The following is a 141,712-nucleotide window of genomic DNA, read 5'->3' as shown; positions in this document are numbered from 1 at the left end:
TGTTCCATTTTGAGTTACCTTCGGTGCATGGTGTGAGGTGAGACTTGGTGTTCATTCTTTTTTTTTTTTTTGGACTATGAGTGCGTGCGCATGTCCACACATGAGACTACATGTATGTCCACATGTCTGCTGGCTGCCGTGCAGAGAAAGTGGGGGTGCACATGCGGAGGCCGTCTAAGGCACACACCCCCACACGCAGAGACACATGGAAGGTTCAGAATACATCTCACAGGGGGTGTGAGGAGTGGGTGAATACCCAGGATGGGCATGTGTACGAATGCTTATTTTGGTCAGTGTACATGTGTGTGTCACAAGAGCATGTGCTGGCGTGTGTCTGTCACCGCACGTGCATATTGGTATATGTGTGCCCAGATGTTCACAGCTCTGAGTGTCACTGGGCGTACATGTGTGTGTGTCCAGCTTTCATGGGCATGTCATTGTTGTGGCTGAATTTGTGTGCATACGTGTCACTGCACGTGGGCACGCGTGTGTGTGTGCGCGCGCGCACTGTCGGCATGTGTGGTACCGTGTGTCTGTGTCTGCATGTGTGTGTGTCGCTGTGCCCATCTGCACCTCCTCTGGTGCTGCCACCTCCGACAGCTGCAGGGCCAGCCGGGAACAGCCCCCCGCGCCCCCCTCACTGCTGTCTTTTATCATCATTTGCCACGAAAGGGAGCCCAGGAGGACGGTGATAAATAAGGGCCACTTAAAATACGAGACGACCACTCTGACTTTGGGGAATATTTCTTCTGTGGAGCAGCTGGTGCCGCCTCTGTCCTTGTGGAAAGGGGTCCCAGGGGCCGCCAGCCCCTGCCCCGGTTCCTTGGGCTCCCTCACCCCCTCCTCTCCACCCCCTCCCCTGCCCCTGCCCTAGCATCTCTGGTCTGGGAGGCCTTGGGAGGTCCCGGGGAGGGAAGTAGAGGGAGACCCACCTGGAGGCCAAGACAGGCAGCACAAAACTGGCCCTCAGTTTGCACTTCTCGGGGGCTCTGGGGAAGACTGAGTATCTTGGAGGAGGAGCTAACAGGCCAGGAAGGGACTGAGAGGGTGATGGCAGGTCACAGGGCCTCAACCTGGTGGGGCCCCCTTCGAATCTCCTCTCTCCTACAAGCTCAAGTGAGGGAATGGTTGGGGGTCCAGAGAGCTGAGACATGCATGGACACACACACCAGTCACACGATCTTGAGCACCTACTATATGCCAAGCCCTAAGAGAAAGACTTGAAGACACTCCTCCCAAGAGGAGATAACAATGTACACACACACTATATGTGCCACACCAAGCCACACAGACATTCAAAAGACAAGTGTAAGACTTGTTCTGGGAAGAGATGAGCTCTGAGAAGAGAAGAAGGAGGTGAAAGAAGAGAAAGGAACCAAAGAGGGAGGAAGAGAAGGGAGCAGATAGAAAACCATGGGTGTGAAGGATGTGCAACTGCATGAGGACAGAGGTGGCCCCTAGTGGGAGGGGGAGAGGGGCTGGGGTTGGATGGAGGCTGTTCACTGCCCAAGGGGGCAAGTATGGGCTAAAGTCCAGCCTTCCCTTCTCTGGCCAAGCCATCGTCTGGCATGAGGCTGTGTCTGTCAGGTGGGAGGTTGCCTTGTTCACAGAAAGCACCCTCAACCAGCACACACTGTACCCGCAGGGCTGGGTCCCCTCAGAGGATCGCCTCTTCTGGATTCTTACAGAGGCACATTCTGAGCTGGCCAGGCTGACAGAGGGGCTCTCCAGCTCTGTCCGTGAGACATTATTTCCTTACAAATAAAAAAAAAGAAAGGAAAGGAAATAGAAACTGAGACAGAGGAAAAGGAGGAAGAGAAAGAGGGAGGGAAGAAAAGAAAAAATGAAAGGAGAGGAAGAGGGAGAGGAGGAGCCTGTGGGGGGGGGGATCATCCTTGGAGGCTTTTCTAATCACAGAACTTGTCACTGTCACTCTGCTAGTTGAGATGCCATGACTGATCTGGGCCCACCAGCATCTGGGGTTGGGGGTGAGGGGTAAATCAGGATTAACAGGTGATACACACACACTTCCCCTGCCATGCCCACCCTGTGTCCCTTCTCAGCCCATCCCACGTGGCCAGAGACCTGTCATGTCTCATTTCCTTCCCCCCAGAACTAGTGATGGAAGCTGGGGGCGGGGGAAGTCTGCTCAAGCTGACCTTTTCTCCCTCGATTTCCCTCCCAAGTTCCTCATTTCCCATGACCCCCCTAAACACACAAAGCCATGTCACCACCCAACAGGGGCTGTCCCTGGGAGGAACATCTAGGGCTCATCTGGGGCTTTTGAGCCCCAAGCTCCAGAGACGGGCACCCTAGGGGGCACCCACAGCCTCTTGCCTTGAGGTTCAGATGTCTGAGGGCCTGCCCTGGCCCTAATCCTCCCAAACATTTCCCAAGGGCCTGGAACACCTTTCTATCTTGCCCACCCTGTGGAAGGGAAAGTGGAGGAGAGGTAACTGTTACTGGGAACCTACTGGGTGTCTAGGGCTCTGAGCCCTGGCAGTACCTATCTCCTGACATTTACAAGAACGCTTTCGGGTGAGTTTTAACTCAGAATCTCCAAATTACTGATGAGGAAATCTCAACCATAGCAGGGAAAGCCTCACAGTTTATAACTAGAGCTGCAGGAAAAGATACCCTGGTCTCTCGACTTCAAATCCTGCTCTTTCTGTACAGCGTCAGACTTGTTCCTTGAAATCTCACTCCAGCCAGTGCCTTCAATCGGATCATCCGAGGCACGCTCTGTGCTAGGCACCGGGCTGAACCAGTTACCACATTAGCTCATCCAACTGCACATTCACCCCTAAGGATGCTTCTATTATTATCCCCATTCTAAAGATGAGGAAACTGAGGCTCAGAGAGGTTGAGTGACTTACACAAGGTTACACAGCATGGAAATGGCAGAGCCAGGACTCAAACCAGGTCTGGCCTCCTAATTAATGCACCTTGCCCGTTATGATGGCAACATGGATTCTGCCACCACCACCTACAGCCCAGAACCAGTGGCAGGACCCCCAGTCCAGACCTCTCCACCCCCCAGGGCCAGTAGAGAAAGATTAAAGGATGGGGTGCTCAGGCCTCAGCAGACAAAGAGGAAGGGGTATCGGGGTCGAGCACTATGCATTCTCTATCTTCCCAAGAGCACCGGCCCCATTGTCCCCACAAGTGCCCTTAGATTGTCAGAGCCAGGGCCTCATCTGGCCCTCAGAATATATGGCCACACAATAATATGACAGTTCAGGGAGGAGGGGTGGGAGACTGGGGTGGAGGGGCAAATGAAGAAGGCTCCACACAGCCCCCAGAAGAAAACTTAATAGTCTGGGGGCTCCCTTGGGTCCTTCTCATTAAAAAAAAAAAAAATCTCTATTTAAATGCAAATTTGTGCTGGAGCTGGGATGGGTTGGCGGGAGGCAGAGAAGCATCCAGACGCTGACAGACCAGCCATTGGACCCAGCTCCCCAGTCTCAGTCTCGCCTTGTAATCTGGGGCCTGTGCTCAGAAGTTAGCTCTATCCTCAAAGATCACCCCCTCCACACCACCCTGGAAAGCCCTGTTCAGTTTAACCCTTCACTACCTGTCTTTCTCTCTTTGTGTGTCTGTCTGTCTCACACAAATACACACATACACACCCTCTAAGCTCTAAACAGAAATGTGTCATGGGGGTGAGGGTGACAAGCTGTAAGCCTTGATTATAGTTTTCCTCCTAAATCTAGGAAGGGAATGAGTCTGACCCCACACTGCCCCCTCTCAACACTTTCTCCAAGGAAAGAACTTCTGTTTGAACAAGAGAAGCAGAACCTGAAATGTTTGTAGCTGATTTTGGCCCAACCCTCTATTTTGTTCTCTCTCTCTCTCTCTCTCTCTCTCTCTCTCACACACACACACACACACACACCAGGTTTCAAACTAGACAACAAAACAAACTTGGCCCTCAAATCTGATTCTTATGGGAAAAGCAGACATGGAGTAGGGGATGGAGAGGTTAGCAGCTGAGATCCACACCTGCCCAGCACCCATATCCTGTCCCTGTCCACCTCCCATGGAGGGGGAAATCGCTCTGCTCCCTCAGCCTCAACAAACCCCTCATCCCAAGCTCCCTCCCACCCTAGCCCGCCCCCACCACCCCCACCTCTCCAAGCCCATTACCTCCAGGGATAATTATGTGGGTGATTCGCTGGCCCTGGAGAGCTCTTCAGGGGCACTAGCTCAGGATGAGGGAGGGAGAGGAGGGTTGCCCCTGGTTACCACCCTGTTCTCCCCCTTCCTCCCCCACACCATTGAGGGTGTTATTTAGGGGGAGTACAGAAGGAGATGCTGTATAAATCCATCTAGTACACAAATGCCAATACCTGCCCCCCAAAACTTCCATACTTCCATTCCTGGCATTGTCAAGAGAAACTGAGCAAGAACCTCCCCCTGGGGAAAGCACAAGTAACCCTTGGGCTGAGAATCCCAACAGTCCTGACTGGCCCTGCCTCCTCCAGAGCCTCAGGCCTCTGTCCTGTGTCTGTTTTTCTGCCACCTCTGGGGCTTTTGCTGATTCTGCTCCAAGTTGATGGGATGAGCCATATTTACCATTCCTCTGTATGAAGATCCACAGAAAGGAGGTTCAGGACTGGAGTGGGGACACCCAGGAGACCCCTTACAGCTACCCAGCCAAACTCAAATTTCAGGTCTGTCTGATCATGCCCTTGGCAGCTATTGAGAAGAAGGAAGAGTCATGGTCAGTTCACCTGCTGCCTACTTCCCCATGCTCATGGCCTGCCCTGGGCTCTCCTCTGGACACCATGGGGTTCTTGGCATTGGGAGGAAAGGCCTTTGGGACACAGAGTGGTCAGAAGAAGTATAGAGACCTTGAGGGCCACAAGACAGAGCAGGGGCTTGAGGTCAGGAAGGGGAAGAGACACCTCCTGCCTCCTTCTGAGAAACCCTGAGCAAGAGATAAGCAAACAACCCGGAAGAGAGGAGGGTTCACAGGGAGTTGGGACTAGTAAATTCTCTACTGAGAGAGAACTGAGCCCAGAGAGGAAAAAGAATTGCATTAGGTCACAGAGAGTCACAGCTGATAGAAGAAAGCTAGAACCTGGTCTCTTGACTCCAAAGCCATGGGCTGACTTCGACTTGATGGAAAGATATATATCTTATATGTGTATACACACACACACACACATATAAACCCACATGTGCAAGCAGTGCCCACTACGTGCAAGAGTCTGCATGCATTTGTTCACATAATTGAGTCAGTACCTAAAACTGGCATTGGTCTGCCTACATGTTTGTGATGTTTGTGGGTATGAGCATGTCTAGGCACATGGGGCTAGGTCACATGCGTAGGCATATGTGCAGGAGGGCAGGGCATGTGCCACTGCCTACGGGTTGAGGAGGAGAGGCCTCCATAGCGTCACCTGCAGGAGGCCCTGTGTCAAGAGCATCTCTAAGGGCTGTCCCCGGAGCCAGACTCCCACCCTCAGACAAGCCCCAAGCTTGTCTCCCACCCTCACACAAGCTGCCGTTCAGCAGCTTCCTTCCAAAGGACCCTCCTGGAGGTGAAGCTGTTCTTACAAGCTCCTGATATAATGGTGGAAACAATTAATTGGAAGAGATGGCTCATACCCAAAGGAAAACATTTCTAGATATGATATTACAACCTTGCCTCAAAAATGGGACTTTACCATGAGGAAATACAGTTTATTAGAAGACATATTTTCTTTTAATTTGATTGTATAATCTTTGTTGTTTTCTTTTTAAGTGGTATGGGGTGGGGGGAGGGGCTGAGATTTTGAAATCAATCCTTTGCATTTCCTTTGTACTTACTGACCACCAAGATTAGAGGGTGTAAATGAGAAGACATCTGTGAAAATCCTAGGAACAAGTCCGACCCAAATCTATCCATGAGCACCCCTAAAACACTGTCTGTTTTACTACACTCCTCTGTAGGAGGTGGCTTCAGGAATGGAGTAGAGAAACCAAGAGGAGAGGCTACGGGTCAAGTCCACTGCCATGCTGGGGAATAGCAGGGGGCCTAGGTCCACCTCAGTGACCCATTTCACCTACTGAATCAGACTATAGTATGCTCCTCCTGCCCTCTGCCTGACATGCACACACACACACACACACACACACGCACACACACACTCACACTCAGACAATGGAGGGGCCAGGCAGGCCAGACAGATACCCAAAAGTCAGACCCCAGACCTATAAACAGTCCCAGGAGAAGAAGGAAAATAAGGCTCCTCCATTTAATCACCAACAGACTGCTTGGCTTTGGGAAAGTTGGTGACCTCCCCAGGCCTCAGTTTCCCCATCTTTAAAGGAGGTAGCTTAGATGGTTTATAAGACCCTTTCCAGCCTGAAGCATCCCTGCCTTAAATCACCATCCCAAGTACATGCCTCCTTCCTCCTGGCAGACCCTGGCATCAAGCAGTCATGGGCTCCAATCTCCACGCACCATTCACTAAGTGTGTGATCTAGGGCAAGTGACCATGTCTCTCCATGCTACTGTTTCCCCATCTGTAAAATAGGGAGAACAACTATTCCAAAAGATATCAGCCAAACCCCAGCCTATGTTAAGTGTGAAACTCGTGGTCTCCATTTCGCTCATTAATCCCCAGGAAATACCATGTAAGGCCCATGAATGCTCTCCACAGATGAATCCAGCAAATGCTGGCAAAAAGCAGACAAATTAAGAGGGCCCTCCTCTTTGAGGACCTCATCCCCTCTTCATCCTACTGCCCAGTGTGGCCTCTACCACCCTAAATCCCATGACCACATAACTCTCTGGCCAATTCAATCACCTCCTCCATCGTCCAGCCCTCTCCCTAGGTCCAAGGGCCACAAGGGTGGCCACAGAAACCCAGGTGCCTAAGTCTCTGGCCCAAAGTGCCTGGTGCTGTCCAGATGAAGGGGGGAGGAGGCAGTGAGACAGCTATGGCAACAGCAAATCTCCCCACTTAGGTACTAATGTAGTAAGTCCTATCAAGACACAGTGAAACGGGGCGTAATTTTTGCAGAAAACAATGCAGGTGATGTATGCCCGAGACTGGCACACAATAAAACTGTAGTGGAACGCAGAAAAAATGCACCCAGTCAATACAATAAAATCAGCACAAATACACCCGTGTAAAGCAAATAAATCTCCCAATCCAAATATTTTACAGCATGTACACCACAAGGAGGAAAGTGGAGAAGTGTGTATGTCTGCACCGTTCAAGTTTTTTCCCAGTAATCTCTAGGGGAAATAAACAAAATGACCAGTAAGCCCCCCCAAGCCCCCCCAATACATACATACTTACATACATACATACACACACACACACACACACACACACATAGACGGGCTGGTTTGCATTTCTGGCCTCAGACCGTTGTGGTCTGGCAAGGCGACTGGGGGCTGGAGGCCCCCAAATTACCATTCATCTGGCCTTGTTGTGGAAATTTTCAAGGGATTTGCAGTAATTATATGACAAAATGCTTGCAAATCTCACTCATTGCTGAACAGAAACAGGCGGGTCAGGGATTGAACACTTTCAGCTGGGTAATTTGTAAATGTCAATCAGGCACCGGGGCAGAGAGAGAGAGAGGGAGAGACCGAGACAGAAAAACCAGAAAAATACTGTAGCAACCTCAGTGTAGGAGGCCTCTTCATCTTCCAGAACCCAGGGCTGGAAAGGCCCAGGCCAGAGACAAGGCAGGAGAGAGAAGAGAAGGATGCAATGGGAGAAAGGCAGGGGAGGGGAAGGGAAGGAGAGGAGGAGGAGGAGGAGGGGGAGGGGGAGGGGGAGGAGGAGGAGGGGAGGAGAGGGGGAGGAGGGGAGGAGAGGGGAAGGAGGAGAGGAGGGGGGGAGGAGGAGAGGAGGGGGGAGGAGGAGAGGAGGGGGGGAGGAGGAGAGGAGGGGGAGGGGGAGGAAGAGAAGGGGGAGGGGGAAGGAGGAGAAGGGGGAGGGGGAAGGGGAAGGGGGAAGAGGAGGGGGAAAGGGACAGAGCCCAGAAACAGCCACAGCAAAGAGGCTGGGATGAGAGGGGAGGAGGGGTTGTGGATGGAGAATGAAGAGAGTGAATCAGGAAAACAGTTTAAATAAGACTAGGGGAGATTAAATTAACTGATACATACATTCTAAGAGGTAGGTCGCGGGAGCAGCCATAAATACCAGCTCCCTATCTCCCCTGCTCAAGACAGCAGGGAGAGCAAAATAAAATTAAAAGATATAACAATAAAAATTACAAATGCATCTTGAGGGCCATGTACCCGAGGTCTGTAATGGAGGCACCGAGCAGGGTTGGGCTTGGGGCACAGCTCTCGCTCAAGCCATGGGAGCTTCAAGGTGGGAGCTGGGGTGGGCAGGGGGGAGGGACAGACTCCAGTTCATTTTCCATTTGGCTGGTTGTTCTGTGTCTCTTATTTCATCCAGCAGACTTGCGGAGTGCCCCTGGCATGCATGTAAAGAATTCAAAGGGTGATGGTTACCACATGATAGCTAATTTGGCACTTTATAATTTATAAGATTTTTCCTGGTCATCACCACCCCTTGAGTGAGCTGGGTTTTCTTCCACTCATTTTACATGAAGAAACCAAAGCTTGGAGAGGCTGTGATTTGGCTCAAGATGACTCACTAGTTAACAGGTAGAGCAAGAATACAAACCCAGGCCCCCTGACTCCACACCCTTTCTACCACTGCTCTCCCCAGGGGCTTATTCCTGCCAGTTTCATCCAAGAAACTGAACACACTTTCTAAGTATATGCACATCACAACATGGCCATGCCCCATGAGGGGTGAGCCAGACGGGTTGTGAACAGAACAAGATAGCATCCTCTGAAACAGGACTGTCCACTTCTCCAGATTCCTACGATCTTCTTAGCATCCAAAAGTTACTCACCACCCCACCACCCATGCGCTCACAAGCACACTAGAGGCTCTACCTCTAAATACCGCAAGTTGAAGAAGTGCCTAATGGCCCAAAGCTATAATAAATACAGGCACACTTTTTTTTTAATGTTTATTTTTTTTATTTTGAGAGAGAGAGAGAGATAGAGTGTGAGTGGGGGAGGGGCAAAGAGAGAGAGAAAGAGAATCCCAAGCAGACTCCGTGCTGTCAGTGCAGAGCCCAATGAACTTGAACCTATGAACCGTGAGATCATGACCTGATCCAAAATCAACAGTCGGATGCTTAACTGACTGAGCCACCCTGGCGCCCCCATCCAGGCACACTTTTAAAGGAATTTTAATTATACTCATCACCACATTCTTGGGGAAAAAAGTTAAAACACAGACATAAACAAGAGAGAATCTCTGTTGGCAGCAATAGTAGGCACAAGTGGAAATCAGCAGACCCCTTTGCAAGAACTCCAGGGCTCCTTCCCCCACCAAGGTCCATAGTTCAAGGGTCCAGAGCCTCTGACTGACATGGTCTGAGCAACCCGACCATGAGGAAATGGGTTGGCAAGGTCAGCCCAGGAAGACTCCCTGAGGGAGGCAGATCCTGAGAAGAGCAGGGAAGGAAAGAAGTGTGGCAGCACTAAAGCCGATGAGGGACAAGAGGCGGGGAGGGAACAGAGCAGGATGGCCACTGTGCTCTGGTCCCATAGCCACCGCAGGTCTCAACTTACACCTTTGTCATGATCTCCAAATGGGGTTATGTTGACAGCCACAGGGACTCCCCAACAGAGCTGAAAGAAGACGGTGTTTCTCTTCCGGTGTTAACCTGGCCTGCACTGCCAGGAGTGCATCATTCATGCATCAGAAGAGCAGCAAAGATGCTGGAGCTCTTACTGTGTGCCATATACTTACTGCTCGACGTGCTGGAGCTAGGGCCGGGAACAAACCAAGGCACAGAAAGCCTGCTGTCATGGAGCTTATCTTATCTTCATAATTTTCTCAGTCATGAAATGACTTTGTGAGAGGCACACTTACATGCATCGTCTTTTTGTGAGTTAAAAGTGTTAACTTGTGGAATGTAAATCAGATGACACTTTTGCAACCATGTTTGGTATTTCTTCATTTTTTAATGCATTGGAGCCTCAGAAATAGAAGAGGCTTACAGGCCCCTGGGAGACTCTGAGTCGGACAGGGGACTAGAACTCAATTAAAGTCATCCATGTAAGAGGAGCTGCTACCCTTCTAGATGCCAGAGGTTTCCCAGGGTGACAGAGACAGAGAGTCTATGGCACTGCCACCCACCATCATTTCCACCCACAGCTGACCCACCTCTTCCTCAACCAAGATCACAGCTCAGGAATTAAGAGCTCTCACTCTGATTGTCCTCCAGACTATTTGCTCTTCCTACCCACCTCCTCCTAACAAAAAGATTTCCTGGAGAGAAAAGGCATCCGGAAAATTTGCAAATAATCTGAGCTTTGACTGCATAGATGTGATCACTGCCAAGTACAGAAGACTTGACCCTCTTTACCTCAGCATTGCCTTGAGCAAATGCTCTAATCTCATTGTGCCTCTGCTGCCTCATCTGTAAAATGGAAATAAATACTAGTAGCTACTCTAGCAGGACTGCTGTGAAAATTGAAGGACAGAAGGCATGTGCTCCATATGGTTAACTATTATGAATGCACTCTCCCTCTGAAGCTCTTAACAGGACATGCAATTTGGGGGGAGGAGGGAAATTGGAGGCTAAGCTAAAGTATTTGAAGCCACTGCTGAATCGGCAGAGACCAGGAGAAAGAGGCCTGGGCTGGGAGTTAAGGAGACATGGGTCTGCTGTTCCTACTTCTGTAACAGCCTCTCTCCAAGCCTCAGTTTTCCCATTTGTAAAATGGGAAGTTTGGCCATCTGGGCTGGAAGTGTCTCTGGCTGTGGGAATTTCTGTTGGAGAGAATGAGAGGACCCAAGTCAGATGCAGTCCATGAGCAAAGGTGGGATAACTCTGGACAGGGTTCTGTCAGGCAGGCTCTCTTTGAACCCCCAGGCCCCACATGAGAAAACGAAGCCAAGATCACCTCAGAGACCCATCACCATCACCACCACCAGTCAGTCAAAGGCGGAATGCCTGGGGAGGGCGGCACCCTACCTGCTAGCCTGCCATCTTGTAATCCGGTACCTGCTCCTGTCATTAGCTCCACCCTCAGCTGAATTTAATGAATCTGAGAAAAATTATGAAGTCCCATAAAGCCACAAGTATCATAAAAAGTATAATAAAATTGAGAAAAGCTATTAAGTTATAAATACAACCAATGCATGCAACATCACTCAGTCGGGGAGGAAGTCGCTATAAAATAAAGTCATTCCACAAGTGACTAAATCTCTTAACTCACAAGGCACCCGCTCCCCTTTACCGAGCCCAGCCAAAATGAGAGAGCCCTCCAAGAAGACCAAGGCGGAGGCCAGGGAAGTAGGAAGCGCTAGAGTTCGCACTGTGCGGTGGGACCATCTCTAGATCCCAAATCACCCATGCCAAGCAGCCAAGGTGAAAGGAAATGAAAAATTAAAAGAAAAAAAAAAGCGCGGGAGGAAGTTGGCGCTTCGGTTTGAGGGCTCCGGGGAACGCCTGACCCAGGCCGGGGCGGTGATCCCACCCACCCTGCGCGGAACCCAGCGCGGCGCTCCGGGCCCCCAGAGACCAACGCCTCCCCCCACCCGACCCCACCCGCCTCTCCGGGCGCCCAGGCCGGGTGCGCGGCCCACCCCCGGCCCCCGCCCCGGCTTCCCCCTGCCCGGAGCACACCCCCCCCCGCTATGAATATTCATAGCTGTAATTAGAGAGCGCGCCCGGCGCCCATTACGGCGATTGTGCGTCCAATAAAAACAAACACGCTAATGAGGAGCTTTACCGCCGGGCGGGAGGTGCGGCCGCGCGCGCTCCGCTCGCCGCCCGGGAGTGCCTGGAAGGAAAAGGAGCGTTCCCCGAGAGGGGTCGAAGAAGGGGACAGACCGAAACCGAGAGCGAAGGCCCCCAGGTAGCAGAGCGGGTTGATGGAGACGCCGTCCCCGGCGGGCGGCGGGCGGCGGGCGGCGGGCGGCCCGCGGGCTGCTTTCACACCTGGCAGAGAGAACGGGACACCCTCACATTCGGGGCGGGCTTCGGGGCATCGAGCAGGGGCTCCCGAAACACCGGGGAGTGGAGGTACACAAGCCACCCCCCCCCCACCCCCTCCCCCAGGCTGAGAAGCATTCCGCGCGGGCATGGTCTGGATTGGACCCGGTGGCTCCAAAAGACCTTGCGTTTTCAAAGGTTTCTGAAGGTAGCTCAAGGCCTCAGGCGCCCAGGCAGGGCTTCACTCCTGGTGAGAGGGGGAAGGAGAGCCTGGAGCCTTCTGGCGCAGTGGCGGGGAACAGGGCAGTACTGGAGGGGGCTGCGGTAGGGAGAGGGGAGGAGGTGGCAGTGTGCTCCGGGGAAGGAAGGCTGGGGGGGGGGGCGGGGGGGGGGGGCTCACGGACTAGGAGTAGGTGACAAGGCAGGACGTAGGAACGGGAGGGGTTTGAAGTCGACCCAGTGACCTACTTTCAGTGGAAAAGTGGGGTTGAGGGTCCGGAGCAGTAGTCAGAATCTGCACACGAATCCGTGATGACCCAGGCATTCCTGCCGGTCAGCACTAGCACACCCACTTTACCAGCTGAGAACACTGAGGCAGCAGAGGTTAAGGAAATATACACAGTCACTTCTGCCAGTAGATTAGCCTGTGTGTGTGACACTCCACAGTCACTGGGCCTGTAGGTCTGCTTGACTTATCTGAGGAGCTGTGAAAGGGATAGGGGTGGATGGACAGAGCTGGGGTGCTGGAGGGGCTTCTCACTAAGTGACTGTCCAGGAGTCCCAAGCCTGCTCTTCAGGAAGTTGGGAATGACCAATACTCTCTGCTCCTTTAGCCACCAGCCCACCCTAACCTAAACCGGGCACACAGTAAGTGCTATATGAATGTTTGTTCAGGGGATGAAAGAAGGAAACCACTGGAAGGAGGGCACTTGATGTTGGAAGATGGGAGAGTTAAGGAAAGATCTAGAAGAGAGATGGGGGATGAGGCCTAGAGCAGTGGTTCTCAAGTTCAGCAAGATCAGATTAAAATACAGATTTCTTATGTTCACGCGTACCGGATTTTATGTACTGAATTTTCACAGCATTGTTATGAAAGCCAAAAACTGGAAACAACCCAAAAGTCCATGAAGTGGTGAATGGATAAACAAAATGTGGCCTATTCATGCATTGGAATGCTATTTGCAATAAAAAGGACAAAGGTACTGGCACCTGCTACAATGTGGATGAACCTTGAAAACATTATGCTAGGTAAAAGAAGCCAGTCACAAAGGACCACGTTTTATATGATTCTATTTATATAAAATATCCAAAATAGACAAATGTATTAGAAACAGAAAGTAGATTACCGATTGCCTTGGGCGAAGGGATGGGGGGATTTGGAGGTGACAACTAAGGAGTATGGGGCTTCTTTTTGGGGTAATGAAAATGTTCTAAAATTGATAGTGGTGATGGTTGCACAACTGTGAATACTAAAAAGCCATTGAATTGTACACTTTAAATGGATTCGTTGTATGGTAATGTGGATTATATCTCAATAAAGCTGTTAACAATTAACAAAACATTATGCTAAGTAAAAGAAGCCAGATTCAAAAGATCCTCCAGAACAAATCTATGGAGACACAAAGTAGATTAGTGGTTGCCTAGGGCTGGGGTGGGTAAGGGATTAACTGTAAACAGACACTAGGGATTTTAGTGGGGTTATAGAAATGTTCTACAACTGGGTTCAGAGGATTGTTGCCTAACTCAATAAACTTATTAAAAAGTCATCGAACAGTATGCTTAAAACAGGTAAACTTTATGGTATGTGAATTATACCTCAATAAAGTTAAAAAAATATATAACAGATTGCTGGATGCTACCCCCAGAGTTTTCTGGGACATGATGGTCAGAGAATTTGAATTCCTACCAAGTTCCCTGGTGAAGGACGCTGATACTGCTGGCCAAGACCACACTGGGACAACCACGGGTCTCTAGAGGTGAAAGGCCAAGGCCAAGAAGGTGAAGGGGCCTGTTTTTAAAAAAAAGAACACCTTGGGGCACCAGCTGACCGCACCCACCCACCCACTCCATTCACTCCACTGTAACCCAGGCGGATAACCGGGAGGGGCTGTAATGGATGGCAGGGAGCCGGTGGCCCTCAGTGCATGGCAGACATTCCTCCGCAGCAGACAGCCGCAGAGTTAATTTCAAGGCAGCCTCTCCACGATCAACAGAAATTGCCAGCGTAAATAGGAACCGCTGTTTATTTGCCACTTACCTCTGTCTTGTTCCGCTTAAATACTGAGGGGAAACCGGGGCCATTAAGGGCAGAAGAAAATACGCTGCGTCGCTGTGGGTGGGTGAAAAATGATATTAGTGATTGGGCGGGGGGGGGGGGGGCAGCAAAAAAAATAGAGGAAGAAAGAAGGGAGGGTGGAGAAAGGAGAGGAAAAACTGCCTTGCAGCAACAGAGCATGAAATAAAATTAAATTAAATAAAGATCTGTTTGGTGGGTGGGGAATCTTCGTCCTAGGAAATATGGGTGGAGTTTGAGGGAGGGGAGACTTCTGGAGTTGTTTGTAAAGCCAGCCCAGGGAGACTGTAAATTCTGATTTCTGTTTCCTGCACGGATTAGAACAGTTCCGACTGATTCTCTAGGTCACCAGGAAACGGGCCCAGGGAGGGGACAAAAGCCCAAAGCAACAACTGCCCCCACCTTAGGGGGGTGTTTCTCCCCTACCTCTGTGGTCTTGGATTTTCCTTGTCCCTAGGGGCTTCACACCCAGAGGCAGCCCCCTTCTTCTCCCCCAGGCCCCACCCCCTGGCAGCATTAATTGGAGGCTAGAGGAGTACACATTTATTACCTCCCCTCCTGCTCCACACTAAATCTTGTGGCAATACTTCTAAAAGTCAATAAAACGAGAAGGAAGATGCGATAAAATTAAGGTGGAAAGTGCGATGGGGAGAGGAAATGGGAATCTTCTTTTTAATTTAGCTTTAATTTTAATTTTTTGTCACCTCTCCAAACAGCCTCCACGCTGCTGCCAGCAGAGGGGAACTGGGGGAGGGGCTGGCTTAGCTTTTTAAAGACTGGAGAAAGCTGCACACTGGGTGGGGTCCTGGGGAGCCATAGCTGGGAGCAAGCACAGGGTGGGGATGGGGGCTGCCTGTCAAAATCCTACTCACCTGGAAGGAGGCACTCTTCTTTGTGTTCCCAGACCTGAGGGCTCTTCTGCAGCTGATTTTGTGCTCCCTGAGAGCAGGATTGGTGTTTTAGGCCTCTTAGTCATCTGTCTCTCTCTCTCTGAGATTCTTTTCTTAGTAATCTTTTACACCCAACGTAGGGCTTGAACTCACAACCCAGGGATCAAGAGTCGCATGCCCTACCAACTGAGCCAGCATCTTAGTCACCTCTTTATCCACAGTGCCTGACACAGGACAGAAGTAGCAGTGATGATGATATACATTTACTATTTCATTTTATTCCTGCCATCAATATTACAAGATAGGTACCATTATAGTAGCCTCATTTTACAGATGAGGACATTGAGGACTAAGAGGTGAAGCACCTTGGGGTGGCCACAGAGCCAGCAGGTAGTGGGAATGCTATTCATGAAATAGATAGTGGATAAATCTCATTCATAAGGTGGATGAATAATGAATGACAATTGCATAGGAATAATAACAAAGTGCCAAGTATGTATAGGAGTGGTCCTATGGCATCCCTCTCATTCAGTCCACAAATGCTGGGAAGGTGGGTGCCAAGCAATGCAGAGGTAGAGGTAGATGCCTCAGAGCTCTGTGGAGCTGAGCAGAATGGTGTCAGTGGGAAAGCCCTTGAGGTCAGGCCAACAATCATTGTCATGCACTTTCCCATTTTTAGGAAGGGTGAAATAACAATCCCTCATTTCGGTCAAACCAGAAAAATGCTCTTTCCACAGTGGTCCAACCATGGGACAGACAGTCTGTGGCTCCACCTGTAAGCTTCTCAAGAACAGGACCCCTGAAGCAGCAGCATTATTGATCCTCCCTCACCCTGGAACAAGCCAGGTGTCTGGAAGCTCCCTATAGCAAGGCCCAATGTGGCTTATTAGAGGAAGTTGGAGTTCAGAACTGGAAGCTCTAAGGATACCAGACCCTGCCAAGTGCAGCTCCACAACCTACATGAGGAAAGTCAGCCCCCTAAAGAGGATGCACCTTCTTGCAGATGTCCCCTCCCTAGAACCCAGAGATTGGCTTTCTTTCCCTTTCATGGGAGCTCCAGTCTCAATGATCTTCAAATTCTTAAGGGGAGTCATGTCTCAGTCCTTGATGAAAGACCTCCAGGAGGTGGGCCAGAGGTAGGCACTGTTTCTTCTACATTCAGATGGAAAAACTGAGGCTCAGGATTTCTGCAAGACCATGTACTAACATTGGCACTGGGCCCTAGTTCTGCCCAATGAAGGATCTGGCTATTGTCTATTTTCAACCGAGTATGAAAAAAAAAAACTGTATGTTTTCAGAGGGTACTTTCCTCCTCCAAGCTCAGGGTCTGACACTGCACTGCCCCCTTCCTTGCCCATTTCCTGATCCACAGGGGTCCACTGAGCTAGCCTGCCCCATGGTACTTCCCTCCCATAGTCCTAAAGATGATCCCCCACCTCTCCACCCAGAGGAGACAGGAAAGGATGCACTTCTTTTTGAATGGGCTCCTCCTTGCCCAAAATATTGTTCCCCTCATAAAACAAAGATCATATTCTCAAAGATAATCCCATGGAGAAGTACACATGAATGTTTGTAAGTTAAAAAAAAAAAAATCAAGTTACCAAATACCATGCAGAATATAATCCTAATTGTGTTTTGTTCTATTTTGAAAAATAGTTTATGTTTATATACACACAGAAGACGAAGAAGATATATCCATCAAGGTGTTTATACTGGTTTTTGTTTTCTTCCTTGGTATTTCTGTATTTTCTAAATTTTCTGCTGGGAACATATGCTTTCATATTATATAGGAGGAAATTATGAATGAATTTTAAAATTCTGCCTTATTAGGTTCCATTTTTAACAATACTGATACCCCTTTACATTGCTGGCTTTGTGGACTTATAAGCAGCAGCCAAGAACAGTTCACATGTGACTATGTGTGTGTTGGGGGGTCCCAACTCCCCCACCATCTCCCAGTGACTGCTGTTCATCATAACCAGGACAATTAACCATCCCCTTATTATTCACACGTCATGATTACTAATCACCCTTATTAATATCCATGCTTTGCAAAACCAGGAGGCAGCTTGGCTCAGATCCTTGGAACTCCACAGGAATCCAATCCTGACCCCAGGCATGTCCCTTCCTGCTCTGTGCCTTCACTTTCCCCTGGATTGGATCTGGCCCTTCCTCATCCCTCCACAGTGACCAGTGTCCTCTGCTTCCCTCCTTTGCCACCTCATAAGAGCCTCACACCCCAGACGTGTTCCCATCCCCATCTGCCACCTCAACCACAAGACTCTCTTCAACTGGACTGAAATAAGGGTCTCTTCCTAAAGTTGATCCCTTTTCTCAAATTACCCACCCTGTTCATAAAATGTATGCTTTACACCAAACAGATGTGTTATGGCTAAAGACTGAACTTTATGGTTATCCCTTTTAACCATGTTCAGTCTCTAAATCTTGTTACCTGTTTTGGGAAATGCATTAGTAGTTCCGTGTTAAGCCAGCTATTGATACATTGGCCATTCAGCTAATGTTAAATTTCCTGGCCAATGTTTGAGGGAGATTTATACTCTGGGTCACTTCAGCCCTTGGGTTTTTAATGTGGTGGTGGCTCAGAGAAATGCCGAGCTGAGCTAAGCTGTGTTATTATCAGTGATGTGGGTCTAGGCTCTACCTGGTAGAACACACACAGAATATACACTGCACCAGCATGCCAGCTCCTAAAGTGATGGTTGTAACCTCTTCTGGGTGGAGGCACACCTCGTTTTTCCTTCCCCTCCAGAATGACAGGCTTAAAGAAATGACAGTGAAGGGAAATATCCCCCAAAAGACATCCCTTTCCCTTCTTCTCCCTCCTCTCCTTCAGCTTCCCATTGTGTCCTTGACACCATTCCCCTCCTAAAGTGCATTGATCACACTCCGGGTCAAGATACCAAGCACTGACCACCACCCCAACCCTGGTTGAGAGGCAGGGCCCACCTGCCAATCCTGAACCTACTCCTGGAACATACTGGGGATGAAAAAGACAATGGATGTAATTTGAAAATGAATAGTAGTTGCATTTATTATATAAGAAATTAGATGCCTCTCACCCAACAATGAAAGAGGGACCAAAGTGGCAGTCCAGCAACATAATGGGACACCATGTGGCCATTAAAATCACAAGACAGTGGACTTGAAGCCTGAAAATGTCCATGTGGGTGGATGTTAGGGGAAAGCAAGAAACCCAGAGGAAGGTCAGGCAGGGCATGCAGCCCCTGGGAAAGAGCCCCACACCAGAGAAGGGACGAACTGGGTACAAATCCAGACTTGGCTGTTAACACTGTTCGTGAGCCTCGGTGATTCCATTTGTAAAGGGAGATCAACGGCCCTCATCCCACTGTGGCAAAAAGGCTACATCAGGTCACAGGGCCCAGGAACTTTCAGCTACTCAGTAACAAAAATGCCCCTGAAGACAATGATACTCCAGAAAGAACTGATAGGAAGGTGAACATGTAGAAATTAAAGTTATTTGGATCCTTTTGGACATGGTTGGGAGGAGGGGCCCTGGCCCTTTGAAGATTCCCCACAGAGGACTGGCAGCCCATCGAACACTAGCTGGACTCTGGAAGAATGAGAGAGAAATGTGGGCTCTCTACTCACCCCGGGTGCTCCAAAGAGAACCAAAGCCACACTCAGTAACTGGGCATGAGAGAGCCCAAGCTCAGTCTAAAATGAGAAGAAACAAAATCATACCCACCCCATGAAACTCACGGGAAGCACAGCGGGCCCTAGGAGTCCCCCGGGATTTGTCTCCTGAGTCAGAGATAGAGAGACAGAAAGACAGAGAGTGAGCCAGAAGCAGGGAGGGAAAGGACCGAAGTTGTCTTTTCATTTAGCCTGTGTTCTCGCCTGCTGCCTGCTGTCTGTTAGGGACAGGCTCTGCCAGCCTGCTCCAGGAATAAGAAAAATAAAGCAGGCAGCTCTGCCTCCTCTCCCTCCTCTCTCCCCCTCCTTCTTCCACCTCTGCTACCCAAACTCCATCCCCTTCTTTTGGTATAATGGAAAGAAGAAGAGTTGCGAGCCCACTTTAATGTTAATCACTCGACATGAGTATTTCTGGCAGAGAACAGGATTCTTCCCCCACGTGTATCTGCCTTCAGGGACACAAGCATGAAACGTGGCCCCGACATCTCCAACACAAGGCCATCCCTCCTGGTTATCCAAGGACACTTTGCAGACCACCTATCTCTGCCTTCGCCCCCCCCCCCCCCATCCCCTGCATGTTCCTCCTACACAACCTTCTTTCTTGGAGGGGTGGGAATGGTGTCAAGGCCACAATGGGAAGCTGAGGGAGAGGAGGAAGAAGAAGGGAAAGGGATGTCCTTTGGGGGATATTTCCCTTCACTGTTATTTCTTGAAGCCTGTCATTCTGGAGGGGAAAGAAAAACGAGGTGGGCCACCTTAAGGGAGCAGAACAGATCCAGGGATTTGAAAGAACATTTCAGTAATTATCCAAATAATTTAGCCTCCTATGCTCTTCCCTGACATAGCGCATTTTTGTGATAATAATCCAGGAATTTGGGACAACTCCCTTTCAGTTTCATGTCACTTACCCTTTGCTCTAGGAAAGCAATCTATTTGCAGTTTTGTGGCTGTGTCCTCAGGTTTTCCACCTCCAGCCTTTGCCCATTCCATGCCTTCTACCGGGCACCCCTTTTCTTCTCCACCTGTCAGGCAGTTGGAGCCATCTGAGAAATACTCCCTGTTTTATGAGACCTTCTTGGTATCTCCCAGCCAGAAAAGCTCTTTTTCTTCTCTGCTGTCCTCCTGGAAAGGAAGTATACTCTGGGATTTTCTGCTCACGTCCTATCCCCCAACTGGATGGCACCTTACTCATTCCCTGTGATGCCTTTCACTTAATGGATCAATCAATGAACTGAGAAAAGCAGTGAGGGTAGGGGGTTGGGAAGCCACAAAACTGCCCAAATTCCAGTTAAGTGACCCTCTGGACAGCAAGGCTTGAATTCAGTTTAAGGTACATTGCACAGGTGATCTCATGCAAGTTGTGTATCCACCCTCCAGAGTGAGTCCTATTACCATCCCATCTTGTCCAAGACACCCCCAGCACTAGAGACTGGAACCCAGGCCAGCTGACCCCAATACCCATGGACTTCCTATTCTACCACACTGCCTCCTACAGCTCATTTCCCAGGGGAGGAGGGTTGCCCCCAATCCTAATGCTCCCAGATGGGAGTCTCCTCTTGCGGTTTGAGCCCAAACTGAGCCCTGGCCAGCACCACCACTCAGCCAGCTGGTTGAGCAGTTGGGGTCAGAGAACCCCAAGCACTAATAAACACTCATGGAGGTGACAGGCACCTTCTCCTCCTCTGTATGAGATGCTGGGAGGCAGACATCAAAAACCTCTAGGGTAAAGCCCATTGTATTATTTTTCCTTGGGTTGTTCTGTAGCTGGGCAGCAGGAATTAGGCCTGGCAGGGAAGGGTTCACAGAAAAAAGGATACTCACAGAGGGGAGAGAGGACCCTTGACTTCAGCAGACAGCCCTACCCAGCTTCTAGCCTGGAGTTGGGGTGGGGGGAAGGGTTGATCCCATCTCAGTCTCTGAGATTTATGTACTGACTTCCCTAGGCCTTTGGGAAAATGCTGCAATCTTCAAGGCTGGCTCTCATCTCCACACTTCCACCAGCACCTCAGTTCCAGCCCCGGAGGTCTAGGAACAAACATCCTGACATGAACTGCCAGGGCACCACACAACTGACACTCCCCAGCTCGGGCAGCCTGAAGGATCGATGGAGCACAAATGCTAAGGTCTCTGATACACACACAATTTACGTGGATCTTTCCCATGCATTATCTCAATTGGTTTAGGCCCCACAACAGGGTCCTGTGAGGTGGGGAGGGTAGAAATTATAAACCCTTCTCTTAGATGAGGAACCCAACGTTCACGGAAGGTGAGCAGCTACTCAAGGTCACACTCTCGGGAGCTAGTGACCACCATAACACTGACAAAACCCACAGCAGTTCAGTCATTAAATGCCAACCCCGGTGCTAAGCACCTTCCACACATCTAACATTCACAATAGTCCTGCGAGGTAGACATTTTACCTCCATTTTACAGATGATGAAATAGGGACTCAGGGATGTTAGGTGGTTGGGGGAAGCTACCTGGAGTCAAGCCTCAAGCAGCCTGATTCCATGGACGCTCCCCCAGGGTGGGGACTTTGTCCCTCTGGGTCCCTGAATCCTAGGAGTGCCTGGCCCACATAAGGTGTCTCACTAAACATTTGCAGAACGTTTGTCCACTGAATAAATCTGTCCCCTTACCCTCGACTTACTCATCCCAGACTGCTCCTGTCCTTCTTTTCTCCTAGCTCCTTCGGTCTCCAGCCAACCATCTGACACCTCTTTCCTGAGAGTTCCACCGCACCCCGCCACCAGAGATCCCCAAGGAGGCTGGGAAGTCAGTTCACCACCTTGCTTCCACACCTACCAGAATTCGGGGATTTGTGGTTTGTCTCCATGGTTCCCTCTTGCCTCAGTTTCCCCACCTCTACCAGATATGAGGGAAGTAGCAAGCAGATGACTGGAAAAGAGGCCCGGAGGCAAGTCTGCCCTTCTACTTCCTTCTCCCCAGGAGTTTCTGGGGATCCCCTTCTCTGCAGATCCCACAGAACCCCAGATATGCAGAGAGGGTCCTACAGGGGGAGACAGGGGAGTGGTCAGGCCCAGCTCTAAGGTGCACATTTCTAAGCAGGGGAAAGGCTAAACTCTGAGGGCAGGGGTCTCTGGAGGATGGTCCCCTGCAGGGTGAAGTTTTGAAGGCCTGCTCTGGAACATTAGCAGCTCCAGCTGCCTTCACCCCAGGCATTAACCAGTCAACATCACTGAGGATTTTCCAGGCCTGCAGGCAATGAAGAGACCAAGATGCCACTTCTGTAAACTGATGGGACAAGAGAGAAGCCCCATGCTAGGTGCACTGAGCACCTCTGTGGGTGACCTCATTCAAGTGCCCCCAACTTGGAGAATTCTCCCCGTGTCACAAAGAATGAGGCAGGTATCTTAGACTTGCCCATGGTCACATAGCCAGGACACAGCTAAACAGGGACAGGAATCCAGGTCTTTGGGGCCTGTGCCTGTTGTGTCTTGCCAACATCTCCCAAGGCTTCCTTCAATAGTAGCCGGAGGCTTACACATACCTCGCCTTCCCAGCCTCTTACCTGTCCTAGATTTCCAAGGGCAGGTGAGGTAGGCCAGTCCCACCTCCAGGGGCAGCTGGGTTTAGAAGCCTGGGCTGTAGTGATCAATGAGAGGACAGCATTCCCGATGCCCTCCACCACTCAGGGTCACCCACACACTGCTGGGCATCTCCTCCCTCACCCCCTTACCTGTACCCCCAAGCCCTCCTCCACAGCCCCCCTTCCACTTTCAGCCCCACCGTTTGGGGCCCCATGAATGACTAGGAGCTATGACTGGGAGGAACAGTGCTCCTGACCGCCGCCCCCCCCTCCACCCCCAGCTTCTGACATCTCCAGGGCCTCTTTACCCAGCCCTAGCTCTGGGTGTCAGGTCCAGGAAGAGGGACTTCTCCTGCCCAGCCCTCCAGCCACTGCACTGCCAGTCGCTCAGAGGATTGACCAATATCAGAGCGCCACCTAGTGTGCCCAGCGCACGCCCTATCCCCTGCCTGCCCCTGCCCAGTCACTTTGTTTGGGGCAGGGCCTCTGGGGGGTAGGGAGCTGAAGAAGAGGAAGGGTTTCTGGCCTGGGCCTCACACTTACAAAGGGCCTCAAGTCCAGACTGCTGATACTAACCCTGGCTACAATTTTGTTAACCCCTCTTTGGCAAGTATTCTTTTTCTTTAAAAAAAATTTAAAAATTTTTAATGTTTATTTTTGAGAGAGGGAGACCGAGCACAAGCAGGGGAGGGGCAGAGAGAGAGAGGGGACACACAGAATGCAAAGCAGACTCCAGGCTCCAAGCCATCAGCACAGAACCCCAAGCAGGGTGCAAACCCACAAACCTTGAGAGAAACCTGAGCAGAAGTCAGACACTTAACCAACTGAGCCATTCAGGCGCCCCTTGGCAAGTATTTTTAACAAAAGCCTAAAATAATAAACAGTGGCCAAAGCATCATTAGATGTCCAAGAGACCCATCCATATATGGAGACTGTGCTCCATGCCTCACCAAGCCTGTTTTGTGTCCCCTCTCCTGCCCCACCTTGCCTTCTCCCTCTCCTTCCCAGACTTGGCAGGAAGGGTGATAAATAAGCACTGAGCATGGGCAGGGAGGTCAAGCAAATCTGGGTTTGATTCCTTGCTTTTTACCGGCTGTGTGACCTTGAAAAATTCACCTAAGCCTTCTGAGCCTTATTTTCTCATCTGCAAAATGGGATTGTAATGAACATCATGTGGGATAACAAACATGAGGCACTGAGCAAAGTGTCAGCCACTTACCAGAATCTCCACCACTGCCAGTCTTGTCCTCCCTGTCCCCCTCAGGGGATCTGTTATGATGTCTGCTTCCACAGCACTTTGAGCTGGGGCTCCATCATTTTCTTTCTCTCTGAGCACTGGCCACACTGCATCTTGCATGTTCTGTGGATAGGCCAATCTCTTCTCCCTGACCCTCTGGAAGCCCAGCCCAGTGACCAGTGTGTATCTGCCAGTGACTGAACTGAATGTTCCCAGGCTAAATGGCCATATCCTGTTAGGAGAGCTTGTTCTCCAATCCAGAGTTCTGACCAAGTTCCTGGCCCTGTCAAAACACACATTTTCTATAGGCTTCCAGTTATGGAAGGAATAAGTCACAGGGATGAAAGGTACTGCACAGGGAATATAGTCAATGGTATTGTAATAGTGTTGTTCAGTGACAGATGGTAGACATACTTCTGGTGAGCACAGCATAACACACAGAGATGTCGAATCACCACGCTGTACGCCCGAAACTAATGTCATATCGTGTGTCGATGATACTTCAATTTCAAAATAAATAAATAGGGGCATCTGGGTGGCTCAGTCAGTTAAGTGGCCAACCCTTGGTTTCAGCTCAGGTCATGATCTCACGGTTTGTGAGTTCGAGCCCCAAATTGGGCTCCACGTCGACAGCATGGAGCCTGCTTGGGATTCTCTCTCTCTCCCTCTCTCTGCCCCTCTCCCACTCACTCTCTCTCCCTCTCGAAATAAATAAATAGACTTCAAAAAATAAGAATAAGTTAAAATTAAAAAACAAAACATATTATCTCCCAGAGCCCTGGTCTTCTCCTCTGTAAAGTGGTATTGAAGTTCGTGACTTGCACAGCCGTTGTAGGGATTGAGGAGAGGACATGTGTGAAAGCACTTGTAAAGGCTATACCACACAGCAGGCCCACAGTAAGTAGAATTTATTATTGTAATAGCTTGGGAGGCCCAGTGGGTGCTCAAAGCCCCATGGAAGGAAGACAGAAGAGTCATATTAACTCAACTGTACAACTTCAACAAAGACGTAGGGGCAAGAAGGCAGAAAGCAAGATGGGGAAGATGGGAGGTGGTTAAAATCAGCAAAAATTAAAACCCAGCCAGGATCTCCATCAACAACTTATTTAAGAGTAAGGCATCCCACAGGCCAGGGGTAATTGGGTGGGGGAAGCCTCTCTTTCTCCCCGGGGTGGGGATGGGGAGCAGGCCAAGCAGGGTGGGGGATGAGGGGGCGAACAGCCTCTTTATTAACACAATTATTTTATTTGCCGAAAGGTAATCATCCTAAGTGAGGTCAAGGCGGCTGGCACGGGAAGGCTCTGCAGGCGGCTGGCCCTCGTTGCCATAGCAACGGAGCCAGATCACTTCTAGCAGCTGCAAGGGCTGGAGGTTCCTGAGAAAGGAGCCCTCCCCACCCCATCTCTCTTCTTCCCCCAGAGAAAGGCTGAAGGCGACCTGTGGGTATTGCATTCCTCCTCTCAGCTCCAAGTGACAGACCAAGAGTCCCTGGGGGAACGTCCAGCCCAGGTTCACAGGGAGCCCATCCTAGGGGAGAGGGGTCTCTGTGTCCATCATCTCATTTCACCCCATAATACCCTGCAAAGAAGAGAGTAAGCATCACCTGACCATTTTACAGAAAGCTGTGGCTCAGAGGAGCTAGTGATCTATCCACGTACACACAGCCCCTAGGATTTAGAGGCTGCAGTCTGAAGCCTAAGGCACCATTTCCAGTTGCCTCAGAAGCAGGGGCTGTGACAGGACAAGGAGGGATTAGACCAGAGTCTTGATTGATCAGAAAAACTGGGTCAGAGGAAAAGTTGCTAACTTAGAAGTCAGGGAAGCCCAGGTTTGAGTCCCAACTCCCCTCTTACAAGCCACTTCACCCTCAGCAAATTTGCTCTGAGCCTTGGTTTATCCAATGCATTCTGCACTTGTGACTTGCCAGTTTCTGCAAACATAAGTAATGACCAATTCATATTTCCTCATCTGTAAAATGGGCCAACTAAGCCTTGCCCCAGAGACTCAGGACGTCAGTGGTGACTGGTAAACTTGCTTCAGTGTACAAACGTTAAGAAGCTTGTTCTCTAATTTTCGCCCAAATCTTAGAGTGTGTTAGCTGTGCATAGAAGGGAACAAAATACTCCCTGACCTCAAATCTTCCGGCCCTGAAGTTCAGGAGACAGCACAGGCGAGGCAGGCCCATTGTGGATGCAGCCTATACTGGGGTCCATTTTGCTTGTGCCCGCAGCACCTATCGCCCTCTGGTGGAGGAGTCTGACAGCCACAGGGACAACCGTGCAAGCCTCAGGGAATTCAGATTTGGGGGAGGGGAGGGATAGAAGGAAGAAGAGAGGCAGCGGGGAGGGAGCCCCATTTACTGAGGGCCTGCTCAGCTCCTCGCCCTTTTCTGGAGATCCTGGTAACCCTGGGGACAAGTGCCCTGAAGTAATTATCCCTGTTCCACAAGAAGGAAATCAAGACTTGACATGGTTAGGAACAGCCCAGGACCCCTAAGGCGGGGACACATGCCCAGGGGCGTCTGACTTCAAAACTCTTCAGATCACAAGCAGGAAGAGAAACGGAGGTCTCAAGGAAGCAATGGCTCCTTCTCCCAGGAGTAGGACCACTCTGGCCCAGATACTAGAGGGAGGCATTCTGGAGGCCCCTGTCCTCCTCCTGCACCTTCTCCCAGCTATCTTCTCCACCAGCCATATCAGGGTCCCAGTCTCCTATGACACACACACTCACGCTCACGCTTGGAGAGTTCTGGCATACTGAAGACATCCACAAAGAAGCCGTTCATCCAATTTCCCATTTTAGATTCACTTACCTCCTCTCAGGCTGCCAGTTGGAGTTCCCATCCTGTGCCAGACAACATTGAGCAAAGGCAGGAGATGAAAGGGGGACTGTTCAGCATGCATATGGCCCTGGGGGACCCCAGGTGGGGGACCTGACAGGAGAACTTCTGAGGGAAAGGTGGGCAATGGAGAAGAGAGTTCTTGAGGGGTGACTCCCGACTAGTCACACAGAGACCAGGGAAGTTTCTGGGTCATGAGGCAGAGAGACTCAGAGACAAGATGAGAGACAGAGAGAGGAAGGGGATGGCTTTAGCTTCACAGCTGGACCTGGCAGCAATGCCCAGGGTACTGGCCACACTCCAGCTAGATAACAGCTCCAGCACAGGCCTAAGCTTTAGTCAGTGGATCTAAGGCTTGGCCACAATCAGCAGTAAGGAAGATTAGCAGAGACCTGGCAGGAAAAGAGGAGGTGGGTGTTTGGCCAAGGAACAGTTGTATGGATCTCTCTTGAGTCGGAGTCAGGGGCTTTCATTGACCCTTCCCATGAGGTGTAGAGTAAAAGACAGAGGTGGGAGTCAGGCTGAGCCATGTCAACAGGGAGGGAAGAAATATGACCCACTGAAGCCCAGCTAGACCCCAAAACTCAGCCCCAACCCTCTTTCCCCCAATCCCAACAAGTCTCAAGTAAGACCCCAGGATGCCTGGTCAGGGGCATGCCACTCAAGGTGTCCATGCCATCCTTAGTTGGAGAAGGGGGTCTCAGCATAGGAGCTCTGGTGACCTTATTCTCCCCCTTTAGGCCAGGCTGTACAGAGGGAAGGACCGAATGGGTCACATTCCCAATCCCCAAGAGCTCTGGAGAGAGAGTGGAAAGTAGGAGGCGACAAATAGTATCAGCTGCCCAGCATAACTTATTAGCATCCAGGCGAGATTAATCAAGCCCAGAAACCTCGAGCAGACCCCTAATTAGTTGCTGCTGATAACTATATTTGTCATGCTCTCCAATTATTCCACTGTAAATTTCAGAGTTTAATTGCACCTTGTTCTTCATTGAAGTGTCACTGTTTGCACACGCTCCCCTAATTCTTTAGCAAATTTGACAAAATTCAGCATTAAATATAGATTATCTTTAGATTTCCATAATTAACACAACCAAACTGTCTCAGGCCTAAATATTTCTCCCAGTGCCATAAATCTGGCCTGTCCCCAGAACCCAGAGTGCTGCTCCCAGCTCCCTGGCGGAGGCCTCTGGGAGGACATGCATTCACAGTCATGAACTTGACATGTCTTGCACAGGGTTGGGGTATGGGTAGTGGGTGAGGCTTCACTGAGGAAGCATAACCAGGGAACCATTCCACCCCCAAATTTATAGGAGGCCCCATTGAGGCTGCTCCTTGGGGTAGCTCAGCCATGTCCTAGGGTTTAGAAGGCCAGTCCAGCACCATGGCTGACCTCTAGGCCCTGGAAGGTGGGCTAGAGGCAAGTGGCCCGGCCTATAGCCAAGCTGAAAGTCACTTCACCCCCCAAAAGCCAAAGGGCCCTGTTCATGACTTTTTTCCCCATTAAGGCTGGCCTTGATGTTTGACTTTATGCTAGGAACATGACCCGGGCAGACAGGAATGCCTTCTATGTCACAAAGCCTCCCTGACACCCTCACTGCCCATCTTCTCTCCTAACCTACTCTCTCCAGACTCACCAGGTGAATATATGGCCATTTGACTTAAACATGCCCACCTGGGACTCTTAGTTCAGATTGGAGGAGAGAAAGAATTCGTGCCCGCCTCCAACATTAGGTTGGGAATCTTTCCCACCAGCCCCCAAACACCAGACCTAATACTGCAACAAAGTCAGCAAGGTGCTCCATTTTCCAAGATGACAAAGGGACAGCAGGGGTGAATGCGAGAGGGCAGAGAAGCCTGTGTCCCCTCCTCCTCCAGAGCCCTACCTAGTCCTTGACCCCTAGGAAGAGAACCATATCTTGGGTTTATCCCAAGTCAAGTCCCTTCTTCAGGCTGGCTGTTTCATGGGCAGCACAGCATTCAGAGTTCAACTGCAAGCCAAGACCTCCACTCCACACTGCATTCATGCAGATACACACACACACTTATAGACACACACACAGATATAGAAATAGACACAGGTGCACAGAGACACAGTGCTGACACCCACAGACACACATGCAGACACAAAATCACACACCAACACACAGGGACAGATATACACATGCAGAAACACATACCCCTCTGCCTAAGATGGGGGTAACCAGGCAGAGAAATAAATCAGTGCCATATTCAGGGTCTTGCCACGCTGAAGGGCCAGAGTGGGCTGGAGGCTCCAGCAGACAGTATCTACAACCTCTCACACTCCCTATTGCCTGCCAGCCCAATGCTTCTCAGTTTCCCTGAGGAAGATATGGTGGTAGTTGAGGGGTTGAAGATGGGAACCGACAGTAATACTGAGAAGCCTCGAAGTGTACTCACAGCAAATTTGGAGGAAAATCAATGGCCTTTAATGAGATTTGATTTTTCTCCATGATGGGCTGGGCTGGGGGTAATGTGGGGGAAATTTCTGGGTGCAACGTGGGAGATGAGTCAGGTCACAGAATGCAGGGCAGGCTGGGAAAGACTGCACAACCAGAGTGAGGAAGCTCCAGGCCTAGTAGCCACAGGGACAGGCAGAGACAGAGGACCAACAGACAGGATATCAGACTGCCATCCAGCACTTCCCACAAGGCCCAGAGAGGGCCCCTGGTCCAGCTCAGGTATCTGTCATGGCTGAGCTGGGTTCCGGATCCAGGAGTCTGGATTTCCCTGCCCTCAAAAGGAATGAGGGGCTGGCCAGGGCCAAGAACAGTGGGAAGTGGTCACCAGAGGGTAGGGAATATATAGCCCATTCAGGGTTATTGGCTTTGGAGGGTGCTGAGAGGCAATTATGAGTGCTTAAATGCGATCACTGGAGTTCACTGAGGATGTGTCAGGCTCCAGCCACCTGTTATTGTCATTCTGCAAAAAACCCTATAAGAGAGGTGGCAGCCCCTTGCTCAGATGAGGATGAGGATCAGAGAAGTCAAAGAGACTGCCCAAATTCATCCAGCCAGTGAGTGCCTCAGGCAGTACCTGAATCAAGGTCTACCAGGCTCTTAAGTCCTTGTTTCATCCATTTGGCTCACAAGCAGCCCCTCATAGGTGATGAAGGAGCCACATCTTCATCTCTCTTATCTTCCAGCCCAGGGGTCCAAGATCCTTGGGCCATCTGGGGTCAGAGCTTGGGTTTAGGCTCCAGTATGACAAGAACACAGGGAATCTCCTCCACACATAGATCCCAATACAAGACTTCCCCAGGCACAGAGGATGGTACACTTGTCAGCTGCCATCCTGCCCACCCCACCCCACTTCACTGGCAAGCTTTGAGCTCCCCCTCCTTCCTTGCTGAATTCTATAAGAGATCAGAGGCCATCAACCCAACCTTAACGTCCTCTACCTGAAGTTCCTGTGCAACATCCTACCTGAATGGTCATCTGAGTGCTTATATTCCTCCAGTGACAGGGACCTCACTACCTCCAAAATACCCCATTCAGCCTCTGGAATTCTGTTAGCTTGAGCTGCTGTCTCCCTGAACTTCCCACTGGTTCCAGCCCTGCCCTCTGGGTCACTGCCTGCCCAATTTGACCTAAAGGTGTTGGCAGAATTCCTGACAGTGGAGAGAAGTAGTTAAAAACAATAATTTTGGATGGACTCAGTGATGGTTTCTTGGGTATGATATCAAAAGCACAGGCAACAAAAGAAAAAATAGATAAATAGGACTAAATCAAAATTTAAAACTTCTGTACATCAGAGGACACAATCAACAGAGTGATAAGGTAATCTACAGAATAGGAGAAAATATTTGCAAATCATCATCTGATGAGGGGTTAATATCCAAAAAATATAAAGAATTCCTACAACCCAACAACAAACAACAGCAACAACAAATAACCTAATTAAAAATTGGGCAAAGGACATGAATAAACATTTCAGCAAGGATGATATACACTTGGCCAATAAGCATAGGAAAATATGCTCAGCATCATCAGTCATTAAGGAAATTAAACCAGTAATGAGATATCACCTCACACACATTAGGATGACTACTATCAAAAAACAAAACAAAACAAAACAAAATAACAAGTGTTGGTGAGGATGTGAAGAAGTTGGAACCCTTGGGCACTGTTGCTGGCAGGGTAAAATGGTTACAGATGCTATGGAAAACAGTATGTAGGTTCCTCAAAAAAATAAAGATAGAACTACCATATGATCCAGCAATCCCACTTTTAGGTATATATTCAAAAGAACTGAAAACAGGATCTCAAAGAGATATGTGTACGTCCATGTTCATTGCAGCATTTTTCACCATAGGCAAGACATGGAAGCAACCCAAGTGTCAGTCAACCAATAAATGGATAAACAAAATGTGGAGCCTGCTTCAGATTCTGTGTGTCCCCCCGACTCTGCCCTTTCCTTTCTTGCACTCTCTGTTTCTCAAAAATAAATATTAAAATAAAAAAGGTCACATACATAGATACATAGAAAATACAGTGATGGTTGTCAGGGGCTGGGGCAAGAGGAGCAGGGAGTTCTTATTTAATGGGTACAGAGTTTTGGTTCAGTTTCAGGTGGAAAAGATCTGCAGGTCTATTGTACTACAATGTGAGTAAACTTAACTACTGAATTATACACTTAAAAATGGTTAAGACGGTAACCAGGAAAGAAGGAAAAAGCAATGGTTTTGGAGTCAGACAGAACTGGATTTGAGTCCCAGCTCTGCTATTTCCTTCATGACCTGGGGCAAGTTGCCAAATGTCTCTGAGTCTCATAGTTCTCAACTCAACCACAGAATCCAACCTGTGAGCATTTATCTCATTGGCCAAGCAGTGAATGGCCTGGGATATTGGTGTGAAACTCCACACATGGAGTTTCAGAAGCAGCAGAACCATGTTCTGGAAGCTACCGTTGGTGGAAGCTGCTCAGGCCTCTCAGACTGGAGTTGGGACAACTGTCATCCCCGGACTGACTGTCCACTCCAAGCCCTATAGGGCCCCTGCCCTCATTCTCTCTCCTACCCATTTTCTCCTGCTCTCCTTATCCCTCACCCCACTCCAGGCACACCATACCCCCAGCCTAGAGCATATGAAGCATGGCCCCCGACAGGGGGTCTTTGCATTTATTTGGTGTTTCTACTACTCAGAATGCTCTCAAATGGCTTGCTCCTTCACTCTCCTCAGGTCTTTACTTAAAAGGTCACCTTTTCAAGGAGGCCCCTCCCTCACTACACCATTTAAAACAGCACCTTCTCCCAACCACTGCACTTCCATACCCTTTTCCCTCTGCTCTATTTCTTGCATAACACATTACATAATTTTACTTATTGATTTTTGACTTGCTTACTGCTAACATCCCCAGCTGGCACATAGTAGGTGCTCAGTAAATCTTGTTAAGTGACAGCATGAGCCAAGCCTTGGCCTTCTGTCCTCAGAGACCTTCTGTCCCATCCTCTACCCCCATCCTAGTGGCAGGGTCTGCAGCTTTAAGGACTCCCATCCCAGGTCCTGGCAGGGGAGGGGGAGCCCCACTTCCCCTGCAGCCCCAGGCTCCCCAACTGCCACTCCCGCCCAGCCTGGGCACCAATCCTGTCCATCAATACCGGCCTCCAGCAGCCACACTTGGACGCCCACTCCAATCAATAACCAGCGGCTGCCATCGATCAGCCCCCAGGGTATCAGGAGCCAAGGGAGAGGAGAGGAGAGGAGAGGAGAGGGGCAGAAAGGGTATAGAGACAGAGCCCTAGAAAGGGAGCGGCAACAGGGAGCCCCCAGTGACAGGCAGACATGACAGAGATCATCAAAAAACAAGCAGAGCTGAGAGAGGGGAGGCACCAGACCCCAAGCTAGGAAAGCAAGGAGACAGACACAGATGGAAGCCCCGAGAAAGAAGGAAGAGGCAGGCTGGGAAGAGTTCTTGAAGGCCTACCATGTGCCGTGAGCACCTTTTTTCAGGCCCCAGCACAACCCTGGGAGAAAGATTACTGGTGCCATTTTACAGAAAGGAAATGAAGCTCAGAGGTTAAGAAACTGGACCAAGGCCTGAGCCTTGGTTTGGAAGCAGGTCCAGGACTTAAACCTAAATCTGGGTGTCTCTGGGAGTCCAGGCTCTTTACTGCACCCCACAGTAGCTCGAGCTGTGTATTCTGACCTCCAGCCTGGGCATACCACCCACAGCCACGTGGCAAGCTGAAGGACATGGTCCCCACCCCCCTCTGCAGGATGCCCCACTTAGAGACTGTCAGGATGGTTCAGGAGAAGTGGAGTGGAGAGAGGGGCTAGGGGTATTACATGGGGGAGGGTTTAGTGCTGTGGGGGTGGGGGGAGGGTGGCTGTGTGCAGATTTGGCTTCCTCAACTGAAGGCCTCCTAGCTGATGCTTGAGCTGGAAGGTCTCTCCTTCTAAGCTCAGCTCCCCACCTTCCATCCCCCACCCCCTACAAACCCTTCTGATTGTCACAGCATGACCTTAGGTAAGTTACTTAACCTTTCTGGGCCCCAGTTTCCTATCTATAAACGAAAGGTAATAACAGTGCCTACCCCAAAGCATCATGAGGACTAAATGAGACAAGTCACATAAAACCGTTAGCACATGGTAAGTACATAATAAATGTTAGTATCATCATCATCATCATCATCACCCATCACCCTGCTGTGCACATGGCTTCAGGGTCCCATACCCACTGCAGTGAGACTGTTCTAAGTATGTGTGTTGGTATCAGGGCTCTGATTCAAACAAGATCCTGCTTCTTGCTGTGCCTGACCCCCAGCTAGTCCCCCCATCTATGGGAAGGGCATCTGTGCAGGGCCTGGATACAGATGGGTCTCAGCAGGGTCGAGGGCTGAAGGGTTCTACAGAGCATCCCCTCACTCTCGATTAGCTCTTTTGTTGCAGAGAATCAAGAGCAGCTGTGGCTAGGGAATCATTTGTGTCTTGTCTTCTCCAAAAGTGGAAGGGGAGGGCCAGCTGGAATTGAGCTATTTGCCTCCAACCTACAATAGAGAAAAGGAGGGAGAGGCAGTGAGTCTCCAACCTCAGGACCCATTTATGTGCTTATGTGTGATTTTTAAATACCCAGTATGTGCCTGGCCCTGGGCTGAGACCTGGGAATATAAAAGGAGTGAAGCCAACTCCTGCCTTGATTATGTAAAAGACAGGAGTGGGGATTCCTAGAGGTGGGAGGGGCTTTCATGTCTGCTCCACAGAGGCCTGTGGGGGCTTGGGGGTTACTTGTAAGAAGGGACAAAGCCCACTGTCTTGCCGCCTCCCTTATATGCAGACTTGTGCCTTGGTTTCTTCTTTCTAGAGGAAACTGCTCAGCCAACTGACATTTTTTTTGAGACTACAGATCAACCACAAAAGGTGACACTTCTCATGGAGTCTCTCTTCTGACACCCACAAACCTCAGCAAAAGAGCTGGGAGCCTGAAGGGAAGAGGAAGTACAGAGGTGGCAGGAGAAAGCAGGGCCAGCCAAGTTCAGCCAGCTGCAGGGTTGGGGCAGGGGGCAGCTGGGCCCAGCCCCTCCTTCCTGGCCCACAGCTGGTGAAGGGTCTCCTCTGAAATGGAATATTGTGACAGAGAGGGCATAGTATTTCCATCAGAATCCTTCTTGGAGTGTCTGGAGAGGAACATTGTTTAGAAGCAGCCTTCCCAGAGCCCAAGATAGTAATCTCCTGGTCCTAATTCATTGCCCAGCCCCACTCCTTTTTCCCAGTCTGGGGAAGAAACTGGGACAATTAACTGGAGCTTCTTTAAACATGGCTCTGCTCCCCCACCCACCCCGGTTGGCTAAACAGGGCTCTGCGATTTAAAAATATAATTCAGAGATTAGTTGTTGTGCCTGCAAATAACAATGGCTGCATTATTGAGAATTTACAATTTTCTGAGCCCTGTGCTACCCTGCTATAGGTATGGTGCCCCTGTTTTTACAGAAGCAACTGAATGTCCTGGAAAATAAGCGATTTTCCTTAGGTCATCCAGCTGGGAAAAGGTGAACCAGGATTAGAACCCAAGCTGGTGCTGCTCACATCAAGTCACAGATTTGAAAGGAAGAAGTGTCCAGATTGGGATGCAGTGGGGCTGGGTGACTAGAATTTACTGATGAGAGGTTGATGGGGAGGAAAAAGAAAGAGGCAGTCCCAGGTACTATGTCTCCTGACCAGGCCTCCAGGACCCTGAGGGGAGGGGATAGTGACAGCCTCCTGGCCAGTGGCCACCTCTCTGCCACATAAAACCTTCTCTATGTGCATCTGATTCCAGACCTAGGAATGGGGCACATTGAGCTCTGGCTGAGTAGGGGGTAGTGAGAACTTTCTGGAGCACCTCCCCCAGGAGGATGAGCTGAAGACCACCAGGGAGGTGTTAATGAAACAGGGAAGCTGTGAACAGACCCAGGAGTGATTCCAATCTGACACTTCCACCCTAACCCCCACCAGTAATGAGCTGGGACCTGCCCTTCTCCCTAGAGAGGAGGGTGAGGGGAGAAGAGGAAGTCCCTGGGCATCTTTGTAGCTTCAGATGCTTCTTTTCATTTTCATCATCATCATCATCTTCCCTACAATAAAAAGCTTGTATTATTAAGCACCTACTATGTCCCGTGCACTATGCCAAGTCCATTTCCTAAATCCAGTAATGAATCATCACAAACTATGTTTGTAGTAGTAGTACCTACTATCCTTATCTCCATTTTGTAGGTGACAAAACTGAGGCTCAATTGGATTAAGTGACTGGCCTGAGGTAGAGCCAACATTTGGAGGCAGGGCCTTCTTGACTCAGAAGTCTGCATTCTTAATATTTTTGCTACTGTGCTTTTTGGCGTGGGCCCGCAAGAGTCCTCAGCGGGAAGGTGGGCGGAGTGGGAATGTTCCTCTGTCTGTCCATGCAGAGAGACATGTACATGTAGCCCCAGAGCTGGAGCCGGTGTGGTGAATAAAGGCAGCGGGCCCACCCATGTACCCAGAGGTTCCAGAACGGGGAAGAAAGAGGGAAGAACAGGAGCCTAGCCCTACCACCAAACCTCATGGTCTCCCTGTGTGCTCTCTGGGTCTTCTTTCCATGGGTGCAATGAGAGTTGGGCCAGGTGACTCCAAGGAGGGACTCCAGCTCTGCCCCCTGCCTGGGAAAGGGGAGGGAGAGGAGCACAGCCCTGAAAGAGTATGTGTGTTTACGGAGGGGTGTGTGTTAGGAAGAGCCCTGCCTCCAGGTCCTAGAGGGAGGGGCTGAGCAACTCTGTGAGTGGAGTCCCATGTTTGTAAACATCATTAATCAGGGATTAGCAGATGGGCATGCTAATTGCACCTGTGGAAGCCGGAGACCTCAAGGTTGATTACATTTACAAACTGTGGGGATCCCTGGCGCCTGGCCCTGCAAGAGTGATGGGGGAGGGTCTAGTTTAGGACCTCAGCCTCGGGAAAGGAGCTGGCAATTTCCCCTCCTGCCAAAACCCAACCAAACAAACAAATTTCCAGCCCTGCAAGGGGCTGGGGTGCTGGCCACAATTCAGCTGTTCTGGAATACCAACCTTCTGAGACCCTTTCCCTCTTGGCTGGGGAGGCCTGACAAAGGAGGATCTTGCCAATGTCATTCCAATCCCCTCCCCTCTCCAACCCCCTCCAGCTGCTCTCAGGAGTACATCTCCTTGTGTATTGCAGCTGAAATATGTCTTAGAGTCTATGGGGAAATTGAGGCCAGGGTGGCAGGACAGCGGAGCCCATGCAGCTCAGGTGCTGTAAAAACAGCTGCCATGCTCCTCCAGGATTGGGCTGAGGGCTTTACATGAGTGAGCTCATTTAATCCGCACTCTGATCCTCTGAAGTGGAGGCTGTTGGAAAAGTTAAGGGATATGTCCATATTTACACTACCAGCAAATCAGAATTGGAACTCAAAGCAAGAGCTACTTAACAGTCAGTCTCACATTCTTAAATGTGGCTCTTCAGGGTCATCCTTACCCTGCCCTGCAGAGGATGGACCTCCACCTTGCCTCTGTCTTCATACCCACAGCCACAGCTGCCCCAGCTCCTGTGTATTTAACCATACTTGCTGAGCAGCCTGTATGCATCAGGCCACCACAAAGAAATTCAGACCTCATCCTTTGCCTTAGGGTCTCAGGTGCTTCGTTTTGGAAATGCCTGGTTTGCACGACCTAACTACATACCTGTGTGCATGGCAAGTAATTACGGCCTCAATACCTTTTAGTTCAAGTGAGCCTGCCTTCCCAGAGGCCAGCTGGCTTGCTGCCCATGGGATGAAGCAGGGAGGAGCCCCTGTGCCTGGCTTTTAGCACCGAGAGTGGCCCTCTAGATGGCTCGGACTACTGGGACCCAGAAAACTGAACAACATACCCAAAGCAAGTTAGATAAGGTTCCAGACATGACATAGGAGTCCATGGGCAGGAAAGCAGGCCCGGAGTACCCGGAGTACCCGGAACCCCAACTTCTAGGTTCCATGATGGGTTTGTTCCCAGAGAGCAGAGCTCGATTCTCTACTGCCACATGGAGGGAACACCAGGACATCTCAGTTCATTTCCATCAAGTCTATTAGTTGGGATTCTCCAGAGAAACAGAACCAACAGGTGATATATATATATATATCTGTATACTTATCTATATACACACATATAATGCTTATTTATTATGAGGACTTGGCTCATGTGGTTATGAGTCTGGCAAGTCCAGGTTCTGCAGAGAACAGCAAGCTGGAGACCTTGGAGAGCCAATGACACAGTTCCCATCTAAAGGCCAGCAGGCTTGAGGCCAGAAAAAGCCCATGTTTCAGTTCCAAAAGGCAGGAAGAATTCTTAGGGGAGAAGCTTTTTTTTTTTTTTTTTTTTTTTTCCTCCCTCTATTCAGGTCTTCAACTGATTGGATGAGGTCCACCCACAATGGAAAGGGCACTTTGGCTTACTCAGTCTACAAATTTAGATGTCAATCTCATACAAAAACACCCTCACAGAAACACTGAGAATAAGGTTTGACCAACTATCTGGGCATTCTGTGGCCCAGGCAACTTGATACATAAACTGAGCCATTATATCCATGTCTGTACTATCATGTGCTAGTCCTGGGGTGCACAGTGCCTAGGATTACAGAATGCTTTTTACTGATACTCTCTCATTTTGTTTTTACAAATCTTTGTTGGGGAGGGGTTGGCTGGAGCAGGTACTGAAGGCACTATCCCCATTTTATAGATGAGGAGGCTGAGAAGCCATCCAGGTAAGAAGCCAATAGAGTCAGGGCTCGAGCCACCATCTTCTGAACCTAGGGACAGATGAAAGGCCAACTGGCCCAAACTTTTAGGCATGCACTCAAAAGTACAGGTATGAATGATTTGGAAGCAGTTTCTTGGACATGAGAAGGTGGCTTGAAGACCAGTGATTCTCAGATCTGGCAGCATACTAGCATCAACCGGGGAGCTCTAAAAAACATGGGACCTGGCTCCTGCCACAGAGATTCTGATCTAATCATTCTGATGCCTCTGGGCAGCTGGAATATTAAAGTTGTCCCTCTCTGCACCACCACACATACCCCCAACCCCACCTAAGGTGTAGCCAAGGTTCAAAACCACATTAGGATCTTGGCTAAGAGTGCAGCATAGATAGGGGAGGCAGTGTGATATGCCCAAGGCTGACACATGCCAGGGTCAGAATCTGTGTGGCAGTTGGGGACAGACAGCTCAAGGGTACCAATGTGGTAGAGATCTCTATGGAGTTTTATGAAAAGGTTCTTCTTCGGGGCGCCTGGGTGGCTTGGTCGGTGAAGCGTCCAACTTCGGCCCAGGTCATGATCTCACGGTCCGTGGGTTCGAGCCCCGCATCGGGCTCTGTGCTGACAGCTCAGAGCCTGGAGCCTGTTTCAGATTCTGTGTCTCCCTCTCTCTCTGCTCCTCCCCTGTTCATGCTCTGTCTCTCTCTGTCTCAAAAAATAAATAAACGTTAAAAAAAAAATTAAAAAAAAAAAAAAGGTTCTTCTTTCTTGAGAGGAAAAACTTTGACTTTAAAGCAATCTTAGGCCCTTTTATTTTATTATTTATTTATTTTCAGAGGGAGTGAGCAAGTGGGGGAACAGGCAGAAAGACAGGGAGAGAGAATCCCAAACAGGCACCGCATTGTCAGCACAGAGCCTGATGTGGGGCTCAATCTCACGAACCATGAGATCGTGACCTGAGCAGAAGTCAAGAGTCAGATGCTTAACCAACCGAGCCACCAAGGCGCCCATGCAATCTTGGGCCCTTTTAAAACAAATTCAAATGTCTTTTTAAACGGGAATCCCAAGATAATTTCATTCCAAAGAGAAAAGAGTGGTACCTCTTACTGAGCACTACCGTGTGGAAGGCACTGAGCTCATGTTGCCCTCTCTATCCTCCCACAACTTGGGAAGGTAGGGTGATCCCCCTTCACCAATGAGGAGACTGAGGCTCGGGTGGGAAAGGAACTTGTTCAAGGTGACAGAGCAATTAGGACTTTAACTTAGGTTGCTGTCCTCCAGGATCCATACTCCAGAACAGTGGTTCTCAACGAGGGCGATTGTGTCCTCCAGGGGACATGTGGCAATGACTGGAGACATTTTTGGTTGCCACACTGGGGGGCAGGGGGTGCTCCTGGCATCTAGTGGGTAGAAGCCAGGGATGTTGTTGAACATCCTATGAGGCACAGGACAAGCCATCCAACAAAGAGTTATCTGGCCCAGAATGTCAATACTGCTGAGGTCCTGGAGCCCCTACTCCAGTGGTTCTCAGCCTGGGGTACACATTAGACTCATTTGGGGGCAGGAGGGGGGGGCTTTCAAATTCCTGATACCCAGGTTGCCCCCTGACCAATTACATCAGATTCTCTGGGGGTGGGTCCCCAGTGTGAGTTGTTTTTGAAAGATTGCGGGGCGCCTGGATGGCTTGGTCGGTTAAGCGTCCGACTTCGGCTCAGGTCACGATCTCACGGTCCGTGAGTTCGAGCCCCGCGTCGGGCTCTGTGCTGACAGCTCAGAGCCTGGAGCCTGTTTCAGATTCTGTGTCTCCCTCTCTCTCTGCCCCTCCCCTGTTCATGCTCTCTCTCTGTCTCAAAAATAAATAAACGTTAAAAAAATTAAAAAAAAAAAAAAAAAAAAGAAAGATTGCCAGGTGGTTCCAATGGGTAGCCAAGACTGCTCTAAACTACTTATACCGGGGGCTTCTGCTCCATTTGTGGGATCCTGTGGGAGGAGCACCAAATCCATGTGGGTTGTACAATAAACAGCAACACTGTCCCCACCACTCCACAGAACCAAAGGCCAGGGCTCTGGTTCATTGGTTCCTTTCTCAGAGGTGCACTGACTGATGAGTCACTGGTGAGGAGGTCTGGAAGGCCAGTGAGGTGAGAGGTGTTTGTTAATCTTTCCCTTGCCCCTCTGGGGGCCACAGCCAGGAATCTCCAGAGGTGGCTGCAAAAACTTCCAGAAGAGACTACGGATCAAAGAGCAAGGCTGCCATCTAGTGGAAGAATGGGACAGAATGGCCCAGGTGACATTTTATTGGATCCTCACAAAGAGCCCTGTGAGGGACAGCAGGATGAAGCCTCGTGCTCAAGGTCCCCACTGGGGCAGGCAGGGTTGGAGCCTGGATTTGTACCCGTCTAGTCCACAAGAGGAACGAGGCCTTCCTCTACATTCTCACACTGGTTCAAGAGGAATAGGACACCTGGACTAGGCTGCCCAATTCCCTTTGTATGTCTTGACTTCCAGGCAGGGCCCAGGAGGAAAGAGACCCTCTATCCCAGCACAATCTTGGAGACTAACAAGCTGCCACTTCCAACCGCAAGTCCAAAATCAAAACAGGAAACTGAACTTTCCTTTGGTCTCCATCGCAGAGCTTCCTGCCCTACAAGATAGTGCCTAGTAAACAGGGGCCTGGGTGTACTCTCAGGCAAGAGACTCCAGTACATTCGATCATGTGGATGTGTGTGCCCTCTAGCACACACACCTCAGACAGTCCAAGTCAGCCCCCATTATGCCTCTCTTGTTCTGGTTCTGAGGACAGTCCTGGGTGCTGAGCCACTCTGGGCCCTGCTGATGTGGCTGAGGTTCCTTGCGGGTCTTAGAGAAGTTGCTCTCTCTTCTCTGCAGAGAAACCCTTCCTCTGGCTGCAAATGGAGTGAAGAAGAATTCCTGCACCAACAGACAAAAGGACAAAAGGGGAAGAGAGAGGATGGAGAAGAGGAAGGACCACGTGTCAGCACTCCCTCTTCTCATCCTCAAAGGATGCATTTGGGGCACCTGGGTGGCTCAGTTGGTTGAGCATCTGACTTCAACTCAGGTCATGATCTCATGTCTCATGAGTTCAAGCCCCACATCAGGCTCTAAGCTGACAGCCTGGAGCCTGCTTCAGATTCTGTGTCTCCCTCTCTCTCTGCCCCTCCCCTGCTCACATTCTGTCTCTGTCTCAAAGACAAACATAAAACAATTTTTTTAAAAAAGATGCATTTTCCCCATCTGGCACATAAAGTGACTGAGGCACAGAAAGACAGGGAAAATTGTTGAGTGTAAAACACCTACACATGTGTGGTCAGAGGGCAAGAAGTCAGGCAACAGTAGACTCACCTGCAGCCACGGAGACATTCAAGGAGTCAAGTCCAGAGGGCAGCTGCCGGCCAGGCAGGATTGTAAGGAGAAGCTGGCAGGAGGCCTGTACCTCCTTGGACAGACCAGAGCCCTCATTACCTGCAGGGCATAGAGGCAGAGGGTTAAGGATGCCCCAGTTAGACACATGGGCACTCTGGACATGCACATCTGAACAAGGAAAAGTGGGAACATCTACCTACCCAGCACTAGGACAGTAGGCCGGTCCCAGAGGAACTCCAAGCAGCTAGTGACAGGGATCTCAGAGAACGAGGAAATCTCAGGCCCCAGGCAGCCCACTGTGCCAGCTACGAGCCAGCCCTCCCGGGCTCTGGCCTGAAAGGAGGAAGAAGAAATCAAGTTCTAGGTCACGAAACCTTCATTCAAGCCCCAGCTGAGGAGCTGGTCTTGCGCATATAGTCATTCCCTTGCTGATCCATTCAATTCATCAACAGTTATTAAGCCTCTAGAATGGGCAGGCTCTGTTCTAAGTGATGCGGACAGGGCAGAGAACAAAATGGGCCCAAATCCCAGCTACCCAGTGGAAGGGTGATCAGGGAAGGCCTCACTGAGGCAATACTGGAGTGGAGACCTGAACGAGATGAAGGAGTACCAAGCATACATCTGGGGGCAGAATAATCTAGGCAGAAATGAGTTAAGTGCAAAGGCTGAGGCTGGCACTTATGTGACACATGGGAGGAACAGTGGAGTGGCAAGGTGGTGGCGGGTGGGGAGGGAGGACGAGAGGGAGGGAGACAGGAGAGGGAACAAAGAGCCACATAAGGTAGGACCTCAAAGGCCACTAGAAGGACTTTGGCTTTTGCTCTCTGAGAGAGATGTGAAGGCTTTGAAAGGTTCTGAGCAGAGAAGTAACATGTTTCAACAGAATCACTCTGCCTGCTGGGTTGAGAGCCAATAGCAAGAGATGGGACTTCCCACAATAATGCAGGCAAGAGATGATGGAAGCCTGCACCAGAGTGGGAGCTGCAGAGATGGGGAGGATTGGTGGGAATACAAAAATACCTTCATGGTAAAACCAAAAGAATTTGTGGATAGGGTGGGCCATGGCAAGCAGGAAGAATCAAGGCCACCACAGCACTGGGCCTAAATAAAGGGATGCGGTTGCCATCGATCGAGCTGGGCAAAGTCTACAGAAGGAAGTGCTTGGCTTTGAAAATGTGAAGTTTGAAATGCCCCTCAGACCACAAAAGAAGCTGTTGAGTAAGCAACTTGATAATATGAATCTGGGGTTGAGAAGTCAGATCCAGGCTAGCATATACATTTGGGAGGCAGCCAAGCATAGGTGGTATTTAATGCCCTGAGACTGGATGAAACCAAGAAATGAACACATACAGAACAGAGATCCAAGGACTGGGCCTGGGAGACCTAGGGGGGCAGATGGTCATGGGAGCAGTCAAATGCAAGGCAAGACTGCCCCCTTGTGTCCATCAATAGAAGCACAACTGAAGACAGAAACTTGGACCAGGAAAGGGGTTTCTTTACTTAGGTTTACCCCTTCCTGGATATCAAAGTTGTTGTTGGTGGTGGTGGTGGTTTGTTTGGGTTTTGGTTTTCTGTAGGGTTGGGGGGCGGGGTGGGCGGGAGAAAGGCATAAGTGAACCTGTCTTTCTTCAAAGAGCCTTTCAGGCTGTGCCCCCACTCAGAATGCATGACTCCTGCCAACCAGCTTCTCACAGTCCATCACACCATTTACTGAAAACCTACTTAGTAGGCAGCGAGGATCTGAGGTATACTAGCCTCCAAGGCAAAGAGGTAGTACAGTAAAGGGAATGAAGGAGTACAGTAAAGGGAATGAAGCTAGGAAGTCTTTAACTTCAGATTCTGCCCTACTTATGGTTTTGAAAATTCCAGAATCCTTCCCTTCCAAAAGGGATTTAGAAGGACGTAGGAAACGATGCCAACATTCCCCTTTCTCTCCCCTTCTTTCATCAACTGCTGGATGAGTGCCCTTGGAGAGACTGAGTTTGTCTCGTTTCTTCTCTACCCACCGTCCGCCTCCCCGCCATTACCTGTAAAAAACTGGCCAGGTCATCAGTGGAGAACAGGTCCATCACCTCCATAGCACCCGCGCTGGCTTTGCTGACTACTGGGGTGAGTGGGCAGCTGCAAATTTCCCCATGCCCTGCATTAAACTGGGTAATCTCAAACCCGGTGCTTTGCCCTAGCCAACCCCCACCTCCCCGCCCCGCCTCCCTGGCCCTGGCCCCCAAGGGTTAAGGGTGAGAATTCTGACGATGGGACGAGGGATCAAGGGTCAAGGTGCTTAGAAACTCGGCTGTGCCCCAAAGCGGGGCACATGGGGATTAAGGGATGTCCATGCCTGTTTCTCCCGCTGGTGATGACTTTATCCACTCCGAGAAAATGAGCAGAACGCAGCACACCCCCAAGGTTCCGGGGATCCTGGAGCCCTTCGAGGACGAGCCACAGCTGCCGGGGGTCGTCGCCTGGCCTCGCCTCCCCGACCTCAGTCCAAGGCCGAGGCTGAAGCGGGCTCACCTCCATGCAGACGCCCTGGTGGACCTGGTAGCGGCACAGGGCGTCCAGCTTCTGCCGTCTGGGCCGCAGAACTGGTATGTCACGCGCCTCTGCCGCCCGGAGCAGCTCGGCCCGCTCCCCTTGCAACCCTGATCTGCCGGCCTGGAGCAGAAGCCTGGCCACGCGGCGACGAGCAGCTCGCAGAGCCAGGAGACAAGGGGACAGGCCAAACAGACGCTCCAGTCCCTCCGCAGATCGCGGGGTCGGCGCCAGGTCATCCAGTAGCAGGCGGCTCAGCTCCTCCCCGCCGGGCCGCTCCCCACGCCTCGCCGCTTGAGAGGAATGACGCGCGAGCAGGCGACCCGAAAACCGCGAGGTCGCGCCCCTGACGGCCCAGAGCAGTGCCATGGTCGATGCCCCCTGCTACGTCATCAGGATTGGTCACTCCCGCCGCGGCCCGCTCCGGGTCCCCAACATTGGCAAAGGAGACCCGATGGCCGTCTCTACCTCGCCCCCTCAGAGTACGAATAGCCTGGATTCTCGACTTAGACTACCCACAACCAGGTAGCCTAACCAAGGCCGCCCCTCCCCGGCTCCCACGTGGGCTACTCTGCTTCCGGGTTCGGGCGGCCTGCCCCCTGCCCGCTGACGCACTGCGCATGCCCGACCGCCCCGCGGTGCCCACAGCGCCTCCTGCAGGACTAGCTGAGCCGCAGCCTTCTCTGTACTGCGACCTGCTGGGCTGTCCCCTACTACCGGCATCATTCTGTGCCTTTCGAGGTCCCAGAAGGCTGGAGGGCCACATTCACCCAGACACCGGCAAAAGCCACTTGAAAAGGGATGTGTTCCAACCAGGTCAGTCGTGGTGATTCCCCCCCGCCCCCCCTCCCGACATCCAGTCCACCACCAGGTGCTGGGGATTTTCCTCAGAAGCTTCTGCATCCAGCCCCTCCTCTGCACCTCCACTGCCTTGTCAAACCCTCAGCATCAGTCAACAGGACGCCAGCAGTAACTTCCTGTCCCGTGGCAGCTGATTCTCCAAGTGACAGCTCTGTGCCTCTCCTGCACCTGCTGACAAGCCAACTGATGTCCTTGGCCCATAGGTAATCACCAGACTCTTTGCTCAGCACACAGACCTCCGGTGATTCAGGCAGCAACTTCCTTTTCGGCCCCATCTCACTCCTGCACTACATTCTGTGCTGTTCCCATGACATTGCCTGCTTTTTTGGCCTCCCGGCCTTGTATCCACTGTTGTCCTCTTTCCTGGCTGGCAAACTCCTACCCATTTTCAAGACTCAACCCAAACCCACATCTGCTACCTAAGGTAATCCATACTCCAGGAGTGATGCCCCAAAGCGCCCACCTTCCCACTCACCTGGAAGAAATTCTGAGGCACAACCACCCCTGATCACAGAAAAGGAGAAAGAACAGAAAGATACTCCTAAAGCCAAGGTAGGTTGTTGCAATTTTTCTTTTTTAATTATCACAGTGAAACCCAGTTGGGAGGCAGGGCCTGATATTCAGCTGCCATAGTCAGTGTGGAGTGATGACCCCACTGGGAGCAGAGAAGCCAAGCCTGGGCTGGAGAACTGGGGTGGGTGAAGAGAAGAGGCAATGGGGGCAGTAGGGCAGGGAGAGGAGGAAGCCTAGGGCCTTGGATAGCTATTCAGATAGAAGGTGAGGGCTTCTCTCTGCCCCCTCCTCCTTGAGGTACAGGGGTTGGGGTACAAGAAGATAGGGGGAAGCCCCCCTTTTGGCCACAGTTCCTTCCCCAGGTCAAAAGGAAGAGACTAAAGAGAGCACACAAAGGCCAAGGAGCCCAAGAAGCGGACCAATAATTAACCAAACTACCTGTTAACCAAAGTTAACAGGTAAAACAATTGGGGACACCTAACCTCCTCTCCCCAGCCCACTGTTCATATTTGTGGTGGACATAATTTGATAAGACATAAAAACTTCCAAAAATTTGTAGCCCCTGGTGGGTTGGAGAGAGGAAGCAGAATCCAGGAGTCTGGAAATCAACACCTAAAATCCAGAGGCAGGAGTCAAGCCGTGAGGCGTGGGGACGGAAGACAGAACTCCCCACAGGAAACTAGATCACCTACTCCATGGGCCTCATCTGGATGTCTCCAATCTGCTGGAAGGCACAAGGCTTGAGGCAGACAGGATGCTCTCCCCACCCGCTAGGCCTCCCTGCTGTCCTCCTCTGGGATGGCTGGGCTCTTCCAGGAGGTGGCCAGTCAAGGCCAGACTCACCTGGACACGTGGAAGGGTGCTTGAGGACATAGATGACAGCCTCAGCCACATCTTCAGGTTTGAGACACTGGAGAGTATGAGAGGGATGGTGAGGGCAGAGTGAACCTCCCACCTCTGACGTCCTCTCCAACATCTTCATCCCTACCCCAACCCTCCAGGAGGCATGACAGGCTGGCTAGAAGAGTGTGGTCTAAAGGCCAGGGTTCCCTCTGCATTCACTTAGGGAGTGAGTGGCTCACTGGCCTCAGAGTGAGGCCTCACCTTTATGCATTCATAGATGGCAGCTGCCTTCTCAGGGTCCTTGTTGTGGAGTTTGAAGGAGAATTGTGTCTTCGCCACTTCTGGAGAGATGCACTGGACCAACAGAGAGGGCCTGCTCAGGAGCTGAGCTGAGCCCTGCCTCCATCCCAGTCAGAAGCTAGGCTTAGGGGAGAGGCAGGATGGAAAACATGGGGGCCCCCCTGCTTCACAGTGATGGCTGCCCAATGTCCAGCAGCCACCTCCTCCTCCCAAAGCTGCCACTAGCAATGATCACAATGACACCTACCACCTATGGAGCCCTTCTCAGGTAAGTGTTTTACAAAATGGTGTCCCTTAAGACTTCATCACTGGGTCAGTATCACCATCTCCATTTTACAAATGAGTAAGGCTGAGGCTTGGAGGGGTTAAGTGAGTTGCCCAAGGTCATGTGACCTTCCAGGGAAGAGCCCAGAGTCTGGGTTTACAGCCACGGTTTCCCACAGCCCCTGCTCTCCCTCAGTCTCACCTACTGTGTTCCCTTCTGGTCAGCCCCCTCCCATCTCAAAGTCAGTGACCTGAAGTTCAAAGGGCTACTCAGGGTCATGCAAGCAGCAGCAGAGCCCAGGAGCTCTGTGCCCCTCACACTCCCAGCAGGGCATCCTGAACAGTATGAGTGTGGGGTGTGGAAGGCCTGTGCCTACCCTGTCCCCACCAGGGCCAGGCCTCACCCTCACTGTGGCTCAAATGTGGGTCTGGGCCTCCCGAAGCTCTTGCCTCAGTCCCTTTGTCAGTGTGGTGATGGCATACTTGGTAGCACTATAGAAATGGATCACAGAGTGGGGTGACACTTGGTGACCAGACATGCTGGGTGGAAGAAAGGAGGGGAAAGAAGAGAGTGAAGCTGCTGATGGACCAGCAGTGCCCCCTGCTGGACCAGTCAGCCCCACCACCTAGATGCTGCAGGAAAGCCGTCTCAAGGGGACCTCTTTACAGGCCATCCTGGTGGCCCACTGATGTAGCTCCAGCAATTCAAGCAGCTCCTGTAAGTCCTGCTCTTCCTAGAAGTCCAACTAGGGGCTGGCACTTGATATACACTATTCTTTCTCTCGCCATAATTGTGCCATTTGGCTGTTAACTGGGTATTAAGTCCCTATTTCACCACCAATGAAACTGATGTCCAAAGAGGTCAAATGAACGCAACAGATCACTCAGCTTGGAGGGTGAGTGATGATCTGAGCTTTAGCCCTTGTCCACCTGCCTCACCTGTTGATATTAATGATGTGCCTGTCATCCACCTTCCATTCCTTCATGGACTGGTAGGCTTCCCGAGTGCAGATGCTGAGGGCCAGCATGTTCACCTGCAGGCCGGGGAGGGCAGTGGGGTATCTCTAGCTTGGGCCCATCTGAGCAGGTAATAGAGCCACAGAGCCCGTCCAGGGGAGTGGCATTCCAAAACAGTGTCCAGGTCCTACCAGAGACCAACAATGGTTCCAGGGTACCTTGCCTTAGGTGCCTCTCCCCCTAAAGCCACCAGCCCCAGCAGTGCTAATTCCTCTCCCCAGGTAACCTCCGCCTCCAAGATTCTGTAAACAGCAGTGGGAAACTCCGAAACTCATCCATGACCCAGGAACCCTCCCTGTCTTGGATGTCTCCTCTACAAACAACAGAACCTCTGCCTTAGAGAACTATCTCCTTTTCTTCCTCAAATACCCTCTCCTCTCTTATCTGGGCCAGCTTCCCTGGCCTTGCTCTCTAAAAAGCCTAAAATCCAGGGCGCCTGGGTGGCTCAGTCAGTTAAGCGTCCGACTTCAGCTCAGGTCATGATCTAGTGGTTTGTGAGTTCGAGCCCTGCATGGGGGACTGCACTGACAGCTCAGAGCCTGGAGCCTGCTTCAGATTCTGTGTCTCCCTCTCTCTTTGCCCCTCCCCCACTCACACTCTGTCTCTCTCTCTCTCTCTCTCTCTCTCTCAAAAATAATAAAAAAATTAAAATAAAGATAAAAAGCCTAAAATCCTTCCAAAATGGCTTTAAAAATCTCTCTCCTTGGTGTGCCTGCGTGGCTCAGTAGGTTAAACATCTGACTCTTGATTTCAGCTCAGGTCATGATCTCACAGTTTGTGTGTTCAAGCCCAAACGTGGGGCTCTGTGCTGACAGTGCAGGGCCTGCTTGGGATTCTCTGTCTCCCTCTCTCTCTGCCCCTCCTCCCTCCCCTGTTTGCCTGTGTTCTCTCTCTCTCAAAATAAACATTTAAAAAAAATAAATAAATAGTGGCTCAGTCAGTTAAGGGTCTGATTCTTGGTTTTGACTCAGGTCATGGTCTCATGGTTCATGAGTTCCAGCCTCACACTGGGGTGGGTGCTGACAGCTGGGGGCCTGCTTGGGATTCTCCGTCTCTCTCTCTCTGCCCCTCCCTCACTCATGCGAGCACGCTCTCTCTCGCTCTCTCTCGCTCTCTCTCTCTCCCCTAATAAATAAGCTTTAAAAAAAAGAAACCTTTAAATAAATAAATTAATTAATTAAAAAAAAATCTCTCTCCTCAAGTATAGACCCTAGCCTCTCTCTGCCTTACTCAGCTACTCTCTGCTCCTTTCCTATCTCCTCCCTTAAGACTATAAGTAGAGAAGGCCTGCCCTTCCTTCCTTCCATGCCTTCCTCTAGACTCTGTTCCATCTACAAGATTAGGCACAGAGACTCTTTATGGGGGTGGGGTAGCTGGTCAGAAGATGGCAGGGGACCTCCTAAGCACATGGGGGCTTTCTGCCTTCCTTGGCCTCTGCCAGAGGTGACCCAAAATCCCCACCCTTCATGGAACAAAGGCCTGAAGAAGTATCTCAGCTCCAAAGCTCCTGCCAAGCCACACTCCTGCCCCATGAGGACAAGCACAGATAAAGCTTTCAGCAGGTCCTCAAGTCTCTCCTCCTGAGAAGAGACAAGACCAGCCAGGACATTAGATGTTTCTCTTTATCAGGTGTCAGAGCCAGGCATCAGGACAGAACACCCTCGCCATGAACCTGCCTCAGCATTCATAGCAGAAGGACATGAGGACCTTTTTCTGGCCCGCTTAGCAATGTGTATTTATGAGGCAGAAAACTCAACTCTGAGGACAGATGGAATAAGAGGAACAGGTCCCTGAGACCAGGGGAGTGATTCTCCTAAGGCTGGTGGGGTGGAGGGTGGAGATGTCTCAGAAGACGATCCTAATAGAATTACATAGTGTTGAAGCTGGAAAGGGCCTTAGGGACTCAATATATGTCCCTCATTTTACAGATGTGCAAGATCTCAGATCTCCCAGAAGGCTGTCTGAGGGCAGGGGTCGTGCTTCATTTTCACTGTTCACTGTTTCAATGTTCATTGTTCATTTCTAGGCCCAAGCAACTTTTAGGTGCTAAATCGATTGTGGGAAAAAGATCCATCCCATGTACACACTGTTTTCAACTTCTCAGGATACTTTTATACCCTAATATTGCCCCATAATATAGTCTAGAAGTTGAAAACCCATGTCCTGAAGGCTGTGTTTGGTCTGTACAAAGTTTTAAAACATTTGTAATTCACTCCCAATGTGCACTGGAAGCTTTCATTCCTTCAAAAAATATCTATTGAGTGTTTATGGGCTGAGGCCATAACAGAGAATAAACCAGACAAAAATCCTTGCCCTTGTGGAGCTGAGGTTTTGGTAAATGGGAGGGGTAGGATGTCACATAAAAACCCAGGCTCTCCACTCCTCTCAAAGAAATGGTAAGATCTGGCCACACTGGACCCATAGTGCTCCACAGCAGGGATGCTGGATTTCAGCAGCCACCCTTGTACTTGGCCATGTGCTCTCCCACTTACTGTAGACTCCCCTGACTCACCTCACTCATTTAGCTATTTACCTGGCCCCAGGGGATACTGGGGTTTGTGGCCCCAGATATTGATGTGTGTTCACCCCAATTAAATGTGACAAGGTTGATAGAGAATAACCACCTGCCTGAAGCCACACCATGACTGGCAGGGCTGGGTGAGAACCTCATCTCCTGTCTCTTGTTTCCTTTTCTTGTAAGACCATGTTCTCAAGCACTCAGCACGGTGCCAGCACATGGGAACATTCAATAAATAGCAGTTCTCTTCCCTACCAGTCTTTCTTCCAGTAGAAGGAAATCAGCCTGGACTTTAAGAACTGCCCCTTTAAGGGACTCAGAGGAAAGAAGAATGGAAAAGATATGGCCATTCATCCACTCACTATGCCTCTGGTAGGGAAAGAAGCAAGGGGAGAGTCAAGGTGCCCCAGTTATGAAGCCAAAGTTCCCTCCTGTTACATGTCCTATCCTGAGCAGCCCTCTGGTTCACAAAGCCCTGGCTCCCCATTCTCCTCCCAACCCCCCACTCCAGGTCTGTAGCCCTTACATTGAACATGTCCTTCCAGCTGCTGGTGTTGCCTGAGAGCAGAGTGTCAGGCCGGGCCAAGCCAGCATTGTTGATGCAGATGTCCACACCACTGTGCTGAGAGCAGACAGCCAAGAACGTGGAGAGGATGTCCTCCTCGCTGGACAGATCACATCTGTGGGGGATCAAAGTCCTGGGGTAGCCTATACTCTTAAATTTGGCAGCCAGCTCCTATGAAACCCAACAAGGGGCTAACTGGGGTGAGCGGCTCCCACACCTTCCCACCCAGAGACAGTCTTCTTCTGCTGTCACCACTCAGAGAACTCTCTCCTTTGACAGTCACCTTCCAGCCATATAGTTGTTGGGACTACTTGTCCTCTTTGATCAAAGTCCAGGGGATAAGAGCACTCCCTGAGTGAGGGGGAGTATGGGAATGGAGTTGAAATCGTCAATGGAAGACTCTCACAATAAACTTGAATCTTCATTTCTGAGAAGAGAGTAGGGAGCCAGCGGTCCAAGGCATAGCATGATCTCCATCTCTTCTGCCTCTCCTCCAACAGGAACCCCTTCTCTGCTCATAGGTAAGCTACACCTCTCACCCCACCCCCTGCTTCTTCCACCAGCACCAGGAATCACTGAGCTGATTATGCCAGGATTCTCTCCCCTCCCCTTGCCTCATCTAGCTCCTTCCAGAGGGCTTATGTCTGAACAGTCACCCTCCCTCCACAGAATGCAGCCAGTTGGCTCTCAGATTGGGCCCAACTGCCAGTCTCCCCTTGCCCTACCTATAGGAAAGGTCAGGAAGTCAGGACAGATTCTTTCTCTCTGTCCCACAGTGTACCATACTCTACCCCAAAATTTCTTGAGATATGATGAAGCAAGTTAGGTGGCAGATGACACTGGGAAGCCTTAGTGTATCGACAGGGACCTCAGCACACGGAGGAGCCCTGAGATGGAAAGACCTGAGAATACAGAGCCACTGGGAGGTGGTTGTGAGGGATGCAGACATTCAGAAGCAGAAAGAAACCAAGCTCCATGGCCTTAGAGGCCAGTGAGTGGGCATCTGAGCCTCATAAAGGTGACTGTACATGTACAGGAGGGAGAGAGTTGGGTGGTAGGGGGTGCCCTAGAGAAAGGCCAGCTTGGGCCAGTTGCCTTGGCCTGGAACCCTTCCCTCCCCGCCAAGTCAAGATGGGAATAAAGGGCTGGCTCAGGTGACCTAGGAAACTCTTTTCTGCTTTAACTTTCCAAGAGTTCAAAAGGTATGGTCCTCTGGGACTTAGAAGGCCCCCTTTACCCAATTTCACCTATTCACAACGACCTCAGGAAATAGGGCTTCTCTCTGTCGGAGGCCAGAACTCAAACTCTGTTTTAGTATCAATTAATAAAAGCAAACTAGGCACAAGGAAGCCTGGGATTCTCCCCTCCCCTGGCATGCAACTTGTCCCTTCCACCTCCAGACTCAAATCCCTGCAAGAAAGCCAGAATGAAGGGCCTGGGGACATCTTTCTCCCTGTCGCTGCCTTCTCTTTGTCCCACCTGTCCTCATCTATCTTCAGAAATGACCTGAAACCATGTCAGTCCCCTCACAGAACAGGCATTTCCCCCTCATTAAAAGAGTCATCTTGGGGCTGAGTGAACAGCCTGAGGATCCCCCTTGAAGCTCAGGGACCCCCTTTCCTGGCTGGTTTGGGGTAGTAGGAAGAGAAGGCAAGAGTGACTTTAGACTTAAGGAATCCAGTGGTCTAAGCCCTGGTCTGATCCTCTAGGCTCCAAGGCTAGGGTTGGGCCCTGAACTCCTCAGAATAGGAGAAATGGAGGAGGAGAGTAGGGCAGTGGTACAGGTGGGTGACCTTGGGACTATCTAGGTGGCTATAAAGTGTACCTTTGGTCAGCAGAAGGGGAGGGGAAAGCCCTTCTTCTGGTACACCTTCTCCCTCTGTCCCCACCCAAAGCCTCCTGGTGCAGGGATTTTGAACAATGGTGGAAGATAAAGCCCTGCAGCTAATCGCTAGCCCAAACCCTGAGAGTGATCTTGTCAGGTGCAAATCCAAAGATGACCTATGATGAAAATTTCCCATCTTCTTCCTTCCTGTTACAACATGGCCAACTTCATTTTTCTTTGAGCTCTTGTTGCTCACAACTTGGGGCTCCCAACCCTAGTTTAAGAGAAAAACCAGTAGTTCCAGTTCCGTATTGCTTTGTCCCCTCAGGGCTTACATAGTCAATGCCCTATTTCACCCACTCAGTCCCACCCAAGACAGTGCAATTGGAGAAAGGTCGATCTGTAAATATCCCATTGGTCTGTTAGGCCCATTTGGTAAGGGTTAACCCTCAAATTGGGGGTTGGGGAAGGAGAGGGTGAGTTTCTTCTGAAAAGCTCTATTCCCACCCCAACCCCACCCTCCGTGCTGGGTGAAAAATTATCATGATCAAAACCTCTAGCTCCCGTTCATCTGGCTGGCCAGCCACTTTGGTTGTCTTTGTGGGCTTAGTCTGGGGACTAGAGGAAACAATCTAGTAGCCAATTTAGCCACTGAGGCCAGAAAGCTTTCTTTCCTTCTCCCTGGCTGCCTAGCTAGCCCTGATCTCTGGCTTCCCTTTTCCTCAGCCGACCTGGGCAGGCAGATAGGCACGGAGAAATATGCCAAGGAGTTGGTACACTGGAGTAGAGGCTGTTAGGAGTAGGGTCTCCTTAAAAGAAGGGACTTCATGAAAGGGAAGGTAGAGGCCTGCCCTACTAGGCATCTCATCCCTCATAGTCTGATCCGGTTGCAAATGGCCTTAGGGGAGCAGCAAGTGGGGGCAGCGTCGCAGCCTAGGTCAGACCACTCCGCCTCCCGGACCGTACACCAGCGGAAACAACGCCTCCCAGAAGGTCCCTCTCCCCGGCGGACGCTTACCTCGATGTTGCTCACGGGGCGGGCACAACCCACTACCTTCAGTCCCTGCTGGACGAGGGCCCGGGCCACAGCCGCGCCGATGCCCCCCGAAGCTCCTGTCACCAGTGCCAGCCGGTGACGCCACTGCTCCATGCCGGTCCTGGCCATGGTCCCCAGCCGCCCGCCCACCTCGCTCCGCGATACGGACATTTGGATCGCGGAGCTCCTCCCGGGTCGCAAGGGCTCGGACGCATTTTGGTCACCACCGCGGCCACCGTTGCTGATCTGCGCCCCCTGGGAGCCGCGCCTGAACCTGCCTCCATTCTGCCCGGCCCCGGGCTGGGGCTCCACCCTCCGCTTCTCTGCGACCGACCACATCTAGCGGGAATCAGTCGCGGCCTTCCCGCCTCTTCCGGCCCCGCCCCATGCCTGACGGGAGGTGGGAAACTGTGCTTTCCTCTGTGCCGGCGGGTGCAGAGGGTTCCCGGGTGGCCTGTGGTCCTGCTTTGGTGAGCTCTTCCCTTAGGGGCAGGGAAACCGAGGTTTAGGGGGGGCTTGCTCCAGGCCCGAGGCCGTTCGTATTCTTGCCCCCTTGTTCAGTCTCCCCTCCCAGTTCCTGACCCCTATGGCAAGGAGAAATTACAGGCTCTTAAGGTGACTCCAATGCCCGCCCTCTGGCTGATGCGAAGGATTCAGCCTAGAAAAGGCTGAGTGCCTCAGCTATCATCCCTGAGTTACCCTCTCAACCCTACCTGATCCCTTGGCTTTACTAGAATGACAACTCAAGGTTAAAAATGGAAACACCCTCCAGTACACGTGTTAGGGGATTGTATCCCTACTGGCCTACTGTCTCCAACTGTCCTAGACCCTCCCACTCCCAGTTAAAAAATATATCACTGTGTACCAAAGATTAGAAGCAAAAGCTAACATTTACTGAATGCTGTGTAATTGGCACTTCTAAGCACTTTAAATATATTAGCATATGCACATAAACTCTTTAAGATACTACGTATTAGGCTTCATTTTGTAAGTGACTGAGACAGAAAGGGGTAAAGCATGGTTTGGACTTTAAGCCATGCAGTCTTAGGTCCAGGGGATGTGCTCCTAAACTGCCTTCATTCCATTCTGCCTTTTGTCTCTTCTTGGGTTGTTGGTTTTGCTCTCTGACCACTCAGGATGTTCCATCAAAACTCTGAAAACTGCCTTACATCTGCATCCTTAATATAGCTATCTTCCAAAGAAAAACACATCTCTGCATAACTGCTGGAATCCCTCCACTGCAAGCAATGGCATAAGCAGTATGTGAGGCTGGTTTATTCATTCACCAAGTACTCATGTGTTTGGCCCAAGGATAAAGATTAAAACAAAATAAAACCAGTCCTTGCTTTTAGGGATCTCAGGAGAAAACTTGATGGCAACAAGTGGTTAAGAAAGGTTTGAGCTCAGAGCCAAGGGCTCTGGGGGGCCCTTAGTCATTTTTTATGGATTCCAGGATGAAAGTAAACAAAGGCCAGAGAGGAGTCATGACTCATTTTTACCTCTGCCCCATCCCTATGCAACACTTAGATTTGAAAAGACAACTGAAGAGGTATATCAAAGAAATGCCACCAACTATAAAAATTAAATCTAAGCTTTTGCTGTTGCCCACCTGAAATCTGATTAAGTGGTACACAGCCCATAAAATTCACTGCATCCCCACTGCACAGAGGTATTGACTGTCCCACTACTTGCCTGCTGCCCACCAATATTATCAACATTGAGACACAAAGCTCTGAGCACATGTGTTTATCGAACTATTGACTCAACCTTTTAAATGGCAGCCAAGTGCTATTCCTGGGGGAATCTCTTCTCTCCTTCAGTACTCACAGTTCATGAAAGCAGTAAACTGTAATGCCACAGTGACTTTATTGTTGGAAACCAGATAAGGAGCATGCACTTATGGACCGCAACGTGGTTAGCTCTAGGCGCAGTCTTTTGGTCCCAGGTCTACATGCTAAAGTAATTACTTTTCAGACAACCCTTGGTTGAAATTCTGCCAAGTTCTGTTTTCATTCTTCCAGTTCAGTATGAATCTCTGAATTTAAGGCACTTTATGTTAAGTGATACCAGGGAATTTTAAATAATAGCAATTAATCTCATGAGAAAGATGCTAGCCAGTATTTAAGGGTATTGCAGCAAATTTATTCTTTCAAAACAAAAGATTGAAAACTGCTTTTCTCAGCTCTAGTCAAGGGAAGAGTTTTGTCCTCAACAATTTGTATCTCTATCCTCATTTGCTCTTCATCCTAACATCAACACTGGTCAAATACCAAGTTCAGAAGTGGCAAATATTAAAATACTGCCACACATTAAGTAGAAACATGTACACCAATTTTTACTATGCATATTAATAAATATTCTTTATTTTAAATTTTGCACATTGCGCTTTAACATTACATCCAAACATTTTGCAAGTGGATGTCTACTTTGTAAAACCATATATTCAGCTCATTGTCATTTCTGTACAGAAGTATAAGTACAACATTACTTTTTGCCACTAAGTTGCTTTAGTAAGTCTCACAGGAAGAGAAACATTTAATGAAAAGAGATGGCTTAAATCATATGGCAGGCCTGCGCAGCACGCAACTAAAGACACAAGCCTGAAGAAAGAACTAATGAGGTTACCTCCACCGTCTCCCAAAACAAGAAAGAATCACATTGATTTAAAATTTTGCCATAAGTCACTAAATTAAGAGTTTTTTTTTTTTTGAAAGAGAAGGCGCAGTAGTCATCTTGAGTGTTTCATTGAAAGACAGAGCTATTTTATTTATTTAATTTGCTCCAGCCGTTGTCAACCAGCCACTACAGATGGGCCTCTTGTGATCATTTAAGCGGCAGTATTTATTAAATTTCTCCTTCAGATGCTGTCGGTATTGTTCTCTATTGCTGTAGAAAGACTGGTTATTAGCCATAAATGACTGTATTTCATCTTGTGAGATAAAGATTTCCTCATCTGAAGTACATTCAGACTCATCCTGCAAATTAAAGCAGTAGTTAAGATTATGACTTAAATTAAGAATGCAAAATGCTATGCTGATGGAGGACAGCTAAAAATTCAGGCAAACTAGCCTTTTAATTTCAATTCAGTCACATGAAGTCTTTCATCGAACTGTTTACAGAACAAGCATAATGTCACTCCATCTTAGAAAGTACAAAGTAAGAATAAAATCCAACTTAACTCAGTTTGAAACTCTGGATCTATAATTTGTCTTAGAAGACCTATGAGCCTAAAAGACTCCCAACCTTTGCCTTAGAAAATGACTAATTAGATAACTAGACTTTAAATAAAAACTTGAGGGGCACCTGGGTGGCTCAGTCTTAAGGCTAAGCATCCGATTTCAGCTCAGGTGATGATCTTGCGGTTTGTGAGTTTGAGCCCCACGTTGGGCTCTATGCTGACAGCTCAGAGCCTGGAGCCTGCTTCGGATTCTGTGTTTCCCTCTCTCCCTGACCCTCCCTCTGCTCGCACTCTCTCAAAAAAATAAACTTTAAAAAAATAATAGAAACTTAAAATTAAAAAAATAACAATGTTTCTGATTACAGCAAAACAAACGACTAACTAGAGATGGTTACAACTAGTTACCAAATTTTAAATAACCAGACTGATGTGATTAACTGGATGGTCCTGTGTTGAAACTTTTATCTCTACAAATTAAGTAAAATAAAACCTTTTTAAAATTTAAGAAACTTAACCACCACATAAAAAACAAAAACAAAAAAAAAACTATTCTAAAGGATTTGTTTCCACTGGGAGCCTAACTATTAAAGAGAATATACCACCCTTCTCTTTCCTTCCCCCTCCTCTAAGCCCCACACAAACTATGTACTGGGTTGCTTGGAATCAGGCATAATTCGTGTAAAGTACCAAGACTTACAGTCAATCTTAAAAGATTTTGCAAGTTTAGTTATGCTTTTATCCTACATGAACCTAAAGAAAGTAAAAAGTGGGCTCTAGTTCAGATTCTACATTTTTTCCTGGTATGGAAGGCTGGACACCATAAGCTGCCACTCAGAAAGGCAGTTTGCTTACAATAACCCTCTTCAAGGAGGCAGACTCCTGGACACAATGCTAACTCTATCCCTTTTTCCCAACTATTCTCTTCTCTTCTACAAAGGAGGACAAGGAAATGTGCTGTAGAGCAGCTGCATAAACCACGTGTGGAAGAGCAGAAATGAAAAGACCAAAAATAATGAAAGACTGACCTTAATTTCTTAAAAGCTTCCCCAACTCCTAGCTTTAAATTCTCAAATATTGTCCCCTCCCACATCTACCAATCAATAAGATATCCTTACTTACAAGGAGTTCAACTAAGCTCTTGGCACCTTTTCCACAATCAGGACCAAATGATGGCTCTACAGGTTCTGCAAACTGTGGTACATTTTTCCTATGCTCAAACCAAGGCAGTGGCTGCCCACCCTTTTCAGGACTGCAACAGCTTTCAGGATGTGCATCTTTGGTCTTGTCGCGGTGAAACACTGTGTGCACGGTATTTCCTGAGGTCTCTCGATTACCTGGATCTGTAATACAGCTTCCAAGCTTTTGGATCTGAAACCAAGCAAAGGATTACCCAGGTAAAAAGGCAGGGAATAAGAGCAATTATTCCTTAGAGAAAGAAAAAAAGGCCCTGATAGTGTGTTAAGTTTTTAGAAGGAATACTGAACAACAGCAGCAATTGGCACTTAGTAGGCACTTACTACATACCAGATGCTATGTTAACCCATCGATATAATCTCTTTCATCTTCACAGAACTTAATCTGATAAGGACTATTAATTTCCTTCCAGATGGGAAAACTATAAGATCAAGCAAACTGCTCAAGATTACACAGCTAATCCATTTAAAAGTATTATGAAAAGAATGAACTGGATTTATGACTCACATAGATTACTGGACAAGTGACCGCATCAGACAGACACACACACACACAAATCACAAGATGAGCAGCCAACAGAACTGCATTCTAAAGGTACTCATTCTAAAATAATAAATACCAGAAACTAAGCTGCAGACTTGCCACTCCAAAGAAAATAGGTTGTTCTCCCCTCAACTGCAAAGGTTTAAGAACTCTGATACTTACATGTTCATCACATTTCAACATCTTACTTTTCTTTTTCTTCTTTTTATTTTTTCCTTTGGTGTTGTTCTCTTCAGAATTTGCCCAACATTCAACACAACTATCACCATCATCTTCTTTGTCTTCACAGTGATGAACACAGGAGTCGTCACCTGAAGAAATCAATAATCTCTTACTTATGTGCTTTAATCAGCCATGTAGTAGAAATAATTGGGAAGCTTAATCTGAACCTACCGTGTTCATCGTGATTACAAATGCCTTCAGTGCAAGCAACATCCGAACCCTCCCGAGAACCTGTTTCACTCCCTTCCATACTAGATGAATATCCACAATCACTACCATTACAGTGTGGTGATAAGCCTGAAAATAAATTGGTTGAGACTTATAGTTAACATACCAACAAAGAATGAACCAACTGGAGACAACATAAAAATTTCAAAATTGATAGCTTACTAAAAGTAGAAAGTAAACTAAATAATGAAAATATGATGAGGGGTTTATAGTTTTTTGTTTTTGTCAAATAATAACAAATACCATAAAGAAAAAAGAAGTATTAAGTGTCAAAGTTATAGGATCTCTAAAACCTCTTCCATTTAAGAGGAAGAAAGAATAAACTTAAGACTTAATTTTAAGAAGAAACTGTATTTAGTTACCTTTCTTTATTTTAGGGGACCCCAAAAGATTGCCGCTGCTAGGACAGGTACATGATGTGTTTTCGTTGGTAACAATTACTTCTACACAACTATTACCATCTTCGGTGCTGCCACAGGCTTTGCAGCTGTTTTCTATGAAGTCTGTTTCCTTTAAGGGTCAACATTGAGAGACGGTAAAAAGTCTTACCTTCATATGGTTACATTTACTTTCCTTAACATCAACCAATTAAATAGGAGTTAGGAGGTTACCAACTGAAAAAATTATTCTCATGAAAAATCACTAACCCGCATTAAGACTATGAAACAACTAAAAGCAAATTAAGAGTTAATCGTATCAGGAAAATTTAGGAGGGAAGTTCCCAAAGTGTAGTTTGCTGACCCCAGGGATTCCCTAGATCAAAACTATTTTCATCAGAATACTAATATGTCACTTGCCTTTTTCACATATTGACACTTACACTGATGATACGAAAGCAATGGTGGGAAAAGTTGCTGGTACTTTCGCACAAATCACAGCAGTGGCAATCACACTGTACTAACAGTGTATTTTTTACTTGTCAAGCACTTTCAGGAAATAGATACTTCACTTATGAAAGTCTTCGATGAAGCAGTAAAAATATTTTTTAAGTATCAGCTCATGAGTAGATGTCTGACAAATAGGAAGGATGCTTAAAGCACTTTTGCTGCATACCAAAATACAATGGCTGTCTCAAGGAAAAGCACTTGAAGCTTGTTTGAGTTACAAGCTGAACTAGCTGTTTTTTATCCTGGAACATAAATTTTGCTTGAAAGAAGAGACAAACTTTGGTTATTCAGACTTGGGTATTTAAAAGCCATTCTCTCAGAAATGAAGTCAGCCCATCACCTCAAGGAAAACAATGGACGGTATTTGTTGTGATAAAACTCAAACTTTCAAACTACACTCAGAATTTTGAAAACTTGTATAAACAAGCAGAATGTGCCTGAAGCTTCCCAATACTTAAAGACCCTTCTGATGAGATCAGTAGTGGTTTTAACACGATTATGTGATAATATATATAATGAAATGTCAGTATCTGGCAAGGTCTGCATAACTCAGTAAACCAGTAACTTTCAAATGACCAATTCATGATGTTACAAAATCATGCATGAGTTAAAGATCCATTCAAAGTGCAAGACTGACTAGTGGATTTTAATTTAACTGAGTTACGAAAAGGTCATTCACAGGTGCCAGGTTCCACATTGTAACTAATCTTTAAGAAACTACCACTTGTTGAACTGTAATGCCAAAGAATATCCACAGCTATCTGAAAAAGTTTATATTAAAATACTCCTTCCTTTTTTGTGTGAGGCCAGACTTTCTTCAAATGTTTCAACCAAGCAACATATGGAAATAGACTGAATGCAGAAGCAGATATGAGAATCCATCTGATTCCTTTTAAACCAAATATTTAGAAGATCTGCAAAAATATAAAATAATGCCACCTTTCTCACTTCTTTTTGTTTTGGAACAGTTTTCAAAAAATGTTATTCATGTTAACATATAATGGGCTTATTATTTTTTAAAAAGAATTAACGATTTAAAATTTCTCCATTTTAATTTCTAATACAATAAATGTTGTATGTATAATCTACATGAACAAAAAGCACACCGAGCACTGTAATTTTTAAAAATTCCAAGGGGTCCTGAGACCAAAAAGAACTGCTCTAGGTCATACATGGACTTAACTTTCCATATTTGGACTTTGATCTAACAACATACTAAGATCAGGTAAAAAGATAATCAGTGAATATTATAAAACAAACACAAGACATTAAAATTTTTGGCTGTACCAATTATAGTAGGAAAAAAGCCAATATACAAGCTGCAGCTCCTCATATTCTGGAAAAGCACAGTAAAAATGCCAAAAATCTAGCAAAAAGCAATACTACATATTTATGAATCAAAATTAAGGAATACTACCTTCTCTTGGCTTACTTCCTTTTCATCTGCTGCTTGTAAAGGAGTAGGAATATCACATACACATTTATTTTTTCGTCTGTTCTTCCGTTTCTGGCGTTTCTTTTCTTGCTTGAGTTCTCTTACTCGTTCCTCCTCTGAAAACTCTTCACAAAGTTGTTCCAATCGGCTAATACCCTGTACTTTTTCCACAGTCATCTATTATAAAAACAAAGTTGAGAATGAATACTACCTTTACTTTCTTTGGAAAGTAAAAACTACCTTTACTTTCTTTGGAAATTCTCAATTGCTAATTTTAAATGATACCATACACACAAATAATTCATGTTGCAATTTACCAGAGCACTCCTACAAAGAATCTTAAATTTTAATGCTTTATTTATTTAATGTTTATTTATTTGAGAGAGCACGAGTGAGCACAAGTAGGGGAGGGGCAGAGAGAGAAGACAGAGAAAATCCCAAGCAGTCTCTGTGCCATTTGCACAAAGCCTGACATGGGGCTTGATCCCATGACCCCACGAAATCATGACCTGAGACAAAATCAAGAGTTGGATGCTTAACCGAATGAGCCACCCAGGTGTCCCTAAATTTTAATACTTTATTTTTTTAAGTTTATTTATTTTGAGAAAGAGAGAGAGCATGAACAGGGGGAGGGCAGAGAGAGGGAGAGAGAGAGAATCCCAAGCAGGTTCTGCGACATCAGCACGGAGCCCGATGCAGGGCTCGAACCCACAAACTGAGATCACGACCTGAGCAGAAATCAAGAGTCTGACGCTTAACTGATCGAGCCACCTAGATGCCCCTAAATTTTAACACTTTAAATGATGACAACTTAAAATCTACAGGAAGTGAATATACCACCAATCCCTACAGGGAAGGCAGACTTATTACACACACTCCTCTTCCAAACCAGCAATATTCTAGTTTCAAATTTCAATTCCAACACAGCAAACATTCATTTCTTAACACAACAGAAGACTATTTAACCTGATTAGATGATCTAGTTTCTGAAGTCACAAACATATAAAAAGAAAAGAAAAAAAAAGCGTTCAGCAAGAACTAGTACAAATCTCCTCAGACTCCCCAGAACAATGTTTAAAGTTCACAGATGGGCTTCTGAAAAAAAAGGTTTATAGCTTTCATATAATTCACAAAAGGGATCCGTGACCCAGTTAAAGGGTTACAACCATCAGAATATAACAAGATGTTCACTAGCCAAAATTTTATGTGCTACAGAGAACTGGGGGGGGTGCGGGGGGGGTGGGGGTGGGGAAGGTTACCAAATCACAAACACCAAACCCAAAACCAGCACTATAAAGAGGCTACTGGATATCAGCAGACAAACTGAGACTCACGAATTAAGTCTCAAATTTACTCTGGGTTGCTTTTACCTTTTCATTAGCTATACTTCATAGCAACATGCTGCTAAATAATCAACTTCAGTTTTCCACTCTGAGAAAGTCTAAATATCAAAGCTGGCAGAATAACAGGATTAAAATCAAAGAAAATCCACAAACTTTTTTTTTTTTTTATGTTTTTTAACGTTTATTCATTTTTGAGAGAGAGAAGCACAGCATAAGCAGAGGAGGGGCAGAGAGAGAGGGAGGGAGGGAGACACAGAATCCGAAGCAGGCTCCAGACTCTGAGCTGTCAGCATAGGGCCCGACGCAGGGCTCAAACTCATGGACTGCGAGATGATGACCTGAGCCAAAGTCGGAATCTTAACTGACTGAGCCACCCAGGCACCCCCAAAATCCACAAACTTAAATTCTAATTCCCTTCCCCTAAATCCACCCCCAAATCCATGCCAGTATCAGTGAATCACAGCCCTCTGAGGCAAAATCAGACTGCTAGCTTATATTAACATTCAGTCCAATAACCTAACCAAGCAATCTTAGACAATGAAGCAGGTCACTATTCTTACCTCAAAACTCTTGCGCAAAGCATCAACACCAAGATAGAAAAGCATCTGCCATGTTTGCTCTTCTGCTCGTAGTTTTTGCCAGATTCGATGCAGTCTTTCATAAAGATGAATTCCCAAGCAGGTCAGAACTTCTTCTTGAGCTATATCTATTGTCTTAGCATGCCTTTCTCTTCGTCTGTAAAGGAGAATAAATCACACATAATTCCTAGTACCCTTTGCTGAAAGAGTAAAAGACAGATAAGAGGGTTCAGGGTTTATTTTTTATTTATTTATTTATTTAAAAAAAATTTTTTTTTTAAACATTTATTTTTGAGACAGAGAGAGACAGAGCATGAACGGGGGAGGGGCAGAGAGAGAAGGAGACACAGAATCGGAAGCAGGCTCCAGGCTCTGAGCCATCAGCCCAGAGCCTGACATGGGGCTCGAACTCACGGACCGCGAGATCGTGACCTGAGCCGAAGTCGGATGCTTAACCGACTGAGCCACCCAGGCGCCCCAAGAGGGTTCAGGGTTTAAACACAATTTGCATACCTGGTAAGAAGCCAGTTATACATTCAAATTAAATGTACATAAAAACACACAAGCATACATGTACATAACCAATGAGAAATACACATGCAGGCAGAACTCAGTCCTAATATTGCTAAAAATAAGATAATTCAGGAACTGGGGCTCTAAAGAGATGGTTTTTGGGCACAAGAAGTCTAATATAATGTGTCCAGCTCATAGGAGGCATGATAGCTCCTTCACCTTCCAATTATAACAAATGCCTATTTGGGTTTTGTAGGTTTCTTTTTTTTGAGGAGTAATGGATAAAGGCAGTGCGAAAGTGATTCAATCATGGACAAAAGCCCTCTAGGCTAGTTTTCAGTAGTAGGGTTCACAGAACTTCACTGGTAAGTCTTTGTGTTCTATGTGCCTAGCACAAAATAGGCACTCAAATGAGAGCTGATACACAAAACACAAAACAAAATGGGTTCATTTTATTCTATGAACCTTTTCTGATTTTATTTTCACAAAAAAGCCAGAGATAAAATTTTAGGTTCCTATATAATTCAGTGATAACATACACAATTCATTAATTACATTCAGTAAAATATTTAACACTTTGCTGCAAAGACCTCTTCCTATGCAAAAACCATCATAATGAACAAAATTTAGATATGGAAATGCATGGATGGAGGGGGAAAAAAAATCCCTTGAATCATTTTCAAGTGAAAATGATAATCTATAATGATGAAAGCCAAAAAAAAAAAAAAAAAGCCTGTCTACTTCAAGCAACAAGGAGCAGAGGACTGAAATGAACACCACAGAACACTTTCTATTTTTATTCAGTCAATTAAGAAATGCAGATTTTAAAGAAAGCAAACTCTTTACAAGCACACCTGAATTTATACATATATATGTACTGATGCAAAAGGTGATGGAAATAAAACTTTCAGTAATAAAATGAAGCAAAGCGCTAGATAGCCCATTCTAGCAAATTACATACTCATACCCTCCTGCGAACTCTGGCTCAGCACGACCCAAAAGATGTGCAATGAAGTCTGTTTCACAGCAAACATGTATGTGCCGTTCATGTGGACAGCACCGCAAACCTTCATAAAGTGCAGCACAGTAGCCCTTCTCTTTGCTGCAATCAAGTTCACCAATAAGGATATTGTATGCTCGGAGAACTTTATTTTTGCAATCAGTGCAAAACCTGTTGAAAAGAAATACTTCAAAATTAAGAAAAGGCTGCATAATTATTCCGTAAAGCATGTAACAGTGTACTAGACAATAACACTCCCCTCCCATATGGCGCATTAAAAAAAATCCTCCAAACACACATTTAAAACATACACGTGTAAGATACATACAATTTTAGGGATTACAGAGTACAGCTAGATTTCCATTTGCAAATGATTTTTATTTTTTTAAATGTCTATTTTAAAGGGGGGGAGGAAAAGACAGACATGAGCGGGGGAGGGGCAGAGAGAGGGGGGAAAAAGAATCCCAAACAGGCTTCAAACTGTCAGCACAGAGTCCAATGTGGGGCTCAGTCTCACATCACAAACCTCAAGATCATGACCTGAGCCAAAATCAAGAGTCGGATGCTTAACCGACTGAGTCACCCAGGCCCCTTGCAAATGATTTTTTTAAATACTTATTTATTTTTGAGAGGGAGAAAGAAAGAAAGAGAGAGAGAGGGAGGAAGGGAGGGAGGGGCAGAGAGGGAGAGAGAATCTTGAGCATGCTCCACACTGTCAGTGCAGAGCCCGACATGGGGCTTTAACTCACAAACCCTTAGATCATGAACTGAGCTGAAATAGAGAGTCTGACGCTTAACCGACTGAGCCACCCAGGCACCCGTTTGCAAATGATTTTTTAAAGTTTTTTTTAATGTTTATTTATTTTATTTTAGAGAGAGATACAGCGCAAGCAGGAGAGGGACAGAGAGAGGGGGAGACACAGAATGGAAGCAGGCTCCAGGCTCTGAGCTGTCAAACCCACAGATTGTAAGATCATGACCTGAGCTGAAGTCGGGTGCTCAACCGACTGAGCCACCCAGGCGCCCTGCAAATGATTTTTAAACAAGAGAGACACACGGACCTAAAAGAATGAGGCAGATATACACTGTTTGTTCATAACATACATTTCCAGAAAATAGTTGCCAAGGACTAGCATATCACTTCCTCAAGAGCAATTCATACAGGTCAGAAATAAAACAAGAAGCTACAAACCAATGACTCAAAGAATCACTCTCCCTTCAGCCTCTGAAAATAGTTGCTATCTTCAGTCAGTAAAACTTGATTTGAAATTCTGCTACAACATTTTAACACCTCATTAGCTAATAAGCATTGGGAAGAGGGTGGGGGCAAAAAGAATAGGAAAGTGGCACATGGAGTTTTAGTTACTAATAATTTCCAAAAGGTCAAATTCCTTCTTTTTTTTTTTTAATTTTTTAATGTTTATTTATTTTTGAAAGAGACAGAGTGTGAGCAGGGGAGGGGCAGAGACAGAGGGAGACACAGAATTGAAGCAGGGTCCAGGCTCTGAGCTGTCAGTACAGAGCCCAATGCAGGGCTCGAACTCACAAACTGCGAGATCAAGACCTGAGCCAAAGTCAGACACTTAACTGACTGAGCCACCCAGGCACCCCATTTCCTTCTTTTTTTAAAAAACTTATTTATTCTGATACAGAAAGAGCACGAGCAGGAGGGGCAGAGAGAGAGGGAGGATACAAAGCAAGCTGCATGCTGTCAGCACAGAGCTGACCTGAGTCAAAATCAAGAGTCAGACACTCAACAGACTGAGCCACCCATATTTCTGAAGAAAAAAGTATGTTCTTAATACACAATCATAATATTGACAACATACACATAAAAATGTGGTCTAGGGGCACGCACCTAGGTGGCTCAGTTGGTTGAGTGTCTGACTCCTGATATTGGCACAAGTTGTGATCCTGTGCATTTGAGACTGAACTCTATGTTGAACATGGAGCCTGCTTGGGATTCCCCCACCCCAATTAACAAACATTTATTTAAAATGTGGTCTAAACTTAAGTGTTTATAATGTGGCAAAAGTGTAGAAGAGAAAAAAAAAAAGGTGTACAAGACAGTGTGAATGTAGAAGATGATGACATTTTCTTTTAGAAACCAAACATTATTTAATCAGAAAGGAAAAAATAGAGCCTTGTTTCTTTATCTTTGATTTCCTGAATAAGAAAGAACTTGGTCAGGTAAAAAAAAAAAAAAAAAAAAAGGCCAGGCTGCCTTTCTGGGAAGATCAGCTGTAGTGGAATGAAGAAATTTTGATCTCTTTAAATTCATCTCCCTAGGTGACTTCTATTCCCATGGCTTCAGCCAACATGTGTCCCTCTCACCTCTACAGCTCTTGTTCAAGTCTCTGCCCTTGCCTCAGGGCCAAACTCATACTGAAAAAGGGGGGACATCACAGATATGTAATAGGCAACAAGTTAAACTCCCTGTCCGATACTAAGGGCGACACTGTTCCCTTCTAAACTTGTTGAGAACGCCACCATTCAGTCACCCAGGAAGAAAACCTTAGTTAACTACCAACTTCTCCTCAGGTCCTCTTTTAGGGGTGGAGCCAAAATGGCATCAAGTATTATTATTATTTTTAGTATTTTTAAAAATGTTTATTTATTTTGAGAGAGATTGCAAGTAGGGGAGGGGCAGAGAGAGGGAGAGAAAGGGAATCCCAAGAGCAGAGCCTGACCTGGGGCTCAAACTCACAAACCATGAGATTATGACCCAAGCGGAAGTCAAGAGTGGCACTTAACTGAGCCACCCAGGCACACCAGTATTATTTCTTACATCTCTCATCAGCCCCTTCTTTCTGATCCCCCCTGCCCTGTTTTAAACTGCCTAGATAATTCTTTAAAAAGCTTCCTGACTTCCCTGCTTGCATTTTTTCTAGCTCCAATGCATCTCTCGTAACAAAATTTTTAAAACAAATCTGATTATCTCACTCTCAGCTTCAAGACCCCTCCCGTCTATAAATAAAGTTCCAACTCCTTATTAAGCCCTTCAGTGACTTCCTCTCTTACCCCACCTATTTCCAGATTTATTTCCCAAGACTCCCATCTCCCTCATGCTTCTCCCAGTCTACCCTGCCTTTCTGTACATACTGTACAGACAATGGACTACTTTTGAACATAGCTTATGTGTCCTTACTTTAGTCTTTTTTTCTTCTGCTTCCTCCCCACTCCTCTCCACATCCTTCTCCATTTGCCTAAATCATGCCCATCCTTAAAGAAGCCCTCTGTAATTCCCATAACTAGAATTAGCCTTCCTCTGTGTTCCCATATTTGTGATTTATTCTTCTTACTGTATTTACCCTCACAATGCCATGCAGTTGTTTGATACACACATCTTTCTAAGTATGCTTCTTGAAATGAATAGATGTTAAAATAGAAGCTCTAAGTCCACTTAGTAAACACAGGCAATAATGTTGACAAGTCAAATCGCACTTTCATTAATGCTCCAAAAACACTGAAATATACAAAAATTAACACAAAATAGACTATAGCCTAAATATTAAGATCTGAAATTACAAAACTCCTAGAAGAAAACACAGGAAGAAAAAAAAATTTTTTTTAATTTTTTCAAATGTTTATTTTTGAGAGAGAGACAGAGTGTGAGCAGGGGAGGTGCAGAGAGAGGAGACACAGAATCCGAAGCAGGCTCCAGGCTTTGAGCTGTCAGCACAGAGCCCGACGTGGGGCTTGAAATCATGGACTGTGAGATCATGACCTGAGCTGAAGCCAGATGCTCAACCGACTGAGCCACCCAGGCGCCCTGAAAAAAATTTTTTTTTAATGTTCATTTATTTTGAGAGAGAGAGAGTGTGTGTGTGTATGTGTGAGAGAGAGCGAGAGAGAGAGCAAGAGACAGCATGTGCGAGTGGGGGAGGAGGAGAGAGGGAGAGAATCCAAGCAGGCTCTGTCCACACTGTCAGCGCAGAGTTGGACATGAAGCTTGTTTCACAAACTGTGAGATCATGAACTGAGCCAAAATCAGAGTCGGGCACTTAACGGACTAAACCACACAGGTGCCCCACCCCCAAATTTCATATTGAATAGGTGATGATTTTTTGGATATGACATCAAAAGCACAGCAAACAAATGAGACTATATCCAACTTAAAAGCTTCTGTGTAGCAAAGGAAACAAGAGAGTCAAAGACAACCACAGAGAAAGTATTTGCAAACAGGGCACCTGGGTGGCTCAGTCAGTTAAATGTCTGACTTCGCTCAGGTCATGATCTCATGGTTTGTGAGTTCAAGCTCATGTCAGGCTCTGTGCTGACAGCTCAGAGCCTGGAGCCTGCTTCAGATTCTGTGTCTCCCTCTCTCTGCCCCTCCCCCGCTCATGCTCTGTCTCTCTCTGTCTCAAAAATAAACACTAAAAGAAATTTTTTTTAGAAAATATTTCCAAACCACATACTGGATAAGGGGTGAATATCTAGAATGTATAAGAACTCCTACAACTCAATAATAACAACAAAAAAATTAAATACTGGGCAAAAGACATGAATAGACATTTCTCCTGATATACAAATGGCTAACAAGCACATGAAAAGTTGTTCAACATCACTAATCATTAGGGAAATGCAAATCACAACCACACAATACTACCTTACACCCATTAGTATGGCCACTCCAAAAAAATAAGAAACATGTGTTAGCAAAGATGTGGAGACACTGGAACCCTTGCACACTACACTGCTGCTGAAATTGTAAAATAGTGCTGTCAATAATAGCAAACAGTATAGCATTTCCTCAAAAAATTAAAAACAGAACTATCATATGACCTGGTAATCCCATTTTTGAGTATATATCCAAAAGAACTGAAAACAGGATCTCAAAGAGCTATTTCTACACTCATGTTCATTGTATCATTATTAGAAATAGCTAAGATACAGGGGCAACAACCTAAATGCCACTTAATGTTCACTTAAAAACTGTTTAAGAGTCAATTTGTGGTGTTTTTTTTTTTTTTTAACCACAATTAAAAAAGTCTTCCCCTTGAGGGAGAGAATAGACTTAAATGCAGAAATAACAAACACTTCCATGTTTTCAGGTTATAAAAGATTTTCAGGTAAATGAATGGTTTTTCAGGTAAATAAATGATTAAATGTCATTCAGCAGCAATAATAAAACTTGAAATATTTCTCCCATATTTTACTGCTTTAAATTCTCATAGTTGATTAACGTATGTATGCATATAACCATAGTTAATACAAGCAAAGAGCAATTTAAAAATACTATATGGTAGCTGTAAGAATGAAAGTGACTTTTCCCGTTTTCAAAAGTAACCTTGCACATAAATGTAAAAAACATTTTAAGGCAGAGGTTTCACAGTTTCTTAACACCTCATTTCTAATAAAATGGCTAGTGTTATCAAATCTTATCAAATCTTCTGTGTTACCAAATCTTCTGAGCACGTTATAGTGTTCAGAAAAGTCCACTAAATAGAACTGCCAAAAAAAGTACATTATTTAGACATTTAGAAATCATTCTCAACTGATTCTACACATCTCAAAACTCAAACTGTACCTAAAACAAGAACTAGATACAGAGGAATAAGAACTTGCAAATCTTGCATGCAAACATTCACTAATGTGCTTACACTATGTACCAGATACTGTTCTAAGTAAGCCTCACTATGTATCATCTGTCCCCATGACAAATTTAATCCTACAATTAATTAAGTACTATCATTATTTTTGTCTTAAGAAAAAAACTGAGGTACAGAAAAGTCAAGTAACTTGTACAAAGTTATAATCAGTATAACCCAGGATTCAAAGCAATCTCTCTTAATTGTACTTTTCCCCACCCTTCAGATATTTATAAAACAGACTCCACCTTCTTCTAGACAAAATACTGCCATCCAGATACAGGAAATATATACAACCGTTACAGGAAACTCCAAAAGATTAGTTCTAATAACTAGTAATATACCACCCCAAAAAGCTATCTTTTGGATGGACCAATTAATATTTAATGATCAATTCATATTGAAAGAAAGACTCTAATATGGACCTATATATTTAAGTATGTTTTGTGTCTATATAATCCCTCTCCTGCAAAACTCCAAATATTTGACATATTCTCTACTCTCTTGGGTATAATCAAGCAAAAAGGCAAATTCACAAGAAATATTGTAAGTGAAAAAACACCTTAGTATGTAGGTTAAGCCATTACCTCATTGCCATATAAACACCAGTCTTATTGATAAATGCCAGTTTTTTATCATTTACATTTAATTATATATATATATATATATATCTCAGGTCAAAAAACACACAACCATACACCATACATGTGACAAATTTATCTTAAAAGAGTACAACTCCCCCCAAGAACACCATCTCTAGATGGTTCCCTTACCAGTTTCCTTTCCTACTGCACTCTCCCTCCCTACGCATTTCCAAATGTTAATGACACTTAGAAAATTCCTTTGTAAAGTAGTATTCTAAAAAGAAAAATCTGAAGTTACTTTTTTAGTACATAAAGCACACAAATTCCAGCTCTACTTTTAGGTCTTGACAAATAATTATAGAAGAAATAATTCAAAATATTACTAAATGAAAGCTGCTAAATTAAACTTTGATTTTTAAAATGACAACATGAAATGCTTCTATCATAAAAACAAGGAATACTAGAGTTTCCAAAGTGGTTAAGTACACTTTACTCAATTAGGCACACTTTACTGGCTTGGAACTAACAGGCCAATAAAATTTAAAAGTAAAAATTACAGAAAGAGGAGATGCTGGTTCAACATAAGAAGGCTAACATAACACTAAGAGGCATCCCATAAAGGAACTGCTTACCCTAACATTAAGCTCTGCTTAGTACCACGTATTAATGGGAAGACTGAAGTGATATTATATGAAGAGATGACAGGTCAATTTGGATGACGAGAGGGCATTAAAGCACCTTCCAACTATACTGTGATGACCTAAAGGTCAAGACTTACCTGTGTTTTCGCAGGTATGTTTCTAGTGTTTCTAAGAGACAACTAGAGTCAATTAAAACTACTTCATCCCTGCATTCTTGGGACATTAGTTCCCAGACGTCCATCCAACAACCTCTGCAGAAAGAAACAAGTATTAGTGAAAAGGAGGAATATATAAGGGTAAAACATTTAAAAAAAAGGCAGAGTAAAGGATTGCTTGATTTTACCTGGCTGTTCCCTGGAAAGGTCCATAATGGAAAATGATCCTACACTTGCTGTCCTTCCTGTGGTCTTCACTACTTCTCTTATCTGTACTTAACTTCTCTGAACTGACACTGCTACTGCTCCCTTCACTGTAGTACAGTATAGTACAAAGCTTAGTGACACTGAGATAATCTGAAGGAATAATTTCTATAGTCTAAATTAAAATCAAGAACTCTTTAATACTTATATTATTAGTAGATTAAGTTTGCAAATTTGTATATAATTACATATTAATTTTAACCAAATTAAAGTGTTATTTAAACATATGCTCATATCTTTATATATAAATTTTTGTTCAACTATTAAATTTATCTGACACAACTTAACATTTACATTTATCAAGATACATCTCATTACGATACTAAGCATTTTATGAGCAAATCTACTTGGAATGCTTTAAAGTTAACAGGGCTAAAAAATATTACATTTTCACCTACAAAATGGATCAATCTTCCAAAAATTATAAATTCTAACAAGTTTTGATCTACTTAATGTGATTTTATAGCTAACCCATGGCAACAAAACTCTTATCTACCTTCACATTTATAAGTAGCTGGGGGGTAAAAAAATCACAGATTAATCTAATTACAGTAAACAAATTTTTACATATACTTAAATAAAGATAGCACACGAAGATGACCACTTTATACAACTTGTATCAGTAAATACTATACAAATAATTTAAAAATTACTAAAAATTTCCCAGACTCTCCTTCCCCCACAGGTTTCAGTATAGCGCTGGTCATGCATTTTGCTTTGTTGCAGATGCGCATTCCAGGAGAAATGTGTGTCTATATTCCATTCAATGATAGTCTTCTTGGTATTTCATGATTCTGAACAACTGGCTCCTGCCTGTTCTGCAGGTCTCACTACAGTCCTAGGAATTCACTACCTTGGATGCCTGAGATGGAAAAACCTCTGAATCTTTACTTAACCTACTCTATATAGCTAAATAGGTATTTCTCAACTCCCTGCCCACCACCTAAGGTCGTATGTACAATGCAGCTCCCTATTCCCTGTCACAAGGGCTCAGGCAAGGTTCAGCAATGTAACTTGAAACAAAAACCTCAACCACTGCTCTGCCTTCCATGTTCCATCCTTCCACTCTTGACTTCCATATTTCCTCTTTTTCTAATTGTGCTTGAGTGACCCATAATCTCCTAAAACTGATTAACCCTCAAACTCAAGTTCTCACAGTTGAGAAAAAGGCTCATGAAATCAGAGGCTGGGGAATGACTATTATATTAGAACATGAAAGCATTAATCTAAAAAATACTTTTAAAAAATGCCACAGCTCAAATCAAAATTTTATCCACAGTCTCTCTCAGCTCAATGTCTTTGTATCACTCCTTCCTTTCAAGATCAAGCTTTCTGAGAAAGAAATCTTTGCACTCCTACACTTTCCACTCACAGATTAATCCATTACACCTTAGACTGCATTCACTGTTCTGCCCATTCTGATCTGGATTGTTTTCATTCAACTGCAGATCTGCTCATCAAGATCACCAATTATTACAGTGTTGCTATATCCAATGGACACTTCTGGGTCCTTGATGACTCAGCAGCACTCAATACAGCTAACCAGAGTCCCCCTGAAACACTCTTTTCCTCTGGCTTCCTCCTACCTCTCTGGCCACTCTTTCTCAAGTTTCTTTACTGGCTTCTTTTCTACCAATAAACTAAATTCCTCAGCATTTTTCTCTCTTACTCTACTCTCTCTATAGGTAGATTTTATAAATACCACTAAGATAATCTTCAGTCATTAGCTACAGGCCTACAAGTGTAGCCTAAACTTTTCCTTTGGATCTCAAACTTACTCCCAGCCAGACAATAACTTGGGGTTACTTGCATGGATACAAGAACATTCTCCGGAAGGCTGAGCTGGATTGTTGCCACTGATTAGGTTATAACCTAATCAACTGTTAATACTTCCCTGGAGAAAGTCTAACAGAAAGGGGGGGGGGGGGGTGGGTAACAATGCAAACATGTAAAATGGAGTCACAGTAGCATACAATGGCGGAACCATCCAAAGTGGAGGAGAGGGAGTCTTGGCTAAGTACATTGTACTCCCTGGCCTGCTATCCATGCTTCTGGGAATAACTGAAGCTACCTTAGGAGACAGTGTTCAAGATCAACTCATACTGATTCCATAACTCAGCAAACCACCTTCTAAAACATTTGGCTTCTGATGTAGCAGGGTGATAGCTGAAGGAGAATGTGAGGAAGTTTGTGGAGGTTTGGTTTTTGTTTTAAACCGAACGACAGGAAAACATAGTTGTAAGCCAATTTAGCAAAAGTAGGTAACTTAATAATAAACTTAATGATAAAGCAAAGTCATTGAGAACAAGAAGAGATGGAATCCAGAGCAAAAGTAGAAGAACTGATCTTTGAAGGAAGGTGGCAATGAGCAGATATGTAAGATATTGAGATGTCTATTGATCTTTGGTTCCTCAATGAAGAATATTCATAATAAAAAAACCCAGAAGACAGTCTTTTATAATACAATACAGCTCTGTGGCTTTGGCTAACAAGACATTCAGGTAAAGGTTACTGTCTCATGAGAAAATTAGACTGAATTTGACTTTCAAAAAGTCAGGAAATCTCTATAAAGATATTGGTAAACAAGGTACATAAAATAACAATTTTCTTTAGATAACCACTTTAGGTTGTACAGAGCTTTCCTGAGTTCAGAGAACTCTCACAGAGATATCATGTAGTTGGTGATTCTTGTCAGGATCCTGATTCTAACAAATCCACGTAAGAAGACATTTTTAGAGACAGCTGGGAAAATCTAAACTGGGTATTAGATTATTATAGTTAATTTGGTTAAGTGTTATAATGGCACTGTCATTACCAAAAAAATGTCCACGTGTTTAGAGATGGATGTAGAAATATGTAGGAGTAAAATAGCATGATGCCTGGGACTTATTTTAAAATACTTCTGCAAAAAAAAAGATGGATAAATAAAACAAATGTGACAAATCTTGATAACACTACTGAATCTGGGTGAAGATATCTGGGAAGTGGGGGCAGCGGTTCTTAAATAGTCTCTCTACTTTCCTATGTGTTTGGCAGTTTTCATAATAAAATTTTTAAAAAATTTGTTTCTGAGTATAGGGGAAAAAAATTCTTAATAGATTATTAACATACCACTACCTGGTTTTCCAGGTCTTTTTACCAGGAAGAAAAATATCTACACAACAATGATATCAACAATACCAACAAGATATTAAAAAACTAATTTTTTTTAAGTAATTCAGAAATATAGTTTTCATACCATCCCATTCACTTCAAAACAAAAGTTACTTCTTAGAAACCTCCTTCAAATTTCATGGCTTTCACTACTCTCAACCTCAAGCAATTTTGTAAGCAGTAAATGTGACAATGTGCTGGGAGATGGGGGCAAAAGCAGCCCTGGGCATTGTAGAAAAGAAGAAAACTGCAAATTACATAAATACATATGACTACAACTAATCCAAGGCTTTTTTTTAATCCTTGATAAATTATTAGGGAGACCTAGAGATAAGAAAGACAAGAAAAATATTTTACACATTATGACTATCATATAGATCAAAAAATGATATATCACTACTTTGAAAAACTTAGTATTAACTAAATAAATTTCCATAAAGATCTCCAACCTCCTTCCTCTGTAATATATTTAACAGAAGGAAAAAAAAAAAAACTTCAAAAGAAAAAAATCAGACCTATATTGAGACCCTACCCTACACAGTCTCAATGCAAAAAGGCTGTATAGAATTAGAAGACAGATTTATTTTAACCTATGTTATAGTGTAACTAATAAACTAGTTGAATATTTTTTCTTTCTACTAAATGCGATCAACATTTACAATCTTAACAATTACAAAGCATCTTAATAGTTGATTCTACTTACCCCAAAGGTTTTGGTTTGTGTGTATCTAAGGAGTGCAACTGACATCTCTTGTTCTTTTTACTTTTTGGAATAGCATCTATCATGTCGTTTAGTTTGGACCTAATCAAAAATAAATCATTAAAAGTCTGATTAACATTCATTTGTCTTTAGAATTTTCAAAATCTCTACTTACTACCTTTAAAAAAAATTTTTTTAACATTTACTTATTTTTGAGAGACACAGAGAGACAGGGCATGAGCGGGGGAGAAGCAGAGAGAGAGTGAGACATAGAATCTTAAGCAGGCTCCAGGCTCTGAGCTGTCAGCACAGAGCCTGATGTGGGGCTCGAACTCATGGACTGCGAGATCATGACCTGAGCTGAAGTCGGATGCTTAACCGACTGAGCCACCCTACCTTTTAGTGAGAAGTATATTTGAAGTATTGTAGACATATCCCTTACCTTGAAAATTTCTCATCAAACAAATGCTAACCCAGAAGAGTCTGTATACTTGTCCTCTCCATTCCATTCCCAGGCTGTCAGTATGTTGGAAGAGACCTGTGCTATTCAATGTACTCACTCCCCTAGACTGTATCTGTCTCATTCACCCCTGCATCTGCACTGTATCCAGCAGTGTGCCTAACACTCAAATATTTTATGACTGATTGCTATCTCTCAACCATCTTCCCCTGTGCAAACATTATCTAAATAAGCACTATCCTTGATAAGAAAAAAACCATCAATAGGGGGCGCCTGGGTAGCTGAGTCAAGGTTGGGCATCCGACTTCAGCTCAGGTCATGACCTCACAGTTCAAGAGTTGGAGCCCCAAATCAGGCTCTGTGCCAACAGCTCAGAACCTGGAGCCTACTTCGGAATCTGTGTCTTCCTCTTCCTCTGCTCCTCTCCTGCTCATACTCTGTCTCTCTCTCTCTCTCAAAAAGGAATAAAAAATTTAAAAAATTCTAAAAAAAAAAAAAAAAAGCCATCAACAAAAATTTTGTGCAAATATAGAAATGCGTACAGCTAATATCCACACCCTGCATGCAACCAATCAGCAAAGCCTGTCAACTCTAACTTTTGAATATATCCAGAATCAAATCACTTATCACCTCCACCATTACCACTCTGGTCCAACTCGTCTCTCTCACCTAGCCAACTGCAACAGCTGGCCTCCCAAATGGTCTCCTTGCTTCCACCTTTTGCGTTTACATTCTAGGCTTGGTAGCTGGAGTGATGTTTTCAAAACAAAAATCACAGTATGTTACTTCTCTGTTCAAAAACGTTCCAACGCTTTTCTGAGGCAGAGTAAAATTCCAAAGTCTCTACCACCACCTCTAAACAGAGTTTGGTCTTCAGACCTCTTCTCTTTTCCTATTTACTCACACTTTGGTGACCATTTGATCTTATGGGTCTCAATTATGTACGTATGCATACATATAGCTCAAATACTGTATGTATAGTTTAAATATGATATACATACGCTGATGACACCGTTTTTATCTCTAGAGCAGACCTCTCTAAACTCTACCTGGATGTCCAATTGGTATCTCAAACTTAACATGTCCAAAAGTGAGCTCTGCGAAATTGCTCCTCCTAGTCTTACCCTTCTCAGTAATGGAAACCATTTGTCCTGTTCTTTATTCTTGATCCTGAGATCAAGACCTGAGGCTGAGATCAAGGGTTGGATGCTTAACCCACGAAGCCACCGACGCACCCGTCCTATTCTTTAGATCCCAAATCTGAGAATCATCCTTGATGCCTTCCTCCATATCCATTCTATCCAAAAAATCCTACTGGCTCATTCCTCAAAATATATCCAGGATCCAACCATTTCTTACTACCTTTGTGACCACCATACTGGTCATCATTATCTCTTGCATGACTTTAAAACGGCTTTTATTTCTCTGCCCTTCAACCACCCTTCCACTTATTCTTGACACAGAGATCAAAGTAAATCAAAATTCAAGTCAGACCATGTTACTCCTCTACTCAAAACACTCCCAAATCTTCCAGTCTTACTTAGAGTAAAAAACAATAAAAGGGGCACCTGGGTAGCTCAATTGGTTAACTGTCCCACTCTTGGTTTTGGCTCAGATCATGAACTCATGGTCCATGTGATCAAGCCCCAAGATAGGCTCTGTGCTGGCAACACAGAACCTGCTTGGGATTCTCTCTCCTCTCTCTCTTCCCCTCCCCCACCCCAGCTCTCCCTCTCAAACATTAAAAAAGCAACAACAAAAACTCAGGATGGCACTACATAAGTAGGCTTTTTATTACTCCTCTGATCTCACCCTTTTATGTTTATTTTTGAGAGAGAACACGTGTGCACATGTGCAAGCGGAGGAGGGGCACAGAGAGAGGGAGACAGAGAATCTGAAGCCGGCTCTGTACTGACAGCAGGCAGCCAATGCAGAGCTCGAACTCACAAATGGTGACATCACGGCCTGAGCCAAAGTTGGACGCTTAACCAACTGAGCCACCCAGGTGACCCCGGTCTCATCTTTTATTACTATTCCCTTCATTCATCTGGCTCTAGCCACAATGGCTTCCTTACTGTTCTTCAAACAGGCCAGGAAAACTTCAACCTCTGAAACCTTACAATTGCTGGCTCCTTCTCTTCCTTCCCCTGGATATCTACATGGTTTACTTACTCATTTCATTCAAGTCTACATTCAATGTCATTTTATTAGAGAGGCCTTCCCTGATCATCCTCCATATTAAATCCATCCAACCACTCATCTCCTCTACTTGTAACTTAACTGACAGAGCATATATTTGCTTACTGCCTGCCTTTCTTCATATGAGAACAAAAACCATATAGTCATTGGCACACAAAAGATACTCAATAAATTGTTCAAGTTGAACTCAAAGCTTTGCCCCTACCAAATTTAGTAAAAAAGCTACCAGTGTTACCAACAAAGTCATCTTCCCCTCATTGATTATACTTACCCATGTACATAAAATAAGGTATAAAGCTTCTTTGCATCAGTCATGCAGCTTCGAGTTACAGACAGGACTCCCTTGGGGCCTACTGTCAGGGGTTCAAGGGCAGGATTTCCAGACTCTACAAGCTGGGAAAAGAGGCGCTCCACACTGCGACGACAACCAACACATGGGACAAGCTGAGAAAGTGCACTCAATACTTCCCGTGATGTCACCACCATGGCAATACTTAGATCTTGCTGCTTAAGCATACTATGTCGCTGAAAGAGAAAGAAAGAAAATTGAAGAACAGTCCTTGAGACATAAAATTTCTCTTGACTACTTCTGGTTCCTATTTTTGTGTAGTAAGTACAACCTGGAAAGGGCTTGTGATCTCTATCTGCAACTGAGTCAGAAAAATAAGTCGGCTTTCCCCATGGTGTACTGAATTTGCTCCACAAAGCTCCTGTTTTGGCAATTAAGGTATAAAAAACTCCGCTTAGCCTGTCAGGACTTAACAGTATGTGCCCCAGCATGGTGAAAAGCAGCCCTGGATCTGGAAATTTAGTGTTTGTTCACTGAGTATTAAGCTTAGTACACTCACTTGAAATAAAAATTTTAAAAGGCAGAAAATAAAGGAACAACACAGCTTTGCCATGTCTTCCTCTCAACTTTTAACAACACACTATGTTTAGCTACAGGAATCAGGTTAGGATGATGATCACGTACAGCAGCAATTCTCAACCTGGAGGTATGGGCAGGTGTTTTACGGATTAGTAGGAAAGAACAAGGCCTATTTTACCCATGTAGGAGCCTACAGTGAGTAACTAAAATGCTGGTGCAGCATATGAATGTTATCTGTTGGTTATGACAAGGTAGAAAAATGACTGAGAATCTCACCACAGCTGTAGAGAAACGGGCAAAACTCTAGTAAATAACTTTTACCCGGATGGAGTTAGTTATACTACAAATAATGCTTCCAGCTTTACAAAAAAGGATGGGAAAGTAAGATACTCCTAAGAATTTTCTCACAGTTACCATCAACCTTTCATTTTCCAAAGTAGAAAAAGAATTTTGAAGTAACAATTTACCTTCCATTATCTTGATTACATACAGGGTTTTATAAAATATCACAGTTTAAAAATTAAATAAAAATCAAAAAAATTAAATAAAAATCATAAAATTTGCAGCACAGGATTTTTTTTCTTTTTTTTACTTGAACAAACAATCAAACAATCACTACAGAAGAAAAACAACAAGTTCTCAATGAAAAGTTATATATTTTACCTTTCAAAAACAAGCAAAGATGGCTTGGTGAAACTAAAGCCTTAGGGACACAGAAAATGATAACATCACCAAATCTCTTTCACATAAGAGCAACATAAATATATTCATTGTTGCACTAGTGAAAGAAAGCAATTTCAGTGCAATCTTAAGGCCTAGAGAGTCCTAGGTATTAATACTTAAAGCTAAAATTTTAAATGACTCTTCAAAACACACACATACACCATTTAAAACATTGATTTTTAAAAATATTACCTGAATAAACTGCTTTAGTTGTGCACTATTATTTTGATGCCCATCGAGATTTAGTACGTTGTCAGGAAATTCCATCACCATCTTAATATGCAAAAGAATGAAAATCAATTATTTTATCTTCTTTGAACACATGCTACAAACTATTTTATAAACTCCTAGGACAGAAATAGACCCCTAAAGCAGGATTTGCATATCCCGGTCCTGCCCCGTCAAAAAAAGTTAGAAACAAAACAAAACAAAAACTCAAGTTATCCACATTTCTAAAGCCAGAAATGGTATAGTAATTAGAAGCAAGGACACCGAAGTCAGGCAAACAAGAGTTCAACTCCCAGCTCTACCACTTACAATCTAGGTTGTAACTCTGGCAAGTTACTTAACCTGTTTGATTCTAAGCTTCCTCATTTGTAAAATGAGTTTAAGTAATAATGTTTAAGATCTCATAGAGTAGGTTGTGAGGATTAAATTACATTTAAAAGTGTTTGTTGCAGTGCCCAATAATAACATTTAATAAGTAAAATAACCTGATATCTTACATTAGACAAGCATATTTTTAGCTGTTTCTTTTAACTACAAAATAGGGTAAATTTTATAATGTAAATGATCATGGGGCACCTGGGTGGCTCAATCGGTTAAGTGTCTGACTTCAGCTCAGGTCATGATCTCACGGGTTCATGAGTTCAAGCCCAGCATGGGCTCTGTGCTAACAGCTCAGAGCCTGAAGCCTGCTTCAGATTCTATGTCTGCCTCTCTCTCTGCCCCTCCCCCACTCAGGCTCTCTGTCTCAAAAATAAATAAACACTAAAAAAAAAAAATTGTTTTTTTTATAATGTAAATGACCATACACACAATATATGAAATACTCAGAACAGTACCGGGCACATACTAAATGTCTGCTCTGATTATGAACAAAAAGGATATAAGGTATTTATTCAACTGTCAAAACCCTACCAGAGGAAGATCATGGGGAATTACTAATTAGCACATGTCACTTGATCTGTGATACCACTGATTATGAGAAGTACCATAGTTACATACCACTGAGAAAGAGCCATTATAACTGTTAGCTGTCAGCAAATGAAAGAAACATCCCAATTTCAGAGATATTAAAACGTGGGGGCAAATAAAGTATGCCTTTCAAAACAATGAAATAAAGTAACACATTTATATCTTAACTAAAACATTGTTAAAGGTATCAAACATACTGTGCTAGGACAAACTTCTATTTCTAGATGACAAGGATCACGAACTCCTACATACTCAGAGTGAAGTCATGATAAAAGACCCATTTGAGACAAAAACAAAACACTACAAATACCCCAACCAGTTGAACATGATCTTAAAACTAATTCCTCCTGCACCAACCAGCACCACAAAGACCTGCTTTTTTAATAGTGGTAACCATTCTTTTTCCTCCACATTAGACATGAGAGCCCTAAAACATGCTTGTTCTAACAATAAACTAAAGACTGAACAACAAAGACAAGTGTAAGCAATAGATTGATCTTTTCTTGACTTGATGGGGGGGGGGGGGGGAGAGGGAGTACAGGATATGTGAAGTAGAGACAAGTGGATACGAAGGACGGACAATGATGCAAGCAACAACTCAACACTCCAGGACTCCACTATATTTCACAAAACGAAAAACTCCAGGTACAATATGATTCAAATGACTGTATGTGTGCATTTTCTTACAGAAAAAGAAAATACATGATATATTAGATGTGGCCTATCTCTAGGCAGCGAAAAGATAGAGGACTTTTTCCTTTATGTGTTCCTACCTTTCCCAAATTTATTACAATGCACATATACTGTTTATTATCAAGGAGAAAAACTAGTGTTCCTTGCTTCCAATTCTATATTCATTATACTGTACTCAAGAGACATGCTTCCATCTCAATAGCTTTTACTGTTCTGGAAGTTTCTTCCCTCATATAGATTATATATCCAAATCTCATAGGTTCAAGGATCAATTATCGAATTTCAGGTTAATCGACTTCTCTCTAGTTTTCCCTCTCATAGTCTTATTAATGTCTCCAAGAGTGTTAATTAATTACTATTAATATCTCCAAAGAGTAGTAAGAGGGGAAGCCATTTAGCGTAGCTTCATTTACACTGGGTATTGTTCTAAAGAAGCACTTTCATATGCTAACTTTACCAACAGTACTAAGTAAAACTGGTCACTGGTCTGCTTTAACAAGGTGGCCCTAAATGAATTGGTGAGAATGACAGAAATAAATGGGCAAAAAAGTCTAATGATCCATACTATTATATTTAGCAGTGTTTGCTCAAATTAAAAAAAAATTAATCCCCAGACTTCCAGGTGAATTACAAAGCTGTAATCATCAAGACAGTATGGTATTGGCACAAAAAATAGACGCTAAGATCAATGGGACAGAATAGAGAACCCAGAAATGGACCCACAAATGTATGACCAGCTAATCTTTGACAAAGCAGGAAAGACTATCCAATGGAATAAAGACAGTCTCTTCAGCAAGCGGTGCTGGGAAAACTGAACAGCAACATGCAGAAAAATGAACCTGGACCACTTTCTTAACACCATACACAAAAATAAACTCAAAATGGATGAAAGACCTCAATGTAAGACAGGAAGCCATCAAAATCCTCGAGGAGAAAGCAGGCAAAAGCCTCTTTGATCCTGACAGCAGCAACTTCTTACTCAACACGTCTCTGGAGGCAAGGGAAAACCAAAGCAAAAATGAACTATTGGGACCTCATCAAGATAAAAAGCTTCTGCACAGTGAAGGAAACAATCAGTGAAACTAAAAGGCAACCGACAGAATGGGAGAAGACATTTGCAAATGACACATCAGATAAATGGTTAGTATCCAAAAATCTATAAAGAACTTATCAAACTCAATACCCAAAAAACAATCCAGTGAAGAAATGGGCAAACAACATGAATAGACACTTCTCCCAAGAAGACATCCAGATGGCCAACCGACATATGAAAAATGCTCAACATCATTCACCATCAGGGAAATACAAATGAAAACCAGTGAGATACCACCTCACACCTGTAAGAATGCCTAACATCAACAACTCAGGCAACAACAGATGTTGGCAAGGATGTGGAGAAAGACGATCTCTTTTGCACTGTTGGTGGGAATGCAAACTGGTGTAGCCACTCTGGAAAACAGTATGGAGGTTTCTCAAAAAGTTAAAAATAGAACTACCCTATGACCCAGCAATTGCACTCCTAGGTATTTATCCAAGGGATATAGGTATGCTGTTTTGAAGGGACACACGCACCCCAACGTTTATAGCAGTATTACGACAACAGCCAAAGTATGGAAAGAGCCCAAATGTCCACTGATGGATGAATGGATACAGATGTGGTATATACATACAATGGAGTATTACTCAGCAATCAAAAAGAATGAAATCTTGCCATTTGCAACTACATGGAAGGAACTAGAGGGTATTATGCTAAGCGAAATTAGAGATACAATGCAGATGAACATAAAGGAAGGGAAGCAAAAATAATATAAAAACAGGGAGGGGAACAAAATATAAGAGACTCTTAAATTTGTAGAACAGAGGGTTACTGCAGGGGTTGGGGGGGGGGGATGGGCTAAATGGGTAAGGGGCATTAAGGAATCTACTCCTGAAATCACTGTTCCACTATATGATAATTTGAATGTAAATTTAAAAAGTTAAATTAAAAAATTAATAATCCCAATTATTAGATCCATGAAAACTCGTAGAAGATAAAAAATAGTTAATAGTACTGAACAGTTAACTCACATTATGTTATCTGGAATCACTACACGGTTTAAAACACAAACAAACTGAACTGTCAAGTCAGAATAAAGGTGTAGGATAAACTTTCAAAGCCATGTAACTTAACAGAACACTGCAGGACACTCAAAATCTACCATGTAAGCAACTAACACCTTGATTTGCATTCTCACCGGTTTGGTACAAATGTATCAAACAATTACATATCTACTGCCACCATAAAAAAGAAAATTAAGACCAAAGTGGCCAATTTAAGGAACAAAGAATGCCTCTTATTTAACCAAATCAAGGTCTCTCCTGCTTGGTTCATAGATGAAATCCTAAATTCTCCATATAAATGAATTATTTTTATTCTTATCAACTATGTTTTATTGTTTCAATAATTAAAGCAGAGATCAAAGAACAAATCTAACATACTGAGACCTACCAGCTGACCTTTAAAATATATATAGTGTAGGGGTGTCTGGGTGGCTCAGTCAGTTAAGCATCCAACTCTTAACTCCAGCTCAGGTCACGATCTCCCGGTTCATGATATGGAGCCCTACATTGGGCTCTGTGGTAATGGTGTGGAGCCTGCTTGGGATTCTCTCTCTCCCTCTCTGCCCACCCCTTCTCCAAATAAACTATAAATAAAAATACGTATTATTTAATGGGATAATACCTGCATTGGGAATCCTTTCTAAAAGGTACAACAATGCACAGGGTGAAAAAAAGTTTCTTAATGCTCATTTCAGATCATTTCATTTTCATCAAACTAGTAAAGATAAATGTCAAGATTGGGTCTATTACCGTGTTTTTCCTGTGTTTCACTGGCTTGGATAATTCTAAATTTTCTCTTGTACTTAATCTATACCACCCTGGTTACAAACTCTGCACTTAATATTTTAAGTGTCCTTGCCTTTCAAACACTTACAGTAATGGCTTTTTACCTTGCTGTTTTCTGGCCAATCACTACATGCTCTTTAATGTTGAGAGAAGACAGTAAGAAAAAAGGAAAAAGAGAAGGCAAAGAGGATAGTAGCACTATTTTTCCCCATTCTTTAAAACCACTTCCTTGACTTAATATTCAGTTTCTAGGTTACCTAGAGGAAGACAGTCATGTAAAATATTTCAGGTGTGGTTTCACAGAGGCATCATTAGTGTTCTGCTTCATGATGAGGCTGCCTATCCCTAGCTAGCCAAAAATAGAACCAGTCACTGTCCTGCAATTACTGTCTTATAAAGTTTATTGAATCCATTACCCACTTTCACTCTTGAATATCTGTCCTGACCATAAATAATCTGTTTTTAGCACATTTTCACAAGCTGTAACCAACATTATTAAATTTTTATTTATTATTTAGCTTTACTTTTTTACTTCATCCTCACAGGTATTTATAACATCTATCGCCTCTGGTAAAATCAATTAAATACCTAAGAGTTGTAAGAAAACACTAAGTACTAAATTTAACAAATGCTAAACACCTAATCCCCAAGTGGATATGCCACCATTTATTATGTTTTAATGTCTTTGTTAAAAACCATTATCAAGGTCACACCTGATGGCTCAGTTGGTTAAGCATCCCACTCTTCATTTTGGCTCAGGTCACTATCTCACAATTCTTGAGAACGAGCCCCATGAAGGACTCTGCACTGACAGAACAGATCCTGCTTGGGATTCTCCACCTCTCTCTGCACCTCCCCTGCTTGCTCTCCCTTTCTCTCAAAATAAATAAATATACTTAAAAAAATTATCAGGGGTGTCTAGGTGGCTCAGTCCATTAAGCGTCCATCTCTTGATTTCGGCTCAGGTCATGATCTCATGGTCCGAGCCCCACGTAGGGCTCTGCATTGACAGTGTGGAGCCTTCTTGGGATTCATTCATTCTCTCTCTCTCTCCCCCCCCCCCCTCCCCCCATGCTCTCTCTCTAAAAATAAATAAGCTTAAAAAAATATTATCTAAGTCTTTAGTCCACTTAGATTATTTGAATTAGGAGAGTAAACTGCATCCCAGCAATATTGTAGCAATTTGACAGCATGTGTCAAGAACTTTATAAAAGGTTCTTATCCTTTGATCCAGTAACTGTAGTTCCAAAGCCTGAGGAAAAAAAAACTTTAATGGAGAAATTTATGCCTTATTTATATCCCTATAGCATTATTCATAGTAAAAAATAGAATCATCCCTATATCCACAAAGGAAAAATGATTAAATTATGGAATGTTACACAACAAACTACTACATGGTCAGTAAAGCTACTTGGGGGTGCCTGGGTGGCTCAGTTGGCTGAGCATCTCACTCTTGATTTCAGCTCAGGTCATGACCTCAGGCAGTGAGATGGAGCCCTGCACTGGGGTCCTTGCTAACAGTGTGGGGCCTGCTTGGGATTTTCTCTCTCTCCCTTTCTCTCCGTACCTCCCCTGCTCATGCCTGCTCTCCCTCAAAATAAGCAAACATTGGAGGAAAAAAAAAAAAAAGGTGCTTAAGAATGAGAAGAGCAAATGTCCTCAGTATTACATTCAGCAAAAAAAGCGAGATATAAAATGTTCTAGTAGACAATACATTTCAACTCTGTATCTATGTGTCTTTGACTAGAATTACAGCAAATGCTGCTATATCCTTAGTTATCTCTGGGAAGCAGAATTAAGAAGAATTTTTTTGTTATATGGTAATTTTTAAAGACTACTTTGTAAGGATATAAATTTTGACTATTCTTTTAAAAACTACTCACTTGAAAACTATAATTCTTCAAAAATGTCTCTAAAATAAAATCTGTAATCTGTCCATCTGCTATTTTATAATTCTAGTAACACAAAAAGAATTTTGGCCATATAGCATACCACTTTTATAAATATTCCACTAGCTTACTTATTTGGTATTTTCTTAAATACACTTATATCAGCACTGTACTCTAGTATTCAAACCACAAAATTACAAAATGAGTCTTAAATGTGGATTCAACATGCCACATAAGAGGAGGCTACTTCCTCATATACAAGCTTCTCGATTTTATTTTACAAATCCTAAGGTAAAATCACAGGTTGAACTAAGGATAGAAGTTTCAGCTTCTGTTACCAAAACAATACAACATCTGTACCTGAATTGTGAAAGTTGTAACCAGGCTTAACACCTAGGTCCTAACAAAATTCTAAAACCACTTTAAAGATCACACAATGTTTTTTCAATACCTACGGACCCTAAGAACAAAGACCAGACCAAACGTTAACTTCAGGGATACACTGCCATCAAACTATCAGTGGACCAGTGAGAGCATAAACTTCTGCTACAGGCATCTTCCCTCCTTCTTCCCCAACAGGTGTTTGCTCTGCATTCTTCTTTTAAGTAGTATTTGGTAGAACAGTTCTGAAAGAAACTTATTTTCTTAAATATAATGCATTCTTGACAAGAATTTTCACTAAGCACCATTCAGGGACTATGCACAAGTTCTGAGACAAAACAATTAATAGTCCCACTCATTCCTAGTGACAAAAACCAATCTAAAGCCAAGAAAAACTGTACCTTTTGCTAAATTAATGCTATTGTAAGATATTTAAATTAAATAATCCTAAATTTTATTTGCTTTGGCCACAAGTCCACAATACAATAAAAGCAAAACTCAACTACCAGGTTCAATCCAATCCCAACTTCTCTGGAGAAATAAGTACAATAATATACCACAGTGCAAGGTTCCATCTTTTTCTATGGAAAATTTTAGAAATTAATACCACTGTACAGAGAATATAAAAACACCCACTGCTTTAAAGTTCTATATGACAGATGTATCAAAGCTGCATTCACACAAAAGGTGGTTATGTGACATAAGGAGAGAATCAGTGTCTATAAAAACTCAAATTTATGTTGGTTTCCCCTATGTTTTGATATCATACATTCAAAAGTAATCTTATGTCTAAACCCATAAGATTTTTTTTAAACATCAAAGACATTCTGGGACAATAATCATAGAAGATTGATACCAAACTATGGTGCTCTAGAAAAAGTGTTTGTGTTAGAGTTGGAAGAGAAAAAAGTAACAAATGAACATCTATTATTTTTCAAATTGAGAAATGCCCTCATTTCATTTGATCAGAGTGCTTGTTTTTTTTTTAACTTAAAATACAATTCCGTTACACTTTTAATGCAAAAAATGCAGAAATCATAACCAAGATATACAAGCACTTTCAAATGCACCAACACAAATTCTATTTACCTTATGTCAGGCCAAATCTACCTTTTTCTATGAAAAAAAAATATATACATGGGTAAGTATAGATGCTTTCACTTAAAAAGTTCTAACAAATCAAGTCATTGAATAGCTCTTCTAATCCTTTTAAAAGTACTGCAGCTCAATCAAATTTTAATTGAGACTGGCAAACAGAAAGGCATAGAGTGGCAGCTCTACAATGACTTGCATTTTATATTAAATTTGAAAAAACTTCGATATTTGCCCAAAAAATTCAACAACAAAACAGAACTGCCTCTGAAAAACAGAAAGGTACTTAATAAGGCAAATGTAATAATATGAAAAGACTGAGTTACACCTATCAAAACAGGCAAATGTATAATACAAAGCTTCAGCATCATCAAAATGCAGATTTCAAAAATATTTGGAAAAGGTTCATTTCATTTCTTAAGAAATAGTGGCAACTGCACTCATTTCCTGTTCAGATTCAATTCAAATTTCTGCCATTTCCTTTCAGAGGAAATAGTACAGCAACACAGGGCAGAGGGTCAGTAATGCTCTACTATCATCAACTCTAAAAAACAAAACTACCCTGAGTGGGTTTTGACACTCAAAATGAGCAATCAGCTTTTTATAATGCTCTTACACATTCAATAATTTTTGCTTCATTAACAAAAGGAGAAAAGGCTACCTGTAAACTAAAAAATAACTATTCCCAAGAAAACCCATTTTGAAGAGTCACGGCTTAGCAATACAATAATTTCAAAGAGTTTTAATATACTGGGCGATATGAGACTATTTGCAATGAAACCAAATCATTTTAGTGAAATCTTTCCTGTACAAGAGCATGTCACTCTGCCCTCAGTAATTATGCTTCTGTAGTGAGCTACAGTATTGAGACAGAAAATATACAGGTAGCAGTGCAGCTGCGACATTTCCAGATAATTAAGACTCCCCGAGGGTAGGTGGATTCTGTAAAGGATAGGCCCTAAACGCCCAGGATCCTTCAACCCCTCTCCGAGACGCATGCTTTGGCAAAGGCAGCGTCTCATAAAGGGGCAGGGGAAAGGAAGAGGGTTCAAAAAGGAAGGAAAACCTGGCGAGAGAGGCTCGAAATGCTTACGGAGCGCTGGGCTAGGAGCCCGCAGAGGTTACCGTGCGACACACTGCAAAGGCGAGTTTGTGGGGCCTGCCGGAGAGAAGGCCTCGCCTAGGAGTTGCAACACACTCTTTCTCCAGTGCGCAGCGCTCGGCCTGGGGGAGGGGGAGGAGGGAAAACAGCTGCCAGGGGAGCGGCGAGCCCTGCCCGGCCCGCTCACCGTGAGAGTGTCGTCTATGTAGAGAGGAATCTGTCTCCTCTCGAAGGGGAACTCCTCCTCCCCGTCCCTGCACACTGCCACCAGTCGCGCCATCGTTCCCGACGCTGCCGTTGCCACCGTCACCACCTCCTCCCAGCTGCCGCCGCTGCTACTGCTGCTCCTGCTGCTGCCGCTGCCGCCTCCTCCCAGCTCCTGCCTGCAACAGCCAAACCCCGCGAGCGTAAGCACCCGCCGCCTCGCAGCACTTTCGCCACGGGGGTGGGGGGGAGGGAGAAGAGCAGGAGGGCACGGGAAAGCGGGACTGCGTTTCCCATCACCCGATTCCACACGCGCTCAGCCAATCAGCGCCGAGCAGTGCCGGGACCCGCCCCCTCGCGCCTCTCGCCCTCCCCAGCCCCCACCCCCGCCGGCCTCCAGTCAGGGTCCAAAGGAGAGGCGGAAGGGACCCATCGGCCCCGGGGCTTCCCCAGCCCGTCACCAGAGTCCCAGCTCTAGGACCCCACCCACGGCCTCAGCACCACAGCCCACCTCCTGCTTTCCGCCGGCGGGGACCCCTTCCTCCCCTTTCTTGGAGCGCCCCGCCCAATCAGTCCCCAGGGCTGCAGTTGCCCGGCACGACCCCGCCCCTGGGAGGGGTCGACCCCGCCTCAGCTCTGCGGAGTCTGTAGAGGGAGGCGCAGACCCCTTCCTCACCCTCCTCGGAAGAGACCTCTCGGTTCTGACCTTCACCGTTTTCCTGGTCGCCTCCCTGACCCCCACCTCTGCTCCCCGTTACCGGCTGACGAGGCCCGCGTCAGGGCCGGCCTTGGCGGGAGCGCGGCTCCGAATGCCGTTTCCTCTCCAGGCTCAGTCAGCCGCTCGCGCCACGGGGAGTGGGGGAGGGAGGGCGGGGGACGTGGGGAGGGTGGGGCAGGGAGGGGCCGAGAACGCTGGGCGGAGCCCCGCCTCCTCTCGCGATACTGTAGACCGACGCTCCCGGGTCGCCTCTTTCGAAATTCTGGTGGAGGGGGTGGGGTGCTCCCCAGGGTACCTAGAGCGTGTTACCGACCCTTTCCCCCGAGTCTAGCTACCCGAATAAATCCGAAGTAGGGCTGCCAGGAGTGAGTAGGCCCAAACCTCTGTCCCTGGCCGCAGGGGCCTGGGAACGGCTCTCCCGAGGGCCGAAAGGAGCCGAGCCGAGCTGACTCAGGGCCGACCCAAGGGTCGAGGCCCTGGGAGGACTTCGGTAAGTGGGGAGGAGCTGAGGCTTTCGCAGTCAGTGGTAGCAGAAAGCGAGAGTGAGGGAAGGGGAGAAGACGAGCGTCTGGACAGTAAGAGACAAACTCTAAGCTTGGTTTCCAGGCACTTGACGCCGCTTTCCCTGACACCCTGATTGACCAGGGGCCTGCCGCATCACTGCTTCCCTGATTGAGACTGCGTCAAGATCCCACTGAGGGAAACTATTAAAGTGCTGATAGGTTAGTGTTCTAGTTGCTACACTAGAGGCAACTAGGAGACTATCTGGAAAGTGGCCTGTGTGCAGCCTGGCCAGAGAAACTTCTTGGGCCCGGTTAATATTAACAGGGACACAGGACACGGATTCCCTTGGGCAAAAGTACTGGTACCGGCCAAAGGCCCTTCCCCCGACCCTCTTCTGAGAAGCAGATCCGCTGTAAAGAGGATTCATCTACCCTCTGTGTGCCACCACGTACTCATTTTCTACCTTGAAGGCTTTGGAGGCCTGTTGTAAAACCAAAATAGTTGTTGGGAAGTATTTTGCCTATTAAAGTCTTGACGATTTTAAGGATAAATCCATTTGCTGCTCTTAAAACTAATACTGATGACAGATCTATATTTCCTGGTAGAGTATGCTAGAGCAGTGATACTGATCTTTAAAAAGTATTTTGGTCATCACCTGAAATCTTAGAGACTCACAACAAAAAACCCCACAGTGCATCTTTAGCCATGTTGACTTATGACATTGTGTTGTCACTGTTAGGGTAGGTGACATAATAAACGGAAAGAATCATTGTTCAGTCCCAAAGGTGTGATTATTCAGTGAGTATTATTTATGTCTTTTGGCCATGTTAGGAGAGCAGAACAATATGATAGCTTGGATCCGATAGACAAATAGGAAGTGCGTGCAGCTTTTGACAGGTTAGATTACATAGCCAAAATCTGGACTTTTGGATGTGTCATGTAAAAACATTCCTCTTAGGAAAAAATACTGTGGGTTTTAAGATCTAAAGGTGCTCTTATAAAGAGTAAATTAATGTACCTACTTTATACCTCGTTTTATTTATTTATTTTGAGAGAGAGAAAAAGCACAAGTGGGGGAGGGGCAAAGAGAGAGGGAGAGAGAGAATCCCTAGCAAGTTGTGTGCTGTCAGCACAGAGCCTGATTTCAGGCTTGATCTCACAAAGCGAGAGATCATGACTAGAGCCAAAACCAAGAGTCGGATGCTTAATCTACTGAGCCACCCGGTGCCCGCCCCCCCGCCGCTTTATACCTTTTAAGCTTCCTTTGGATTGTAGTTAGTAAAGGACATTGAAGATGACAAGTTCAATATATAGGTGCTGATTTTAATTACTTTCATTATTGAGCACACACTGGGTACTAGCAAAGAACTGAGTATTCACCCTGGGGATTTAAATCTTAAAAAGGCATTGAAACCCAAATATAAAACATGATGAGACCACAACAGTCTCTTTCCATCTGCGATTACTTTCCCTGATTTGGATTTGTTTTTTATTAAGTAATCTCTGCATCCAACATGGATCAAACTCACAACCCTGAGATCAAAAGTCCCATGCTCTACTGACTGAGCCATCCAGGTGCTCCTGGGTTTGTCTTTTAAATCCACTAAATACACTGCTTAACAGTATCTTTGGACAGTGTTTCACATACTTTAGGTATTCAGTGAATACTTACTGTAAGGTTAAAAAGGTAGATAATTTGCTAGATAAGTTGTTCTTTCTCAAGCAAGTAAGGTGATATAGCCTGGGTGCTCCAAATATGATAAAATCAATATTTGAGGGGAAATGCTTAGAAAATTATTTCACTGGGAGCACCTGGGTGGTTCAGTTGGTAGGGCATCTGACTTCAGCTCAGGTCATGATCTTATGGTTCGTGGGTTCGGGCCCTGTGTTGGGCTCTGTGCTGACAGCTCGGAGCCTGGAGCCTGCTTCGGATTCTCTGTCTCCCTCTCTCTCTTTGCTCCTCCTCCACTCATGCGTGCATGTGCGCTGTCTCTCAAAAATAATAAAATAACATTTACAAAATTAAAGATTATTTCACTGGAAAACAATTTTTAGAAGTTTTATCTATTGGGGGGGGCGCCTGGGTGGCTCAGTCGGTTAAGCGTCCAACTTCAGCTCAGGTCATGATCTCACAGTCTGTGAGTTCAAGCCCTGCTTCCGGCTCTGTGCTGACAGCTCAGAGCCTTGAACCTGCTTGGGATTCTGTCTCCCTCTCTCTCTGCCCCTCCCCCACTCATGCTCTGTCTCTCTAAAATGATTAACATTAAAAAAATTTAATAAAAAAGTTTTAACTATGTATCTTCTTAATTTTAGAGCAGGCACTCATTTTCACTATTGGTCTAGCTTCAGCTAAAACCAATACTGCTGCAACAAATATTTCATGACTTAAGTCATGAAGAGAGCCTTTAGAGAATTTAGAGAGCCTTTAGAACCTAAGAACCTTTAGAGAACTTAACTCTAATTGACAAAATAAGTTATTACATAAAAAAGCCATTTGTTGCCTATTTTAAAATTTCAATATAGGTATTGTGAAATACAAGGTTGAAGGATTGGAAAGGCCAGGAAAGAAGGCAGTCAACAGCAGAGGACATTTTGCTGGTACCTAGTAACAGTTGAGTGATGGAGAGGTGATAAATCATCAACAAAATACCATTCTTTTTCTTATTTGGTCCCTAATGTGTGAGAGCCAGCCATAAAACTCAAGCATGAATGAGATATGACTATTTGCCAAGCTACTTAGGGTTTAAGAGAAAGAAGAGGACCTAATTTTTCCTTATATTATTTCTTATCTTCATAGACCACACATAAATTCCTGTGGAGCAAAATAAAACTTTGTATGATTTATGCATCATATTGGACATCAATGCTCAATAAAAATAAAACTGGTTGCTATCTTCCAAACACAAGCTAGCTATTGATACATATTGGTAGGTATCTCCAGTTTAAGTTGGGTAATTTAAAGTCATGGGAATGAATCAATTCCTTAAGATCATCGATAGAATAAGGTCCTAGACCACGTTATACTCTTTTTTTTCCCCCTTCCTTCTCTGTCTCCACAAATTGATAGTTGAGGGTCACCTAGCTGGCTCAGTTGGTGGAGCATGGGACTCTTGATCTTGGGTTTGTGAGTTCAAGCCACATGTTGGGTATAGAGATTACTTAAAAATATTCCAAAAAATTGACTGTTGAAAATTAGCTAATTAGAATAACTTATCGTTGTTTTCATGATAATAACCACATTGTTTTACGTGGTAGTAAAATCAATAGCAGAATGTAAATTTATTTAAATTGCCGTGGTTGTCCAAATCTGAGGATCTGTGAATTTGGTTTTCTTCTTCATGAGCTGACAGTGGGAAGTTTTGTTGTGTCTGTTGAAAATAGAGACACACAAGGAGCCTGGGTGGCTCAGTCAGTTAATTGTCTGGCTTCTATGCAGGTAATGATCTTGCGGTTCATGAGTTCCAGCTCCCCACCAGGCTCTCTGTCAGGGTGGAGACTCCTTTGGATCCTCTGTTACCCTCTCTTTCTGCCCCTCCCCTGCTCGCACACATTCTCTCTCTCAAAAATAAATAAAATTAAAAAAAAAAAGACACATTTCCTCCACTTAAATTTTTTTAAAGGGAAAATAATGTCTACAAGTTAAAATATAAGCCCCTCGAAGGCAGGGACTGTCTTACTTTTCGTTTCCCCAGTATCTATACCTGGTACATTGGAGCTCAATAAATGAACGATCTCTTTCTCTTCTATAAACTAGAACCAAGTCAGCATGGTCTTTTCTTACTAATTGTTTTGTTTTTATTAAGCTATTTCATTAGCTTTCTCTTACATGACTTTCATAATTAGAGGTGGAAAAAACATAGAGTACACTTTGTTTTTTTAAGTTATGATTCATTATCTGTAATTGTGAGACATAAACTTGAGAGATATTTAAGACCCGGAAAAGAATGAAGGAGCAGTTACTGACAAGAAGCAGCAGACCAGTTAGACAACGTGATCATTTAGTCATCAAATAATTTAAATTACTTTTTTTTTTTTTAATGAGAGAACAATATTGTTAGAGTCTCCTCAGCTTTCCAGCTTGGAGACTCGAGCCTATTTCAGATTGTGGGTCTCCCTCTCTCTCTGCCCCTCCCCTGCTTGTGTTCTGTCTCTCTCTTTCTCTCAAAAATAAATAAACATTAAAAAGTTAAAAAAATAATAGATTAATTCCAAATATCATTGATTATAGTTAGCAAAAATGCCACATAAATACTAAATTAGCCATTAACATAATAAATTGAAGTAAACCAATTAGTGTAATAGTCATATTTAACGACTTAAGGAATAAATTTTTAACTAATTTAGAGGCAGCTGATCAAAACAGAAAATTGAAAATTTAATGTTAGAGGAGGCTCCACCCATACTACAAAAATAATCCAGGTTGCTTACCAAATATAAAATTAACTTGAACATTCTGACCCTTGCCTATTTCTATAATAATTAGATTTCTACTTGAAAATAGAAAACAATAGGCAGATTTTAGTTCTTTTTTTTTCCACTTAAAAAAAAATTTTTTTTTTTTTTTTTTTAGCATTTATTTATTGTTGAGAGAGTGCAAGCAGGGGAGGAGCAGAGAGAGAGAGGAAGACACAGAATGTGAAGCAGGCTCCAGACTCTGAGCTGTCAGCACAGAACCTGACACAGGGCTCGAACCCATGAACTGAGATCATGACCTGAGCCGAAGTCAGATGTTCAACCAACCAAGCCATCCAGGCGCCCCTTTTTCCCCCCACTTTAAACAATATACAGGGAACATTATAATCAGAAACTAAGAATTTTATATTTTTAAAATCTTAACATTTTGAACAGCTGGTTCAAATATCTACTTAGTTTTTAAATGACTCAAATTCTCAGTAGGATATTAAACTTTAATATAGCTTAGTTGTATTAAATCAGCCTAGTACATGATTTTCTCACTGGTTCTCTTTCCCTTTAACATAGTAGATGAGATAAGGCCCCTGCCTGCCTCTCTAGCTTATTACTTACTCCTGTTTTCTGAACTCCAGCCTTGAGTTTCAAGATGTACTAGTTATCCTCCCAACTCAGGACCTTTGCTGAAGGATACATTCTACCTAGAATGCTGTTTACCCCTTCCCTTAACCACACACATGGTCCTCAGACCATCCATCAGCTCTAGTTCAAAAAAATACCATCTAGGAGCACCTAACTGGCTTAGTCTGTAGAGCACACAACCCTTGATCTCAGGGTTGTTAGAGCCCCATATTGGGTGTAGAGACTACTTAAAAATGAAATCTTTAAAGAAATACCATCTGTGGGAAAAACTTTGACTCTACTAGGTCAGTTCTTGATTTGACACTCTTGGCAACCCATACTTCATGACTTAACACAGTTTATAATTGTTGTTCAGTGTCTGTTTCCCCACTAGATTGCAAGCTCCAAGATATCAGGAAACCTGCTTATCATTCCTAGCATAGAGTTGGCTAAAAAAATAATCAGTCCCAAAGTAAAACTATTGTCTCATAATTACTAGGCATGTAAACTGCATCATACAATTCATTCCATTTGGAGCATTTAACTATTTTCTGACTTTGTGGTATTTAAGTATTTGATTATAAACACTTGCTTTCATATACTTAGGCTTTTTTAAAAGGTTAAAATTGAGCAAGTAAAGAAGTGTTGACAATTCCACAATTCACACTGAGATGTTTTCATGTAAATTTTATTATAAAAGTCATACAATAAATTCACATTGAGATGTTTTCATGTAAATGTTATAAGTCATACAATAAAAAAATACAGAATGGTATGTAATAAGATAGAAAGTAAAAATCCCCCTCACCCTCCAATCTTTCAGTGTCACAACTGCAGTTTCTTTAAAATACTGAAATTTAATAAATATTCTAACGAGTCACAAGACTTGTTTCTCTATTGGTTTGTTTTATATAGTGTTGAGACACATTAAAACATTAAGCATCATTTATAGAGGGTTGAAAAAAATATGGTTAACACTGGGTTGCCAAAAGCCCATTTTCTTCACATTTAATATTCTTCCTCATTAAAATATTGCTCTACCACAGGTACTTCCTACCCATACTGATCACCAAAATTTTATTGTCTTATCTTGCAAGTGTAGCACATATATAATTAAACAGTTGGTAAACATATAGAGATTGAGCACAAATAAGGCCCACAAAGTACTGCTGTGTAATGTATCTATCAACAGGTTGATCAGACCAGTAGTTATATTTGACAGCAAGAAGAAAATTAACTGGTTTCTGTTCATAGCTGTGATTAAACAAAGACTGGGTTCCTTTCTTTCAGCTTCAGAGACCAGAGATTCTAAATGTTTTTTATTTGTGACAGACGAATGGATCAGTTTCCAAGAACATGGTACCACAGCCTCTTTAATTAGAAATTTGGCAAAACTCAAAATTATATCACCCAGTAATAAACTACTAAGAAGGATCAGGCTAGAAGCAACTATCCAAATACAAAAGGCTAAATTGGCCATTCTCCGAGATACTACTTCTACATTTACCTGAACTATGTAGAGAGATATGAAGAGACTAATAGCTGTCAGCAAAATACAGTGGGCTGCTTTTATCCAGTCTTTGACATGTGATCTTTTTTTAAGCATATATGACCCTGTTTGCACGCCAGCCATATGAATTGCCACATACCCCAAGGTAGAAATTATTCCTTCTCGGTTGGCATTTAATAAACCAATCCTTGTGCCACTACCATCAGTGCCATACAAAATTAACCTTTTCAGTGGGGTAAAGTCAAGGGCCAGCTGGTATAACACAATAATGCTGATTGCCACAATCCAGGATTTATTGAGAGGAAAAATAATCAAAAGCAATGATGTTATCAGTTTCACAACTATTAAGGTAAAGAAAAAGTTCCAATGAACTCCATACTCAGTCAAATGTTCCTGATAGCCTATGGCTTTTATAATGACTAATCGTCCTATTCCTAGGAAGACTAATGGCCAAACGGAGTACAATGACTTTGTAAGATAATAAAATCTGGACTCTTCTGTGTATTTTTTCCTAACTTCTGGACAAACCATTGCAGTCCCAAAAATAAAACCTCCTACTCCAAAATCCATCGCTCCTGTCCCATAGAGCTCAGTTTTGGCAAATCTTCTGGGAAAAAGTGGAAAGTCCACAGCCAAAATGGCAATAGCAGTAAATGTACTGTTAATTACACGGAAACAAGAGATGGCTGGAATGTATTCAGATTCTATACTGATTTTCAAGAATTTTTCAAGCATTTTCTGGACAGGCATTCTGGCACAAGTTCTCCTGCAGTATATTTGATAGAACAGCCCTGCCCCACAGATAATTACAGCAAGGTGCTCAAGGAGGACAAATGAAGACAAAATGGTCAAAGTGGCCACCAGGGGAATTATTAGGAAAACAAAGTCAATGAAGAATCTAGTTCTCCAGGTATGTGAAGAACACAAGTGCTGTGAGAGAATGATCAGGAGCCCTCTGCACACGATACAGAGTGCAGGCAAACACAAGCCCTGGGTGACTTCCAGCACGCTGGTTCCATTGTGGTTACTGACAAAAGCTTCCTTCATCTGCTTCTGAGACATTTTTTTCCTTCTTCCTGTGAAAATGAGCAAAGGGATGCATTGGAAAAGCAAAGTTCTTGTGGAATTGACATATATATGAACCTTACTGGATTTTACCCTTATTCTTAGGTTTCAGAGCAGAACTTTAGGCTGTAATGATTTCAAATCAGAGCAGAAACTAGAATTTGTGATTTTCCTTCCAAAGATTGTGGGAAGAAACCTAACACTAACACATCAGGAAAAGGATGTCATACTACTAGTATGAAATTATTGGTTAAAAACCTTTAGCTATTCTCAGTATAAGGCAGACTCAAAAGGCAATTTTGGATATAACCCCTGAAAATGTTATCAGTCAGCTAGGAATTCCTATTACAAAGTATAGGATAAGTCATTAAGATTTTGTAATACAAATTGAATACACCTAACTAATGACTTCAAGTCAAAGCCAAGAGGGACAGGGAGAGAAGGCATTTAAGTACACCTTGGAGTACTTCAGTTTGTGTGAACAGCCTCTCTGAACCATTGCCTCCAGTACAAAATACTAGTTCTCCAGTGACATCCAGAGCTCCAGGAGTCTCCCTACCTCATTTACATACTTTTTTCTTTTTTTTTCTTTTTTTTTTTTTTTTAGAGCACGAGCAAGGGAGGGGAAGAGAGAGAAGGAGACAGGATCTGAAGCAGGCTCCACTCTGACAGCAGAAAGCCCAATGTGGGGCTGGAACTCCCAAGCTGCGAGCTCACGACCTGAGTCGAAGTTGACTGCCCAACGGATGAAGCCACCTGGGCGCTCCTACAGCCAGTTTTAACCAGTTTTCAGGTTAAGGTGTAGATAGGTAGAATGGATGCTAATACTGGGGAAAGGGGCGAGGGCAGGGAGGCATGGGTGTATGGCACACACTAGTGTTAGTGGTTCAAAGGGATGTAAAACACCTTTCTGTCATGTATCAGTGTCTGAAAAGTGGCACACAGGAAGAAGTTTGTTGACTAAACCAGAACCATGTTGAACAAATGAATGCATACCTGCCTGATGGTCTGAGCCAACAACAATATCTCACTGTAACAAACCGATACTAGTGGGGGCGCGCAGCTGGGTGGCTCAGTCAGTTGAGCTCGGACTCGATTTCCAGGCCGGTCATGATCCCAGGGTGGTGGGATCGAGCCCTGTGGCTGGCTCCACTCTACCAGCTTGAGAGTCTCTCTGCCTTTGTCCCCCCACCCTCTCACGTGCACTTTCTCTTGCTTTCTCAAATTAAAAAAATTTTAAAAACTGGCCTTTAAAAATAAAGGAGTCCTTTCCCCGTCTGACACGGCTGTGGCGGCCCTTACACTTCACGTGCCTTCGGTGTCTCGGCGCCCTGGCAGTTTAGCCCTCTATGAGCCCCGCTGCCAGGCTCCCACCGCAGCCGCACAGCCCCCTGGGAGCAACCCGCTTCCGCCTCCCGAGCCCGGCTTCCGGCCGAGGTGGGGCGCCTGCGCTTCCCCGCGGGTGGATTCTGCGCGCGCGCCCCCCCCAGGACTGGAGCCAGTTTCCTGGCCCCGACGTCTCCCCATGCCTGTTCTTTCCGGTGGTGGGCTTGCTGCGCCCCGGTCCGTCAGAGGAGCCCCGGGCGGAGCAGGCGCGTCACGCGTCTCACCGCACCCTCTCGAACCCTTTGACGGGGCTCTGTCGGAGTGGTGGGGTCTGAGGCCCTGGCTCAGTGTTCAACCACGGCGTCCTCTACTGAAGGACCCCACGGCCCTGTGAGGCCCCGGAAGCCCTGCTTCTTCCGCCAGAACACGGGAGGCCTGCGGCTCATCCCCATCTTACCCCAGCTTCTCAAAATAGTTTGTCCCACCTGAAGCCCTAACTCAGACCCCGGCATCCCCAGCGGGCCACGTGCGCCCCGCGCCGCCGGTGCGCGCCCCGCCTCGGGGGAGGAGCCGGCCCGCTCCGGCCACTGTGTCAGAGCAGCAGCCAGCTCGTGTGCTCCGGCCGCCCAGGCTTCCTCTCCACCCCGGCTCGCTCCCGCCCTTTCCTCTTCCCTTTCATTCCCAGGCTCTTCCCGCCGCCTCTCCCGGCTCGCCCGCCTTCGCAGTCGGCTTGGCGGCTCAAGCCGTGGGACCGGTGAGTGTCACCCCCAGCCCAGATCCGAAGCGCTTTGCGACCCCGAAGGGGCAGGTTTGTCCATGGAGCGCTGAGGAACAGGGGGCGTCTTCCTCTCCCTTTTCCCATTTCCTTTTTGACCGTCTCTTATCTCAGGAGAGGGCAGCCCAGCTCCTGGCCCCTGCCAAGAACAAGAACCTTCTATGGTCACCCTCCACCTCTCCACCTTGTTGGCAGGAGGCGGCCCGAAGTAGGGGAAAGGTCTCAGTTGGTAGGCTGAGTCCCGGCTCCTGCCCCTCTCCTCGTCCTCCTAGGGACAGGGAAGGGGCGGCTGGTACCGGGAAGCGTCAAGGTAGCCGCGCCCTTGGCTAGGGTCACATCCACCTTCCTGGGAAGGACGTACTCTCCCCGTGCCAGGTGCTTCCGGAGCGGCACCTCGTCCAGAGAGGAAGTCCTGGTTCCCGCCGTGAACCTGGGGATGGCCCCCCTTGGGTTCCCAGGACCCTCACCCAGATTTTCTCGTCTGCCCTCCCACTGCCCTCTAAGCCCAGGAGGAACCTGAGCCTGGGGAGGAGGAGCCTAGTGATCAGGTTGCTTCTTGCCTTGGTGTTTCATCTGTTCATTACCATCGCTGTTCTACCCACGGTGGTCACACCCTTTCCAGAAATTCTAGGCAGGTAACCGCGAAAACTGGAGAGAGCAAGAGCTGGGAGAACTGGAGAAAACCGCTCTCATCTGACTTGACTCTGGCTATGAACGAACGCTGCATCGTAATAAACAACTTTTGCAAAGCTTCTTCTGAGGTACTAGCCCATTTGATCCTTAACTCAGCATTTTGAGGTGTAGATATTAGTATTCCTTTTTGCCAACGAGTAAACGGAATAAGGTTTAGAGAGCTAGTGTGATCTGCCTTGCAGGAGTTGTGGTCTTTCGTTTCTAACTCCACAACCTATTATGCTCCCCCTTTGATCCTCTCTTAAAATGAGCTTCGAGTTGAGGGAGCTTTGTTCTCCTTGAGTCTTGGTTGGCCTCCTCATGGCTCTCTCTTGGACAGCATATGGTTAGTGTCCAAGGTTAATGTGCCCAACACATTTCTGATGCCCTCTCTCCTTTTTCCAGTTTCCGTGAAGTCCTTATCTCTGAGTTCTTTCAAATGCTGGATGTATTCAGAGCCTCAAAAAAGCCTCTGCCAGGGTTAATTCATTACAGACACCCCTCATCCTCATCCCTTCTTGCTAGGGAGGTGTGAGATCTGGGAAATTCTGAGTCTGAGGGTCATTTACAATTTTTCAGAAATTGGCCTGGGTACAGCCTCACAACGCTCCGTCTCTGAGACAGATTTTCCTCTGAAATCCTTGCCTTCTTAACGTTGACACTGGACTGTTCTACCTGATTAGTGTCCCCAAATGGATTATCTGTCTTGAGTAGTACTAACAATATTCCCCCTCTGAGTGAATATTCAGATTTGTACTCCCATGACATCAATGACCTTCACAACCCACCTGAAGGTTAGCTTGTAAGGTAGATTTTACTATCTCCATTTTCAAGATGAGGGATCAAGGTGGGCCAGGAAGGTGATGTGGCTGTCCTATGAATGACTGAGCTGTGATTTTGCTCCCTTACAACAACTTTCCTAGAGGATCAGGAATTGACTCCAGCCTCCCTGCTCTATCAGTTACTGACTATACTAAAATAGGATGTGGAGAGGATAGGACATGAGACTTCTCTGTCTCCTAGTGTCTTCATCCTCCATGGCACGCTGACTCAGAACATATGTAGCCCTACCTCAAACCCCTGTAGTAAAACTGGCCCTGAAGGAGCCCCGGGAGCCTCTCGAGGTTCTCATAAAAGTTTTCCCTGTTCCCTAATTGGCAGGGGATAGGACAGCCTTTTCCTCTTTGCCCAGGCTTGCCCTGGTTCTCATTGCAGTTCCTCATGCTTGGTGGGAGGAGCAAGAGTGAGTCACCCTGGAGAAGCCCTTACCTGTGTGTGGCCCTTGTTTTCTCTCTCATGTCATAGGCTCTGGGGGTGACTCTTCTCAGATTCCTCTGGAACTAAGCCCTTTGCTGGACCCATGCTCCAGCCTGTGCCCCCATGACCAGGTGGATAGAACTCCTTGTGTCTATGACCCAGAACCCTGGCTGACCACATTGAAGCAGGATGCTCCAGCAGGTAAAACCTCACCTTTAGGTAACCTAGGCCCTGAAGCACCTAAGGCATCTTCCCATCTGTCACTTGGCTGAGTGAAATTTCCACTTGCCCTGACCTGGAAGGGAAAGATCCCTTAGAGGTTTTTTCTTTTTTTCTCTTTTCATGTAGTCACTCCAGTCACTTTTCATTTGTCGTTGAGAATCTTTTCCTGATACCTAATTTGAATCTCTCTTATTATGGTCTTTAGCTCTTTTTCCTGGGAATGGTAAGATGGGATTGGTAGGGGAATCCTGAAGGCACTTTGATGATTTCATAAGCCTGAACCAGTGAGGGAGTCCTGAGAAATGTCCCTGCCAGCCTGAACTGTTGAGGTACAATGAAAGCCTGGGGCTTCCAAGAGGAGGTGTTCTTTGAAGCTGAACCTTAAAGAATATGTAGGAAGTAGACGGGGGAGAAGGGAAATAAGTACTCCAGGCAAAGAGGTCAGCTTGTGCAAAAATGTGGGTGAAGATGTCTATGTGGAAATATAGAAGAATTCTGATGAATGGATCATGAGTGAGGGGTTGCTATTGTGACGTGAAACCTGCCCTTACTCCAGGCCTCTGCCTCCTTAAAAAGGCTACTATGGCCTCAGCCTTGCAGGATTCCAAATCACCCATCTCCTATCCATATCATCCTTCCTATGCACCTCTCTGTCCAGAGAATGCCAGTAGATATTCGCTGAATTTTTACAAAATGTTGCCAGGCACTGGGCTGAGGCAGATGTTTAAGGTGATACCTGCTCTCTAGGAGCTCACAGTCTAGTGGACTCCTAGGCAGGTGAGTGCCTGAGACTTAATCAGGATAACCAAGTGTGAAGCCAGGCAGCCTCAAGGGAGCCCTAATAGACACTACTACTTGATCATCTTCCAGACTTTTGTGTCATGAAATGGGCTTGAGACTGCAGAGAAGTCGGTGAGACAGTTGTCTGCTCTGGCTTTTTCTGTTTCTTTTTAACTTTTTTTTTTTTTTTTTTTCTTATTAAGAAAGTAGTAATGGGGTGCCTGGGTAGCTCAGTTGGCTAAGTGTCCAGCTCTTGATTTTGGCTCAGCTCATGATCTGACAGTTTGTGGGATTAAGTCCCAGGTTGGGCTCTGTGTTGACAGCATTGGGATTCTCTATCCCTCTCTCTCTGCCCCTCCCCAGCTCTCGAGCATACTCTCTCTTTCAAAATATATAAACATTTTTGTTTTTTTTTTAAAGCAGTAATGTTCATCACAACCATACTAGCAAGCTGCTCTGTGTTGAGCCCTTGCTATGTAGTGGGTAGTATGCTAAGCATCTTACATGTATAATTTTGTTTAGTCCTCAAACAAGTTACAATGTTATATGTACAGTGCTACTCTATCCCCATTTTGGAGATAAGGCTCAGAGAGGTTAAGTGACTTATTCAAGGTCACATTCACTATAAGCGGTGTAGAAAATATAAGCAAAAAGAACATTAAATTTTAATTGGGGTGGCTGGGTGGCTCAGTTGGTTAAGTGTCCAACTTCTGATTTCGGCTCAGGTCGTAATCTCATAGTTCATGGGTTCAAGCCCCGCATTGGGCTTCATTTCACACTGACAGTGCAGAGCCTGCTTGGGAGTCTCTCTGTGCCCCTTCCCCACTCATGCATGCATGTGCTCTTGCTCTCTCGCTCTCTAAATAAACCTTAAGATTACCCATAATTTTACTACCCAGAGATAACATTTTAGAAAATATCCTGTATTTTTTCCCTAAATATATATATATATTTAAAAGATTTGAAGCTATCATACTTTTTTGTAACCTATTTTACTTCATTGTAAGGATATACTATAAATTGTCTACCATTTGGTCATTTGGGTTGTTTTCAGTTTGCTTTACAATTACAAATAGCTGAATATATACTGAATCTTCTTATGGCCTTTACATAGGACCGTTTTCTTTTTTTTTTTTTTAATTTTTTTTTTTAATGTTTATTTATTTTTGAGAGAGACAGAGACAGAATGTGAGTGGGTTAGGGGCAGAGAGAGAGGGAGACACAGAAACAGAAGCAGGCTCCAGGCTCTGAGCTGTCAGCACAGAGCCCGACGCGGGGCTCGAACTCACGAGCTGTGAAATCATGACCTGAGCCGAAGTCGGACGCTCAACCGACTGAGCCACCCAGGCGCCCCAGGACCGTTTTCTAAAAGCAGAATTGCAGGCTTAAGAGGCATGTGTAGTTTTTAGGCATTGACATATTATTGCCTAATTAAAGAAGAGCTGCTTTTAAAAGAATAATAATAGCTAACTTTTGGGGCATATGCCAGGTGCCTTCTCTAAATATTGATGTGCTTATTAGTGTCTGAGGTAGGTGCTACCACCATTCCCATTTTACAGATGAGGAAAATTGAGGGACAGAGAGATTAAGGAACTTACATAACATTGTACAACTAGGCAGTGGTAGAATCTGGATTCAAATCCAGGCAATCTAGCTTTCAGGTCCAGGCTCTTGACCATTATACTTAGCTACTTCCTTGGTTGGATCAGAGCTGATCACAAATGATGGCTCAGATTGTGATTTTTACCCGTCTAGAACAGAGGGATTTGCATGGATCCAGCCATGCTCTGACCTCAGCATTTATCCTGGAGGCCAAGAGCCTACTTTGTGGATTATGGTGGGCCCAAATTCAGAAAACAGGCAATATCTTTGGAAGGAAACTTGTTGCTGGGCCTCTCAGATGACACTTGCCACCTTGGCTAGCGGGGGTTGAACTTTTAATGTTCACTAATCTCATTGGAAACCTACACAGGTCATATCATGTACTCCTTTCTCCAAAAGCAGATTTCAGCCAGGTGCTACTACCTTATATTCTCCACCCCATCTTTCCTGCAGTCTTCAGAGAGATAGGAGGAGAAATGGAACCATGAGAGGAAAATGGAAAGAGAAAACATGTGGAAAGTGTAGGCATAAAGGATGAGCAAGGGTGAAGGAGAAAGGGCCTTTTCCTCTTGGTACCTATTCTTAACCTCATCCAACTTCCAAGCCAGTCTCCCTCTCAAAAAGACCCAGGGCAGAGGAAACTAATTAAATAGCCAGGCTAAATTTAAGCCCCAAGAGCCAGGTGATGAAGGTGTGGGGCTACCTCACAGCTGATTTTTTATCACAAGCTAAATGGTCTCTTTCCAAAAAGGCCCAAACCATGATTCTTTTTTTGTGTGTCCCCCTACAGCAGCCCCCAACCTTGGGCCCCACCCCTGCCAGGCCTAATAAGGCTGGTAGCTGTCCAGCCTGAAAGCTGGAACTCATCCAGAGGAGAGGGGATAGAATTTATTCATTTATTGAGTACACACTATGTGCCAGGCACTAAATGCTTTGTGTATCTCTTCTTTTTTTAAATTATTATTATTTTTAGAGAGAGTGTGCAAGCTGGGGAAAGGGGCAGAGGGAGAGAGAATCCCAAGCAGGCTCCACGCTGTCAGCACAGATCCCAACACACGATCCTGGGATCATGACCTGATCCAAAATTAAGAGTTGGACGCTCAACTGACTGAGCCACCCAGGTGCCCCTATATCTTCCTATTTTTCTGTCCAGTAGCCCTGTGAGTGAAGTGGTTTTATTTTCTTTTATTTACAAATGAAGAAGCTGTGGCTCAGTGAAGTTAAGTAGCTTACCCAGGTTCATAGGCTTAGTAAGTGGCAGACCTGAAATATGAACCCCAGCCAGCCTATGTTATTAGTGTCTGAGGTAGTAGAACTAGAAGCCTGTTCTCTTGCTGCTATATAGGCCCCTACCCCTACATTGCTGCCAGCTGGTCTCAGTCCCAGCTTTCATGGCCCTCTTCTCATGGCCTCTCAGGTTAATGGCCACAGTTCAGGCTCTGATGCCCAAGGAGGAAAATCCCTCAGAGAAGACCTACAGGAGTTCCTGGGCGGGGAGGCCCTGTTGCATGAGCTGGATGACCTCACCAAGGTGAATCCTGTGACGCTGGAGACAGGTATGGGCCTCCCTGTCCTTAAGAGTGCCATCTCTAAGGGGTGCCTGGCTGACTCAGTCAGTGGAGCATATGATTCTTGATGTCAAGCCCCATGTTGGGCGTAGAGATTACTTAAAAATAAAATCTTAAAAAAAAAAAAAGTGCCCTCTCCAAGAGGGTGGAGATGTGATGTGGGGATTCAGCCAGCTTCCCCTGGTCAGAACAAGGCAGACAGGACTCCTCACCTGGAGCCAAATGGGCTGCTCCAGACCTTTGTCTGGCAGCTGCACCCAGGCTCCCCAGGGCAGACTTTGCTCCGGATTTGGGTCTCATCTTAATTAGATCTTGGACCTATTCATCAGGGAGCTGCTGGGATCTAAAGGCATTTGGCTAATTGCAAAGGTAGCGCTGTTAGGCTAGTGTTTGTCTATGTTTGTATTTGAGCCACAGTTTGCTAAAGGTGCCTCTGCTTCAGTTCTGAGGTGTTTGCAGGCTCGGTACGCAGCGGACATGTTCTACACCAGTGCTGGCTGCACCTTGGTGGCTCTGAACCCCTTCAAGCCTGTGCCTCAGCTCTACTCACCAGCACTGATGAGAGAGTACCATGCTGCTCCTCAGCCCCAGGTAAGCCTCAGCCACTTCCTGGGCCTCCTTACAGCATCTTCATCGTTATCCACCTATTCACCAGCCATGCAGTAGTTCAGAGTCTGCTGGTGCCATGGCCCTGCCCACCAGGAGATTGAATTTTGGACACATGACAGTAGGTGCAAAGTGGGAGATAAATACTTGTTTAACTGAGTTTGGAACCTAAAATAAGGGTATGGGATAATAGATTTTTGTCTTATGTGTGACTTTATTAATAGGAAAGAATTTACAAAGGTATATTTGTGTATTTAATAAACCACATTTTTGAAAAGAAGAAAATTACATGTGATTAGGACTGCCCTAGAAAACTCTGCATGTGTTCCTCTTCGCTGAGAAAAATGAGAGGAGTAAATGCTGATGGGATGGAGGTGGTACAGGCAGGGAATTGGCTAGTTGGTGTTTAAGTGCATGATGTGTTCAGGGAGAGGCAAGAGCAAATGTGCTGGCAGGAGGGCTGCTGTCAAGGAGAGAAGTAGTAGATGAGATGGGAGATGAGATAAGAAGGGTCTGAAGCAGGCAGAGTGAATCTACAGTGCTTTGTCCCCAGGGACTGACTAGAGCTGGTTCAGGAAAGTAAAACAGGATATAGGGAGTCAGTCCCCAGGGACTGACTAGAGTTAGGTTCAGGAAAGTAAAACAGGATATAGGGAGAACAGTTGGAAGCTTTTAACAGTTCAGGCAAGAGGTGGCAGGGGCAGGTGCAGAGGGATGGCTCTGACACCATCCAGAATCGTGCCTTTTCCCTTCAGGAAGCTGTGGGTAGGTGGTAATTGCTAGGCAGGCAGTGCTGGGCTGGCTAGGCATCATGCAGTTGGCATCGCCCTCCTGAAGCTCGTGTGTGGTTAAGTGTCCAAGTGGACTCCTTGGGAAGTCTGCTCTGAGAGCCCATATCTCACTGACTGACTCCTTCTTCAAAGGCAAAAGCCATGTCATGGTTACCTATTTCCCCAGTGCCTGGTTTAATGCCCAGCACATTGAGGATAATTAAATACCTGTTGATGGAAAGAACAGTGGCCTTGGAATTTAAATCACATGGTTGTATTTACTTGCTGAGAGACCTTGGAAAGGTTATTTAGCCCCTCCAAACCTCAGATTTCTCATTTATACAATAGGATTAGCTATGTAACTAATGCACAGATTTTTAAAAAAAATTTTTAATGCTTTTTTTCTTTTTGAGAGAGAGAGAGGGAGAGAGATGAGTGAGAGCAGGGGAGGGGAAGAGAAAGAGGGATACCCAGAATCCGAAGCAGGCTTCAGACTGAGCTGACAGCACAGGGCATGACGTGAGGCTGGAGCCCATGAATTGCAGGCTCATGACCTGAGCTGAGGTTGGATGCTTAACCGATTGAGCCATCCAGGTGCCCCTAATGCATAGATTTTTTAGGCAGTAACTTGTAGGAAAATTCTTTGCATGCTACAAAGTACAATAACATAAAATAATAAATAGCAGAAAAAGACTATTAAGATGGGAGGACAGAGTGTTAAGGTTATAGACTGGTCAAGGCCAGCACTGCTTCCAGTCTGAGAGAAGATGGGTAATTATAGCCAGCATAGGGGTCCCATAGTTTGGTCTAACACTGTTACAGCCAGGAAGTTTTTCTAGAGGAAGCCTCCTTGTACTGCTGTTGGCAGCCTCCCCATTTCAGCCATCATTGGATCAGCTACTATTTGGAGACAGTCATTCCCTCATGTGACCTTTACCCCTTGATGTTCTAGAAACTGAGGCCTCACATCTTTGCTGTGGGTGAACAGACCTATAGGAATGTCCAGAGCCTGATCGAACCAGTCAACCAGTCTATCATTGTCAGCGGAGAGAGTGGTGCTGGAAAGGTAAGGAGGGCCTCTTTCCCACCCTCTCAATTTCGTGACTGGTGGGGGTGGTAGAAAGGAAGGAGTGGAGTTGTTTGCTGCCTAGTTCAGATAGGCAAATAGGCTGGCTCAAACAGAAAGTCACTGTGCCGCAGTGGGCAAGCACTGGGCAGGAAGTCAGGAGACAGGGTTCTAGTCCAGGCTCTTCCATGTAACCCTGGGTAAGATACTTTCTTTCTCAGTCTTCCTTTTCTTATCAAATGTCTCAGCCCTTGCGGTTCCTGGGTGTTTCAGTTGGTTAAGCATCTGATTTCAGCTCAGGTTATGATCTCATGATTCGTGGGTCCAAGCCCCATGTTGGGCTCTGTGCTAATAGCTCAGAGCCTGGAGCCTGCTTCAGATTCTGTGTCTCCCTCTCTCTCTCTCTCTCTGCCCCTCACCTGCTCGCACTCTGTCTCTCTCTCAAAAATAAATGTTAAAAAAAATTACAAAACAAAAAATAGTCTCAGCTCTGGGGCACATGGGTGGCTCAGTTGGTTAAGCGTCTGCCTTCGGCTCAGGTCATGATCTCATGGTTTGTGAGTTCGAGCCCCACATTGGGCTCTCTGCTGTCCACACAGTGCCTGCTTTGGATCCTCTGTACCCCTCTCTTTCTGCCTCTCTCTCTCTCTCAAAAATAAATAAATAAAACTTCAAAAATGTTAAAAACAAAAAAAAGGTCTCCTCTCTGACACCATTGGAAACAGAGGTCAGCTATTGGGATTCCAGAATAGTGGTTAAGAGCACATTAGAAAGGTATTTAGCTTCTGCAAACCTCAGTTCTTTCACTTGTAAAATGATAAGGACAGGAGGACCAACACCTAACTCCTGGGACTCCAATGACAGTTAAATGAACAAGTGCACATAGGCACTTGGTGGCATGCTTGGCACATGGCAGAACTCCTCTAAAGTAGCTGGGGTGACTTGTGGGAAAGGGTTTATTGGAGGAGCCCACTTGCATCCTCGGGTTCCCCATGATGGCAAGGGCAGTGCATCAGGCCAGTTGTGGCGAAGGACAGAAGCATTTGATATGATCAACTGGCCCCCTAGGTGGCAGAACCACAAATGAGACAGAATGTTGCACAGGGATGGTTAAGGAGTTGAACAGCTGGTCAGAGGAGGCCAATGGGCCAGGCCTCACCACCTTCTTGCCAAGCCTCACCTAGCCACCCCACCCTTTCCACAATGCTTTTACCCTCACAAGAGATTCTTTTTTTTTTTTTTTTTTTTTTTAAGTTTATTTTTGAGAGAGAAAGCATGAACGGGGGTGGGGCAGAGAGGGAAAGAGAATTCATGCTGTCAGTACAGAGCCCAACACAGGGCTCGATCCCATGAACTGTGAGATCATGACCTGAGCTGAAATCAAGTTGGATGCTTAACCAACTGAGCCACCCAGGCATCCACAAGGAATTCTTTAGAACATAAACTGCTTCTGCCTATACTCACATATGAGAGAATTGCTGAGTACTGAGTACCTGGCAGCTTCTAGGCCGTGGGCTAGCCACTGAAGAGTGGCAGGGGGAGGAAAGAGATGGAAAATGCAAAATATAGCTTTTAGAGGGCTCAGTCCACTGGGAAAGATAGGCAAGGAAACAGGTGAAGACGGTAAGCTGCAGGGAAGGCAGCTTGGACTTGGATGTGGAGAGGATCTTTAAGAGCTCCATCAAGGTAGCCAGTACAATAGCTCATACCCAGCTCCTAGAGAAAGCTTATTGTCCTCCAGAGCAATTGTGGGGCGCTGAGGCTGTACCTGGCCTGAAACCCATGCAACCAAAGTACTGTAGCCCTTTATTGAGCAGCCACTATGTTCATGTGCTGGGTCTGTATGGTTTTTTTCATTTATTTTTAATAAGTAGTAGCATAGTTACATAGTTCAAAAATCAAGTGTACTGCAAGGCTTACAAAGAAAAATAGCAACCCCACCCCATATCTCTCAAGACTATTCCCTCTCTCCAGAGGCAACGACTTTCACATCTTCTAGCAGTTTATTTGGGTGTTTGCATCTGTATTTCTAAACAATATGCTTATATTGTTAATTTTTCAGTTTTTGACCTTATCTGTTCACTTCCTACTATGATTAAGGTACCTGGGTGGTTCAGTCGGTTAAGTATCCAACTTTGGCTTGGGTCATGATCTCATGGTTTGTGGGATCGAGCCCCACATTGGGCTCTGTGCTGACAGCCTGGAGCCCGCTTCGGATTCTGTGTCTCCCTCTCTCTCTGCCCTCCCCTGTTTATACACTCTCTCTCTCAAAAATAAATAAACATGAAAAGAATTAAAAAAAAAAAAAAAAGATTTAGCCCTATTTCTCTGCCCCCAAATACATAAGTAATTATGTCATGATTTTATTTTTAATGTTTATTTATGTTTGAGAGAGACAGAGACAGAGACTGTGTGTGAGCAGGGGAGGGGCAGAGAGAGAGACAGAATCTGAAGCAGGCTCCAGGTTCTGAGCTGTCAGCACAGAGCCTGATGCGGGGCTCAACCCAGGAACCATGAGATCACCACCTGAGCCAAAGTTGGATGCTCAACCGACTGAGCCACCCAGGCGCCTCTCATGATTTTTAATTAATATGCAGTATTACAGCCATGTATGTATGTATTGTTCACAGCAGAACCGTATAATATACTATCCTTTCTTATATAATTTTTACTTTCCCTCTACTTAATAATTGCCCTTTTTTTTTCACTTGTTTAGTTTCTGTATACCTATTATTATTACTAAACTTGTCACCAAAGCTGGACTCACCTGATGGCAAGTATATCAGGTTTTTTGTTGTTTTGTTTTTTTGTCATGGGGGTATTCTTATGGAGCTCCCAGATCTCCTGCTCCGACCTGGACTGGTGGGAGGCCTGGACTGCCAAGGGCTGTTGCCATGCAATTACTACCTGGGAGCTTCTCTGCTTCGCTCTGGGGATTCCCCAGTTGCCCTCTGTCCTATGACAAACCCCCTTGCTGGAACCCATTGTTTCAACTTCTTTAACAGCCTTGTTTTTATGGAGCACATTCTTTAGTAGCTTCCTGAAAAAAGTGTGTGGAGGGCAAATTTTTGAGTTGCACATCTGAAAATGTTTATTTTGCCTCAAACTTGATATGTTGGCTGGATTATATAATTCCAGGTTGGAAATCATTTTCTTTCCAAATTTATAAGGTTTTTTCTTCTATATTTTTTGAGTGTTGTGATAGAGAGTCCCAGTCCATAATGGTGATTTGTTTCTTCTTTCTAAAAGCCTTTAGAATCTTCATTTTTATCCATAGGTGTTAAAAACTCAGTCTTTATCTTGGTATGGTTTTTGTTTTTTGTTTTTCATTTATTGTGCTGGATATTTTATGTGGGTCTTTTTAACCTGAAAACTCATGTTCTTTTCTTTGGGGAAATTTGTATTATGCTAATAATTTAGTAATTTCCTCCCTCTGTTTTTTCTTTCTTTAACTTCTCTGTTAGTAGGAAGTTTGAGTAATTGTTTAATAGTCTTATTTTTCTCACTTACTCTTCCATCTCTTAATATTTTGTTCTACCTTCTGGGAGCTATTCTCTACCTTACAATTCATTTGAATTTTGCGATTGTGTTGAAAAAAGGTTAATTCTAGCAGTTCTTTTTTTTTTTTAAATACCTTTTTTGTTTGTTTATTTTTGAGAGAGCTCACACTAGCACAAGTGGGGGAGGGGCAGTGAGAGAGGGCGACAGAATCTGAAGCAAGCTCCAGGCTCTGAGCTGTCAGTACAGAGCCGAATGTAGGACTCGAACTCATGAGCTATGAGATATGACCTGAGCTGAAGTCAGACGTTTAACTGACTGAGCCACCCAGGTGCCTCTTCCTTTATTTCTTAAAGGTGTCCTCTGGAACTAGAAGCAGCAGAAGTGAGCAACCCTCCCATTTCACAGATGGGTGAAGTGCCTTGTCCAAGGACATAGTTAAATTCACTATTCCCCCATTTGGTCAGCAACATGTCTGGTGGAGAAGAGGGCTCTAGTGGGTACCATATCCTGAGGTCTGGTGGGAGGGAACATGGACTCGTCTCCCACAGGGTTGTTTCTGCTGCAGACATGGACATCCCGCTGCCTGATGAAGTTCTACGCTGTGGTGGCTGCCTCACCCACATCTTTGGAGAGTCACAAAATTGCAGAGAGAATTGAACAGCGCATCTTAAACTCCAACCCTGTCATGGAAGCTTTTGGTGAGCTTGGTGTCCTGTGCATAGTACCTCGGTTCCATTTCTTCTGGGATTTGCCATCTCCCAGGGAGAGGGGTAGTGCTTTGAGAGGAGAGTGTATCACTCACTGCCTTGGACCCTCAACCTCCTTCCAGGTACCCTTGGCCTCCTTCCACTAGAGTCATCCCCTCCTCTAGCCTAGGTAGATGTAACAGTATGCTGGAGAGGACTTTGTGGCTCTCCTAGTTCAAATCCTGTTCTTACATACAGTTTCCTGATGCTTCAGGGAAGAAGGGGACTTGTCTAAGAATGCTCATCAGTATTGTCCATGTTGGGACTCGAGCCTAGATGTGTCAGGCTGGGCCTACAGCTGCCCAGATGTAGGGTGGAGATAGGATTGTTGTACCTAGATGTTACCTAACTCAGTAGTGACAGCTTGTTGATTTTGGTCCTTTCCCTTCAAAGAAGACAGTCCCCGACCACTGAGGCTTGCTCATTCTAGTTCATTGCTAGGAAGTTCTAACTCTCCTGAAACACACTTGCTGAAGCCCGAGTGCCCATTCTCTAGTCCAGTCCCCTGTGACCTGGAAACCCACAAAGGGGCCTTCAGGTGACTTGCAGGTAGAGATGGCCCCCACCTTGGCCCATGAGGACCCTATAAACGTGGGGGAGTGTTATAAACATAGGTGTGATCTGTAGGGAATGCGTGCACACTGAGGAATAACAACAGCAGTCGCTTTGGGAAGTTCATCCAGCTACAGCTGAACAGGTAATGGCTGCTGCCACTCTGGCTGATGGGAGGACTGGGGTGGGGAGTTTGAAAGTGACTGGGGCAGTCTCCAGCCTGGGCTACCCTTATGGGCAGAACCCTGCTCCTCTTGGCATGTAATGTTTGTGGGCTAAATGAGCCTGAGGGTGATCTTTGAACCTAGAGACTTCTAGCTACTCCAGCCTCAGGGACCCAGAGGCAGTATTCTTGTCATGGCCTGTGAGTTCCTCCCGGCTTCACCCTTGCTCGGGGGCTTTGAGTTAAACTACCACCTTTCTGGACTATACCCCTACACTTGAAACTGGGGCTTCTGTTCTTGGTTTGGGATGGGACAAAATGACATATAGAGGGCTTGGTCCTGTCCACTGAGCAGGTCGCAGGGGAAAGTTCCAGAACAGCTAAGGACCTGCTGAGTGGTCCTTGTCCTCAACACCCACTTTAAGTGAAAGAGCTTTGGGGGGAGTGGCTAGATTGCATTCTGGGACAAGATAGTACCTAATAAATGGCTATGGAATGAATAGACCACTAATGGGCTCTGGCCTGCTTGTGCCCAGTGCCCAGCAGATGACTGGAGCTGCAGTCCAGACGTACCTCCTAGAGAAAACTCGAGTGACCTGCCAGGCCTCCAGTGAGAGGAACTTCCACATCTTCTACCAGGTTTGTGTCAGGCTGGGCCCACAGCTGCCCAGATGTAGAGTGGAGATGGGTCTGAGTGTCCAAACCCTCCCCTCCACCCCCACTATGCTCCAGGCCTGCCTCATTACCTGGCTTTCAGTGATGCTGCCCCTTATTCCTGGAAGTTTTATGCAACACTTCTGCCTCACGTTGGACCTCCACTCCCAGGATGGTTTTGACATGGAGATGCATTTGCTTTCTCTGTCAGACCAAAAGGTCCTTGAGACTGGGACTGTGTCACCCTCACCAAACTGAGGACTCCTAGAATGGCAACTGTTTCCAACAGAATGAGGGCTTCCCTAGAATTGTGTCTGATGTGTCTTCCATCAGACTGGGGGTTCCCTAGAGCATGGATAGTACATCTCCCTGCTCTCAGATGGGGACTGGGGGCTCTCTAGACAGGAGTGCTTTCCTCATCAGACCACAGGCCTCAGCAGGCTTTTTTGCATCAGAGATATTTAGAATATTTACTGCGGCTTTTGCCCCTAGGCCTGCCCTGGGCTCTGTGCCCTGACATCTCAACCTTGTAATGTCGAAGCATTTCTCCTCATCACAACCCCAGGCTTATGCAGGCCTGGTCTTCCTCACACCCCCACCTCAGCCACCCTCCCACTCCTCCCCACAGATCTGTAAAGGAGCCAGCGTGGATGAGAGGCTCCAGTGGCACCTCCCCGAGGGAGCATCCTTCTCTTGGCTACCTAACCCAGAGAGGACCTTGGAAGGTAGGGGGAGTCTTGCCTAGCACCCTGGGCTAGCGCATCAGTACCACTCACATTCTGCATAGGGCCTGCCTTCTTCACTTCTTGAAGCCCCTGTTGACCTCGGGTGCTGACACTGGGCTGTGATTTGGATTCTTTTTCAGAGGATTGTTTCCAGGTGACCAGAGAGGCCATGCTTCATTTGGGCATTGACATCCCCACTCAGAACAACATCTTTCAGGTGAGAAGAAAAGGCATACCTCTTACGTTTGGTAGATGTGATGAATGGGCAGCCCCTTTCATAGGCCCCTTCTCTGAACTCTGAGGATCTAGGACTTTAGGCCCCACTGTATACTTTCTAAGGAGTCAACTATCCTCTGTGCACCTGAGCCTGGACAGGGAGTCAGGGTGGACAGAGCATAGAGGACAGTGATCAAGTGCACAGTACTGTATTATAAAATCTAGCACAGTGGCCCGGGGGACAGGATGAGGTGCCTGGGTCAGTTATCACTGCAGTGATCAAAATAGAGAAGTGATGCCACCACATGTTCATCCAGTGTATTCAGATTTTAAAATCATGCTCATACCTCTTAGTTATTTGGTTTTTTTAACAGTCCTGTGTATATGGAGATTTTTCCCATTTTGTGCTTGAGAAAACTAGAGAGGTAAAGTAACCTCCCCAAGGTCAGACATCACCATAGGGCAGTTTGTACCAGGTGTAGTAATTCTAACTTCTGCTTTCTTTCCTTCCTCTTGGATGGAGTGCTGACCCATGTGACCTGGGCGCCTCTCATCCCACTAGTGGCCTCTCTTCTCCCTTCTGTCTTTGCTAACTGGGCTCACTACTTCCCTCTGCCATCACCTCCTCACCCACCAGAACAACAGGAGGGGGATACATAGGATAGGCTGGCAGCAGATACGGAGAAACCCCTGCAGGGAGATGGCAGTACAGTGGAAAGTGACCTCTACCTCTGGATTGGGGCTGCTCAGGCAGGAAGGGGATCATGGCCAGTATGGGCACCATCAGGTTTGGCCACAGGGACAGCACATGGGAACAAGCCCAGGACAAGTGGACAACACCAGGGTCTGGACAGGAGTGTTGGCTTGACAGTATCATGACCCTCTACCCATTGGGCACAGCAGTCTTCTTCCAAGGTAGATTGTGGCCTGAAAGCTGGTATCATGTGGAGATACCCTGCCTGGGACCAGACAGGGATGGTAGGAGAGGCTCTGCTCTCCCCATAAGGGTCTAAGGGTTCCCCAGCTGCTGGACATATGAGTCTCCTCTCTATAGCCCCTGGAGACTCATTCTTATGGATCAGTGAGTGTACAGGCAAGGGAACACCCACTATTAGGAGACCAAGATCACAGATCCTATCCTGGACTGTGCTGTCAGCTGCCTAGCAGTGCTGAGAAAGGACCAAAGGGAACCAGGGCCAAACCCCCACCAGCCACACAGAAAGAGCCTGGTCCACAAGTAACAGGAGTGGTGTTCTCACAGTTTGCTCCTGGAGGAGGGGAGGCACAAGGACAGACAGTGGGTGACATAGGAGCCCACTGGCTGCCCTGGGAGACATCTGAAGTCAGACTACATGGATTCTCATCCTGCCTTTCTCTTTTACCACGTCTGTTGCCTATAGGCTTGTGATTTAAAGATTTTATTTTTTTAAGTAATCTCTACACTCACCGTGGGGCTTGAATTTACAACCCCAAGATTAAGAGGCACATGCTCCACTGAGCCAGCCAGAAATCCCTATAGGTTTGTAATTTAACATTTCCCTGTGTCATTTCTGTCATGGGCATCAATTGGGAGTTTCTGTTACTATTTTGTTCTCATGATTATATTCATCAGGAGAGGGGCCTCTCCCAGGCTAGGCTTCAGCCCTTGAGAAGGTGCTCCTGTCATGTCCTCTCCTGTCTGCTCAGGTCCTGGCTGGACTGCTGCACCTCGGAAACATCTGGTTTGCTGACTCTAAGGATGAAGCCCAGTCCTGCCAGCTGATGGACGATGCCAAGTGTGAGAACAAGGATGGGGGTCTGTGTATCAGCTTTGGTCACACACCCAGGGAGCAGGGTATGCCCTGTCTGGAAAAGGGCCAACACTGGTGGGACCTGGTGGGAGGCCAGAGGGTGAAATTTGGAATGTGAGGATGCCCTTGATGAAAACATGGATGTTACTACTTACCCCATCTCTGGTGAGGCAAACAGCATCATCTCTGTTTTACAGGTGAGAAAACAAGAGAGGGTTTATAAAGTGATTTGCCCCACATATGGCAGTGTGGACCGGGACATATAAGTCCTGGGTTCAAGTTCAGTCTCTGCTTTGGGCAAGTCTCCTCATGCACCAGAACCTAGGTTTATTCTGTCCAGTTGGGTGACTTCACAGTGTCTTGTAAAGAGGGCTTTTTGGATGGAGGGTGATTTGTCCCTCTCAGGCTCTATCAGGACATCAGCCTCACTGCTGCAGCTTCCAGAAGACCCACTGCTGGAGACACTGCAGATTAGAACCATCAGGGCAGGCAGGCAGCAGCAGGTATTCCAGAAGCCCTGCTCCCGAGCCGAGTGTGACACTCGCAGAGACTGTCTGGCCAAACTAGTCTACGCACGGTAAGCACTCTGGGCCCTGCCCTCCTTCCAAGTTCTCCCCCTCTCTGGAGTTGGATCAGACACCATCATGCGATAGGCCCAGGCCCATGGTGAGGGCTTCCAGATAAAGCATATGAATGGACAGCAGGGAATGAGTGGCTTCTGGGTTTTCCCCGAGCTGGGCCTTTGACCTTAATTCCAGAGTACTCTGCATGGGGAAGTTGCCACATTCTGGGCTAGATTCAGCTCATTAATGAAGTATAGGAGCCTGCCCTGCCCTTGGCCATGGGTGAGGAAAGCCTGCTTAGGTCTTCACTGGCACATCAGGCCTCCAAGCTGATCCGGGGTTCTCAGAGTTCCAGGTTTAGACCTATGGGTGAATAGGGTCCTCAATCTCCACGTGACCTTATACTTCATCTCTTCATGTTACCTGGGGAAATTGATAGATGGTAGGGCCAGAAGTGTGGCCCACAGTCTCAGACAACACAGTGTGCAGCAAATGGGAGTCCACAACAGGGTGAAGGTGGGGGTCCTGGCCTTTTCCTGGTGGGTTATTTTAGCAGCTCCACATTCTGGCCATGTGGTTAAGGGTGGTTTCTCACCCTGGGTTCTAAGTAAGGGAGCCTTGGGTACCAAGTAAGGAGTCAGGGGACCCAGAATCCTCCAGAACCATGGGTCAGAACACGTGTGTATGTGTATGTGTGTGTGTGTGTGTGTGTGTGTGCGCGCGTGTGCATGTGTGTGTGCTCATGGGAACCTGGGCACCTGGGGAGAGGGTCCCCCCCCCCCGTTCATGAACTTCTTTAAGAGTCAAGAGCTTGAGAAGCATTACTGAGGGAAGAAGATCTGCTGAGTTGAACATTGCCTAGGGCAGCTTGGCTCAGACGGATCCCAATTCAGGAAGAGACTCTTTTCCCATTGCCTTGAAGCTAATTTCATGCCAAAGACTTTTAAAGCTTGTGTCAAGTCACTGTAAAATCGGTAAAATAAAATATGATGATCATAGATCGTGTGAACCTCTAACCGTAGAGCACTTCATACATAATCAACATCAGATCATTGTAACACTAGGTCACTTGTTTTCAGTGCCTCAGACAGGTACTTGGAGCCCCTGGTACAAAAGCAGAAACCCTTAACTGACTGAATTGCAATAAACTGCAGAGCAGTCACTTTAAGAAAAATCGTAAGAAAGAAATTCCTTAATAGTATTGTACATGTCACCAGCATAGTAACTGCCTTACTGTCTCAGGGTGGGGTGCTCCAGAGTGCAGAGTACCCCTTGGCCTCAGGTGACTCGGGGCCTGCTTATGCAGGACTAAGGGATGTGGCAGGGTCTTGAGCTCTAGGTGCCACAGGTCCAGTTTTCAGGGGTGTCCAGTGAACTCAGTTCTTTGCAAACTCCACCTAGGCCTTCCCGTTCACCCCTTCCCTTCCAGTTAAGACACTAGCTGGGTGTCTGGCCAAGTGACTGATGGAGTCCCATTCCCTGTCTAGCCCCAGAGTCTACCAGCCATGTGTTCAGTCTTGTTGGGAGGACAGGCTGGGTTTGTGCATCCTAGGCACATGCATGACCACAAGCCTGCATTCGTAGTGGGGCAAAATGGGATGGGCAGCAAATGGGAGGAAAGGGTTTGATCCTTTGGCCTGTCTGGCTGGGAATACAGGCCCTTCAGAATGTGGCACCCTGGCTGGAGGAGCAGTTTTGCTATCCCTCAGGCTTACCTGACCTCTCACCAGAGTCCTCTCTCCCTCCACCCCCACCCCAACAGGCTGTTTGACTGGCTGGTATCCGTGATCAATAGCAGCATCTGTGCAGACCCTGACTCCTGGACCACTTTCATAGGTAGCAGGGGCTCACCCTTTCAGGAGCACTCCTTCGAAAAAACAGTCCAGTCCAGTGTGCAACTCCAGGCAGCTCTTTTCCCTTCTCTGCACCCCCATCTCCTCATTGTCCACCAGTGTCTGGGCAAGGGTGTCTCTGTGTTCTCAGTGCCCACATCTGAGCCATCTGTAGCTCTCCAGGCAGACTCAGATGGTGTTTTGTCTGTGAGGGCCCCTCCTCTCCCCTAGAACTGTGAGGGGATAGGCACAATGGCTAGATTAGAAGGGATTTGGGGGACATGGTAACATGGTTGGAACTGGGGTGGGGTAGTCAGGTGGAGGAGGAAGTAAAGCTCAATGATGTGAGGTTTGCTCAAGAGACAGTGGAATTCTAGATACCAACAGGGCTGGTGAGATCAAAGCCCTCTAAATTGAATTGGACACGAAATGTTCCCTAGGCTGCCCCTCACACCTTATTCAGCCTTTCTTCCTGCTTTGAATTCTGAGGGGCCATGAAGTAGAGATGCGACCCACCCCAGGGCATTGTGTTTACTGTGCCCACTGCTGGGTGTCCTGCTCATTCAACCTCTCCAGGGTACCAAGTATGAGGTTTCACCCTGGACTCCTGTAGTACCCCTGCCCCTGCTCCCTGCAGTGGCCCCATGGGTTCTGCCCCATCCTCTCAGGCCTGCTGGATGTATATGGATTTGAGTCATTTCCCAGTAACAGTCTGGAACAGTTGTGCATCAACTATGCCAACGAGAAGCTACAACAGCACTTTGTGGCTCACTACCTGAGGGCTCAGCAGGTGAGAAGTGGAGTGCTCCTTCCAGGGTCTGACCCAGAGCCTTTAGTTCCTTATTTGATGCTGTTCTGGAATATCCTGTGGTACTGAGGCCAGCCATGGATGACCTGTCTGGGCCTCAGATCACAGATGCTTTCTCCTGCCACCCAACTGCCACCTTTGGTCCCCTAGGAGGAATATGCAGTTGAGGGCCTGGACTGGTCCTTTGTCAACTACCAGGACAACCAGGCCTGTTTGGATCTCATTGAGGGAAGCCCCATCAGTATCTGCTCCCTCATAAATGAGGTAGGGTCAACTAGTATGCTAAGCACCAGAGTTGGTCTCTGGGCTTTTCTGGGGCCTCAGAGACCATACTAGGCCCTCTCTGTGTGTCTCTCTCTTCCCATCTGCCAAATGGGTTTGCTAATCCCTATGTTCCTTCCCTCTCAGGGTCACTATGATGCCTATGCTGCTGGTGGGGGGCGGGGGGGATCCATGATGGTTGTGGCGAGCCTGTCTCATATTTGTGGCTGAGTGTCCATTGCATCCCATGCAGGAATGCCGCCTTAATCGGCCAAGCAGTGCAGCCCAGCTCCAGACACGCATCGAGAGTACCCTGGCAGGCAGTCCCTGCCTGGGCCACAACAAGCTCAGCCGGGAGCCCAGCTTCATCGTGGTGCATTATGCAGGGCCTGTGCAGTACCACACGGCAGGTCTGGTGGAGAAGAACAAGGTGGGGGCTGGGCCACGGCCTGTGGGGGCCTGCGTGAAATGAGGTGTTGAGTCATTGCTGCATATACATGGAAGATTCTTGTCTTGCATTCTCTCTCTCCTGAATATCCTCCCAGAATCCAAGTCACCTCTTTGGCCTACCTGCCTGACATCTCTGCTAATCAGGCATAAGCTGCCCAGAAATGACCCATGTCACAGTGGGTCTCCCGTAGAATCCCTTCTTCTGGGGCTTGGGTGAGCAGGGCTGGCAAACCTGGGGACAACCCTGGTAGCACTCCACCTGCCCTTACCTGCTGTCCTTGTCCTTTCCTAATAGGACCCTGTCCCCCCTGAGCTGACCAGGCTCCTACAGCAATCCCAGGACCCCCTACTCAAGGTGCTATTTCCTATGGACCCTGAAGAGAAGTCCCAGGAAGAGCCCTCTGGCCAGAGCAGAGCCCCTGTTTTGACTGTGGTGTCCAAGTTCAAGGTGGGTCCTGGGGGTGCTGATAGAATGTGCTTGATTCACTCATCAATCTCAAATATTTACCAAGCACCTCCCAGGATTGGTGGTTTGCTGGGGAACATTGACAAGTGAGTAGACATGGTCCCAGTCTGCACGGAGTTGGTAGCCTCATGAGGAAGACCAAAACGGAAAACCAACAAATAGACATAACTGACATGACAGGAAGCCTAGGGGCTTATGGGTGGCACAGTGGGCCTCTCACCCACGGCCGATAGGGTGGTCATGGAGGAACAATAGTTACATGAACCTCTGTGTCCCGGTCCATTCCTAGTTCTCCAGCTTCCTGCTCAAGCCCTGTCCTTGGCTTACAGATTTGTCAACCTCCTCCAGCACCTTATGCTTTCTGCCCTCAACCCTTGACATTCTGCTCCACCTTCCTGGGATGCCCCTCCCTTGCCTGTACCACTCCCTGCCCCATCCCCAGCCCCATCCCCAGCCCCATCCCAGACTCCCACCCTCCACACCTGCTGTCTTAGTTGATTCCTTCTAGTCCTTCAAATTTCAGCCTAATCATTACCTCCTAGTGGAACCACTTGGTGGAGCCCAGGTTCGGTTAGCTCTTTCCTGCCTAGCCTCAGACACGCTACTGAGGGGGTGCACAACACACATTCGTGTGACCCCATCAGACCCTGGGTTCTGCGCAGCAGACTGACTATGTCTGGGCTTAATGAGAACAATTGTTGCCCGAATGAATGGCTTCTGAGATTGTTCTCTTCCAGGAAGATTGTTTGGTGAGCGGGGGTTGGGGGCGGGGGAGGTGTGGGGAGTGGAGACCAACCAGGTACAGATCACAGGTCAGGAAGGTCCCTAGAAGTGGAGGTGAGGGGCATTGGGAGCTCAGGCAAGGAGGGTGCATGGACTCAGTGAGCACCTCCCATAATCATCCCAGGGCCTGGGAGGATATCTGTCTCAGGGCTGTGAAGACCGCCAGGGGGTGTTTGATGCAGTCACTAACCAGGGCCCCACTGATGCCCACAGGGAGCCTCAATCTGTCTGGCTCCTCATTCTCCCCGCTGCAGGCCTCCCTGGAGCAGCTTCTGCAGGTTCTGCATAGCACCACGCCCCACTACATTCGCTGCATCAAGCCCAACAGCCAGGGCCAGGCGCACACCTTTCTCCAGGAGGAGGTAATTCACTGGGCCAGAGCTGCTTTGTAGGGAGCCCTATCTGGCCAAGGCCCTGAAGGGACGAAAGGCAGAACTTCGGCTCCAAGTGGAGTGACCAGAGCGAGTCTCTTGGGTTGAGTTTGACACTAGGGCATCTTGCGCCCCTGCTTTGGCAGGACAGTCATGTATGTTCTTGTGGTCTGTGCATGGCACAGTGAGCTAGCCAGGAAGCCTCCACTGCATCTTACATTCTGCTCACCAGTCCATGTGCCCTGATGAGACTGAAGCTGCCCGGAGGATTGGGTGATTAGCTGAAGGGTCTGAATCATCTTGCAGTCTGTGCACAGTGTGGCCACTTCTGACCAGAGGTAGAGTTTTTTTCTAATTTGCACAAAAGTTGATGGCCAGCAGCTGCCCTTTGTTCAGGGTACTGGGCTCTGATGGGGATGAGGCATGAGTGCTGGATGCTGGAGTGTGTCCCACAGTCAACTGGCCTTAGGGTTTACGGCCAGGATTTCTCCACTAAGGTCCCAATGAATCTTTACAATTTAACCTCTCCTGCTCCTCAGCTTTGATTTACCCCACTGCCCACAAAATATAAAAATAAATAAACAAATTGGGTTAGGCTGCATCATAAGGCAGAGTCTCTGCACAGCTGGGAGTGGTGAGACAGAAGTAGGACCAGCACTTACCTCCACGGTATCAGAAGCAGGAGAGTATACCCTCATCAGTCAATCATCAAGACAGCCTGCAGGTTCACACGGACCAGAGCCTCAGAGGGCAGGAGTGGTATTTCTGGTCTGCTGGTCCCACACCACAGGTGCCCACCCTGTCTCCTCACCAATGCAGGTCCTCAGTCAGCTGGAGGCCTGTGGCCTTGTGGAGACCATTCACATCAGTGCCGCTGGCTTCCCCATCCGGTAAGTGGGCCAGGCCCCACAGTGGGCAGGGCCAGTGTTGGGGTGGAGCTTGGGACTCTGGCGTGACAAGACCTGCCCAGCCCAGAGCAGGATGTGGAGGTGAAGAGAAAGAGTCAGGTCTGCAGAAGTCAGCCTGGAACTCAAGAGATATCACTTGTTCATTTATCCATTCCCTTTCTGTGTACTGTTTTGCACCAGGCACTGTTGCTAGCATCAGTGAATAAGGAAGGTGAGCCTCTGCCTCTTGGGGCTTACATTCCTGTGGAGTCAAGAACAAGAAGTATTAAGTTGATCAGTGCTAGGAAAGAGACAAAGTGCTGCTAGGTAGACTAATGGGGAAGAGGATCTTTGGGCTGGTTGGGGATGGGCCCCTCTAAGCAGCTCAGACCTCTGGGGAGGGAAGGGGCCAACCTGGGAAGATTTGGGGGAGGAAACAGCAAGCACAAAGCTCCAGCTTAGGAACCGAGATGCTAAAGTGCCTGCACATAGAGAAATGGGGGGAGAGGGGCCTCAGAAGTCCCATGAGGACTTGGCAGTTTTTCCAGAGGGCTGGGAAGCTGCTGGACATTGTGAGGAGAGAGTGCTGTGCTCTCATTCATGTTCTGTGGCTACCGTGTGGACGTTGGACACAGGGTCAGAAGAGAAGGGAGAAGATGCGTGAGGAGGCTGTTGCGCAGGTGTATAGGCAAGATGGTGGCCACAAGAGGGTGGCAACCATGAAAAATGGAGAGACATGGGTTAAATTGGACTGTGGTTTGTGATAGAATCAGGACTGTGGGGTGATTGATCATGGGATGTGGGCAGGGGAGCAGTCAGCTTCCAGGTTGCACACATAACTCCCAGGCTTCTATCTGAGGCAAGTGGATGAATCAGGAAATCCTGTCCCTGAGATAGGATGTCTGGGGAAGGCACAGGCTGGAGGTGGGATAGGAGGGGAGTCAGGAATGTGGCCTTGTCAGGTTTGCAGTGGTTATAAGACAGGCTTGGGGCCCAGAGCTTTGGGAAGTGGAGGGTACATGAGGATCTGTCCTTGGTGGGTTATAACACCATGAGCAAGGAGGAAATCACAGTGGGGAGAGAAGAGGGGTCTGAAGCCATTCACTGAGCAACATTCACATTTAGAGAGTGGGTAGGTAGATGACGAGAAACCAGCACCAGCAACTTGGGAGTTGTGGGTGAAGGAGGAAGCCAAGCTCACAGGGGTCCTGGGGGCTGAGAGAGCTGTATGGGGACAGGGGTCAGCCGGGCACCTGCCAGAGGCCAGTTGCTGGAGCCAGTGGCATGGTGTTTGCTGATGGCTGCAACAAGAGCCACACTGGAACAGTGTTGGGGACAGAAGCCAGACTCGGGAGGAGGAGGTATAAATACGTACAGGGTGTCATCGGCTGTTTAAGTGTTGAGGTGAAGGGGAGCAGAAAAATCAGGAGGAAGCAGGGGATGCTGTGGAGTCAGAGAAGCAACAGATGTGGCTGACTGTATGAGTGATCCAGTTGGGGAGGAGCCAGCAAGCCCCTTTCGAAGGAGGCAGGCCAAAAATCCCCTACTAAAAGAGTGAGAAGCTTTGTTTAGGTAGACCAAGGCTGTAGAAGAGCAGGTCCAGTTTAAAATGGTCTCCACTGTGTAGTCTCTCCACAACCACAACCTCATCCATTCAGTGGGCACAGTCATGGTAGCACCTCGCTCAGTTGTTGAGTAGATTAAATAGAGTAACTCCCGTTAGCCCCAAGTGCTGTCCCAGGCTCACAGCTGTCACTTCATTGTTTTCTTCTGCCTGCTCTGGCTTCTAGAATCCCTCACCAGAACTTCGTGGAACGATATGAATTACTGAGAAGGCTCTGTACTCGCACATCCCCTGGATCCCATAGCCCATCTCCTGATGAAGGACATTCAGGTGAGTGGGGCCCATTTGCTAGTCATTTGTTCAAGCACAGTTTACTGAGCACCTGTCCTGGGCCATCTCAGGGCTAGGGGGTTGGACATTCAGAGAGGAGTAAAACACAGCCCTGTCCTCGAGGTTCTTGGTTCACTGGGGGAAACAGACTAAAAGAAGACAGACAGTGGAGAATGATGATAGGCAGAGCTAGGAACAGAATGCTGTGGGTAGTGCTGGGGAGGTATGAATCAGGCAAGGCTTCCTGGAGGAAGTGGTGTTTGAAGACCAGTGGTATTAGCCAAGTGAAGGGCATTCCACGGGACAGGTAATTGAACAGAGGCCTGCAGGCAGGAGACAACACTGTGTGTGTAGAACTTGTAAAGGCAGAGAACAGTTGGAGGTGAGACTGGGGTAACAGGCAGGCCATGTCACAGGAGCAGAGCTCTATTCTCTGGGCAGATGAGGACATCTCAGAGGAGGAAGGGAGTGATGTCAGCCATATGCTTTCTGGAGACCACTGTTAGGGGGCCCATGGCAGGCCTTGGGAGTGAGGTTGTTAGGTTGGCCAGAGTTGAGAGAAGGTAGCGATGTGGGCACTGTGGGCAACGTTGGGAAGAAACTGGTTAGACTATGCCTGGTTGGTGGGGGAGAGAGGCTTGGGGGTAGCTGCTGAGCTCTGCAGGACTGACTTGAGCTCCAGGTCCCTACAGTCATCCAGTAGAAATGTCTGCCAGGCACTCAGCAAGCCCTAATATCAAAGGAAAGGTCTGGCCCTTGGCCCCAGTTTGGGGGTTATCAGCATGTAGGGTAAGACCCTGGCATAGGTGGAGGAGGAAGAGGCCAAGGACAGAGTATAAGACCAATACCCAGTAGGACCCTAGCCCAGCAGCATCTGCTTACACCCACACAGCCTTACCTTGGGGCTTGTCAGGCCTGGGACAGTCCTGATTTCCCTCCTCTCTTGGGCTTAGTTTTATCACTTTCCTTTCATTCTTTTTCTCCACCTCTTTCCTTCTCCTCTCATGATTTGCTCTACTGCTCTGTGTCTTGTGCCCAAAGTCCCATTCGCTCCTGGTTGATTTTGGGATTTCTCGTCTGCGGCGTCTTCTTTGGCAGCCTCTGTCTCCAGAGAGGCACTGGGCAGCAAAAGGTGGTCAGAGCCCTCAGGTAAATCCTCCCTCTACAAGAGCCAGCTATGCACAATGTGACATGGGGACCTGCTGGGCCTCCCTGGGACTGGGAGGTGTTCTCCCTTTTCCCATACATGGCAGGGAGTTAAGGGGTGAGGGGCTTAGGGAGTGGTCCACCTGCCCTGCTTGGCCCTCGGCATATTTGGGGCCTTGGAACAGATGCTGGCTGGTTGGAGGTTGGAATCCAGGTACCAGCTGCCCTTTGCTAGCTTGCCTAGGGGACCCACAGAAATGGAGGCTGTGGGCCAGCCACAAGTGGGGTTTCCGGTATTCCTCAGAATAGCCAGGGGCCTGAAGAATAGAGGGGTCACCTCTGCCCCCAAAAAAGGTGGAAGTGGTTAGAGGCAGGAACAGCAGCAAAGAAGCCTATGGAGTATGGGGGAGACCAGAACCAGTTTCTTAAGTCCACAGAAGCATGTAGATGACCAAGAGCTGATGAGACCTCTGTCTCCCATCCCATAGAATGGTCTCCACATACCAAGGGAGCCACACTGCAACCTCTTCTCCAGGACATCCTCCATACTCTTCCAGCTCTAACTCAGGCAGCAGCCACACCTGGTGACCCAGCCGAGGCCACACCAGTCCCAGTGCATTGTGGCAGGACCAAAGTGTTTATGACTGACTCCATGGTAAGCTGGTTTGTGATGAGGAGGGTAGTTCACTAGCTGCATGCTCTGCTTAGCAGGACAGAGTGTGGGTTCACCTCAGGGCAGTGGGAAGAGAGGCTGCAGACTTCAGTGGATACCCCTCCTCTCAGTTGGAGCTTCTGGAATGTGGGCGTGCCCAGGTGCTAGAGCAGTGTGCCTGCTGCATCCAGGGAAGCTGGAGGCGACACCGGCACCGCAAGCAGGAGAGGCAGAGGCAGGCCGCCACGCTCATCCAGGCAGGTAGGAGGGGTGGGGCTCTTGGGCACACAGCCACGGTTCCAGGCCAGCAGACGGACCTGGATGCAGTCCCTGTCAGCGGCTGCAGACCTTGCACACTACAGGTTTCCTGTGAAATGCTGCTGCTTGAACCCCCATATACTAAAGCTGTGTCCCAGCGTCAAGACCTTGACAGCACAAGCCTATGGTACCCTGGGACTTGAATCCTGATTCACCTCACCCATAGTGTCTCTCCAGTTTAATGGAAGCCAGGTCACACCACAAATAAGGGTGGGGTGCTCTCTAGGCAGCAGAGGCTAAAAATTTGCCTTTAATTCCCCTTTCCCAGACCTAGAGAGCAGTTTATGCCGTCTTCCTTTGCCTATATGATAAATCATTACCTGCTGAGTGTAAGAAGGTAAAACTGACCTTCAGTTTTGATTCATTAAAGGAAGAGATACAGGAACCATGTTCACAGCAGTCTTATTTTGAAAATAAAAATACTAGAATAACAACCCAAATATCTGACAGCTGTTATTATGGACCGCTCTTATGATGCAGCTAAGAAATCTTTTTTTTTTTTTTTTTAAATGTTTTTTATTTTTGAGAGAGAGACAGAGCATGAGTGGGGGAGGGGCAGAGAGAGAGAGGGAAACACAGAATCTGAAGTAGGCTCCAGGCTCTGAGCTGTCAGCCCAGAGCCTGATGCGGAGCTTGAACTCATGAACCACGAGATCATAACCTGAACTGAAGTCAGATGCTTAACAGACTGAGCCACCCAGGAGCCCCAGCTAAGAAGTCTTTTTGAATAATATTTTAAATTTAACCAAAACTACTTCTAGTATCTCGTTCAAACCAGGATGCCAAACCACACATCAAGGGCGATGCCACCTTCCTCAGGCATGTTTCTGTGTGTATAAGCATAAAACAATTGCATAAGGAAACATTATAGAACCGTCTGGGTTGGTGAAATAACAAGATTTAGATTTGTCTTTAAACTTTTTAGTTTTCTAGAACCCAAATATTAATATTTAATGGAATAGTCCTTTTTCTGAATATGATGGTACCATAAAGAACCAGAAAATGCTGAAATTGCAAGAGAAGGAAACAAAAATTGCCAACCAGTCTGCCATCCAGTAGTCATTACCTTTACCAACATGTGGGTGCATGGTGGGGTCACCATTTGTGAATTCATAAAGCCAGCAAACAAATTCAACTGAAGACTCCCCAGATAAGAGATACTTCTTGTCCCCTGGGCATTGCCCCAGCCAAAGCCTGAGGCAGGTAAGCCTCCCAGCTGCCTTTCCAGGTAGGGTCTCTCCCAGTCTAAACAGTGTGAGGGGTGTTCTTCAGAGCCAGGTTTTCTTGAGGTATTCTCTTTATTAGCTCCTTACCCTACATAGTGGCACAAGGTAGCCATTCATTGAAAAAGTATCTATTCCAAACTTCTTCAGCAGATTGGGTGTTGCTGCAGAGCCAGGCTACTAACAGTTCTAAACATTTCATTTACTTCTTTGTTTCTGGGCAAAACACCTCAGCCATTCGTTCCTGGTTAGCTCGGAAGCACATCCAGAGAATGCACGCAGCTGCCACGGCCATCAAACGCACATGGCAGAAATGGAGGGTGAGTATCTGACTCCAGCAGTCAGGACAGGCAGTGGGTAGTCTGGTATCAGGTGGTCCCAGGGTGGAATGCTGACCCTGCCACCGCACACTGGTATGCTCTCTTGTATAAAATACCACCGACACTGCAGGGTGGTTTGGACACAGAAAGAGTGGCATAAGTAACTCTGGAAATATACTAAAAACCACGGAATTATACACTTTAAAGGGGTGAATTTTGTGGCATATCAATTAGATCTTAAGGTTATTATTTTTAAAGTAGCACATGTAAGACCTAAGTACATCTGCCTTGGATGTAAAGTTCTGCCACATGGTGCCAGTCTAGTTGAAGGTATCTAGCTGTTCACCAGCCAGGTGCCCTTCAGTTTACCTTGTTAAGCTGTTTTATTAAAGACAGTTTTGGTTTCCCTTAAGAGAGCTAATCGATTGAAAGCTATAAAGTGGCATTCTTTTTTTAAGATCAGAATGGCCTTCCTTGCTTCTAAAGAACTGGATGGTGTGCAAGAAAAACACGTGTCTCAAGTTCCCCTTCCCTTGGGCTCCCTCCTGCTGCCCCAGGCACAGACCAGCCTCTTGGAAGCAATAATCCGCCTCTGGCCCCTGGGCCTGGTCTTGGCCAATGCAGCTGTGGGTGTACGTGGCTTTCAGAGGAAGCTGGTGGTTTGGGCCTGCCTCCAGCTCCCCATGGGCAACCCCAGTAGCTACGCAGTCCAGACGGCACAAGAACAAGCTGGTGTCACATCCATCCGAGCACTGCCTCAGGTAAGCTGTGTGACAGGATGGTGGTCCTGCCCACCATGGCTCTGGGTCCCTTGTAGAAAGCAAGAGGCAAAGCCCATGAGTTCCCAGTGGGAACAGGACTAATGTTAGGACCAGAGCCATCCTGATGCTGCTCAGGAAACCAGAAGCCTGCGCGTCCCAGCTGGCTGCAGGCGGGTTGTTAACCATCATTACAACTAGGAATTTTCCAGAGCCCTTTCAACTTTTTAAAAACTGCCTCTGAGTGTTCTAGCATCTCCTCTGAATCTCTACTTAATTAGTCCCACTTTTTAAAAATTTGGGTTATGATGATAGCTTATTCCCTCAAATAGCACTGGGTTTAACACTTTTGTCAAATTATCACTTGGTTTATCTCCTGTTCCAGCAGAGCAAATGACAAGCAGGTAAGTCTGTGGTCCAAGAGCTCTGTTTCTATAGTATGGGCAGCCAGAGTAAAAGTCAGCCAGCGTAGAACATGGGCTAATACTCACCTATTACATGGGGTCACAGCAAGGATTAAGTGACACTGACAAGGCAAACAGAAGGAAACAGTGAATTTCCATACCAGAGGAATTACTCTAGGGCATAATCTGGATGAAATCTCCCATGACAGCATGCAGGCCAGCCAGAGTATAAACAGAAGTGTAACTGTTTGCTCTTCCAGTTGTAAACAGTTTTACGAGTATGACAGTTAATAAATACTCCTTGTAGGGGAGAGCTCCCTTGTGCATCACACAGAATGGATGTGAAATTCTGTATTTTAATATAAAATTAAATATTTGGACTCTGGACTTTGCCACTGGTTTAGAATGAGAAAAGAACGTTAACTGAACGATACCAGTACTTGTCCATACCTGCATTTCTAGCATTTGCTCTAGGCACCCGTACAGCTGGCACTCCTAGGAACCAGAGGTAAGCTGTATCTCTCTCCCTAGGGCTCGATCAAGTTCCACTGCAGGAAGTCTCCACTGCCTTATGCTGACATCTGCCCTGAACCTTCACTCCACAGTGTTACTGGCTTTAATCAGATTCTGCTGGAAAGACACAGCCTGGGCCACATGTGAGTTATTCTGACATCCTAGCCTCACTAGGCTGAGCAATCCTTCAGTGCCTTTGTGTCCAAAAGGCCTTTTCCTGCCAGCTGCCTTGCCAAAGACATTCGATCAACACTAAGCTGCCAAACTACTCCCACAGCAACATTAAGTACACGTGAACAAGTGACAGCTCCCGCCCGCAACCTAGAGCTGCCACAGCCACCAGTGGCATGGGGCTCCCATCTACATCTCAAGCCCTGACAGGTGTCATGGGTTGGTTGCCAAACCAGGACTAAGAAACCTCAGGGCCACAGAGAACTTCCCACATTTTACTACCTTCATAGATCCGACTCACTGGTGTGGTTCATCACTGCACCGGGGCACTTGCGATTCCCTGCTAACAGAACAGGCCATGTCAGCTTGAAGTTAACCCCAAAATTTCGACTGGGTTATTTGCATTTAGTTCCTTTAAAAAGAACAAAACCTTATTTAGTATGTTGGTTTATTTAATGTAATTTCAAGCATTTATGACCTAGGGATGAACAATGCAATTTACCAGAAAATAACCGTATCTTGATTTTATTTAGCAACAGTGAGCAAGTTTTAACTCAAATGGGTATAAAACTTGACAAACAGTATCGTATGTGATGTCTAACCTGTACCCAAATTAAAACATTTAAAGACAACCACCTAAATGTCAAGTTCTCTCTCCATAAAGGGTTTGCCATGTTGAGTATCCACATCTTATCTGAAATCCACACCCATGGGACTTGAGATAAAGACTTCTGCAGCCTACCTTAGGTCAGTTGGCCTGTACCCTGGAAGTCACACTCCTGCTCAAGGCCCCACACTAGCTGTTCTCCTGGGAGGAGGAGCGGGCAGGTTCTGAGAGCTATGCACATGATTGAGCAAGCAACACAATAATCTATCTTAAGAATCCTTATCCTGGGATGGTTCCACAATCCATAAACAGCAGTCAGCAAACTCCACAAACAAGGGCTCCTGCATGTAGACCCTCATGAGCTTTGCCTTGTACCCCTGATTGAGGCTGACCATCAACTGTCTAAGGTGTGGACTGAACAGGCTTCTTTTTTACATTTATTTTTGATAGAGACAGAGCACAAGTGGGGGAGGGGCAGAGAGAGAAGGAGACACAGAATCTGAAGCCGGCTCCAGGCTCTGAGGTGTCAGCACAGAGCCCGATGTGGGGCTTGAACTCACAAACTGTGAGATCATGACCTGAGTCGAAGTCGGACACTTACACTTAACCGACTGAACCACCCATGCACCCCTGAACAGTAGGCTTCTTAATGCTGCAGACTCCCCTTAAAAATGAACAAGAAAGCCAATGTGAGTTCAGTGGAACAGATGGAGATAGTTAAAAGCTAAATGTATCTAATGTAATAAATATCAAGAACTGTATCCCCTTAACCTTTAAAACCAAGAACTGAACCAATGCTTCACTTAAATAAGGTGAGATCAGCCTATCAGACGATTTCCAAGTTAAACGCCATCACAGATTCTTGTTCATGACACCTCTGTAAATAGTTTAACTTTAGGCCATTTCAACTAGGAAAAAATAGCTTACTGGGATAAATACAGAAAACAATAGCATTAAGCTGTTGGCATGTTTTTGTTCTTCATAGGCCTGAAGGTTCTCACTGGGTAAGGACAGTTACACTACATACCCTGAATGTTGTTTAAGCAAGTGCTTGATCCTCACAAAGCAGGATCAGTAGCAATGAACAGACACTCATATCTGCGTGTTTTTGCAGTTTACACAACTTTTCATATCTACCCTCATATCTCCGCTTCACCCTCAGTATAACTAATCACTACCATGGGAGTGGGTGCCAAGCAGAGTCAGCCTACGATGAGAACAATGAAACTCCCATCTATCTTTAGGAATTACACTGGCCCACTAATCACATACACAACTGCTATAAGGGCTGACCGCACAGTCCTACACAAACGCTGGGCACTGTTAACACCCACATCCCTCTGAAAAACCAGATCCTGGGATTGCCCTGTCCACATTAATGGCTAGACTATATACGGAGCACTGGGGACATGGGAATAAATGCAGGCCCTTGCCCTACAAATTAGTGTGGGAGAGAGAAATTACTATAAAATGAGTGGTACATTACAAGGCCCCATGGAAAGGTGAAAAAATGCTTACTTCTGAGAAAGACAAAAAGTGAAGTTTAGATAAGGAAGGGTAACCTGAACCAAGGCCTGAAGGAGGAGAATTTTGCTAACCCACAAAACCAGTAGGATTCCAGGGCAAGAGAATTGTAGGCAGGCTGGGAGGTGTTGAAGCCCTGAGTAAATATTCACAGAATCATGCAACTGAAGGGCTCTGCATGCCATACTCAAGTGCAGCTGACCCTGAACAACAGGCTTGAACTGCACAGGCCCACTTATACAGATTTTTTCCCATAAATACAGTGCTGTAAGTGTATTCTCTTCCTTATGATTTTCTTAACATTTCCTTTTCCTATTTATTGTAAGAAGACAGCATATAATACATATACAAAATGTGTTAATCAACTATGTTATTGGTAAGGCTTCCAGTCAACACTAGGCTATTAGTAGTTAAATTCTGGGAGAGTCAAAAGTTATATAGATTTTCAACTGCATGATAGTTGGGGGGGGGGGCATGCAACCCCTGCACAGTTCAAGGATCAACTATTTATTAATAACAAAATCACATTCTACACATTGGATTAAATATATCAGTGGTTGACAAAGAAGTAAACACAGCACAGACTTACCTAAATTCTTTAAATTCTGCAAAGAAACTGTCCTCTTCCTCATCACTATTGAGAAAATCATCTATAGAGTCATCATCATCTAAGGAATACAGAACACAACTAATTAGGACTAGAAACAAAACCTAGATGCCAGATTTTAACAACTACTGCAGTAGATTAACAATGTGCACACAAGTGACAGGAGTAAGTAGGTGTAGACAAAACAAAAGTAATTTTTTCTGGAATTTATAACTGTACCAACATTCCTCTTTTTAGAACGGGAATGAAAGTGAAAGCAAAGAATTGGTGACTTTAATAAATACATCCTAGTATTCACATATTGTTCTACATGTTTCTGTGTTCTTTAGGCCAGGAGCCTGATTTTCTAATTCCTATCACCCCAGCTCCCCTCACTATGGCTCCAGCCTGATCAGGGGCCAAAAAACTAGGTGTTCTATAAAAACCTGCTAACATGAATGCCCTGTGCTTTCATCATGGCCAGAAATTTCTGGCACTGCCTGAACCCAACAAAGAAGTTTCTCAAAGGGCAGAAACAGGCTATCCCCATGCTGTGAATATTCAGACACCAGAAGGGACTGCTTTCAAAGACTGGCATGACACCCAGGAGATACTGAAGTCTGGATGGATGGATGAGATGACAGCCCACTCTCCCAATAAATCCCAAGGAGCCCCCAGCAGCAGGAAGGTGACCTATGCCAAAGGCAGCCGCCCATCTGAGCCTAGCTCAGGTGAACTGACAGCTCCAGCCAGGCCCGTGGAGGGAGAAATGAAGCCATGACTGGAGAAGGATCCTGCCAGCAGGGTCCACCCCTCATTCCCAAACTACAGCTACAGCATTTATCCCCTCTGCCCCCCTTGTTTCTTGTCCTTAACAATACCTTCAGGCTGCTCTATAATACATAACAGGTGCCCCACTCCTGGTGCTCCAGGCTAAGGAAGGTGCCATCATTCCTGACTCCCTGCCCCAACCCACATCTCTTTCCTTTCGGCTTCTTTTACCTGAAACCTTTTCCTAGGTTGGCTGGTTTGAAATCAACCAACCCACCTTTGTCTTCTGCAGGCTTTATAGTTTTTGCAGTAACAGCTGATCTTTTTTTCTCAATAAGAGTTTTAGAGTTGTACTGCTCTGAAAGAGACACAAATCAGATGCACGTCACTTGTACTTTAACGACAAGGCCACATCTCTCCACCAAGCCAGCAGCACCTAGGTGGGAAACTTATGTTCCAGGTAAGGGATGTGGGTAGGGATGAAGATGGATGGATGCAAAGGAAGTGAGGGTTCAAATCAAAGGGCAGTATCCAGAAAACAAGCAACCCTGAGCTTGGCAGAGGGTAGAGGAAATAGGCCTCATGCACCCGAGGGTCCATCCCCATTCTCCTTACCCTGCTGAACTTAACAGGGCTTTCACCAAGATCAAGTGGCACACTGACTTCAATTACCAAACTATTTTCTCAGCAGTTTCAGATACCAAATTTGCATGTGCCACGTGCCACTGGGATTACACAGATGGAAGTCATCAGGCCCACCTCAATGGGCTGAGTCTTAGGTATGGTGGCTAGAGAGATGGAGAAGAGTCTGATCTACATCACCTGAGAGGGCTGGGAGACAAAGAGGAGGCACTGCCAGGTGGAAAGAGCATTCCTGGCAGAGGGAAAGGTCTATGGCTGGACCAGACCCCTGAAAGAATAGGGTCAGGTGCAAGGACATGGTGATAAGCAACTGCCAGCTGTTTGAGAGGGCAGGCCTGGCAGGAGGCTGGGGCCCACACAAGTGGAGGAAGAACAAAAGACTGCCACACAGAAGATTGGCCTTTCTTCCCAAGACCAGTGTCTCTCCCTCATCAAGGGCACTGTGGTATTCAGGGCTGAAATGGTGTGAGTCTCACACACCACAGGGTGTTTATCTGAGTCAATACCAATTGCCAGAAGTGCCCCCAACCCTCATCAGCTACTGTGAAACAGAAACATTGTAACAGTGCATCTCCCTAGGGAGAGCAATACCCAAGTTAAGAACCACCAACTAATTTCCTTTGCTAGAGTGGCTGGAGTTTTCAAGGGAATGAATTACTCAAATGTGCACTTCAGGAAAAACCTTGGCAGCAGCAGGGCCACACAGTTAAAAGATCCAGATTACCCCAGATTGCCTTAGGGGTTCTTGGGCCACCCTGGGCTGCACAGCCAGAGCAAAGCCTACCTATCCCGGCTCCACAACCCTATTTCCAGCAAAGCAGTTCTACTTCCTTCCTGTCTATCTTGAACCAAAAAGTTTCCTTTGAAAATGCTCCAGGGACATTAGGGGTAAGAAACAAAAACGGGGAGGGAAGCAGCTTGAAAAGGACCACTGAGTCCGAGTCTGGAAGGGAGGACACTAGAGGCAAGAAACCAATGAGGAACTTTAACAAAAGAGTCAACCCAGCATAAGGTCGTTGGAAAGAGTCCCTGAGGGCTAAGAGACCCCAAATTGGAGTTAAAATGTAGACTAATCACTCTTTACCGTGAACAGATCTACCTCGTTTCTAACAAAACATTTTAAAGGAAAGAAAACGTTCTTGTTAACCTCAGCAAGCGCAGCTTCTGCGTCAGAATACTAAGATGAAGAAACTACCAGGGTCGACTCTGACAGCCAAAGCAGTCCACTCACTGTTTAAAAAAAAAAAAAAAAAAAAAAAAAAAAAAAAAAAAAAAAAAAAAAGGGGCGCCTGGGTGGCTCAGTCGGTTAGGCGGCCAACTTCAGCTCAGGTCACGATCTCGCGGTCCGTGAGTTCGAGCCCCGCGTCGGGCTCTGTGCTGACAGCTCAGAGCCTGGAGCCTGTTTCGGATTCTGTGTCTCCCTCTCTCTCTGACCCTCCCCCGTTCATGCTCTGTCTCTCTCTGTCTGAAAAATAAATAAATGTTTAAAAAAAAAAAAAGTCTATAAAAGAAAAGGCAGAGCAGAAGTTTTCACTGTTCGAAACCCGAGGAAGCATTCACAGGTAGAGGTTCCCCCTGGGGCGAGGCAGGGCTTGACGGGGGTTGCCAGCACTCGGGAGTTCAGGTGGGGGGGGCCAGGGCCTGACCTTTGTGCTTCCGGAAGCATCCCACGGAGCAGCTGCAACAACAGAGGCCACGACCTCGTCGGCCCGGAAAGCAGCGCGGACCCTCCCGCAGCCCCCGCCGGGTCCCCGAGCCGCCCCGCAGGCTCCACCCGGCCTCCTCCCCCACGACCCCCACTCTTACTAGGGCACACGGCAGGCGGGGCAGCGGTATTTGGGTTTCTCCAAGCAAATCACGCAGACGACAGCGCTACTATTCAGCGACGCCATGGTCGCTCCCCAGCCTCACTCTCACCCGCAAGCGCCAGTCTCTGACGAAGGGTACCACGTGCACGCCCTTTTTTTTTCTGTTTCCTTAACCCGGACCAATCGGCGAGCAGCACTTGCTGGCAGTCAAAAGCAATGGATCGATCCTGCTCATTGCTCCAGTCCTGATAAGTAGACAGTCGATACACTCGATGTGCATCCAATAGCTGCTTTGGCTTCCAGGATTAGGTCACAGTTGTCGTCGGAGAACTTGTTATGTAGCCTTGTCCCTGTCTCTAAGGTACTCTGTGGCTTGGAGCAAGTCACTGTCACTCTCCAGCTCTGTTGCCCCACATGTAAAAAGAATACGTAGGACTAAATGTCCTTTACCTTCTGGCTTGGACTTTCTGAATCTTGCAAGAGCACTGGGTTCTCACCCCCACCCCGGCCCCCCACATCTCGTTTGCTTATGTCTAGCAAATGAGAAGTCCATACCCTGGCCAATTAGATCCATCGGCTAGATCGAGTGACGTACATGTGCTTTTCCCAGCATAGGCCCTTTTTCTCTCAGGGAAGAAAGATGAGACTTGACAACTGCCAAATGTTTATTGAGCTCCAAGTGACAGCAGTGCACTGCCCAGAGGCTGGGTTGGGGACACCCAGGCAGTAGCAGCCACAGCCTCTTCCCTCTGGGAGTTCAAAGCTTAGACCTAAGGCAGGAGAGAGAGGTGAAAGAGAAGAGACTCTGTCTTAGGGTCCTGCCGGTGTTAGCCTGCACTTGCACAGCCCTGAGAGAGTGCCTCTTCAAATTTCACAACATACACTCTTCACTTGACTCACCCAAGTCACAGCCCTGCGTGGGATATCTTGGTCAGGGAACAGATGAGTGAGCTCTGGCCCAAAGATGGGGACCTGGCCTAGTAAGTCTGGATAGGTGAATTGTGATAGGCCTTGAGTGGCACCTCAGGCTTTAGGAATAGACGGTCATGTTTTATTGACAGCTTATGTCTCCTTGAAGCCCTCAGTACTGCCCAGCCTAACCAGGGCTCCCACCCCACATTGTGCCCACCTAGGGCCAGAAGTCATTCTCACTCCTAAGTGCCTCCTCCTTTGTGTTGGCCCATCAGCCCACAGGATCCCACTACTCTAAGGGCCCCACATGACTGTCATTGTCTTTGTGGATAAATCTGCTATGGCTAAGGTAGCTGTTTAAGTCTTGGTTCAAACCTCTCCCTGGCTATGTGACTTTTACCCTCTCTGAGGATCCTTACCTGTTAGTGTGGATTTTCAGGTCTATCTTCCTGAGTTGTTGAGAAGCATAGAGAACACCATGTGTAAAAATGTTTGTAATTTGAAGCACTACAGAGGGTTATTTATGTGATATCCAGAGTCTGTAATTCCTGGAACTTGGGTCCAAACCTTATAAGTGCAGGTGTCAGGCCCCAAGTCCCTCAAGGCCAGGGTCGCAAAACTCAGTCCCCTCGAAAAGGGTTCTGCCATCAGCCTCTATGGGCCACAATCAGGTGGGCAGAACAGTTATCCATCCCTCCCTTGGCTTTGCCAAACTGTCCCTAGGATGCTGTCCAGTCTTTAGTGTTGAAGTAGCATGGGTCCCTACCTGCCTTGGCATGCAGTTGCCCCTGTGTAGACCAGTACTGGCCTGAAATCTAAGACATGTCTACCCTGACCCAACACTCAGAAGCATTCTCTGGCATACATACCAGAGCCATTCCAGAAGGTCCACGCATACCGGGGAAGGCCAGAGAAGGTCAGTGATTTGTCCCGGCCACACTTGAATCCTGTGCCCTGTCTGGCACCCAGTAGAAATTCTCTGAGTATGGACATCACCACTGCCCAATCCAGATTTTTCCTGTGAGTTGTGTTTGGAGGCTGAGACCATGGAAAGTCTCCACAATTTTCAGGGCTCAACCCCATCTCACCCATATCCAAACCATGCTGATTCCTCTACCTTCGGGTCCAGAGATTATGACATCAGCAAAAAGTGAAAGTTTCTGGAATTTCTCCCATGCACACTCCTTGCAGTAAAGATAGCCTTTTACTCTGGGAGACCCCCCCCCCCCCAGCTCCCCCAGACAGCCACACCCCTCCTGCTCCAATGTCCAGGAAAAGAAGTGACTTAGCTATGATGGTGATGAGGCTGGGGAACACCAAGAGGTCAAGCAAGCCCAGGATAGCTCCTCTTGGCAGTGGTCAGTTGAGAGAAAAATGACAGGTATGACTCCAGGCCCAGCAACTACATGTCCACACTGACGAAGCTATGCTTAGCAGCATGCTGGTTCTCCCTGGACGCCCACCACGCCCATCCTAGCAGCTGTCTAAGGCTGCGTCGCGCCTCCCCGTGTATGATCTGGAGAGGGGTGAGGTAATAATCAAGGCAGAAAGGTTTACAGAGCTCCACCATCGGGCAGACGCTGTCCAGCGCATTCAGAAGACCAAACCCAAAGGCTGGCGCTGTGCGCGGAGGTCCAGGCCCGGCACCCAGCACCGCCAGAGGGCGCTCCAGGCCCAGACTGGTCCTGGAGTAGGTGTGCTTCAGCGGAATTGGAGTAAACTCCACCCCATTCTTGGTTGGAGACAAGGCTGTCTCGCAGTGCCAGGAAAAGTAAACCCAAGAAGCTGGCCCGCACCTCGAACACCGCCAAGAGGCAGGAAAGAGCGTGTAGAGCGAGGTGGGAGTGTCTCCTGCACAAAAGCAAGGTGCATATCAGCAGAGGGCCCCAAAGGCAACTAGCTCTCCAGGGACAACTCCAGGATACCTATTGCCCCGCGCTTCCTGGCATTCCTAGTGGATGGAGTTCCAGCTACAAACTGACCACCCACATTAGCTGATGAAAGCTTAACTGTACTTCGGGAGCGTGGGGTTACTAACTAGGGCCTGAGCCACTGCCCTGCACCTTCTCCAGTGCCATGATGGGGCAGGCAGAGGGATCTAATCGCCCAACATGAGCTACGTGTTGCAATTGTGAGAGGCGGGAGATTCATAAAGGTTGGGCTCTCTGCTGCTTTGCCAAATCTCAGCTTCTTGCTGCAGCCCTAACACCTCTTTCCCTCCCCAGGGCATGGAGTCCCAGGGCCAGCACCAGAAGTGTCTGAGATTGGTGTTTTTAGGTGACCTACTGCCTTGTTCTCATCTGCTCCCCTTTATTTCTCCTCTGGTATTGAAGTAGTTCAGTTGTTAAAGTGATTAGGGTTGTCGGTGGGAGTCAAATAAAAGAGCCCTGAGGTTCAGGTGGAGTAATCAGTTTCCAGCTCTTTGCATGTTATTTTATAACAGTGAAATGATATTCATTCCCCAATTCTAGACAATAATAGTCTGACCTATAATTAGACTTCAAGGAAAACCCCAAAACAAAAGGGATAAAGAATAATTGTATTATTCCCAGTCCCAGAACCATTAGGAGAGCACAGACAAAAGAAGTCACTGTTGTTTTATGAACACACTCATCCTACCACCCAAACTCCACACTTTTATTTTTTTCATACCCTCTCCCACTTGCAAACCCACATAGATCCCACCTTATATTCACTAACACAAACAGAGATCGAAGGAATCAGGACTTCCCAGCCAGATTCTCCAAGAAGCCTCTAAGGACAGGGAGTGCATCTGGGGCTTTGCACAAACTTCTTAATCATGTGGCAGAGATGCATAGGAGCTCTGCTTAGTGAGAAGTAGGTAAGAGGAACTGAGGCCCCAAATTACCTTTCCCCTCTCTTAAAACTAAAGACGAAGACTTCAGACAAACAAAAACCATAAGAATTCTTCACAAGCAGATCTGCACAATAAGAAAGTTATTCAGGCCAAACTAAAATAATATAAATAGAAATTAAAATCATAATATGATACCACCACACACTGTGAAGAATGACTAAAATTTAGAACACTGGTAATACCAAGTGATGGCAAGGAGGCTGGTATGGTCTGAATGTTTGTGTCCCTCCAAATTCATATGTTGAATTCCTAACCCCGTGGTGGTATGGGGAGGTAGGGCTTTGGGGAGTGTTAAGGTCATAGGATACAGCCTTCATGAACGGGATTGTGCCTTTGTAAAAGAGACCCCAGAGAGTTCTCTTGCTGTCTTTCTGCATGTGAGGACACAGTGAGAAGATGATGGTCTGTGAAACAGAAAAAGGGTTCTCAGCAAACACAAAATCTGCCTGTGCCTTGTTCTTGGACTTCCCAGTCTCCAGAACTGTAAGAAATAAATATTTGTTGTTTAATCCACCCAGTCTATGGCAGCCCAAATAGACTAAGTCAGAATTGGTACCAAGAAATGGGACACTGCTGTAATAAATACCTAAAAATGTGGAAGTGGCTTTGGAAATGGGCAATGGATTGAGGCTAGAAGAGTTTTGAGATGCATGCTAGAAAATGAGATGCCTACATTTCCACAAATGAACCTTTTTTTTTAAAATTTTTTTTCTTTTTTCTTTTTTTCCACAAATGAACCTTTAAAAAATAATTCTGGTAAGAGTTCAGAAAGAAAACAAGAGAGCTATAGAGAAAGCCTCCATCTTCTTAGAGAACCCCTAGTGGTCATAAATGGTAGATATATGGATAGTGAAGGCCATTCTGGTGATGGCACACAGAAATGAAGAGCTTGTTGTTGAATGCTGAAGGAAAGTGATCCTTGCTGTAAAGTGGCAAAGAACTTGGCTGAATTGTGTTTGTGTACTGATATTTCATGAAATGTGGACCTTGCAGGTGATGAAACTGGATGTTTAGCTAAAGAAATTTCTTTTTCTTTAAATTTTTAAATGTTTATTAATTTTTTGAGAGAGAGAGAGAGGGAGAGACAGAGCGTAAGCAG

At 46.3% G+C, this 141,712-nt stretch overlaps 5 protein-coding genes, 1 long non-coding RNA gene and 1 pseudogene across 21 annotated transcripts; 2 read left to right on the top strand and 5 right to left on the bottom strand.

Moving 5' to 3' along the window:
* Positions 1 to 24,520: 24,520 nt before the first annotated feature.
* On the bottom strand, positions 24,521 to 44,261 carry MRM1 (mitochondrial rRNA methyltransferase 1). 2 transcript variants are annotated; one of them, XM_019424041.2, is made up of 5 exons: positions 43,408 to 44,261; positions 43,097 to 43,190; positions 41,270 to 41,402; positions 41,049 to 41,168; positions 24,521 to 25,205 (listed from the first exon to the last, which is right to left on the bottom strand). In XM_019424041.2, the coding sequence occupies exons 1-5, from the start codon at positions 43,968 to 43,970 to the stop codon at positions 25,186 to 25,188; spliced, it is 930 nt and encodes a 309-aa protein (XP_019279586.1). In that variant the 5' UTR covers positions 43,971 to 44,261; the 3' UTR covers positions 24,521 to 25,185. The 2 variants fall into 2 exon arrangements, with proteins under 2 accessions (XP_019279586.1, XP_019279585.2); XM_019424040.2 differs by lacking the exon at positions 24,521 to 25,205 and adding an exon at positions 39,944 to 40,616 and having other exon boundaries at positions 43,408 to 44,254.
* Positions 44,262 to 44,308: 47 nt separating this feature from the next.
* Positions 44,309 to 48,016, top strand: LOC128774194 (uncharacterized). Its single transcript, XR_008418647.1, has 2 exons — positions 44,309 to 45,014; positions 47,621 to 48,016. It is a non-coding gene; the product is annotated as an uncharacterized LOC128774194 (long non-coding RNA).
* On the bottom strand, positions 45,432 to 54,050 carry DHRS11 (dehydrogenase/reductase 11). Its single transcript, XM_053892549.1, is given in 6 exon segments — positions 45,432 to 45,885; positions 46,080 to 46,172; positions 46,793 to 46,922; positions 47,322 to 47,416; positions 50,444 to 50,653; positions 53,326 to 54,050. Coding segments are annotated over 6 exon segments (1,107 nt in total). The 5' UTR covers positions 53,683 to 54,050; the 3' UTR covers positions 45,432 to 45,663.
* A 1,413-nt stretch (positions 54,051 to 55,463) lies between these two features.
* GGNBP2 (gametogenetin binding protein 2) lies at positions 55,464 to 90,107 on the bottom strand. Of its 7 annotated transcripts, none has more exons than XM_053892784.1 (15): positions 90,005 to 90,107; positions 89,230 to 89,425; positions 79,995 to 80,075; positions 78,483 to 78,736; positions 75,556 to 75,654; positions 71,624 to 71,749; positions 71,418 to 71,531; positions 64,426 to 64,635; positions 62,934 to 63,108; positions 61,013 to 61,207; positions 59,071 to 59,218; positions 58,652 to 58,777; positions 58,421 to 58,569; positions 57,641 to 57,889; positions 55,464 to 56,318 (listed from the first exon to the last, which is right to left on the bottom strand). In XM_053892784.1, exons 2-15 carry the CDS (start codon positions 89,320 to 89,322, stop codon positions 56,115 to 56,117), a joined length of 2,223 nt encoding a protein of 740 aa, XP_053748759.1. In that variant the 5' UTR covers positions 89,323 to 89,425; positions 90,005 to 90,107; the 3' UTR covers positions 55,464 to 56,114. The 7 variants fall into 7 exon arrangements, with proteins under 7 accessions (XP_053748759.1, XP_053748758.1, XP_019279601.1 ...); XM_053892783.1 differs by having other exon boundaries at positions 89,989 to 90,094; XM_019424056.2 differs by having other exon boundaries at positions 89,953 to 90,065.
* A 6,064-nt stretch (positions 90,108 to 96,171) lies between these two features.
* On the bottom strand, positions 96,172 to 136,921 carry PIGW (phosphatidylinositol glycan anchor biosynthesis class W). 4 transcript variants are annotated; one of them, XM_053892791.1, is made up of 3 exons: positions 136,822 to 136,921; positions 123,262 to 123,748; positions 96,172 to 98,085 (listed from the first exon to the last, which is right to left on the bottom strand). In XM_053892791.1, the coding sequence occupies exon 3, from the start codon at positions 98,069 to 98,071 to the stop codon at positions 96,566 to 96,568; it is 1,506 nt and encodes a 501-aa protein (XP_053748766.1). In that variant the 5' UTR covers positions 98,072 to 98,085; positions 123,262 to 123,748; positions 136,822 to 136,921; the 3' UTR covers positions 96,172 to 96,565. The 4 variants fall into 4 exon arrangements, with proteins under 4 accessions (XP_053748766.1, XP_053748764.1, XP_053748765.1 ...); XM_053892789.1 differs by lacking the exon at positions 136,822 to 136,921 and adding an exon at positions 124,862 to 125,029; XM_053892790.1 differs by lacking the exons at positions 123,262 to 123,748; positions 136,822 to 136,921 and adding an exon at positions 99,377 to 99,460.
* Positions 99,943 to 131,520, top strand: MYO19 (myosin XIX). 6 transcript variants are annotated; one of them, XM_019424046.2, is made up of 26 exons: positions 99,943 to 100,154; positions 100,798 to 100,936; positions 102,153 to 102,305; positions 106,126 to 106,264; positions 106,719 to 106,867; positions 108,605 to 108,718; positions 112,785 to 112,917; positions 113,593 to 113,662; positions 114,217 to 114,319; positions 114,963 to 115,059; positions 115,200 to 115,276; positions 116,962 to 117,052; positions 117,471 to 117,642; positions 119,391 to 119,464; positions 120,129 to 120,250; positions 120,419 to 120,532; positions 120,783 to 120,959; positions 121,275 to 121,427; positions 122,483 to 122,590; positions 123,419 to 123,489; positions 125,277 to 125,380; positions 127,015 to 127,181; positions 127,310 to 127,439; positions 128,954 to 129,039; positions 129,498 to 129,800; positions 130,733 to 131,520. In XM_019424046.2, the coding sequence occupies exons 3-26, from the start codon at positions 102,294 to 102,296 to the stop codon at positions 130,859 to 130,861; spliced, it is 2,895 nt and encodes a 964-aa protein (XP_019279591.1). In that variant the 5' UTR covers positions 99,943 to 100,154; positions 100,798 to 100,936; positions 102,153 to 102,293; the 3' UTR covers positions 130,862 to 131,520. The 6 variants fall into 6 exon arrangements, with proteins under 6 accessions (XP_019279591.1, XP_019279594.1, XP_019279589.1 ...); XM_019424049.2 differs by having other exon boundaries at positions 116,962 to 117,109; positions 129,597 to 129,800; XM_019424044.2 differs by having other exon boundaries at positions 116,962 to 117,109.
* On the bottom strand, positions 128,276 to 136,932 carry LOC109261342 (zinc finger HIT domain-containing protein 3-like; annotated as a pseudogene).
* Between the last annotated feature and the right edge of the window lie 4,780 nt (positions 136,933 to 141,712).

The sequence above is a fragment of the Panthera pardus genome, unplaced genomic scaffold, assembly GCF_024362965.1.
Source record: "Panthera pardus isolate Hobbes unplaced genomic scaffold, ASM2436296v1 HiC_scaffold_3, whole genome shotgun sequence".
NCBI lineage: Eukaryota > Metazoa > Chordata > Mammalia > Carnivora > Felidae > Panthera > Panthera pardus.
The sequence above is the reverse complement of the archived record's forward strand: the minus strand, read 5'-3'. Positions and strand labels throughout refer to the sequence as shown.

Bases quoted from the DNA above. Each gene is read 5' to 3' on its own strand.
- MRM1 (XM_019424040.2), bottom strand. From the start codon at position 43,970: ATGGCACTGCTCTGGGCCGTCAGGGGCGCGACCTCGCGGTTTTCGGGT. The intron at 43,191-43,407 runs GCATGGACATCC...GGAAATTTGCAG, and splicing joins ATCACCAGCGGGAGAAACAG to CTGCCCACTCACCCCAGTAG. The intron at 41,169-41,269 runs GTAGGTAGATGT...TATGCCCTGCAG, and splicing joins GCCTACTGTCCTAGTGCTGG to GTAATGAGGGCTCTGGTCTG.
- GGNBP2 (XM_053892784.1), bottom strand. From the start codon at position 89,322: ATGGCGCGACTGGTGGCAGTGTGCAGGGACGGGGAGGAGGAGTTCCCC. The intron at 71,532-71,623 runs GTAAAATCAAGC...TTCTTTCTGCAG, and splicing joins CCTTTCCAGGGAACAGCCAG to AGGTTGTTGGATGGACGTCT. The intron at 63,109-64,425 runs GTATGTAATTTG...TCTCCTTTACAG, and splicing joins GAGTTCGCAGGAGGGTATGA to ACGAAGAGAAAGGCATGCTA.
- PIGW (XM_053892791.1), bottom strand. From the start codon at position 98,071: ATGTCTCAGAAGCAGATGAAGGAAGCTTTTGTCAGTAACCACAATGGA.
- MYO19 (XM_019424044.2), top strand. The intron at 117,110-117,470 runs GTATGCCCTGTC...TGTCCCTCTCAG, and splicing joins TCACACACCCAGGGAGCAGG to GCTCTATCAGGACATCAGCC. The intron at 117,643-119,390 runs GTAAGCACTCTG...CCACCCCAACAG, and splicing joins GCCAAACTAGTCTACGCACG to GCTGTTTGACTGGCTGGTAT.